The 121,580-nt window shown below is 42.4% G+C and overlaps 2 protein-coding genes across 4 annotated transcripts; both read right to left on the bottom strand.

Moving 5' to 3' along the window:
• Positions 1 to 11,961: 11,961 nt before the first annotated feature.
• LOC146636521 (uncharacterized) lies at positions 11,962 to 41,556 on the bottom strand. 3 transcript variants are annotated; one of them, XM_085349554.1, is made up of 4 exons: positions 41,322 to 41,556; positions 41,112 to 41,189; positions 21,300 to 21,352; positions 11,962 to 13,789 (listed from the first exon to the last, which is right to left on the bottom strand). In XM_085349554.1, the coding sequence occupies exons 3-4, from the start codon at positions 21,329 to 21,331 to the stop codon at positions 13,072 to 13,074; spliced, it is 750 nt and encodes a 249-aa protein (XP_085205680.1). In that variant the 5' UTR covers positions 21,332 to 21,352; positions 41,112 to 41,189; positions 41,322 to 41,556; the 3' UTR covers positions 11,962 to 13,071. The 3 variants fall into 3 exon arrangements, with proteins under 3 accessions (XP_085205680.1, XP_085205678.1, XP_085205679.1); XM_085349552.1 differs by having other exon boundaries at positions 41,112 to 41,556; XM_085349553.1 differs by lacking the exon at positions 41,112 to 41,189.
• A 9,078-nt stretch (positions 41,557 to 50,634) lies between these two features.
• On the bottom strand, positions 50,635 to 107,365 carry nwd2 (NACHT and WD repeat domain containing 2). The gene is made up of 8 exons (XM_085349546.1): positions 107,351 to 107,365; positions 106,226 to 106,397; positions 92,924 to 93,012; positions 81,065 to 81,181; positions 63,612 to 63,815; positions 61,647 to 61,797; positions 59,186 to 59,775; positions 50,635 to 54,531 (listed from the first exon to the last, which is right to left on the bottom strand). Exons 1-8 carry the CDS (start codon positions 107,363 to 107,365, stop codon positions 50,635 to 50,637), a joined length of 5,235 nt encoding a protein of 1,744 aa, XP_085205672.1.
• Between the last annotated feature and the right edge of the window lie 14,215 nt (positions 107,366 to 121,580).

Here is a 121,580-nt window from a genome sequence, read left to right as displayed (position 1 = left end):
TTATGTCATCAAATACAATATTTGAAAAATGTAAATGTAACGCTTTTCCATCGTGATTCTGTAATGGTGATCCTGGTCATGTACCAATCAGATGGTTGGCGGTTCTATCCTCGGCTCTACTGGTCTGGAGGTAAAAGTATCCTTGGACAGGATGCTGAACCCCGAGTTCCCCTTAAATAAGGTTAAAAGCACTTAAGCATAGAAAAAAGTGCTTACATGAAGGTTAAGCGGTGTCACAGGAAGTGCTCGCCACAACAGTTGGTCATGAGCAGCCGTTCCAGGCTCCTGTTGCTTAGGTAACCCTGTTGTATGTTTTTACTAACTTATCTAATGTCAGTCAGCCGTTTCCTGTGCTCTCATTGGTAGTCGCTTCTCTCGCTAATGTCCAGGCAGAGAAAAGTTTAACTCAGGACCCGCCAACTTTTCAATGTGTCTTTGACTTTCAGTCGTCTCTCATCTCCACGTCACTTTTAGTCACTTCCTGTGTGGACGCCCCTTAAAGAAAGATGTTATTATTATTGAGACATTTTCCCCTGTGGTTAAAACTGTTGTATTGATTGGCTGATGTTTAGCACCTGATGTAGTCCTATAGCAACAATGTTCGTATCAGAGATGTTTCAGTTATAGTCTGGATTTTTTTCGTCTTTTCTAAATCGTATTGAAGATGATGCAGGTGTCAGTGACTTAGTATTTACAACAGTCTCAGCAGCATCTGCAGCTCATGTTGCAGGACAGCGTGACAGTAGAGGCTCAGAGACGAGCGATCGCTCCAGTTGAGTTGTGTGCAGACTGGAAGCAATTAGCAGCGACGTGACGACCAAAAACTGTAGAAAGTGAATGCTACTTGGCAACTTCAGGAGATTACACGCAAAAGATGCAGGTGAGCAACTGAAACAACTACCAATGAGAATAAAGAATACCTATGACTGACATACTTCCTGGTAGCAAAGACATTAGGGGGTTACCCGGGTAACCATATCCTGAAATTACTGCTTGTGACCAATGATCAGCTTCAAAGTGATGAGCCGGTTGCGTCCTTTGTGGACGCAGTTTAAGCTTTTTGCTAGTTTCAGAATTTACTGCTGGATTGGCCCCTGAACTAACACCAACTTATTTTTTACTTCAAAAATATGCAGCTGCCCCAAAACTCCAGTATTGGTCTCACCCAAGTCAAAGGTTTCCCATCTAGTCAGCATCACTGACTGCACCCAAAGTTTAATCATACAACCCGGGGAGAAGCTGAACTACTGAAGGATGTGTTAAGTTATTCTTTTTACCCCATAAAGACATTTTATAAGCTCCCCTGTACCTTTAATGACAACGTCTGACACCTCAGTGTGCAACAATAAAGCTGTAGTTTGATGACATTTAGAATAGTTTCCAAGGGTCGCTGCAGAGGCAGAGAACACTCTCGCTATCTTCTGATGAAGATGAACTTCAAAGGTTATTCCTAGAAGATCTTAAACAGAAATACACAGTAAAGGTTGTAATTTTTTTACTTTTTCTACGATTACCACGTAACAGCTGATTCATGTGGTGGTTTAAGCACATTTTAAAGGGTAATTCCACCAGTTGTAGACATAAAAGTTTGTTTGCCTACTTGTTGTCAGTGTGACGTCATCTTTCAGTTTTTAGACCGTGACTAAAACCAGAAAGCAAAAGTCCCTCCCCTGAGTGGAGAGCCATGCAGATGTGTCACCCATTTCATTTTTTATTTATTTATTTCTTTTAAACATGCATGCACTTCTTGATATTATGGGTCTGTCTTTTTTCCTCATTGTACAAAGACAAAAATAAAATCGACTAACACATTTTAAACCATGAAGTCGCCTCTTTTTGTGTTGTCCTGCACTGCATCGCCGCCGCATTGCAATGATTAAAGCCAGTGTCCTTCTTTGCTCACTGCCCCTCTCTCTCTCTTTTTCGGCGCCGTAATGAAAAGATGATTTGTCTTATTCATCTCAAGGAGGTAGTCTGTCGGCCTCCGGCTCTCTATCATATTATTTCCACATAATGGAGATGAGATGGAGATGGAGGGGTGTTTTGAGCGCTAGACGGAGGATTAACAATGCTCGACTCCTTTTTTTTGTTTTGTCTCCTCTTGACCTTCTGAGTCTTATCGGGTTAGGTCGTGCAAAAAAGACACAAAGGATGCCCGAGCTGGTGACCTTAAAAGAAAGGGCACAGGAGAGCTGAGGAAAAAGATACAAATCTGTTAATTCAGGTTATAACTTCACTCCGAACAACAGCCAGGATGTGATTAAACGAGGCTTCTGGGTGACACGTTGTTGCCGCTCGACAGCGCTGGATTGACGACTGACTTTCTGGCTGTTGACAGCGACCGGAGATGTTTACAGTGTGGTGGTGGGAAGGAACGAAACGGAACTACACTGGAGTCATGGCTCAAAGCTAACCCGCCCTTGATAAACGCAAAGCACAAAGATGCCTTCAGAGTGTTAAACCTGTCAGGAAGGTTGTGCATGACGGTGCAAAATGCGAGTAAGCTGCACAAGAGCACAAATATGGACTCCTGTTGCATGTGTGTTTACTTTTGCTATTAGAGTCGAGGTTCGGTCTCTGCGAGGTTTTCACACCAACAAAACAAACAAAAAAAGGAAATCTCCTAATTAGGTATTCAAATAAAGAGAGTAAAGGTAATAACGCTGCTCTGATATGTCTTTTCTGCATGACTTCATGAGCAGTAAATTTATCTCAGGCGCTGAATTATTCAGGCCTCCGGGCGACAGGGCTCCCATGCTGATGCCAGGCTAAGTGCCCTACATCTTATCTTTGTCTCTGGCTATCAGCCAAGAGGACGGAGCTCAGGGGGAGAAACTTCTTTTATTTCCTTTCCTTTTTAAAAATTTTTTGGGGGGAAACAGATGGGACTAAAGGGAGGAAGTCACGTCGATGTTTCACAGCGTTTGAACTGCGTCAGGGCTTTAACTTTAAAAAGGTGATTCGACTGTCTTCATAAGTGTGCAGATGGCAGAAATGACCCTTTGAAACTTCAGAGCTATTTAAATGCACAGAAAGTGGAAATAAACATGAATGCTCCAATATATCATTCCAGTATCTGTATCATCAAATATATCAGCGAGATGACAGCTGCTGATGTGAAGATCAAGTCTTCAAAATATAGTTGATTTATGTTGTTCATTGTTCACAGACAGGCTGGTCTGCTGGGTTTTCCCCACACAACCATCTCAAAGGTTTTTAAGAGAATACGAGAAAAAGAGAAAATATCCAGTGAGCAGCAGGTGTGTGTGGGTGAAAATGTCTTGATGTTAGAGTTTAGAGGAGAAAGGCTGATGGGAATGCAACAGTAACTCAAATAACCACTCATTACATCCATAGTATGCAGAAGAGCATCTTTGAATGGACTACAGCAGCAGAAGACCACACTTAGTGGCACTCCTGTCAGCTAAGAACAGGAAACCAAAGCTAGGGCGACCGTGGCTCAGGGGGTGGGAAGCGCATCTGTAACCGGAAGGTCGCCGGTTCGATCCCTGGGCTCTCTGTCCTGGTCATTGTGTCCTTGGGCAAGACACTTCACCTACCGCCTACTGGTGTTGGCCAGAGGGGCCGATGGCGCGATATGGCAGCCTCGCTTCTGTTAGTCTGCCCCAGGGCAGCTGTGGCTACAACTGTAGCTGCCTCCACCAGTGTGTGAATGTGAGAGTGAATGAATAGTGGCATTGTAAAGCGCTTTGGGTGCCTTGAAAAGCGCTATATAAATCCAATCCATTAGTATTACATTTAACACAGAATAACCAGAATTCGACAACAGAAGATTAGAAAAATGTTGTCTTAATTTCTGTTGTGACATTCAGATGGGAGGGTCAGAATCTGAAAGCATGGATCCATCCTGCTGTTTATGAACAGTTCGGGCTGCTGCTGGCGTGATGGTGTGGGGGATGTTTTCTTGGCACGCTTTGGGCCTCTTAGGACTAACTGAGCATCATTCAAACACCACAGCCTACCTGAGTATTGTTGATGACCACGCCCATCCCTTTATGACCACAGTGTACACATCGTCTGATGTCTCCTTCTAGCAGGAGACTAGTAGAGCCAATCCAGTAGAGCACCGTGGGGAACAAGTGGTGGAGCAGGAGGTTCATATCATGGATGTGAAGCAGGCAAATCTGCAGCTACTGTGTGATGCCGTCATGTCAACATGGTCCGAATTCTCAGAGGATTGTTTCCAGCACCTTGTTGAATCTGTATATCTGAATAACTAAGGAGGCCAAAGAGGGTCAAACATGGTAGTAGCAAGGTGTCGGTAAGAAAGTGTGCGGTGAGTGTAGAACAGCGGTCCCCAACCTTTTTTGCGCCACGGACCGGTTTATGCCCAACAATATTTTCACGGACCGGCCTTTAAGGTGTCGCGGATAAATACAACAAAATAAAACTAGTACCGGTACCATAAAAAAGAAGATTTATTCATAACACACATGAAACGACCCAGAAAAACTGAGTAAACCATAAAAATGATAACAAAATAACGCTAAAAACTGATAAAAACCCTGAAATCCATACATTTCACACTCAAACCTCAACTCTCGTGGCCCGGTACCAAACGACTCACTGGTCCGTGGCCCGGGGGTTGGGGACCGCTGGTGTAGAGGACAAAACAAAAAGCCAGATTTCCAACAGTTTCTACAAGTAAAGCAGCTGCTTTTTAAGAAATAAAAACCTAAAGCTGGAAAACCTTACATGGGATCTCTTTATGAAAACCTCCAGGTTGGTTTTCTAATGAAAGAGTTCATATTTAACTTTGGTGAAACATTAGTAGGTTTCCCAGGATGGGGGGGAGGTGGAGTATTTTTGGGCTGTTTTCTCAGACGTTTAAAAGGTTAAAGATTACATTCAGTGTTGACACTAATTTAGCAGGTTTATAGTTTGTTCACTGGGTTTCCAAGAGCGTGGGAGGATAAATCAACAGACTCACAGCTGGATGACCGACGAAATCCTACCTTAACAAAAGCGAGACCAAAAAAGAGAAAATCCCTCATTGTGCTGTTTAGTGCGGCTCCAGAAACACTCATTGTGCTTGTAGCTGCTGATAAGTAAAGCACATCTAACTTTTGTTTAAACTCTTATCTCAACTCATGTTCATACAAGCCTAAAGACGGAAAGAATAAAACCTTCAAACCGTGAAACAAACACGAACGATGCTTTTATTTTGTCCTGTGCATTTTCCTTTAAGCTAATACTAAAGACAATAGCAACAGTTTTTTCTCTTTACTGCGAGGTGGATATTTTCTCTTTAAGCATAAATTTTCCTCTGAGATGAGGAAGTGTGTTTGTGTGCCGCAATAAAGGCTGACATCATTAACGCCAACAGAGCCTTGAGAAAAACAAACACGCTAACTGAGCGCGCACACCTCAGGGACTCTACAGCCGACTGCCTAATGGACCTGATAAAAACAACGCAGAGGAATCCGACACGCCGGTGCTTTTTATTTGTCCGCACTCGCTGTGTGGATGTACAGCACAAATTAACTCGTTGCGAAGCTACTTTTGAGCCATTATCTTGAGTCGCTCTGATGACGGGGAAGAGACGGTGAACACTACAGAGATGCGAGCTTGGCTTACAGCGTGTAGAAGACTAGGTGGTAGAAAAGTGACGTTCATTCATAGAAATTAACAACAATTATTTATGGTTCTGGAGGAGAAGTTCAATAACAGGCTCCGCGAAAAAGACCTTTTTCTTTCTGCTCCTGCTAAATGGGAGAAAAGACCTTCATCGGGATGAATGTTTGACTAAAGGAAAACCATTAAATGCACCTACCTCTGCTTTACCGGCAGATGGGAAATGTTGTTCACAAAGTGTAAATGCACATGTGAGAAACAGGAGATATACCTGTAATAAAAAAATGTATGTCTTGGCCCTGAGAGGTCAAACACACCAGCAACTAGAAAAAACGCTGCAGAAGCACACAAATCACGACTGAAGGAATTAAGAAAAGACAACAGCAGGAAGCTAATAGTAAACTTGTTTTACTGTTATATACAGCAAGAACCATGTGACATGTTGTGTTTTCTAAGGTTTTTGTCCAACTTGGGTTATGTCTTTCTCGCTTTTGTGGCTTTTTTCTATTTGCTGACATTTAATTAAGTTGCAGTGCGTTTGACCTCCCAGGGTCGCTGTGCTGTTTTCTTGAAAATAATCTTTTTAACTGCTAATAACAAACCAGACAGTATTGGAAAGGATCCTGTGTAGTAACTATGTGGTTGACTTTGTGGACGTGGACGACTGGAGAGACATGAAGTCACTCCTGTTGTACTTCTCTGAAGTCCAATACGTGGGCTGCATGCATAGTTTGTGTTGTTGGTGTAATTTACCCACCTTGACCTTTTGAAGCTGAACACAAAGAGCAAAAGGTGGATCTGACTGAAACTGAGGACACTGCACAGTCGCTGGCTAACAACTTGAAAATGAACCTTCGTTAACAATGAGTGCATCCCAAAACGTTGATTCGGTTTCTCTGGACGTAGCATTTTCAGTCGGAGAAACGTTTTGTCAGTCAAACAAGTGATGAGCAGAATCAACCTTTTGGGATTTACTTACCTGGATGACTGAGCATGCATCAAGACAAATGAGTGTGCACACATTCAGCCTCCTTTTTTGACTCAAACAGGGCGCTTTGACAGCATTTTATTCAGTTTTGAAACTGCTGATTGAGTCAATGAGCAAGAGATCATTCACTGGCCATCCTTTGCATACAGTCTGTAGCCCAGATATCCAGATAACCGGCCGCAGCTGTCTCGATTAGGACTTCCTGTTCTTATGGGGCGCCGTTTGTAAAGTGAAACATGCTGAAATTAACGGCAACATTTTTCCACATTTAGCTCAAAACAAGTCATTTTTTACAACATTTAGTAAAATATTTGTAACTTTTCATATTTAAAACAGAATTTTAAATGTTAAATCTAAATGTTAAATATTCAATCTAAATGTTAAATGTTAAATCTAAATATTATATTTAAATCTAAATCTAAATGTTAAATCTAAATGTTAAATCTAAATGTTTAGGCTAACATGCAAATTTATTGCACGGATCAGCGGAAATACCAAAATAAAAGCTTTCCGAAAACCTCCGGTGCAAAAGTGTGCCGGTAGTGGTCAGACACGTTCGTTCTCACTCCCAAAGCGTAATAATTTTCGCTAGGTGACAAATTGTCAACATTTCATGCTTTCGGGTACCCAACACGTTCCTAAATTACGGCATCGGAAAAAGGAGAGCACATGAGAACCGTTTGGACTCAATCTACACATGTTCGTTCATTTTCTAAAAATCGATTTGGAAAACACTATTTTACGTCATTTAACTGCTAGTAAAGGTTAGGAATAAGGTTATAGTTAGGGATAAGGTTCGGTTTAGGGCTGGAACACATGGCTGAAACGTCTATTATGGCGGGACCGTCATTCCACTGGAATTCAGCCATAACCCGACCATGAGAAAGCACGTCCGGCGATTTAGCTGAAAACATCGGAAGATCCGTTTTGTCGGCCATCCAAAGGTTCAGCAGTAGTGCACTCTTAGTAGCTGCAGTCTTCACTTCACAATCGCTGCAGCACATGTCCAGCAAAATCGCTGGACATGCTCGTAGGCAAGAAGTGAAGCAGCACATGGCGGGGAGAAGTGAGGAGGAGAACAGACACAATTTTGCACTGGAGGTTTTCGGGAAGCTTTTATTTTGGTATTTCCGTTGATCCGTACAATAAATTTGCATATTAGCCTAAATATTTAGGTTTAACATTTAACATTTAGCATTTAGATTTAACATTTAGATTTAGATTTAACATTTAGATTTAACATTTAGATTTAACATTTAGATTTAACATTTAGATTTAACATTTAGATTTAGATTTAACATTAACATTTAACATTTAGATTTAACATTTAACATTTAGATTTAACTTTTAACATTTAGATTTAACTTTTAACATTTAGATTTAACATTTAACATTTAGATTTAACATTTAACATTTAGATTTAATATTTAACATTTAGATTTAATATTTAACATTTGATGAAAAGTTACAAATATTTTACTAAATGTTGTAAAAAATTACTCGAAAAAATATGTTTTTGTAAGGTTTTGAGCTAAATGTGGAAAAATGTTGCCGTTAATTTCAGCATGTTTCACTTTACAAACGGCGCCCCATATGTTCTGCCCTCTGCTCGTAGCTGTGGATTCGCTTATTTAAAGCCTGTTAAAATGTGATAGGTCAGTAGCACTCGGACACAAACCGAAACTAGAAAGCTTCCTGAACCAAAGCTCAACAGATTGTACAGGAAATACATGCATACGCATACAAATGTTGCTTTATTTTTAGTTTTTAATTTCTGCAAGAGCAAAAAAATAAAGATTTAGAAATCTAGCAATTGCTAAAGACTGGAGAATTTTTTTTTTTTTTTAAAGATGATTTTAGTAGTTTTGAGGTGGTCACTACATTTAAAAAAAGTAAAAGCATGGATGTGGAATAAAACAAGCAGTGCGTTAGAAGTTAATTTGGTCCATCGCTGATCCAAAGGATGATATAAGTACATAATCCTGTTATTAAGGAGATGAGTCAGTCTTAGTGAGAAAACTCAGAATTATGCCCCTCATAAAGTGCTGTTTATGTTTGCTTGTTTTTATCCTGATTATCTTTTTTTACTTTTTGCTTATGTGTTAAAAGATTCGGATTTTCAACAGTAGGTGAACTTGGAAATTTTGGGATATTATGAAATTGAAAAAGGCTTCTACCCTCCTCTGCTCGTCGATGCCTCTTCTCAGCTGACAGCAGCTCACATGTTCCCTTTCTGCACAAACAATAACACGTAGCTTGTGCTGATGTTACGCTCGCCGATAAAAGTTGCTCACACCGACACGTCTCTTTTCAAACTTCGTGCTCTGCTGTTTGTGTGCAGGTAAAGCCTCAGCTGTTATTTATCTGCCTGTGCAGAGTGTATAATCTACCTTTCTGTGTATCCTTGAACCGAGTGAAAGGATCAAAGTGAGGCGGTGACGCACTAGGCGAGCTCGGCTCTGATGGAAAGATGAGTCACTGGTTTGATTAAGCAGATCCTGTTGTCATCACGCTGCACGGGAACATTTTTTGTCTTTAATGTCTTTGTCCGTAACGTTGAGAAGCAGGGTGTACGTTCAGAAGTTCATAAAGAAAACTGCTCTTTTTGATTTCTTAAAAACAACAACAACACAAAAAACAGCCCGCCAACGAGCTTTTGTGCTCATTTGTGCTTCGCTTGTGATTTCACCTGGTAGCTGAACAGCCGCCCACTGCAATGCACAAATGATGTTGTCCGTGGGGGGAAAAGTAAAAATAAAAACATAACAGGCTGTACTGTTCGCTCCCTCAGAGGCATTTTTGGATCAAAGCTTTGGCTAAACTGTGAATGCATTCGCACACAGGCCTCAGTGTGGATTGGAGTCTGGTAGTCTATCCCGCTGTGGTGCAACACGCCGTATGTGACATGAAACCGCCTCTGCTCTTCTGTGGTTTTCCTGCAACGTCTCAAACTCAGCGGTGAGTGGGACGTGCTAAGGGATTTTAGTGAAAAGTCAGAGAGGGAGAGATACAGTCTGACAGACCCACGGGATCGTGGTGAGCGGGTAAAAAACTAGCAACATCACCTGCTCGAAACAGGCGTATCTTAATAAACCAATGAATTTAAAAGTTGAACATTTCATGTAAAACCAATGAACTAGCCAAAAATCCAAAGGTTTAAATAAAGAGCGCACTATAACACGAAGAGGAGCGCAGAGGGATGAAGATGGAAAGGCGGCGGCTGAGAGGAGATGATAAATCACCAAAGAAAGAGCTATTTTGGGGGGCTCTGTTCCACCTCTTGTGCTCACAAAGACACCGAGAGCCTCTCAGTGTCGATCAGGATTATTGGCTGCTGTGGAAGTTCCTGAGGTGTGTACGTGAGCTAGTGTGGGGTTCAAGCAAACACCCACAGGTGTTCATTAGCCGAGGCCCCGAGGCCCTGGATGCTGCCCGCTGAGGCTCTAACTGCTGCGATGGCGAGGTTTAAACACCCGAGTCCCACGGTGATCACACTTATTATGAAGACGGGAGCGAAGCGGCATTCATAAACAAACGCTTAGATGTTGTGGTGAATGGCAACGCCGAAAAGCGGCTTTAAAAATGTGTTCGGTATGTCATCTGTTCGTCACTGGTATAGTTTATTGGATGTTTTAATTGTGTAACAGAATTGGTGCGGAGGAAAATCACGAGTAGTGACTGGAGCAGTATTTTTCCATGCCCTTAGGTTGGCAAAAATCTGCCTCCTTAGGGAAACGACCACTTTCCCTTTGGCAACCAAGCTGTTATCTGACACGTCTGCTGACATAAGAAGAGCTTCTGTGAGGATGATTTTATGTCTTATTTTGTGAGCGTTAGGTGATGGAGAATATTTTGAAAGATCTGAGCTGTTTGAACTGTCGGTCCCCAGCAGAGCAGTTTTTAACATCATAGTTAGAAACCTGCTGGGTTACTTACAGGAGCTGTGCTACTTGTGTTACTCCTGTACAATTACAGCCACTGGACTATTCATTTACAACTTTTGAATACTAGACCCTAAAAGTGAAATTACAGTTCCTTCCACTACAGTCAGGATCTGGAATTAAATAAAAATAATTTGTTTTTAGTGCTCCGAATCATCACGGGGACAAAAAGCTAGTGCTCATCACACATTTGCATAGATTTCTATGTAAAAGTTAGATCACGCCTCAGTCACACTAGACTAAATATAGGACGGCAACTTCCTTGTGACTAGGACAGAAATGGTGGTGTGTTTAATTTCTTTTGCATACGACAACAACAACAAAAAGTTTCACAGGTCCAGTATGCATCAGTCCTCTTTGCAACTGCTTTTGACTGCTAGACCAGAACACCCATCGAGAGGTGGGAGGCAACCTGTGGGGTCCTGCCTGCAATCACATTGAAGATCTACAAATAACTGCAGAATAATTTATAAACAGCCAGATTACCAACATGCTGCAATCAATCTGAGGCAGTCGACACTGATGAGCACAACTTATATTCCTATATAAATGCACGGTTGACAAGTGCCTATGTCAGACTGACTCCGTTTTATTCCTGTTTTACTCATGGCCATTGATCAGTAGTTGTTGATCATCAATGGTTACGTTCCCCTGGCCGTAACATCAATGGTCATGAGATTTTGTTCCTTCAGTGGGCTGGTTTCAGTCATTATGCAAATGTACTGTTTATAAGATTGGGGGAAACCTGCAGTCAGCTGAGACTGAAGAAGTCACTTGGATGAGTGACGAAACGTTTCTCCCACTGAAAACGCTACGTCCAGATGAACAGAATCAACTTTTGGAGAACACAGCAGTCATTTTCAGACATTCATTCACTCAGTCCAAAAGTCTGCTTGCTGCTAATCTCAGTAGCGTTGGGCTCTTTCTCTGTCCAGAGATCTGCAGATGCAGGTCAAGGAGGGGCAGCCAACAGATGAGGCCTCCACAGGAAAGCAGAGGCTTACTTTGACATGTAGGAATCTACTGCACGCTGAGTGCAAGCGGGGCTTTAATTCAGGCACATTAAAGTAGCAGTTATTCGTTTGTATTCTTTAAAATTTAATGTCTGCAACAGGAAGTTGTGAAACTTTAAATACTGTGAATATCCATTTTACATTGTTGTTAACGTAGCGATTACAAGAAGTTCGAGTACTGAACTCGTTTAGTTTATAATTCTATAAACGTTCAATCAACACGCAGATCTCTCCAGGTCCAAAAACTCAGTGAGAGAAAGATAAAATCTTATGACTGTGTCCTCTTTCAGCTAGCTGTCAAGTGTAGCGTTAAATCCACAAGATACACAAATTAGACACAATTTTTCAAGTACTTTTATTTTAATTTACAATACAAACAAATAGAAATCATTTGGCAGCCAAACCATGACTGAAATGGGGGCAAATAGGGAAAATAAAATTAAAACGCAACTGATCAGAACAGCTTATTTATTATTTGTGATTAATCAACATTACTTGAGTGCGGTTCCAAAACCAAAGTACTGATAAAGATAGCTATAAGACCTTCGAGAGCTGGATTTGGCTTACATTTGTATGAGATTCAGTGAATAGAGACAGAAGCGTGTACTTGGTTATGGAGCTATGGTGAACACTGAGCAGCCACGGGGGAGGCTGGCGTTAAAAAAAAGCACTCTGTACTGCCGCCCAGCCTCAGTTAGGTCATCACCGAGCTGAGCTAACGTCACAGGCTGGACGAGAAGCCTTAAAGTGGAATAAAAATTAAAAGTAAAAAGCTAAGAGGGTGAAGCTATGACCCCTCTGAGGTTCACTCAGCAGCAGTTTGACCTTAGCTGATCTTACATTCACATTGACTAGAATAAATGGTCTTGTTTATGAAATGTTTTCACACAGTCATAACGTGCATAATAGCGACGATCAGCGAGTGAATAAGCCTCGATTAAAAGACAGCTCCTCATCCTTCATTTACGGAATATTCAGTAGATCAATTTTAGAAAGCAGTACGATTTTATAAATAACAGCAGAACAAAATATAAGGAACAAAACCATGATGACCTCTCCTTATCCACGTGCTCGGTTCCTGTACAGCCTATGGCAGGGACTGTGTTTGCAGAAGAAACACTAAGATCCAAACATGATAAAAGCAACATGTGGTGTATCGCTAACTGTGTGTGTGTGTGTGTGGACGAGCACATCCAGGCTTATTGGGACTGTGCGGAGTGTTGGGTGCACTGCAGGTCAAACTCAGCGTGCACTCTGACGTCTCTTTGGTTGTGGCTTCATGCAAAACTTGCAGCTTTGGAAATGTAGCCTCCTTCAAAAGGCACACATTATCTTCTGTCAGTATAACCACAGCTTAAAAAAAATTATCCAAGGGTTCAAAAATATATCTTTGTTGTAAACAGAGTTTCCATTCATTCCCGCGTTCTTAGATGTGAGCGTTATTCTCCAGAAGCGTGGCAACGTCTCATCGTGGTTTTGATGCTCTTTTGAGTCCTCAGAGTTTTTTTATGTGGTGGGTGAGCGCATTCGCCCTTCACTCATAGTCCTCTCCTGCCGTGGCGGCCTCCAGAGCAGCGAGAGCCTCTGCCACCATCGAGTCCGTGATGCTCTGCACCTCCTGCTCCTCGTCCTCGCTCTTCGACACCGAGATCCCGCTCTCCATCGTGGAGACGTCGGGAGTCTTTGTCAGCGTGAGCTCGTCCCTCGTGCCCCCTGAGGACAAGCTGGTGTTGCTGGTTTGGATGTCCACTGACAAGACGCTGCCCTCATCCCCCGTGTCACACAGGTACTCCGGGGTCCCTCCCACACCCTCGTCTATCTCGTCTGCTGAAAGCTCTGGGCTGCTGAGCCGGTGCTCGGAGCTGGTCCATCCGTTACTCGTCGCTTGGCTCCTCTGGATCTCGTAATTCTCTACGCTGGGGTACACGGGCACCTGGCTCAGACCTTTTTCCTGCGTCATCCATTGCTGCCCCACCCCTTGTGGCTGGATGATGTAGAGCCCTCCCTCTGTCGGTGGTATACTCCCCTGACGGTGCAGTCTTTGGTTGACATGGTTGTTGTCAACTTCTAGTTTTAGTGTGCTCTCATTGGACTTGCTGTAAGCCATGTTATGAAAGCCATGCTTCTGCTTGGCCTCACCATATAGGTCTCTGTTTGGGGCCCCGCCCGGGCGGCGATGGGGCTGGTAGAGCGAGCTGCCTGTGGAGTCGCTCTTCCTCATGTCCACTGGAGCTGAGGGGTCGTAGACGTAGCTGTGAGAGAGCAAGACCAGAAAAGTCACTGCTAGAGTTACAATGGTCATAGACTGCTCAAAAAAATATAACTACAACTTGATCACGAGGGTAAAGAACATGCTCAGGTAAAGTTCAGGGGTATCAGTCTTTATTGTTAGGAAGGAGAAACCACTTCACCTGTAAATCGCTTTTCAGAGGAAACAAGACAACCCCCAAAAGCGATCAGCACATCAATATGTATGACTGCAGGGAGGTTCGCTTTGTCTTAATGCTATGGAGGCTATACAGTCAGGCGCGGAGAGCTGGACATGACCGCAGAAGGGCATCAAACCCATCAGCAGGACCAGTGTCTGCTCCTTTGTGTAAACAGGAGCAGGAGGAGCACTGACAGAGCCTTTCTGACCAAACAGACTCCACGAGGGAGGCGTGAAGTCCCCTTTAATAGGATGTATGCTCAGATTAGCACGATACAGCTCAACTGCTTCCCCCAACCCAGTCATGCTGGGTTATGCTGCAGGCGGCATCACGTTCGCCACGGCATCTCCAGACTCTTTCACTTCTGTGCTTGGTGTGAACCTGCTGTCGTCTGTGGAGAGCGCAGCAACCACACCTACCTGTTCAAAGCCAATCAGTCAGTTGGAAGAAAGTTGGCTTAACAGGAGTGTTGAGGGAAGCAACATGGCCTGTTTTGGACATGTCAGGGAATTAATAACACAAAGCTAATAAATATGCTAATAATAATTTCACATTAAAAATCAATAATAATGTCTAATATTTTTTTATTTAATTATTAAGGTTAGGAGCACAGGTGAAAGGATGGAAGTACTGCCTAGTCAATCAACCATTTTGAAGCCTGACAGATGAAGGCTGATGGTAAACTTGAACCAGTGTAAACAGTACAGTATCTCGCTCTGACACGAAGTGCTGTAGAAGTATTAAATATAACTTTGTACTTAGGAACAGTACTTGCGTGTACTTTAGTGAGCTACACTTTGCCGCTGGGTTTTAAATTGCTAATGTGACAAAGTAAGTGTTTTAAAGAGGTCACTGTGGGCTACAGACACATGTGAGAGACATCTTTTGTAAACCTTCAACGACTAGATGTAGTGAAAACACACCCCACAGTATTTAAAATGCAAGCTCACATTCAGTGTCATTTTAACTTCTTATTTAAGCACAGATGACTTCTGACTGCTACATATTGAAGATGAATTTCAAACTGCTAGAAGAGCGACTCCTCGGTTTTAGCCTGCGGATCACCATGGTGACAGACGAAAGGGCTTTCAGTCAGTCTGACGGGGCTCCTCGGGTCAGATGCGCCGACGGCCACATACTGTACACTGACAACGACAAGGGTACTTTATTGTGCGGCCGCTGCACATTTTCAAATGCAACGTGATGTCCGGGGCGTGCATGCTCTCGATGTTTACAGAGGCTGCCTAGAGCCTCAGCAGCGGTAAGTTCTGCACTGCTCATGTAAATGTCAGATATATTATGCAGAGCGTTGTAGGAAGGAAATGTGCACAGGCCTGACTGCACTCCTCTTTTGGGTTTAAAATGTTTAGTACTCCCTTTTACTTCCAGATGTTGGTTTATGAGAGGCGAACAGTGGAAGACACACAGATGTTTAGTCTTTCTGTTTGACTGTAAGCTTAAAAGCTAACCTTAGCATAAAAGAAGTGTTTCTTATATAATTAGCTTCCATTCAAATAACACATCAGGCTGAAAAGTAAAATAAAGAAATTGTTTTAGGAGAAATAATGTTGGCTTTCTAACGGTTAGCTCAGCCGGAGGATGCTACTTTAAGGTCTGTTTGTTCAGTACGAAGGTGAAGTCACAAGGCAATTAGCCTAGCTTAGCTTAAAAAGCAAAACCTAAGTTAAATAGTCAATCCGGTTGTTCAGTCTGACGTCACTAGCCGTGTCTGGGTCTAAACTCCGCTGCAGGTCCATATATCAAACGATCACTATGGCATTACTGAGAGTTGAAAAACTGTCTAAAGTCTTTCATCTTTAATAAAATGATCAGCGTTCTGCTCTACCAGGTGTAACAATTGAGTTTAACATCCAGGCATCCATGAAAACGGAATTTATGACATTTAACGGAGTTAGAAGTTAGCAGGAAGTTAGCTCGCTAGCTTCTATCTAAATACAATATAGCATGTCCTGACTGCGGGGTTTTGGAAACAAATTAAAACGTACAGCTCTGTTATCACTTCCAGCATAAATGAAGACAGAAAACTAAACAGCAGTGACGTTTGTAGGGTTACTGAAGTTTGGCTAGCTGCTATATAATGATGTGCTACGTGACCGCTAGCGACACAGCTATGTTAGCATAATATAAACAAGCTAACTTTTTTTCCACTCGATAAAAGTTAATGTGAGTGTTCTCGGTGGTCAGAAACAAATGTAATCGCATGGCAGGATGCTGTAAAAGGACCAAACTTCAGCCAGGAGAACAACTGAGATAATCCATCCATAATACGAGGTTAGTCATTCATATACTGCTGCATGGGCTGGGCTGTAGTTACATCCTAAGGTTTTAAAAACTGAGCTTAAATAAATGATTAGCGGTAATCCGAGGGAGGTCAACAGTGATCACTGACTGTTTTAGGAGCTTTTTGAGATTAAATAGAAGAAAATACAAAACATTAAACATGTTAACAACACAAAAGCCATATTAAACGCAGACTACTTTAGACCCGGAAGTAGGATTCGTCACGTCATCAATTAACGACCCGATTACGCCAACTTCAGAGAGAAGAGTAAACAAATTCCTCACAAATCAACGCTGTCGCTTTAAATTAAGTATAAAGTAAATTAAATTTAACTATAATCAAATGGTTTTTTTTTTTTGCTAATGCTAGATTTTACAAGATGCTAACTGTTAGCTAACTTCTTATATGCAAGGAAATGTATTATTGTGAATTTTATACCAAGTACATACAAATAAAGTCAAGTGTTTTAGAAAAAGGTGCTCAATTGGCTCTTTGGGGCGAGTGATACCGAGTTAAACAGTGGCATTGTGACAAATCAATTTAACAAACGTCTGTTTTCAATCAGAATAATAAAATGCCATGAAAAGTAACACCGACACATTACATCGCCCTCATGTGTCGCTGCCTCATTTGATGTTTTTGTTGAACATTTGCTCTCACCTACTTTGCTATCCCTGCTGTGAAATGACTTTCCCTGTGTATATCGCAGTGACACGTGTGGCCAGAGATTCGTTGATGTCGTCCCAATTCCTCAAAAGATGCTAGAGGTCAGCAAAGGTCTGAGACTAATTAAAGCTCATTTATGGCACAGTAAGTATCCCCTCGCGGACATAACGACAACCTGATACCTCCACTTTGAAGGATGTTCTTACAAGGACACGAGGCAAAGTAGTAAAAGCAGTACAAGTAAAAGACGGCTTGCTCTCACGCTCACGCCTCGACAGGTATTACAAGTGTTGGCGAGGGTGGGGGGTTTGCGGTGGGGATGGCATAACAGTCTGTCAGACATCGCCTGCTGCGAGCAGCTTGTGTTTTTCACGCCCATATTTTCTTCATTTCATGTGTTTTTTCCTCCACCCTGCCAGCCTCCATCTTTCACCTCTCCAGGAGCTCCTGTTCCAAAACAACCTCCTCCTCCTCCTCGCGTCTCCTTCAGCGTCACCGTTGTGTAGCTGCAGCTCACTAATCTTCTACAGCTTCGCACTTGACTTCTCCTTCATTTCAGCATCTTCCCTCAAGCTTTTCTCACCTCCCGCCTGCTTCGTCTTAAGTTGTCATGTTCACTTGTCTCCGTTTTTTTTTTTTTTTTAATCTAACCCTCCTTTGGCTTCACTCTTCACTGTTCAGTATTCAACATGAGCTCAAGAAGTCCTTAGAATTAAGAAGATAACTTTCAAACGTGCAGATCGATTAAATTGCAGCATTCTGTCTTCCCTCCCAGTACGCAGACACACAAACACAAAGCCACCTGCCTACGCGGTTACAGTCACACACACGTGCGCTCACCCACTGACTTAAGCACCTCTCTCTCACCCTGCATCATTTCCTTCTCCCCTCTCAGTGGAAAGCTGAGAAAATGAATGTTTTCCATTTCTTTTGCTCCTGGGCAGCACCGCTGCCAAGGTGAAATTTGAGGTGTACTTTCAGAAAAGTGAGAGATGCACAGGGCGTTTTACTACAGAAAAAAAATATAATTCATAAAGCTGGATAAAAAGACTTGCGGGGGACGACGACAGGACGCCTATCACCAGAGAGCAAAACTAAATAAATGACACACTGCTCAAACTTTCTGGTTTTGGTCGTTTGCTGGAGTGGACGGCCAAAAAAAAGAAAAAAGAAAAAAAAGAGGCAACATATTCTTTGCATACATGTTGCTCAAGTTGATTCTTCAGAGCGCTCGCTTTAGAGCCGATGACGATCATTCACAGGCAGTTCAGTGATTAGACACGTGCACAAGCACAATACTACTTTCCCTCATGTGCTACAGAAATTAAAGCTGATTGCATCTGTTCTGAAATACAATGGTGCAGAGGTGCCTATAGATTTTATGCCAGTGAAACCATTAGAGCTGTGATGAACATCCTAATCTTTTCAATGTGAGGCACTTTGTCCTCTTAAGTCAGGGGTGTCAACCTCAAATACACAGTGGGCCAAAATTCAAAACTGGAACAAAGTCGCGGGCTAACATTAATATTTATTGAAATATATTTATTCCTCCAGATATGAGAATGAATCTTTTCTTATGGACTCAAACAAGTTTTGCTGAAAAACTGAATATGGAACAAGCAAAGCTTAATACTAAACAATATATATATTAGCTGTATAATACCAGTAGGCCAGCTCTAATAGTAATTTGTTATGGCTTTGCGGGCCAAATGTAATTAGGCTGCGGGCCAAATTTGGCCCGCGGGCCAGAGTTTGACACCTATGTCTTAAGTGGATGAGAACTTCCACCTTGCACTGTGAAGTTCAAAGGAAATACTCCAGCGAAGGGTTCGCAAAGCGTGCACGCCCAAGATACCCCGATCAAAGATTTCTCCATTCATGCCGACTCCATCCACCACAATAAGTCAGACTTGTTTGTGATTGTTCCTCTTAGATTTGATGAACCACTCCTACTGCTGATCCAGTAATCTAAAGGCCCAGCCATGCCAGCCCCCCTCCCCAATCCTGTTAATCCCAGAAATGTGACACTCCAGACAATTACAGAGGAATGCGTGCTTGTCACAAGCATTCACATATGTATCTTTTGACATGGGAAAGAAAAAAAAAAACAAAAAAAAAAAAACAGCTGTGTAGTGGGATTATGACTCTGGTATGTGAATAGCTGTGTGCACATTCATTAATCTGCAATCAAGGCCTTGTTTCTCTGCCCTATTCTGTCTCCTCGATCGCCTCACAAAGCACAGTGATGTCGAGCCCTGACAACGATGTCGTGTAGGCTTTAATGACTAGGAAGCCCGGCAAAAAAAAAAAAAAAAAAAATACAGTAACATGGAGGTGAAGGCTATCGGCATATTGACTCACAGTTTGTACTAAGTATCCACATGGGGCTCGCAAAGCAAACGTATTATAAATAGGCCTCTCACTATCGGCATGAAACAGACAAGAAATCATTAAGTGGCTAAGAAGACATTAGAAGTGGCACTGACGAGTGACATTGGGAAATAAACAGTTAGAGGTTGTTATTGAGGAGCTGTTTAGAGGTATATGGAGACCCATTAGAGTGAGTAAAAAATTAATACTGTATTTTTGGACCATAAGGCGCAATAAGTGAAACAAAACAGTCAGATAAGTCAAACTTTACTCAACTCATTCTTCTTGCTTCCTCCACTTCCCTACCATTGATTCATTAATGTTGAATTCTCTCGCAGCTGCTCTATTCCCATGTTGTTGCAGTATATTAATGACTAACCTCGTATTGTGGATGGATTATCTCAGTTGTTCTCCTGACTGAAGTTTGGTCCATTTACAGCATCTTGCCATGCAATTGCATTTGTCTCCAACCATCAGGAAACCTCACATTAACTTTTGTCGAGTGGAAAGAAGTTAGCGTTCATCCTCCAGCTTCACTGTGTTTATGTTATGCTAACATAGCTGTGTCGCTAGCGATCACGTAGGACATCATTATATACCAGCTAGGCCAACTTCAGTAACCCTACAAACGTCACTGCTGTTTAGTTTTCTGTCTTCATTTATGTTGGAAATGATAGCAGAGCTGTACGTTTTAATTTTTTCAGAAATCTCTCAGTCAGAACATGCTATATCATGTTTAGGTGGAAGCTAGCGAGCTAACTTCCTGCTAACTTCTAACTCCGTTGAATTGAATAAATTCTGTTTTCATAGATGCCTGGATGTTAAACTTAATTGTTACACCTGGTAAAGCAGCAACACTGATCATTTTATTACAGATGAAATAATTTAGACCGTTTTAACTCTTTAACAGTGTTCGTTTGACTTTGGGACCTGAAGCGGATGGAGTTTTGGACCCAGATTACTCAGTGAGGCTCCTGACTACGGTAGCCGTAATGCTCTGACAATTTATCAAGCGGTGCAGCTTCGTAGCTTAGCAAGCTTACTAAAACAGTTTTTGACAGATTTTTGATTGCCGTGTATCAAGTAAAATTGGTTAAAGGTCAGTAAACACAACCAGAATTCATACATAAGGCACACCGGATTATTAGGCGCACTGTCGATTTTTGAGAAAATTAAAGGATTTTAAGTGTGCCTTATAGTGCGGAAAATACGGTATATCATATATGTGGGGGTTATTTTCTTAGCTGTTCTGCAAGAAAAGATCAGGCAATCCCCGTTCAGCTAGTGGTTACACCAAGACAGAGTGAGAAAAAAAGTGGGAGACAATTATCTGAGTGAGCATTTTATATAGCTATAAATACAGCTAAAAGTCACAGTGTGATTAACTTGTAAATAGTGATTTTTTTTTAAGTGATACTGCAGTTGTGAAACCTGACTTTATAACCCCTGATGAAAACCTTGAACATTTCCAAGAATCAACCCTTTTAATAAACGGAAACAATCAGCTTTAAGATAAAATGCACCCACTGGAAAACCCTGTGCCAACACCAAACTGTCTAAAATAACATTTTGGCCTATTCCAAAATCAAAACTCCTCTTTTTACTTTAGTCAAATCATCTTTTTGGGAAGAAAAACAAATTCCTACTTGTATGAAAGTCTTTTAGTTTTGTAGCGCATGACACTACTTATAAACCCTTAGCAAACTCAAAGTGACCCAACAGGTAAATATGGAAGTGGTGTGACATCTTTATATGGTTTTCTTGTAATTCTTTACACACACACCCTTCCTGGTAGAGCAACCCTTCCTCTTTCTCTTCCCTCCTCCCTCCTCCTTTTCTCCGTAACAAGAGTTCTTGAGGGAGTTCTTGATTACTGTGGGGTTTTACTGAGCATCAGTGTTGTGACAATATACAAAAAGGACGATGACTGCGTAAGACGGAGAAGTGGCGCACAAAGAAAAGAACAGAAACACAACAAGAGGAAACACTTCTCACCTTTTAATCATCCGGCAGCATTGGCACCCCATTTGGCTAGCTGTGTCGTGGAGCTGCAGAGAGACATGAACAAAGTTATCAAAGTTTAATCACACAGACACCCTTCAACTAAACTGAGCACGCAAACTCTCAGGTGTCAAAACATGCACATATCGTTTTCACCGCAAGGAAAGGTTGCAGTTTACTATACTGGACACACACACACACACACACACACACACACACACACACACTGCTGTGGATCGGACCGTTTACCACCTCTGACATACCGATGGGTTTAGGAACCAGAGCTTTTTCAGGGCTCTCCTGAAGATTTCACCCCGTTTTTTTGCTCTGCCCTTGCTTTTGGATGCTATTAGAACATCGGCATGAAAACTCTGTCTGCCTGAAGTGCCGATAGAGATGTTATTGTCATTCATCACTGTTGTGTGAGTGTGTTGTACCCATGTGCAGGATGAGAGTGACCTTTTCTCTCCTGGTGGTATGTTTCTTCAGGCTTTGGCATTTCATTGCCTGGATAAATAATTAATCACCGAGTCTTGAACGGGCTTGTCTGAACGCGAAGGAGAGAGGCAGAGATCGAGGGAGGTAGAGGACACTCTGTCTCTTTGGCGAGAAAAAGGAAAGGCTGCGTGGCCACCTGAGAAAACAACTTCTCTTCCTAACCTTACCTCTCTGACCTTGCTGCGCTTTATTTTTGGTTCTAGCTGACTCCTTCGATCAGAATAAGCTCCATGAGTGTAATGTGGTGACAGAAATTATAGGGTGACACTGGCGCAGAGACACATTGTCAACAAGGAATTAATTATAGGGGATAATGTCTTTGTCATTGCTGAAGAGAAAATTGTACACCATATCATGATGTTAGGGAGTAGCATAAAAACACTGCTGGACTTCATTTAAACGATCTGTCTGGTGTTATAAATAGCAGGCGACAGGCTGGAGACCTGTCCGGGGTCTCCCCCGCCTCCCTATGATAGCTGGGATAGACTCTAGCGCCATCCCGGGACCCTGAATTGGATAAGTGGAAGAGAATGGATGGATGTTCCTGTTCAGCTTGGAAAACAGTAATTTTTGTAAACACAGAAAAAAAAGATAAATAATTTAACATGTACAGTAGATGCAGTTCATATAATTGGACTTGGATGGAGGTAAACTTAAATGAGTTGGTGGGATTCAGCTAAATAAGTTGGAAGTAGGCCTCATTGAAGCAACCACTTGATCCACTTTTACTGCTGTGATGGCAGCAATTCAAGGTTCCTGTTCTCAGCATTACTATGCGATAACATAGTATAACATAACATGATTACTCATCAACTCCAGGGATATCATTATTCATTATGTATTCAACGCCAAAACATTCTGCTATTCTTAGAGGAAACATCCCTGAACGGGAAACCATAAAAAGATGTGGCATGAGGTCACCTGGCTAGGAGTTAGGCCCAGACTGGCAATTGTTTCTGACCTCAAAGTCTATCGTTCAACGGTTTGCAAAATAACTGCAATCTTAATAATGAACGCAGAGACACCGCCAACACTTTGCAATCAATCTGAGTCGGTCTGTGCCGATGAGCACAACTCATCTGCAACGTGCCTCTTTACAACAGGAGACTCGACTTAGCCGGTTGCCAACTGGTTGTGGTTTCAGATGCTGACGTCATTATGCTGTTCATTATAGATTCACAGATACCTTCGTGTAACTTTTACTTTCTCTATAAAGATTTTGCATCTTTGCTCAGGTAAATCTAAAGAGCGCGTGGGTTTTTGGGCTTTTAGTGATGGAGAAAAATGGGTGGTGCTGGATTTATAACCCAAGACAAAACCAGAGCATCGCTGTGAAATGAAATGCAGCACAGTAGTTTTAGTTTTACCTCAGTTATCTTGTTTTTATACATTAAAAGAAAGCTGAAAATAAAATCTGACTAATCACTCAGCACTAGTAGACGACCAACCTGGATACCTGGATAGGGGCGATCGTGGCTCAAGAGTTGGGAGTTCGCCTTGTAATCCTGAGTATTTTTAAGCTGCAGTAAGACCAGGCTTGTATGATGTAAAAGGTCTCAGGTGCTGTGGGACTCGATACATCTTTGTTCATAGTCCTGAAAGAAATGAGCCAAGACCTCAGGTGGACTCTGTTTGGAGTATTGCTTTGAAAAATGCTTGTGGGACCGGCAAATTTGCTTCTCGTGTTGGATCGATTGAAGAAAAGCAAACAAGGGTGTGTTGATTTATATAATGGTACAAGCCACCAGACAAGCAAGGCTATCACTCCATCACGGCTGGGTCACTCCTTTTTTTCATTCCCCCACCCCGTTTTTTAAGCATGCAAGCCGGCATTTTTTGTGGAAAAGCAACAAAGCATGACTTAGCTCTCCCAAGACGTCTAATTATCCTCCTACAGGTCTGCTGCTGTGTGCAAAGACATATAAGGAATCCAGAGCCAGAGGTGGGTGTACGCACTGAGCACGCAGGAAAAAAAAACAACAAAAATCTCAGCATGCACACAGAATCAATCTCGGTAGCACGCTCTCGTCTCAGAGTGGCCTCTGTCCTCTTCTCTCACGATTTGAGGTGGGCTTGACTTTAACATGGCTGAAGCCATCTCCTCAGCAGCAATTCATCTACATTTTCATGGGGACCTCTGACACATTCGCAGCTACTTATGAGAAAGCCAAGGGGGTGCAAAACGCTGAGTGCAATTCATAGTGGCAGAGAGGCCCAGCGGTTTGACAGGCTGCGCTTTAAATAGAGGACTCTGTTTCACACACTGTTGCTCTGGCGAGCACCCGCCCTGCCGAAGTGTCCCTTATCTTCTGGAAGGGAGTGAGAGAAGAGGTAATTTCCCAGCGGGTTTCAGGAACTATCGCATTAATGGAGAGCCAAAGTCACTAGGAGCCGACTTTTACAATTACAAGTCACATTCAGGCAGGTCAATAATCATCTGACAAGCTCCTGCTCTCAACCCTCCGATCGCTCAGGCTGCTGGATGTGCAGCCTTCTCCCTCCTCCTGTTTTCTTGTTGTGCCGTGGCATTTCTTTCCTTGTGCATTATGTATATTCCACATCTCAGAGACTTGTGTCTGCTGATTTCTGCTCTGTATGCCCTCGAGGATGTTTTAATGTGCTGCAGTCTTGCAGGCTGCTGGGACTCTTTGGGGAGCATCCTCAAACTCGGGGCCTCCTCTGCCAAATACTGTATCTGTGCAATAAGTGGTCCTAAATCCTTTTGCATAATTGCATCTGTCTGAATTGTTAGAAATTCATTATGTCTATGAATAACTTTAGCACATTCTTGGCACCTCGTTTTAACTCCAGATTAAAAACAACAAAAAAAACACAACAATGTGGGAGCACATGGATTATAAAGTGCTGTGACAGTGGACTAATTAAGGTAATTACTAACTTCAATTTGACTCACTCCTCTGTGTTTTTCCTGTATTAAAAAAAATAAAAGCCACATGTGGTAAAATGAAGATTTCAAACATATTTCAGTCAAAAGATTTTTTTTTTTAACTGAACAAACAACAAGTGTTACCGTCCCATGGCTTTGCGCCGTTTCGCATTCTTGTTTGACATTACCGAGTCTCTGATTACTGTTTTACTTCACGGTTACTCTAATGATGAAGGTGTGGTTTAAACATTCACCTAGTACGTAAAAAAGAAAAAGAAAATGCCAGATCACATGTCTCGGGTTGTGTCAGGAGGGACCTGCTGTGGTGACCCCACAGTGACTAAAATGTAAAGTGTTTTATATTTTATATACATGTGGTATATATTTTTCCATTAGCTGTAAACAAGTTTGCAGTGATTTTGTTGTTCTATTGACACATGGCGATAAACAAGAACACTTACTTCTGTACAATATAACACATTTACACACAGGCTAAGTTTTTATATTTACTCTTTGCTTTTTCTCAGACAGTCAAACAACACTGAGCCTGTGTTAACTTTACATGTTGATGTTGGTAACCAGCTTCGAGTTTTTGCCTTTTGCTGTTTAATAACAGGGGTTAATTATGGCGTCTTGTTTACATCGTGTTTTTTTGTATATTCTGGCCCAACCCTGTACAAACAGAAGGATAATTCAAGCAGATAATCCCATTTGAGAAACTGAAACATGTATTTTTTCTTCTTCTTTACCTTTATCAGTCAGGATGTTTATGGTTTTGTTCCCCGACTGTCCAAAAGAGAAGCGTCACATATTATCTACTATATCTGACATTTCCCTACAACAGTGTTTATACACAGAGGGCTAATGTTTTATCGCTAGACAAAATCTGCTTACGCCAAATATTTGAATATGAGCAGGGCAAAGTCTCCAAACAGAGCATTAAATGCTAATACTGCTGATACTTGCTGCATGCTAAGATTTTTGTACAATTGCATAACTTAATTCTGCTTTTTTGATCTGCTGCTCAAAAGATAATAATTTCCATTAAGTGCAATATTAAATTCACCACAAAGACAAGACAGCACAAGATCTCAAAAATATTTAGCCCTGCAGTCGATCTCATGACTTTCCCTCTCATGTGTCAAATCATGGGAATTGGAAAAGGTTAGGAAAACCTGAGAGCGTGATGCATGCCACACTATTTTTATGAGTATTATTTTCAGTCCAAATATTTTTAATACTCCTATAGTTTGGTTGGTAACCTAGAATCAAATATCCCACAATTACTCTGGTTTTGAGATGAGTTTTTATGAGAAGCCACACAAAACAAAAACATCCGAATCATTTAAAAAAAGCCCTCAAATTAAGGTTTACAGTAGGTTATGTAAACTACTGAGGAAAGATGTTGAAATAAAGATTCAAACAAACAGTAGAAATTCTGACTATTTCTGTTTATTCTCTCCAGAGGAAACTTACACCTGAGGGCCAGGTGCCTGTATATTTTGCTGTTTTGGTTTACATCCAGGGAGGACACACCGTCAGGTGGAATGACTAATGGCTGGCTGCCTGGGTCGGAAAAAGCTGTTTTGCATCAGAATGGAGTTGGGTTGCAAATTTGCAAGGCAAAAACTGGTTCTAGGTTGTGTCAGTGCTGACAATGTGATTGTAGTGTTACCTGCCTCGGGCTACTCCTTCTGCTGCTAGTCAGCACAAACGGCTCGCAGTCAGAGGGGAACTAGTCCTGCCGGCCAGAGATGACACAAATGCTTCTTAAAGTGGCAAAGGGCCGATGAGTAACTCAACGGTTACGTCACAGCTCCGATAACTAAGAGACATCAGCATTAAAGCCCAAGACAACTCCCAAAACCCCGGCTTACAGAAAATGACCAGACAAACACGATTAACAGGGCAGGCTCTTGTATGTTCAGGCTCCTCGGTGTCTAGTTGCCATGCTGTGTTTGCAGAGTAAATAGGCACTGATACGCAGGGAGAAGGGAACAAGTGCAGTGCACATCCGCGAGTTCCCATCACTATTATGTGTTATAAGATCAACCTTTGGTAAAGCAAATCGATTGTTTTTAACGTGGTGCACGTGACGGGCAGTCAGAGAGTCGTTTCGACTGTTTTTCTTTTTTATGCAAAGATTTTGTGTATGTGAAAGTTGTCACTCGAAAAAGGATCGCCCGTCTCTTCTTCTCAATGTTTAAGAAACTTTACGGCATCACTGAGGCCACGCTTTGGCTTCAGGGTCAGCCGGGGGCACTGGATTCATCTGGGAGGTGTGGGAACGACCAGCAACAAACACCAAGTCACTAAAGACAGGAACAGAGGTCAGACTGATGACCCAGCAACTCAAAGATACGCCCACACAAGCAACCGCTACCACAGTCACCTGTTCACACGCCGTGCAACATGTCTTGAAAAATGTTGAGCTAGAAATGAAAAGTAGTGTTTCATGTTAGATAATGATTCCCTCCCATAAACAACACAAAGGACTGATTTTACGATATAGTTCAGGAGAAGCTATAATTATGACCCGAGTCTTTTTGGTGTTTAAAAAAGGTTAAAGAGCCAATCACTAACCTGAGTTAAACAGTGGAAAACACAGCAGGTTATTTAGCCGCTATCGAGCTCAACAGTTGCTGTTTTAGACTATTTAATGTTAGAATAAGCTGGCAAATGGCTGTGTGTGATGGTGTATATAAATATATCTGTGTGGTTATTTTCAGAAGAGATTCCTGAAGTGTCAATCTACTACATTTATTTTCCAACTGTAGTTTCTAGAAAATTCTTCAAATATTTTATTTTTGTCTTCAAATGAAATAAAACTGTGGTTAGCACTGTGACACCATAGCAAGAAGGTTCCTGGTTTGAATACCAGCATTGGCTGGGGCCTTCCTGTGTGTAATTTGCATGTTCTTTATGCCTTTGTGCCTCTGGGCTTAGTCTTGTAGTCCAAAGACATGCATGTTAGGTTAACTAAAATGTTAAAATGTGACTGTGGTCAGCTGGCTCCAAAACCAAGTCAATCCCCAGACTCGCAGGTTAAAATGCAGCAGAAAATGTGTTTATAGCCTAGTAGAAAAGTTAGTTTTCCTCTGTATAGCTTATTACACCCTTTATTAATATTCATACAACTCATTTGTTTAAATTTAAATATTAAGGCTCATAACTGATTAGGGGGGTGGATGCTTTGGCTCAAAAATATGTGCAGCCACTGGTTGTTGTAGCTTTGAGTCATACAAGTATCTGAGATGGACCTCGAAATCTTGCTTTTTTGTTGTTTTGCACCAATTTCCATTAATTTATTTGAAGAATAATCTGACTTGGTGTGCACTAAGAGTCCTTATACTTTTTTTTTTTCTTTTTACAGTGAATGTTAGGTAATACTACTAAGCACGTGTCTTTGACTGTTGGCTTCAAATGAACCCCCGATACTCAAAATGCAAGAGCCGAAGTTTCCAAGCAAGAGTTCAAAAAGTAATAGGGAGGCTCTGTTCGTTTTTTCTATACATGTCCAAAACACACGCGCAGCATGAGAAGTACAAGTGATGGAGCTGAGGTACAAGCCCATCTGTAACGAGCCTTTAAACCCTCCACCAGGCTTTACAGTTAGTAACAGACTCATTTCAGAACATCCAAATGACCAATCACGTTCCCCTGGAGACTTTCCAAACTCATAATGAGACTGACGATTCAATCTGTGCATCAAATGACTATCATTCATTCAGATATTTGCCATTGTTGGCTGGCAATAATAGTCCTTTATCTGCTCTCTGTGCCACTCAACAGATTATATATTGCTCCTGTTTTTTATGATACGGAAGATCGTCGAACAATTACTGAAGGGGAGAGATATTTCAGCTCAGGCAGCTTGGCTGGGCTCTAGGGCTGAACGATATATCGCATTTGTGATAATATCGCGACATGATCAAGTGCAATTTTCTAACCGCAAAGGCTGCGATTATACTGCGATTATAAGGCTGTCCAAATTACTACCATATCCCAGAATTCATAGCGCGGCCCAGCCAAACTCCAGTTTCCAGCAATGGCGGCCGCTACTAAGTTTTAAAATTACTCATACTAATCTTTCTGGGTCACAAAATAAACTTTTAACATATTTTCAGGCGAGAAAGTAGTTGTGTAAACATCAAATATCTGCTCGGTTTATCAAGATATCCCATATTTGCAAAAGTGCTTCGACGTTTTCAGAGGCGTCTGCTACCCACCAGCTCGACAGCTAGCCGGGAGCTCGAGGGTTACTGATGCGGCCGAGAACGGCACAACTCCCGGCACATCATTTTCAGATCACCGCGGAGTTTCGCTGCTCGGGTTAAACGTAATATATAAGTCACTTAGACAACCTAAAAATGTTATTGTTGGGCTTTTTTCAGTGTTTTGTTTGTTCGTGAGTAAATCGGTTTGGCTGAGATTAAAGTTATTAGATTAGATAAAATAAAACTTTATTAATCCCCCGGGTGGGTTCCTCCTTGGTTTTCACACAGCTGACTAAACGTCAAACAGAAAACTTATTAAACAGAAGTATGAGACAGTCGAGAATTTACACCAGTGTCTGGTTATATTTTAGATAGCAAGAAGCAGACGGCCAAGTTTATTAAACTCCACCGAGACAGCGGTGACGCTAATCAGAAGGCTAGACCGTCCAATTTCACGCCTTTAAACTTTAAAGGCGTGTTTGTGTGTGTGTTTATACAATTGCTATTATGTTTGCACTTTATGTGTAATGTTACTGACTGCAGAGATCAGTAAGATGTGTGTATTTTTTATTTATTAGTTTTATTTATTTAATATTATTTTTTAATTGAATGACTGTCTAGTAGTTCACAGATGTCGAAAAACTGAGTGTGGTAAAGCCACTGATTTTTTTTATGTATATTTCTGCAATCTGCACATTGTACTGACTTTCATTTTAATGTTTACACCAGGGTTCCTTGTCAGCACTTTATGCTCAGATGTTTGTAAGCTAAAAATAAACTATTGTGTATGTTCAAATATACTGTTGTGATTGAAGTAGTTAAATAAAAATGTCAGTCATCAATTCATGCATCACCTCATGTCATCATAACAGAGGTCTGTCTTCCAGGAAAGAACAGTTTAAAATTAATGTAATATAGTATTGGCCATACTATATGATGTATTGCTTGTCTTTGTTTAATAATACAGAAGACAAAGACCTTAAAAAATAATCGCATATCGCATCGCAATCGCAATATTGGGGCAAAAAAATCGCAATTAGATTATTTTCCATAATCGTTCAGCCCTACTGGGCTCCCATTTTTCTCGCTTTCTGGGTTTTCTTCAGGGGAAATTGAAACATTTCATCTTGGAGAAACAGGTGCAATAAAGGTGAGATTGCTGTAGAGTGTCCTCTAAATGTGGAATGGATTGAAATCCAGGGGATACCTGAAGAACTGGCAGGCAGAGCCATTTGTGAAGGGTTGCTGGAGGTGGAAAAATCTAATCTGGAAAGATGAGGCTTGAAATAATTCTTCCTACAGAAAGAGTCGGGTTAAAGGTGATTTGACCTGTTCAGAGTTTTGTTTGGAAACGGAAGGTATCGTCTGTGGGTGGAGGAGTTATTTTTATAATAACACGAGATGAGTGGTTGATACAACAACTGAAAAGGTGACTTGTACTCTCTGTATATAGGGCAGCAATACAGCAGGTACCTTGATTCAGGGAAAAACAGCTAATACAATTTTAAACCAGTCAAGTCAGGAGTTAGAGATGAACTCTAAATGTCTGTTTTCATTTCAGCATTTATAAAAGAAGTAAATAATTACAACTCAAAAGTTTCAAGGGGCAGAAACACTAATATTACAAAGTTTACAAGCAGATGTTGATTTAACCTATCTGATAACTCATTGCTCACGAGTCGCACAGGCCTAGAGACCGGCTGGCGACCGTTAGGCAGCCATTGACACTGCTTTCCGTCCAGTTGGTGAGCAGTTGCTGGTAGTCCTTAGCTGAAACTGGTTGCACAGACGTTCAGAGTGCTGCACTGAAAAACGCCTTGTGATCGCTTTGACAGCAGATTGCCTGCAGTTTGCATGGAAGATACCAACTTGTCTGCAAACCTTCACCAGCTGCTCATCGAGCAGTAGTGAAACCTGTAAGTGCAACACAAGCCAAAAACAGAGACAGTTTGCCTTCACGAAAAAAAACATTTGAAACATGTTTGTTTCAAGTGCGTTCATCATTTCCAGTTTGCATAACGGGGAAAACACATTGTAGTGACCAGAGTTTGCCAGCTGGTAGCCGATCCACCGCCAGTCGATCGCTAAGCCTACGTGATGGAGGCATAATAAGTATAACCAAATTCACAACATATCCTATAATGTTTTAATGAATACTGTAGAATTGGTATGTTGCTAAGATATACAGGAAGCTTACAGCAACTCAGTTACATTTCACCAGAACCTTTTTCTTTAACAAATGAGGAACATTTTTTAGAAACAGCTACCAGATCAAATCATTGTTTTCACATCTTAGTTTTTATTTGAATTGCACCATGCTATACGAGAGGCTTAATAAAATTTTAATTGAATGCTATTTCCACGTTAAAATCATCAGATGTGTTTAATACTATAAGACACAAACTTTAAAAGACAGACAAAGGTGTCACTGTTGCTGAAACCCTACCTCAAAACACAAAAACCTCTTTGAGATATCCTTCCCCGAGTGTCATATATCTGATACCATCAGTTTATAACGTAGGGCTGAAATCCATCCACAAATCGTTTCTGTTTCAATGAGAGTTTAGTTGCTGCTCCAAATATTACACATACCAACACTATAGCCAAAAATACTGGTAGACAAGGGTTGGATACCAGAACAGGGAGCTGGAATAACAATAGGGGTTTGCTAATAGGCAAAGTAAACACCCTGTTTGCTTCTCTGCTGACAGTCTTTGAACAAAAATTCACAAAGGTACTGCCTGAGGTGCAGATATGAATATTTCTAAGGAAGGTTTCTAATGAACGCTCCAACAAAGAGGCCGAGTCTTTTACAGACAACATGCTTCTGTTGTTGTGTGAGTCCAGTCATCTGATAGATCTCTGAAAAGTCTGCCTTATGTAACCTGTTTGTCACATTATAAAGTCATAATATAATATAATAATAATAATCTTGACACTTGCTCCGGGCTAGTTGAGTGTTTCTGTGCATTTAGGCTCAGTGAGAAGGGCGATCGTGTTCATGCTGGTGACACTGGTAAGGTGTGGTGATGGGAAAAGTGGGCCAACTGGTCTGACATTCATCTCTCTGACTGTTATTTCAGTTTGTTTATTTTCTCTGTCTGCAGTGGATGTTGTCATTGTGCACATTTCCATCACTACGATCCACGTCATGTATGTTAAAATGTAGACGAGGGCTGCGTGTTTTTCACCTTTACTTTCACATGTGTAATAAAATGAAACGATTATTTTATTATCTAGCGTATATATCATTATCTCTCTATTTGTACTTCAAAAATGTTGGAAACATTCATCTAAACTCAGAAGTCAACTGTGATGCTTTAATTCAGGGATGTCATACATGGCAGCTTTTCCTATTGATTAGACCTCCTTCATGGCCAATTATACTACAAAGTAATTAAGTATAGATGAACAATAAAATGATAGAAAAAGTTCCAGTTTCTTCCCTAGAGAAATGTTGGTTCTTTTTACATTTTTCACCAAACTTTTACCAAATCTGTTTTTAGGTTCTCTGATAGCTCTCTTGGTTGAGCAGGTGACCCACGTGCTGAAAAGCTGCAGGGCAGCTGCATGTCATTCCCCTGTGCCCTGTCCTTGGTTTCCTGCCTAATAAAGGCTAGAAAAGCAATTTTATTGGATTTGACTGATGAGTTTTTATTTCTTGGATCACGAGGACCTTAAACACGGCTTGTACAGTTACAGCTCACACCCTGTTCATTGAGGCAGGCGTTTTAAAATAAAATGCTGATATGAAACAAGACAGCCGCCCAGGTGTGAGTTGGCCTAAGGGCCCGGGGCATGGGACAGATATTCTTAGGTTTTACTTTCAAATATCAACAAAGACATTTGAAAAGAAATCTTTTCACTTCTAAACAAATACAGGGCGACATTTGTTAGGTTTTCATCAGACAAATCGCAACAGCTCGTTTCACATCAGCCAATTAAACCTGAGTATACGCGTCTTGGTTCAGAGGTTGTTCAGCAGAGGAAGTAAACATTTTTCTCATATTTACACCAGAAGTCTACGTGTAAAATCCTCATTTATCATGGAAAAGTTAACCGACAGGTCACCTGGAACTCATGGGTGCTCTTTTTTGCTTCACTACAGAAGTGTTAAAGTTTCTCAGTCAGCTTATCGCTGGCAGATCGTGAGTAAGCAGTTAGACTGAGTTCACTGAATGCAGCAAATACAATTTCTGTTCAAAGTAGAAAAAGCCAGAGCTGAGAATTTCTGCTTGTTTTATATCTCCTTGAAAGCACAGTTGATTTCTATCAAGATTTCTTGATTAACCTATACAAGGATGCTGCATTCAAGAGCGTCTGTGGCCTTCGGCCTTGAGCTGATGTCATCAGATGGTGCCCAACTTTCCCTGGGTGTTTTGACCCTTTACTGTGACACCCTCCAGTTGGTGACTCAGCAGTGGTGGCCAAATCACTGCCAACCACCCCCGGGCTTCCAGCACTCCTCCTTCCATTTATACCAAACCAACAAGGGCTCTTTCTGCTGCTTCCCCAATCATGCACATAGTTGTATTTTGCTTATTCCATGAAACTCCGAGTGCAGTGAGCACCGCACTGTGGATGCGGACTGGGAAACCTGTACGGAAACAGCCACGGTTGCCACCTTTTGTCTGTACAAACCTGGAGGTCGTCTTGATATTTTAGGCTCTGCCTTTCATACGCTTCACAACCTTCAAAACCACAAGCTGCTTAGACAGCTCTGTCCAGACGACTACGTCAGGCTTGTCTGGATGATCATGTTCCATCTTACCAAGTTAATGATAAGCCAATAAAATTACAGCTCTCTCTGTTGATAGAAGTCAATGTAGCATCTTTCTCTCTCACCTATATGACAGTAATTATTCAAATAAGATGTTCTTTGTTTAATTACACTTTGGATCTCGTGTTTACGTGAAAACAACAATGATATATCGGTCACTGTTCCCTCAACTTACAGACATGCCCTGAAACCCACCAAAAATGATACTGCCTGTGGACACTGAATGAATATCAGGGTATTCATATATTTGTGTATAGCTCTAAAGGAAATGTGTGACAGTGTGGCTGTTTTAATCACTACACACAGGCACAGATAAAGCAGCTCTGTGGACATGCTGATTCAGTGTGGACAGTGTGTCAAAACCAAAACACCAGCAGCCATTTGCTGCAACTGCTCTTCCCGAACACAAAAAGCAAGAGATCTCAGAGGGATCGAGACAGGAGGAGTGCGGTGCTGTCATAAGACTGGACTGCTCATGACAACTGTGACTGCAGTGTCACCCTCGCTTTGGCAGTTTGAGCAGGTGTGGGGCAGTGAGATAAAAATGGCCCTTTTATCACCTGAACTTTCAAGCTTCAGTCTGTGACACGAGATCATTTCCTTGCTGTAAAGCAGAATAATTCGTTAACTCAAATAGATGAATTTAAAATGTATACACAATATGGGTGCACCTGCTCGTTAACATAATCATCTTATCAGCAAATCACATGGCAGCAACTCAGTGCATTTAGACAGGCAGACATGGTTGAGACGACCTCATGAAATTCAACCTGAGCATCAGAAAGATGAAGAAAGGTTTGAGCTGATCCGAAGGCAACAATAACCACTCGTTACATATTAAGACATGCAGAAGAGCATCTCTGAAGGAGGGGCAGCAGAAGACCACACCTGGTGCCACTCCTGTCAGCTAAGAATAGGAAACTTAGACTACAATTGACGTTCAAAGCATGAATCAAACCTGTCCTGTATCAGCAGTTCAGGCTGCTGCTGGTGTAATGATGTGGGGGATAGTTCGTTGGCACACTTTGGACCCCTTATCGCCAACTGAGCATAGCAGCTTTTACGACCACAGTGTACCCATCTTCTGATGGCTGCTTCCAGCAGGAAAACGCTTCATGTCACAAAACTCAGATCATCTCAAACTGGTTTCTTCAACATGACGATGAGATCACGGTGCTCAAAAGGCTGTGACGGCTTAGAAATGATCTTTAAATAAAAAAAACAGTATCTACGATAAATAATGAACTAGTCATAATGGCACTAAAGCCGAAATAAGAACCACCTTGTAGATTTGGAGCCTTAACCATCCTGTCAGATACCTGTATCACACACATTAGAGTTAAACTAAACTAAACTAAACTAAACCGGATCAACAACCGATTCCATTTTGCTGAGCTGCGAAGCTGCTGACTTTTATCACACACATATGCGTGCACGCCTTAAAACAAACATACTCCCAAAGCAATACTGAAAACAAAGCAATTATTGACTGGATTTCCTCGTAATCACCAGCGACTGTTGTCACCCTCTGCATTTCCCCGCTGAAAGGAAACTGTAGCCTTCGATAAGGTGGTCAATTTAGGCCTCTTATCTGCCCGGAGGCTTTTAAAATCAAGCTGAAATGTCAATACGCTATTTTAAAGTCGGTGTAGCTTTATCCTGCTTTTCATAACTTGCTATACAACGAAGATGAGATAACCTTGCACACCTGATAATGCTTCCCACAGAACTTTTGAGCATTTCATCAGTATTTTCTGCAGCTCGCACAAAGACGGGAAGAACTCTTCAATGTGTGGCACGAGACAGACAGAGTCTCTCCTTCAAAGTGACACTCTGGATTTTGTGTGTTTGACAAGTGAGCTCGGCTAGCTGACGCTGAGGTGGCTGATTTGAATGAGCCAGGTGTGATTAGGCGAGTGTATCCATGGTGAGTTGTCAGGGCAACCCATTTACGTGAAGTCATTCCTCATTAGCGGACAATCTCGGGCATTCTTTTCACGTTAAACTCCACGTACGGCCTGCTGTGTAAACAAGTGCGTGCACGATCACACAACGTGTTAGCGGCGTGTCATTGCAAAATATGAAAATATCTCCTCTAATTTTAGCTGCGAGTGCATGCGTGTGTGTTTGCGCATGTGTAATATGATGTGCTGTGTACAAACATCCTTTTTGTGATGGCCTTGGGCGGCAGTCTGATGAAAACAAGTCCTGTCTCCTCTCTAATACCCAGCAGCCCACACTGATCAATAGCTCTCCCTTCGCCTCGCTCTCTCACACTGCGCACAGACCTGCTGCCGTTTTTCCTCCCGTGGATCCTCCTGACCCAGGAGCCCTCCACAGCGCCTTAGCAAGTAAACAAGCCCACGAAGAGCCTGAGAAGAGTTCAGTTTTAAATAACGCACAGCCAGCCAGGCAGAACTGAATTTAAAGAAGTTCAGCTAATAAAAAAGTGGACCAAGGCCTGCAGCTAATATGAAGTGTTTTCATTTTCCCCACGGTGATGTCTTCAGATGTTATTCTTTTATCTCTAAACCACTACAAAACTCAGAGATTCAATTTACCATAAACTCAAGTTTTCACACTTTTTATTTGCTTGGTTAAATCACAATAATCATTTCCTGCTACCAAGACTGCTGCAGATTAATTTTTTTAATCTGTTTTCATTAACCGTCTCCCTGTCTCCTGATCTCTTTCTATGAATTTACAACAGAAATAAACCTCTCAACTTCAAGAGGGTTTTTACACCTATAGGCCATTTGCTTGAGTCCAAATCAGTTGATGAGTTTCAAGTGAACTAAAAGGCGTCACTGCAAACCACGTGAGAACATTCTGTCTGCTTACTGGCCAGATGTGTACGAGGTCAGAGCAGGAAGAGCTTATACTGGAAGAAGGTGCTGTGTTCTGGACTATTGAACAATATGGAAGATGTACTGCAGACATTCTCTGCTACATCCCAGAATGCAAAGCATACCTGGCTGCAGGAAGGTGTTAAGCCCAAACATGTGTACACCTAGTAGTTGGTTTCCGTCACATTCACCCATAAAGTAACCCTTCTGGGGTTCGTCTGGACCCAGACTGCAAAAACCTCCTCTCAGCTGTCACTCTCTACACCCGAGTGCGACTACAGTGTTCACATCTGCATAAACCAACTGCACCATGGTGCACAACAGGAACACTTGAAGTGCTCTTTTTCCTTTTGACTGATTTTTAAGTTGTTTTGTGTAGAAAAGTGAGAATTTCCTGGTGCCCAAGGTGACCCACTGTGGGTCAAACAAAACAAGTTAATGATTAAAAAGCAGGGACTGGCACATGTGGGATTTGTGGAGCTCCTGCTGCTGCTCCGTTCTTGTCCTGTGCCGGTGTTTTTGCCCTCTCCGTTCCTCGCAATCCTTCCATTTGTGTTATCATCATTTGCTTTTCGCGTGCACGATATCTCATATACTTGTGAGCTCGTGCAGGCACCCCTTTTAACCACTGATACGGACTTGGACATATTTAAAGTGACCAAACTGTAGATTAATTATTCAGTATAATGAATCGTGGTCTTTGCAGCAGCCCGAAGTATCATCTTGAAATTAATAAATCAAAGCAAAACAGATGAAATGAATGTAAAATGCACACTGGTTCATGTTTTCTTGATGATTGTTGCCCTTGAACAGAAGTCAAACATTTGAATAAAAATAACCCTCTTCTATAAAGAAAATAAAGGCCAGATGCACATCCAGTGACAGGGCGTTCAAAGGAAAGTCAGATTTACACAATAAATGTTAATGATAAACCAAAAACAAACAGACCACAAAGTACACAAACACTGCACTGCCTGCTATGGAACAAAGTTTTGCTGTATAGCTACTCTGACAATAAAGTCTTATCTCCCGAAGGCCAGATTTACATCAATGGTTTATTCATCAGAGGGTCACTATCATTAAAGTAAAGGCTTCAGATCATCAGCTAGCAGGTAATAATAGATCAGCACGCTTTTATTCTGACTGTATGGTGGCAGAGCATGACAAACTGGTCTTACATAGTCCTGATACTCCCAAAATGTTCTTTCACTCAACCTCAATCTTTCCATCAGGCTGCAGATTAATAAATGCTATCTACCTGCTATCTTGCTAGCAAATACAGAGGCTAGCATCATGTGAACTTTAAGTGCTGCCAATGATCCTGATGACCCTTTTGATGGATTCTCTAAGGGCGTTTTCACACCTACAGTTAATTTACTGTGGTCCGAATCAGAAAAGAAAAAACTCCAAGTGAGCAAAAACACATCACTACAAACCTCGTGATTTCGGACAGTTAGTTAGCTCATTGGTCGGAAGTACAACAAAAGCAAAAACAGGAAGAAAGCAGTGTGGCCTGGTGGATAACGCAGAGAATTCTCATTAATTTTACAGCCAGTTGCAAACCCATAGTGACCGTGCATGTACATTTATGTACTCAGGACTTTTTTATTACCTCAGAAGTTAGCATGCTAGCTTCTATGCAAAGACGATATACCAAGTTCTCACTGAGAGATTTCTAAAATCTGCTAATACTTTAGACTTGAATAAAAGACAGAAAACTGAACAGCAGCAACTTTGGAGGGTTTTTGAGGTTGGGCTAGGTGCCATTTAATTGTGTGGTACTTGGTGGCTAGCTACAGAGCTAGTTAGGATAATATAAACACATTAGCACAGGGGTAGGGAATGTTAGTCCTCGAGAGCTGGTGTCCTGCAGGTTTTAGATCTCACCCTGGGTCACCACACCTGACTCAAATGATTAGGTCATAACCAGGCTTCTGGAGAACTTCAAGAGATGTTGAGGAGCTAATTTAGCCATTTAAATCAGCTGTGTTGGATCAAGGACACATCTAAAAGCTGCAGGACACCGGCTCTCGAGGCCTGTAGTTCCTTACCCCTGCATTTAGCAGAATGAAGATGGAGGATGAACATTAAATTTGTTCCCCTCAGTAAAAGTCAATTTGAAGGTCCCTGACAGCCAGCCACAAATTAAATCACATGGCAGGAAAAAGACGCCAAAAACTGAGCCAACTTCAATCAAAAGAACGGTCGAGATGATCCATCCACAACATGAGGTTAGTCATCAATATGCTACTGCGTGGTCTGGATGACTCACTATGAAAAATTCCAGATCCTAAGCTTCGTATATCCACTCAAAATCTTGATTCACATCGCGAGCCGGGCTGTAGTTACATGGTGGGGTTTAAAACCATGACCTTAAAGATGTGCTGCGCATGAACAGGTAAAGTTGAAAAACAGAAAGGCAGAGAAAAACCACAGATTATTTTTAGAGTCTTGTTTATATTAAATAAAACACGATAAAAGCCTCAAGTAACGCAGTAGGAGCCTGGACACAGAAGCACGGTTGACACCTCATCACTTAACAAGTAGGCGGTACCCTGCCACGTCCCAGAATGCAAAGGTGTTTAAATTATACTTGTACGCCTCAGTCCACAGCTTAGTGCAACTCCCGTGTTCACACCTGCACATATAAACCACACAGAGGGGGAAGAAAGAACCTGAATTCGATTTAAACGGACTGAACTTCAAAGGTGTGAAAACACCCAAAGAAAGTGAAAATTTTCACTGAACCTACACAGACTAAATTCCACTGTTGACTATAACATGACTAACACAATTCTAAGAAACCTAAATCAATGGTTTTTTTTAAAATGTACTGATTTCACAATCGGTGGATGTCGGATATGCAGGTCGTCTATGACTCAGCAGCCCTACATTCACTGCCTCGTACAGTACGCTGAAGGCTTCTCATGTTGGTTTAAGCCTTTTCCCCTTCTTATTCTGGTCATTTTAGTGCTGCACCTCTTTGTTCTGTTATCTTATTGGCCTTTTAGTGATTTCTCTGCTCGTACACTTCAACACGTCCACGTAAAAGAGACACATTACCTGTGCCAGCTATTTTCTACACTGTAATGTAAACACCAGCACTGAGTTGTTCTCATGTTTGTGTCCTGATCCTGCAGCACAAAGCAAACTAGACCTGGGGCGAATGGTATTTGCATGCACTTTAAATGTCTGGGTTTGTGTAATAAGCTGCCAGTGGGTGGAGTCAGCCACTAAAGGCAAGCAAATGGGCTAATACAAACCACTGAGTGTAAATCACCAGCCAAGGCGTGGTGACTCGATCCTGCCTTACTCCACTAGTCTCCACGCTAATTTTTAGGGACATAATTTTACTCAGCAAAGAAAATACTTTGAAAAGTTAAATGAGCTTTTAGGGGTGGAGCTCACACACCTGAACATTTTGCACCTTGCTGCAATCAATGGCTTTCTTTATCAACAAATCTGTGGAATAATTTGGACAAAACTGCAAGTTGAAGGAATCTTGAAAGTGACTTAAGAGTCAACAACAACAAATCACCAAATGGTTCTGAGAAACATTTTTGGTTGTCTAGGGGGAAGAAAAATCCCTTGCTTTCCTTTATTTGTGACTTTCATGATGGTTTTATGGTCTCACTTGTGAGGTTTGGTCATATTGAATCATTTATAGTCACTTTTAAAGTAAGAAAATGCTCATCGGAAAGCTACTTGTCAGTCACACGCCATTAACCAATGAGCGTGCAGTGCTGATGAGTTTCACATTCAGACCCGTCCAGTTGTCGCCAAGATGGCGACAAGATGGCGACAACTGGAGGCTTTCCAAGGAAACTTCCATAACCACTGGATGATGTCACAGCGGGCCCCATCCATCTTTTATACTCTCTATAATAATCTAAACGCCATCACTGACATATAACAGCTGTACACGAGGTCACAGACCCAGAAACAAAGTCTCCATTGACCCTGGGTTCACTGAGCCAGCGTGTTAGATGTGCAAACACAGCCCAAGGCCATGTACATGAGTGAGTGTGTGTGTGGGCACCACATCGACACCACTCCTCTTGCAACCTCCTCCTGCTCCTCTACCTGTCTGCTCCAACTCAACAAAGCTCAATAACAACAGTTTTCAACACTCTCATTCAGTTCACCTGAACATGACCAAAGGGCTCAGGGTGTTATGGAAATTTTTAGCCTGGCTTACATCCACCGAAGCATGCTTTAAATTTGAATTACAAACACTGTAGTTAAACTTCTTACACCCACATGCCAGGAAAAGACAGAGAAGAATAATAACTATTTTTATTATTATAATTATTATAAAGGTTTTTCATAAATGGTAAGGGCTACATTGGGAAAATAGCTTATAAAAAAAATTATATGACATACCTATATTTCCATTAGTTGTTTTAGCGCAGTAGGTTAAAGAGTCCTACGTGCAGCAGGTGCACTCACACCTCCACTGTCACTGTAAAAAATGCCTCAAATTGTAGCTATGCTAATCAAAATACTCTAAAACCATGTGTGTGTTTTAAACATTAAAGTTTGTTTTGCTGTGGCACAGCACGACTGTAACACACTTACATTTTATTTTATCTGTGCCTGTGTTCTGTCTGCTGTGGACACTTGCGCCATATGGCTGACATCACAGCACCGGTCCACCTGTCGACGGTGAACAACCGTCAAACAGCACTTTAATAACATCTCAGCAACACTTTTCAAATTCAGCTTTTTCAAACTCACTGTAAGCAGCAAACGAAGATTAGCAATAAAACTAACACTGTTTCAACCTACCTGTCTTGGTGAGCGAAGGTGTGGCACTTTGCCCCAGGTAATCAAAAATGCACGGATGTCATTTATCTAGCTTCTCTTCCGGTCCTTTTTTTTTTTTTAAAGTCACTGAGTTAAAGTTAAAAACTCAGGTAAGAAAATTAAGAGTCCGGACGACATGGTGAGCCACAGCTGCTTTCCTTAGTTTGGTTTGTTGTGTTGAGTCGCTGAAGAGTTTCCCCCTCGGTGACTCCTCAGTCCCATGTCTCCGGTGCGGGCAGGAGCGCGCTGATGGGGAGTTACTCCGGGAAACTAGTGGACCAAAGCGGAGCTACTTCCTGTTACACCCTTCACAGTAAAAGCTACAAAGCACCCTTCTTCTTTGCTAACTTGATTTTAATTTTATTTAACTTATTATAATAAAAAGACATAAAAGAGCTGCAACTATCTGCATATATAATGTTGAGTGATTGTATCCCACCTCATTAATTTACGTCCAGCTTCTTATAGCGTCTTTTTTTAAAAAAAACCTTTTTATCAGCTTTATTTTTATAGTTAATTCGGCTTCTTATATTTTGAAGTTTTTACCTTAGAGAGGTGTATATTGTATTTTATTTTATTGAGGTGTTAAATCTTGTAAAACCTATTTTCTTATTGGTAATTTTAGAATATTTGTCATAATTGATGGATTACAAGAAAATGACATGAGATTTCCTAACATTTCGATTAAAAAAAAGTATTGTTATATTTTTTTTAATATATCTATAAATTGGCATAGTGATTTCTTTCAGTGTCTTTTTTTAGCATTAATTTCCCTCCCTTGTTTTTGATTTAAATATCTATTTGCATGCCTGCCTTTGCATTTTTTACACACTCTGACGTCAGTTTTTGAACATGCCCGTAAAAGCAGTATTTGACCCCTGAAACAGTGTATCAAGATCAAAACTTTTAAAATTAGAACACATAAATAAATTTTAGTAATGATATATACACTATATACATGTATAATGTTTTGTGGATTGCGAATCTGTTGCCAAATAACATATTTTCAAAATTGGAAATACATTTTCTTCTATTTTCCTTCTTCTTAATCCTCTCTTTCTTATCATTACAAGAATTATTTGCTTTAAGAGATCACAATCATGAACATATTGTAGTGATGAAGGCTATGCACTTCTGTTAAAAAGCACAGCATCACTGTAATTCAGATTAGTACCAGATAAAAGTCACCTCTAACAGGCATATTGATATCTGGCACAGTGGCTTAAGTTTGTATGAAGCTTTAATGAAGTGGGTCTAATCCGTGGGTGAAGGAATTAAAACTGAGTGGAATGAACGTCATTTACGTTTAATGTGACTTCCTGTCTTGACCACCTAACCCACGTCCAGCTTGACAAGCCACCACCTGACCACAGTTGATCATCTGACTTGGAAGTGATTAGAGTTGAGACTCCCTCTCCCCTTAAAGCAGCCTGGCATCCATCCAGAAAAGAAAGAAAAAGGAAGAAGTGCACTTCCTGGATGAGTTTGGCTTAAAAGTAACTCTCACATTACTTATTATTGTGCAAATGAATGAAATCTTAACTTTTTTTAGAGGAAATCTCAGGAAAATAACAACAAGAATGTATATGTGTGTTGGTCTGGATCCTTAAGCGACACTCTTATTAAATATTGATTTATTAGCAGGATGGACGAGCAACTTTTTACGGGACAAATTACTTTCCTAATAATGACATGCAACTAAAAAAAAAAGTTTGAGTGTTTACAGATGCACAGAGTAAGTTCATCCTTGAAGGGATCAAAAAAAATTTTTTTTAAACTTCATTGGAGCTGTGTTACAAAAGACAGTAATGTAATAACAGGAAGAAAGTGTCTTTTGGGTGTTCTCCTTTAATTGTGGAACAAGTGTGTGTGTGTGTGTGTGTGTGTGTGTGTGTGTGTGTGTGTGTGTGTGTGTGTGTGTGTGTGTGTGTGTGTGTGTGTTTGGAAAAGAAAAACTTAAACTACAGTGGAGGCATTTTTCCACTCTGGCAGCTTTTGACAGGATGACATCTAACATTCCGGTAAAGAGACAAAACATGACAACAATGTTACGCATTGGATGCAAAGTAGTCCCCTCCTAGACATGTTCAAAGATACAGCCTGTGGTGCCGCATAAATACTTTCAGTCTGTTTTCACTCCACTGCTTCCTTCTTGTTTTCTATGTTTAACTTTCATTCTTGAGCAGAATGAAGGTTTCATGCAGACGAAGGATGGACGGACACTTTAAGTCGCTGAAAAAATACAAGTCGATAGTTTAAAGAATTTGGGGACATGAGTTCATTCATTATGTTGTATGGATCAGATGTATCTGCTAAATATGAAGCTGAACCGTAAAGAACTTCTTGTCATGTTTACACCTTTTTATTTCTTTACAAATTGATGCAGGCCGATTAATATCATTGCTGTGCTTATTCCGTGTTGTTTTTTTGTCACAGGGTTCTGGGAGATTCTCTTTGAGAAGGATCTACTCAATGGACACTTTGATTGATACCCTTGTTCAACTGCTTGTTAATGCAAATGTCTAATCAGGCAAACACGTAGCAATAAGTCAGTGCTTTTAGGCATCTACACATGGTCAAGATGACGTGCTGAAGTTTAAACCGAGCATCACAATGAGTGATTTAAGTTGCTTTATTAGTGCAAGTGTTCCAAAAACTGGTGATCTTCTGGCATTTTCCCACCCAACCATCTCTGTTTATAGAGAATGAGGGGCGGTTCTCTGGGAGAAAATACCTTGTTGATGTCAGAGGTCAGAGCAGAACGGCCAGACTGCTTTGAGCTGATAGGAATGAGACGGTCGAATAACCACTCCTATGCAGAAGAGCATCTGTGAATGCACAACATGTTGAACTCTGAAGCTGATTGGTTACAAAAAGCAGAAGACCACATGCTGCTCCTGTTAGCTAGGGAGAGAAAACTTGAAGCTACAGTTTGCACAGATTCAGCAAAATTGGACAACAGAAGTTTAGAAAAATGTCGCCTGGTCTGTTGAGTCTCAATTTCTGCTGCAACATCCGGGTAGAGTAAAGATTTGGCAACATGAAAGCATGAATCCATTCTGACTTGTATCAATGGTTCAGGCTGCTCGTGGTGTAAGGGTGTAGCCATGTTGTGATGGCTGCTGCTAAGTCAAAAAAGTCAAACTGGTTTCTTAAACAGGACAAAGAGTTCTCTGTACTTAAGTAACCTCCACAGTCACCAGATCCAACAGAGCATGTTTGTGCTGGGCTCGCTGTTTGCAGACGGGAAGACTGGCATTACAGATGATGCTATCATGTCAACGTGGACCAAAATCCCTGAACGTTTCCAGCATCTTGTTGAATCTATGCCACAAAGAATGAAGGTAGTCCAGAAGGAAAAAGGTTCTAACCGACTACTACCAAGGTGCACCTAAGACATGTATTTCTCTCAACTTTCAAATACTTTACGTAACATTTAAATGCCTATATTCTTACAGCAAGATTTTGTTTTAACCTAAAAAAATACTTATATTTCATTGCGTTTTGTTTCAACTCTATAGCAGCTAAGAAAATAGCTCATGCCACGCTTTTGAAACTGTTCCACCACCTTTAGTATCTGTGTAAAAAGCTACTAAATGTGGTCCGATGTTTTTCTCCCCTGCTGTTTCCAAGGTCAAGGATTCAGCTTTGGGCTTTCTAAAGGCAAACATTCATGGTTTCAGAAACCCCGACTTTGTGGTCTTGACCTTTTCTCCTGCCAAAACAACAACACTTATTAAAGCTTAGTCACTTCTGCAGTTTCAGAAAGCTTTGATCCCATGTCACACTGTTGAATATCCTCATTGTCGGGCGTGACGTGTCAGTCTGCAGAAACGTACATGGACTTTGACATGAACTGAGTCACGGCTAGACCAGTGTTTGCCTCCTAAATTTTGTCACTGATCCGATCGATATAAAGCAAGAAAACAGAAGAAAAATAAGAACAATTAGTAAATGAAGGTCGCTGTCCACCCCATATAATGTCTGACTTTCTCTTCTGTGATCACATCAACTCTCCCCTAAATGCTGCAGCGCACGGCAGACACTGTAATCTCTTTAACCTGTCACGAGCAAACAGCTCCTCGAACATCTCCCATTTCCAGCTGTTCACCTGGAATGGAAACAGAGGTGCAGACTCGGACAGGAGCGCCTTCCTCACACGTCTCTGCTCCCGGCGTGCTTCAGAGGAACTAGGTCAGGGCTTGTTGGTAGTTGTAACTGAGGTTTGGCGCTTCTGCAACGGGCTGATGAGAGGAGAGAATACGAGATAATGAGAGATGAGCGGTCGCGCTCCATTTATGGGATTCATCGTAACTCTCCTCGCAGATACAATATTTGCCCGCAACTGGCACAAGATTGATGTGATCTCCCTGTGCAAACACCCCGTATTTGGCGAAAAGCTTTTAGTTAGGCAAATACAAAGCGTCTTACAACCATAGGATTCAGGGTTTTTTTCTCTTTTCTTTTTAAGCAGAGTTTGTTTAAATTTCAGGTGCCCGTGGGGTTAAAGTGTTTAGTTGTGGCTGGTTTATCTGGTGTGCCACAGTGTACTTGTAGGGAGGGGGAGAGAGGAAGATATGGGTGAGTCACAGGCTTTCCCATCACAGGAAATACAGGTCACACTTGAAAAAATACAAGGATGACAAAAAGGACGGCTCAATGCTGCTGACAGTGAAGTGGCTATTTATAGGGCTGGGTAAATAAAAGGTAATGTACCTATTGTAGGACAAACATGCATGCACGCGCACACATCGGTGCACCATGTGACCTGCAGAGACCTCCCATTGAACAAACAAAGTGGTGTAATTACAGGCCTGTGTGGCTCTGCAGGTGGAATGTGCTAGCGATAGTCAAGCCCTTGTTGTCCTAATGACTGGAAGCAGCCCCAACAGCCAACAGACATGAGCTCACCGTCATTACAATAGGAGGCGTGGCCAAGCCTGTGACTGCTGTGGACCTGATGTTGCTGTGGAGACAGGACACACACACACACGGTCACACACACGGATCTGCTTAGAGTTAGACCACTGGGAAATTAAAATGGTAGCCCAAAGCAACAGGATTTTATTGGCTAATCACGGGTTGATCCTGGATGTGTTTACGGTGCAGGTTTGTGTGTCTCGGCGAGCGTGTGCAAGTGCAGGGCAGCGTACAGGTGCACCGCACACGCATCGCCTAATTACAATGACAACGTCAGCCGGCGTTGGAGAGATATTCGCCACGCTTGTCTGGCATTGGGCATCTTGTGCAGAAGAGCAATTACTGACCAATCAAATGATTTTACAGCTCGGTTCAGTGTGTGTGTGTGTGTTTAAGGCTGTCAGCTCTGTCAATGTTTTCTGGCTCTCCGGGGGGAAAAAAACAAACCTTCACGAATTTTCTGTTTCACAGCATGCTCTGCAACTTCATTTACACCTACCGGCACTTCAGGAATGAGCTGAGCAGAGAATCTCTCGACACACAAGAAGAACGCTTTCATTTCTAAAAGAAGACACTCGATGACAATGTGGTCCAGCAACCTCTAGTTGCAGAAAGCAAAAACGAAAGAAAAGGCCAGAGGCGGTGGCAGCGTGGAGGCAAAAAGTGAACCATTTTATTACATTAAAATTTTCATACAAACAATGCATACACACTAGGTTCATATTGCTTCAGACATAAGTTTCTTTTTCTCTTTGAATTTCCAGTTAAACAACTCTGTAACAAAATGTAAGTACAACATTTATGAAAATATAAATCTCTAAACAGGTAAGTCAGTCCTGACGATAAGAATACATAGAAACATTCATTACCAGTATGTCAACTATGAGTTGCAAACATGTAAGTTATTAAAAGTCATTCAAGTTACTTAACATACAATAATTTTTACTGGCTTCCATATGGACACATTCAAATATACTCTTAAACTGGCATTCCGATATATTTTATAAGAGGACTCTTTTTTTTTTTTTAAACTTCTTTAGCAAAGATAGCAAGTTTTTCTCTATCATAAACATAATCACAGTCGAACACTGAAACGATTTGGTAACAATATAATTACAGTACAAGCCTCAGAAACAACTGTCGACAAAAGTAAATCACAAACTATAATCGGGACTTTAAAAAAAGATATTCTTTCAAGTAATTTGCCAAAGTCTTGAGTCGGAGGGAAATAAAGTGTTTTAAAGCTTGGTGCTGCTACTTAGTTTGAAATTATCCAAGGGCCTTTATCTTAACTCTTCAAAACTGGTAAACATAGAATAAGATGGAATAGCCCTTTAAAAAGTATATGTCAAAGTGAAAGTGTGTGTTTTTTGTTTCTGTCATGCCTCGGTAAAGTTTGGACTCGCCACAGCTCAACACTGCTTGAGACAAATTCAATTACAGTCATGCTTTGAAAAGAGAAAAAAGAAAAGCCACCCATGGCACCTGCAAGGTACGAGCTCAAAGATGTTCCAATATTCCTTCAGACTGTCAGCTGATCTCAACATGTCATAATGTTATCAGGGTCCGATTTATCGGGCAAGGGTCAAAAAGATCAGAGAGAGACACGAATGTTTAAAGATGGCCGTGCTTCCCACCTCTCCAAAGAGCTGCAGCAGAAGCTGGAAATATGCTACGTGGACGAAAGTACTGAGCCAGCAACACGCTACAGCTGCGGGAGCTGCTCAGCCATGCAAACCCATGCGACGAAGCTCCCAGCACACAGTTTTTGTGCCAACGTTAATGCCAGAGGAGGTTTGGAGCTCAATCAACAACCGTGCTTTTTATTGTTAGGTAGTCTGCCACTTCGTGCCTGTGCTGCTGGGGTTCCCAAACTCCTCATTCCCACCCACACTTACAACTGATGGTGGAATATCTAGGAAGTTTTACAGATTTTTTGAAACAGTGGAATCCTACTACAGCACCACGCTCAAATTCAGTGAGCTCTTCAAGACTCAATCTTTCATAAATGTTTGTAAAGACAGACTGCTGAAAATTAAGAGCTGCTGTCCAATACTTGCGTGTGCTCTCTTAGGATGATCCAGAGCTGTTGCTCAAATTGGCACTCAAGACTGAGCCATAAAGTTGTGCAAACTTAGTAAAAGCAAAGTCACTAAACTTTGTAACTGCTGTTGCAGGTGATCACTGAAAATGGGCATAATTTGATGGATCAGCTGATTCTCTTCTGTCCATCCTATGTGCAAAATTCAATAAGTGGCTCCATAGTGTGGTACTTTACCCTTTTTTTAACAAGCGAAAGACCCCTAGTTTGATCCTGGGAGGAGACAGAAATGCCTCAGCGGTTGCCGGTATAAAAATCTGCCAAATCAAATATGTGGAACTACACGCTGGGACCCCGTTTGAATAAAGGAGTGGCTGAAAGTAGCCTTCAGTTAGGGTGTGCAATTGCATCTGCAAGATTCTTTGCAACCCACTATTGGCCAACTCTGTCTAATGCCACTGGTGCTCAGTCTGCTTTGTTAAGGTGTTGCTGCTCCCCTCCCAGCTTTCAACATATGGACGGGTTGGAAGGTCCGAGGCACCTTGGACCACATAAAAGTTACTGCAGACAGGATACAAATCCCATTTTGGCTGAAGTGGCCTCGACAGGATTAAAGTAATGGGTCTCACCCCACTGACTTAGATAAGGAGTTGGTCTTGTTAGCACTTGTTTTAAGGGCCCGGAGGTGTTAGCAAGATGGCTGCTGAGTGGTGAGATTTTCTTCTAGAATGACTTTAATAGAGCTCAGAAACAATTTAGAAATCACCTTCTGAAAAGTTGTGAAAAAAAACACAGCATGAAAACTAAAGTTGGTGAATGTGTAAGAAAAATGTAACGGTGTCAACGTGGCACGCAATTTGAAATAAAAGCAGGAAGTCCAACTTAAAAATGTACATTTAAAATGTAACTTCTGCTTTACATCTGTGCTGAAATATCCACCACATGATACATTTTCCCTCCACATTCAGAATCTTCAGTGTCTTGTCCAAAGTTTTTACACAGGGTGACAAACAATGTCAAGTACCGACCCATATTTAATACCACTGATTACCAAAGCTGTTCCACTATGACGTCAGCTGCTAAAACGACAGCATCGACATTTGTAATGATACCAGGCACATATGAAGAGACTAGCATTTCAAGTGAGCCCGCTGTAGCCTGCAAGTGCCCGAATAGCTTGTGTCTTTCTGTAGATAAATCTTAAGACAAACCTAGATCACTTTCAACAATTTATACGTCTCATATGAATAAATCTAATAATTTCTCACAAAAACCACTTATAAAGTGCTTCCACCTACAGCCTACACTTCTAAATATATTCACACGGCCGAGCTGTTTCAGAGAAACATTGGGCTAATCACTCTTTTCTTTAATACTGAAACACTTGAACAAACGCCACTAAGCCTAAAGCAAATACACTGGTTAAGGCGTGAATGTGCATGGTGCTATGCTACTTTTATGCTCAATAGTGGTGTTTCCCTTAAAAAAACGAACAGCAGACAAACTGATGGAACTGCAGGCAAATTCACATCCAATTTACGTAAACTGTTCCAAGAAATTTCTACAACTATCGTTACAGAGAGCAATGCCTTCCATCTCCCGCGTTGTTGACCAGTACACTGATCGCTCACATCTGGCGTCAATGCAAGTATTATGCAACGGTGCGTAGACTGTGTGTACAAATTCCCTGCATTTTCATAAATCTTGTAATCTGCACATAAAGAACATTTTAAATTCCAGGCACTCACTTTGATTGCATTAAGCACAACATAACTTTTTTGTTTAGTTTTTTTAAGGACAAATTGCAGCAGCCAAAAAGAGACATGTACATATGTTCATAGTTCTTCCATTTTGTACAGTACAGCCTGATATTAATACAAACATGAATATACTCTTTTACGAACAACAGTATGGCTTAATGTGCACAATATAAATAAAGATATGGTAGGATGATAGTGGCTGAGATCACTGGAATGGCTTTGTAAATGTTTGAACGAGACTTCTGAATCATAACTTTGTTCTTCAAATGCAAAAGGACACATAATGGCAAACTAATACTTCACACGATTTACATGTGTTTTCTTTTGAAAAAACAGTATTTTCTAACAGTCTTAATGCGTAAAACAAAGTGTGTCGTAAGTTGGAAGTAATTCATACATAACTTGAGTGCAGCGATAAAAACCGGTCGGCCCATTAACTACCCATAGGGCTGACATCTGCAGCTGAATCACGTGGCTGTAAACAAGAATCAACTGCGACCCCAGAGATTCTAAGCTTTGTCGCCTGTCTCCGCCCTCCCACCTTAGCTCCTCCCACTCCTCTGTTCTCCACCTGTCACTGCAGCAGTTCAGTCTTTTTCGTAGGTGTTGTCGACTCACCTTCTCCAGAGTCGGACACGTTGATGGGGCTGTCCCTGGAAAAGACCTCTGTTGACTCTCTCCAAATGCAGTCGGCAACAGTCTTAAAGGAATGATTGCTGCATTTGGGACGGACCTTCTGGGAGGCATTGTTGACAATCTGGCGGCTGTTGGAGGTGGCTATCTTTATCTTGAGGGCAGCATCCACACGATCCACTACTGTGTACGTGCCAATGCTGCCGTCCTCAAAGCCGATGATGATGTTTAGTGCTCGCTGGGAGAGAGACAGGAAGGTGGGGGTCTTGTAAAGCGAGCATGTGCCAATGCTCTTGCCATCGGCAAGGCGCATCACGATCAGGTTGGACACAACGCCCGCGTCGTCGTCTTCGTCACAGTTCCGGAAACATATGTATACAAGGTAACGCCCATCTCTTGATAACTTCTGACGCCAAATTATACCGGCGGCATGAACAAGCCTGAGCTTCCCACTGTGAAGGTCCAAGACATTAATATTCTCGTCACCTTTGGAGACAATCCCTAATTTTCCGTTGGGTGAGATTTGGAAGTCCTCTAGATTTTTGAGGAAATTGGCTGGCAACTGGACTCTCCTGCAAACGGACTCATCTGCAACGCTCCAGATGAAGACTGTCTCGGTGGACGTGATGAAGACTACACAGTCAGGGCAGTCGGGAATGAGTTTGAAGTTGACAATGGTAATGCCATCATCGCAGACAAACTTCTTTGATACGCTGCCTGACCACAGGCTGACAGCGAGAAGCTTGTTTTTTGACGTTCCCACAAGGAAAGTGTTCGCTGTGGTGATCAGTGCATTCTGGAGGGTAACTAAGATGTTGCAGACTTTGTGCCCCGTAGCAAGCCTCCACACTCTGGAGGCATTCTGCTCACAAAGGGACACCACAAACTGGTCATTGTGCGTAATTAACAATTGTGATATTCTCTGTCCATTGATGCGGAAGATGTTTTCTCCTGTGTTGGTTTGCCAGACATACTGACTGGACTTGTCATCCGAAGTCACCATGAGATCCCCTGAGGAGGTTAGGACACAGTTCTCTACTATGCCCTCGTGCTTAAAGACTGTCTCAATGAAGCCAGTGCTAAAGTTCCACTTGTGGACAGCTTCTGAGCCGTCCATGGTAAACACATAATCCTCTCTGCCAGACAGCTGCAAGGTCTGGATCTTCTTCCCTGTTTTGTCAATGTTGGACATGGCGGTGATGATATCAATGTCCCAAACAGACAGAACTCCACTGCTGGCAACCGAAAGGAGCAAGTTGTGGTGGATTGATTTGATGAGTTTCACGATAGCCCCTGAGATCTCAATCAGGCTAGCCATGCACTGTCCACTGTCTCTCCTCCAGACAAAGATAGAGGAGGTATTTTCCATGGAGGCCACAATGCTTTGGCCATTCTTGGAGAGTACAGCGGCAACAAAGCGTTCACTACGTTTGGCTTTAAACTTTTCTACCATCTTCCATACTTTTGTGTCCAGCACCTCTATACTTCGAGCCTTGCAAATGAGAATGGAACGTTGGTCTTCTGCTAACTCAATGCCCACTACTTCGGTCTCATCCCCTCTACAATCATAATCCTCCATCAGCTTCGGGTTAGTGACCTCTTTGGTGTTCCACACGGACAAACTGCCTTCATTGTCAATCATCACCATTTGGCTGAGAGTGTCGAGTACAAGAATGGACTTGACAAACCCTCCAGAAAACTCAGACGTCACAGTGGCCAACTTGTCACCATTTCCAAGATGAAAGATGGAGACCGTGTTGAGGTACTGGCCACAGAAGGCATACATTCCATCTGGCGAGCACTGGACACAAGTCACCTCATACCAGCAGTGGAACTGGTACAAAGGCCAACCATAGAGGAGGTCAATGACGTTCACATCTTTACTAGCCTCAAGCCATGCCAAAGCATGATGGGTAGATAAAGTAAAACCGTTAATGAAAGCAACGCCACCAGTGATGCCAGCATGCTTGGAGCCCTTGATTTCAACCTCAGATAAAAGGCAGGACTTGTGATTATCATAGATGAGCAGTGTGTTTTTAGTTGTGGCCACAACCAGATACTTCTCATCAGAGGTTAACCTGATTCCCAGCACAACAGATCTGGCTGTGTCGATCTGCCGTAGAAGTTGCCTGCTCTCTACATCCCAGGTGCTGACAGATCCATCTTCCAGTGCTACGAGGACTATGTTTGGGGCTAGAGTGGGCAGGATCTCCACAATCTGCATGTAGCTGGAGCAAAGAGGAAGCCTCTCTGGACTGTAAGTAACATCCATAGAGGAGTGGAGAGGCACAATAGAGCAGTACTTTGGGCCATCTTTGTCACACTCCAGAAGGAGGTGTCTGAGTTTAGGCAGGGAGGTGACAACTGGCAGAAGTCTTTGCTGCAGCTCTGCAGACAGCGACGCCGGATTCTTCAGCACTTTTACTTTGATGCTACGGAGAGTTGTGGCTAAAAACTTCAGCTCTTTCTCTTGGGTGTAACTGTAAGCTAGGTCAATGTCTGTTAGAGCCTTTTCAAACTGGCCAATCTTGATCATTGTGTAGAGCCAGCTGAAGTTCATTATGACACCAAACATGAGGTCATCTGTACGCCCACTCCTGGTAAGGTGGTACACCAGCTCTGTCATTTTTCTGTGGTTGACAAAGAAAATGTCAGGCTCCAAAAGGTTGCACTGGAACACCCAAGGTTGTTCAGGAGTCTGTCTGTCATAGGAGTACTTATCAGAAGATGTCTTTTCATGGGACTGCTGATGGTGAGGGTTTTTGTGATGAGAAATGTTCAAGGAAGTGAAATGGTTGTTATCATAGGTAAAGATCTTCTTTCTGCCCCCTGACCATGCCCCTAGAAAATACTCAGCTAAGAGGCTATGCATCTGATGCACGTCCTCCTCATTGCTAAGGTACAGCTTCTGGGCAATAAGGTGCAGGTGCCTGTTGGCCCAGACCATCAAAGTGACGTTCCGTACCTGACGTTCCACCAGATACCCCTCAAGCTCCTCTCTGAGCTTCGCAATCAAGTCATAGGCGATTCTCAATGGGTTTTTGAGGTAAGTTGCCACAATGACATCACCAAGAACTATGTTATCAAGGGACAGGATATCTTCCAGCTCAACTTCAGTTAGCCCAGCCTTGGCCATGGTGATATACCCTAGTGCTCTGAAGACAAATCGTTGGCCTAACTTGTTTTCCACAGAGTAGAACAACTGCTCTATGCTTTCGTGCACCGTCGAACAGAGCGACTTATCGTCCACATCTTTATGTGACCTCCAGTGAACTACTTCCCTGTAGATGAGGTTAACAAACATTGGCAAAGTACACTTGGCAAGTGCCTCATTGACATAGATCTGCTGGCCTGAGGTGACCTTTCTCTTCACCCCCAGCAGTTGCTGCTTTAATGTCTGACTGCAGACTTTGCGGTCTCTCTGGATTAATTCAACGTAATACCCCTCATCATGGATGAGGTGGCGAAGCTTCTGCAGGATGCCGTGTTTATTGGGCAATGTTGACACCACAATGCGGACCGTCCGAGGGAGGTGTATGGGGAGCCACCACAGCTTGCGAGCTTCATCAGCTTCAGAGAGCTGCTCCAGGGCATCTAGGACAATGACCAAGGGCCTGTGGAATGACGGTTCCCCTAAGAGGTTGATCAGGAGTTCCTTCATCTCCTGAATCTTGTTAGGCAAAAAGTGAATCAGGCAGCGGTAGTTTAATGCAATCTGTTCACAGATGCTCTGGAGGAGGGTTCGTAGGTCTGTGGAGAGCTGGCTGGAGCCGATATAACGAACAATGACCACTGGGTCGCTTTCAGGGCCCATCTCTTTCTGCAGCCACGTGTAGGCCTGAAAAACAGCATTGAGAGATTATTACTATGGATAAATCCAACATGGAAACCATTTTTAATCATTTTCTAGTTACTGGACATGTGTAATGTGTAACACTCCGTTAAAATATTCTGTAAATGAGAACTACTCTAGTTTTGAAGCTATAGTGATCTTATAATTTCAGTCATGAATTCATTAAATGGCCCAGAAGAGATTTCATTTGACATTAAAAATGTTAACTGACATATTCAGGGCAACACGAAGACACTCCACATTTGACTTTCAGTGAGTTTGAGAGAGAGGGAGAGAAAAAGACAGACACACACAGACAGATTCGGTCTACTGCGTATTTAAAATGTTATGTTTTACATGTGTTTGCATCTCCATTCCTCATTCTGCGGGTAAGGAATGTGAGCAGACGCTGAATTTATAAAACTGTAAATATCAAAGACCAAACATATGTGTAGAAAAATCATTTAACATTTTTCCTCAAACAGTGTCTGGCACCTTTATTTAACTCAGCAGGCAGAAGATAACAGCCTTTATTCTCAGGCAGGTTTACATTAGAGCACGGCTTTTGTTTCTAAGACCTTCTGTTTGAATAGTATACTGTCAAATACAAAGTCTCAGTTTCCTGTGCTCAAAGATAAATATTTTTTAAAGTTACTGCATGACGCTAACTGTACTTCAGCACATTATAATGATAGACATCCTCACAACAGGCTGTCTTTGTGCACAATCGGTTTATTTTAGCAACGCTGCGTTCAAGGTGTCCAGGCTTTTATTACCAACATAGAAGTAAAAAAAAAAAAAAATGAATTTGAAGGACTTGAAATGCAATAAAACAGCAAACTCATAACACTGTAGAAAATGTTTAAAAGCTTTGCTTCTGCAAACCTGGAACACCAGGCTGGTGCTGGGTGTTTATATGGTAATGTAAAGAGCCTACAATAATACAGAGAAATTATAAATAATCACATAACTCCCTACGAGCAAGCACTTGTTGACAGGGAGAAGAAAAAACTCCCTTTTAACAGGAAGAAACTTCCAGCAGAACCAGGATCAAGGGGAGGTGACATTCTGCTGCAAATGGTATTAACTGTGCACGCTTCTCACTCACAGCTGTAATCACATGACTGACTTACATCAATGAAAGACGACAGTTAACAGTAACACAGAAGTTGTTCAGCAGAGCAAACAGTATGGCACACAAAATAAAGGATTTCTAACACTAGGAACTGCACATTTACAAACGTCAGTGAGCCAGGCAACACAGCAGTGTGTTAGCAGCTGTGAGGAGCTATGTTCACACAGATGCAGGATGAACAAAAGAGAGCAGCAGCACACACACACGCACATAGAGCACCTGGGCACCAGGTGAGACAATGACAATGTGTTTCTCAAGGCTAACAGGCGTTTTTCGTGATAGCAAAATAATCCGTTCTGTGAACTTATAAAAAAAAGAGTCCGTTTCTTATTGTTTTGGCTGTGTAGATTTTTCCAACTGCAAACCTATATAAAGGGCGACGTCATTGTTATAGTCTTCGTTGGTGTTTGTTTCACATGTTACGTTTCAGTAAGAGAATAACAACCCTGTCCCAAATGAAAACGTGTCAGCAAATTCCTGAAGGGAGCATTTCTGAAACTATCAAAAAAAGAAAAAGAGGGAGTATCCAGGAGAGAAAATGAATCTATGTCATAACTTAATGTAACCAGAAACCTCTTTTAACCCATAACCTTCGACACTGCTCAGTCGTCCTGGCGTGCACTGACCCTGCGTGTAGTTACATGTCCCGGGAAGTGCATGTCAGGTTACGTGGAAGGTTACGGCGTAGGGTTAAAAGGGGTTTCCAGTTCCATGTCCAACTGGAATGAGTCTAAATCGGCTGTTACAGGTTTGAAACGTGACACTGATGACGAGGTGCCTTAAGCCTGCATTCTTCTTAATGGTCACCAGGGGGCGAGAGCTGAAGAAGAAAGACTGTAAAGAAGTCTATGGGAAAGCGGCTAATCCAATCTTTGATTATCCAGGATATGCTCATTGGCTAACAAGGTGATTGATAAGTGATTAGCCAATGAGCACGCTGTTACACTGTCATATCCACGTCTGGCTTTTAAAATACCAATCAGACAGCGGGGAAAATGTTGATCTCGAGGCTTCAAAACAGGACTTCTGAAACCACTGAGCGTAGCTACATCCATCTTAATTACAACCAACTAATATAGCACATACATAAAATGCAACATAACCGCAACAGAAACACCACAGAACTATAAAACGCACATTTGTTTTGAAAGTGACTTGATTATAAATGTGCATAACTTTAATTAACCCGATCCTTAAGTACACTAAATGCCGACGATTATCACGAGCCGCAAACTCAGCAGCCTCTAAAGACTAATTTCTGCATAGCCAGTAATCTCTAACTGTGCCAAAGCAGCCATTCCACTCTTAGGAACCCATTACCTATTGCTGTGTATTACGCTATTAAAGTCTCCTTAACGGCTAGTTTAATTTATCATCCGATATATTTATCTTAATTCTGCATTTCTGTGTGGTTTGGGTGATGATATGAAAATCTGTTTTATTTCCTCGCACATCTGTTATCATCATAAAACACGACCGAGGCCTAAAGCTACTCTGAGAACTGAGGTATTTAAGCTCCAAATAAAAAATCCAGTCTTTGTCCTTTCATTCTTTTCAGCTACTTCCTTAAAGTGTGCAAAGAAAATCAGTATTACTAGAATAAAACAGTCCAAACTCTAACACCAGTGTAGGACATTTTGACTGGGACTGGCTAAATACTACATTACACATCAAAGACATAGTTAAATAGATATGCAGTGCACCTCATCTTCAGATGGAAATGAAGATTGTGTGCTGGCTGTCCGGGTCTTCTCCATCACAGATGCTTCACAGAGAAGCAGGGTAATAAAATATGCTATTTAGAGGAAATAGCTGACGGTTATTAAATAATCATTTGTAGCGTTTACATTTCCGTTAAATTGTTTCGTAATAAAAATGCTCTTCTCTCCACAAACACACCACAGTGTGGAGGAACACAGATCTATATTTTCCAGCAGACCCAGCTTTGCCTAAGCTTGGATTCAAATGAAACAAACCCAACAGGCCCAGTGTGAGTCGTGCACACCGGCCTCGAGTGGCTGCAAGCTTCTACACCTTATTAAGCTCCTTGAATCTAACAGTGTCCCTTTCTCATCAACCCCAGGCCCGCCGAACAGTTCAAATACATTTATTTTCTTACTAATTTGCTGAAAGTGACTGGAGACTAATACACGGGTTAATGCTGAAGTTCAAACTGAGCATTGTTGTTGGTACCAGAGATGCTGGTGTGAGTATTCCATAAACTGCCGATCTGCTGGGATTTTTCCACTAACCGTCTCTAGAGTTTAGAGAGAAAGATCTCTGTGCGAAAACGCCTTGTTGACATCAAAGATCATCAGGGAAAGATCAGACTGCTTTAAGCTGATAGGAAGGCAACAATAAGTCAAATAACCACTTGTTGCAGCTAAGATATGCAGAAAAACACCTGCGAATCCCTGAAGCAGATGAGCTGTGGCAGCAGAAAACCACACTGAGTGCCTCTCCTATCAGCTAAGAACAGGAAACTGAGGATAACGTTTGAAAAAAGATTCACCAAAACAAAATAGAAGATTGTAAAAATGTTGCCTGATCTCATGAGTCTCGATTTCTGCCGCAGCTTTCAGATGTTGGGTCAGAATTTGGTGTAAACAACGTGAAAGCAGTTCAGGCTTGCTGTGGTGTGATTGTGTATGACCACAGTGAACCATCTTCTGATGGCAACACAATCATCTCAAACTGGTGTCCTGAACACGACAACGAGTTCACTGTACTCGGACGGCGTCCACAGTCACCAGATCGTAGAAAACAGATAAGCAGTCCATACCATAGATCGTTTTAATGTTGCTGTTTAAACTGCAGCGTCTTCTTACACCCTCCCACTCATCCTTTTACTTTGAAGTTTAAAACTTTTCCTGTCATCTCCCGGAAATCTTTACCGCTGAACTTTAGGCTTTCATCATCATTTTGTTGCACCTTGTAACATTTTTATACCACCTCTATAGCTCCGCTTTTGGGCAAATACTTGAATGGTGCTTAAAATAAATGTGAGATTTATTACAAAGGTTGGACAGGAGGGGTGGATGTGTGGGTGTCTGCTGTGTGATCTTGGCTACAGTGTGATCTTAATGTAGCCGGGCGGCCAGATGGCACACAAAAGCCGGAGAGTGAACAGAGAGTGAGGTGCGTGTGCACAAAGAGAAGTCCACACACACACATTGGCTTCCACTGAACAATAAATGTACCCATTGCAACTGTTTCAATAAGCAAACTTTCCAGAAGTTCCACACAGATGTAGGCAAACGTGTACACACGCAGTTGCATGGCTTCGTGGGAAATTAGAAGCATGTGCATGGTGATGGACTGCCTCTTGGCAGACACACAGATGGTCAAGCAAGCGTTTGATGAGAAGAGATGAACAGTCGCACGCTCCCTCATGCTCTGTTGTACAAAGATGGACACATGCTTGGATCAGACAGACGAGCGCGAACGCACAGCGAGAGCCAAAATGAGAGGAAAACTGAGACGTGGGTGGCACAAAAAGACGAAGTTACCGCCTGCATGCCTCACCTGTTTTGCCACCTCGGACAGCAGCAGCGTCTTTCCGGTGCAGGGTCCCCCGTACACCACTAGAGGGCTTGTCCTGCTCCCCTTAGATGGCATCAGATACTCCTGCACGTAATCCAGAGACTCGGTCTTGTACTCGTAGAGGGCCGCGTAGGACTTACACAGGGACAGGTGCTGCAGGATCTCGTCGTACAGCGGGTCAGACTCCGTGTCAAAGTTCTGCTGGACCGTGGCCTGGATGATGTCCACCATGTCCTCGTAGAACTGCTTGCACAGACCTTCTACATAGTGGCTTTCCACTTCTTGGGAGTAGCCTAACTTCATGTCGCAGTGGGTGACAGAAGAATAGACGCGGAGATTGGAGGCGGCCACGACCGTGGGGATGAACTCATCCCGCACCTTCAGGAGGCGTTCGTAGGCCTCCTGGTTGCGCATGACCCGATCGCTGCTGACCACGATGTCCATGTAGCGAGCCATCTCAGGGAGTTTGGCGAAGCGGTCAAAGTTGGAGATCTTGCGAATGTAGCAGACACATTTCCTGAGAAAGGCAGGCGTTTGTTTCCCAAGGGCAAAGTCTAATTCATCCTCCAAGGCTGAAAGAAGAAAAAAGACATTTTTTAATTGATCATATTCGAGTAGCACACAAAACCCACGAGCAACCTGCAAAGGTAAAAATTCATGACATGACACGAGCAGAACGGAACAGGTTTAAGGAGCTTTTAGCCTCCCATTATATTTCTCTTGAATCTTATTCACAAGAAGGTTTGTAAAAGTCTTACAATGCAGCTTTACTGAACTGTATCACAGGCTCGCCCACAAAGAGCCCACTGACTGAAACTCTGCTTTCAGCTGAGCTCACAGGGCAGTCTGCTAATGACGGAGGGGAAGAGACAAAGAGTGAAAGGAATGCTGGGAGTTCTGGGAGACGGCACAACTTCCTCCACAGACTCTTCAATTAATGTGCATAAAAACTAGAAGCGTCCTTGTTATCTAAAATGATAAAACTCTAAGCGACACTCCTTAATTAGCTCGTATTATTCCCGATTTCCACAATTTAAACGACTAAACTGTGCCTGGTTGATAAGACTGTCATTAAAGTGTCATTAGTAGTGTGTTGTTTGCACTGTGACAGCATCAGAAAAGAAAAGCAGATGGACCGCCTTTTATAGAGGTGACTTTTAATGCAGAGAGAGTCAGAAAATTAGATGCAACTTCAGCAAGTTGTAATGATTTTAATTTCTTATTTTATTCATTTTAAACATGCATCGGAAATATGGCTGCCCTGAGAGTTCATTTAGATTCATATTCTATTACTCTCATTGTATACTTGCAATGACACATTGTTCTGCAGTCACACTAGAAAAACACCATGGTTGGAGACTGCAGCTGCAACTTTGTGCACTTAACTCGCAATCCTTGCCTTTGAAATAACTGCTTCTGAGACGGGGACCAGGTCTGCACCAATTGCAGTCAGTTGCTGTCTTCGAAGCAACTTTGATGCATCAAAGTGGCAATAAATAAGAAACAATCAGAAGCCAGTCTCTAGTATTCAGTCGGTTTGTGATTGAACGCAGTCGCGTTATCAACTGTGTGAAATCTGCTTGTGATGAATGAAATGCAAAAATCTGTTGCCATCTACTTACAACCAGGGCAAGTGCCACCACATACATCTCCATTTAGACACACCCCTGCTGCTATGGGGCACAGACAACACAGAAAACAGACTCGCAACAATAATAATAATAATAAATAATAATAAAAAGTTGTGAAAGGCAACCATCAGCTTCTTTCTGATTAAAAAAAGAAGGGTTGTCTGACACTGCGACACGCTGCTTGGATAAATAACTCAGAAGAGAGGCGAATATGTGATCGATCAATCACTGTCGTCCGCTGAGGTGACTCTGATAGATCCTGATTGCATCTCATCTCTTGTTATCAATTTAGTTACAAGGTGACAGGCTCACTTATTAAATATACGGCCTTTGCCGTGTGATTTTCTGTTCCCCACAAAGGTTAATGTTGTTTTTATTCCAGCCAGTTGCAACCTTGGCATACAAGTGTTCTTTAATTGGGTATTTTATGTTGTGCGCATAAAACAACTTTTTAATTTATTTATTAGGAATAAACTCACCGTGTGTTTTATTTACTGTAGCAATCGAGGCTGCGACCAACAAACTTTTTTCATTATTGAACAATTGTAAGGAGAAATTAGCTGGCTTTTATTGTAACATCATTGTAACAACCCCAAGCCGACTTTTTAAAACTTGAAAACATCCAGCGAGGTATCACAGAAGAAACAAATCAATTTTTTAAAATCTAAAATTCCAATAATTTTCAAAAACCAAATGAAAAGCCAGAAACATAAAAGTGAGCAGCAGTCCAGCAGACAAAGACGTGTTCCTATTTGAAAAGAAGGTATCGAGAAAAGTATGACATGAAAAGAAAAAGCAGACGTGAAATTTACCAGAGCAAAGGAATTTCTTGGCCTGAGCGCTCTTCATGGTCCCTTTCTCTTGCAGCTGCAGCACCGCCGTTCGGAAGATCCTCTTGATCTCCTCTGACACGTTCCTCCAGGCCTTGTCGTTCTTGGTCTTGACTACGCTGCTTGACTCCATCTAAGCAGAAGAGGGGGCAGAGAGAGGACAGTCTGACTGCACAGCATGGACTCTTACCATGTACGGAGCGAGTGCTGTCACTCGCTTCTGTGCAAGAAGACGTGTGCGGCGACACAGGAAACATTCAAGTGTTTCATATGAAACAAGCTCATCATAAAGCTGACTTTAGCTCCTCTCCCTTTAGGTTCATTTTATTCTGATTGGTTGCCACATGCAAACAGAAGGTTTGAAGAAAAGGGGGTGGGGCTTCTTTGCTCATAAAGATGAACATATTAGAGCTATTCCTCTAACTGAGAGTCACTCAAAAACTGTCTACAAAGAAGCATGGATGTTCTGAAGAGATTACTTGGACTTATTATATATGCCTCACTAGTACATGATTAGACCCTGTTTTGCCTTCAGAACTGCTTTAATTCTTCATGGCACAGATTCAACGAGGTCCTGGAAACATTCCTCAGAGATTTCTGTCCATACTGACATGACAGGATCACGCAGCTCCCATTCCACAACATCCCAAAGATGCTCTACTGGACTGAGATCTGATCACTGTGGAGATCATCTGAGTACAGTGAACTCATTGTCATGCTCAAACAACCAGTGTGAGACATTCTGAGCTTTGTGACATGGTGTTATCAGAAGATGGGTTCACTTTGGTCATAAAGGTTTGGACATGGTCAGAAGTCAAAGGAGCTTGCAAAGAAAAGCGTCTGGACTTCTTTAAGTTGCTTGAAGACGTTTCACCTCTCATCCGAGAAGCTTCTTCAGTTCTAAGGTCAAATGGTGGGGAGTCCCCGATTTAAACCTAGTGGGAGTAACCCCCCACAGAGGGACAAAAGGACCCCCTGATGATCCTCTAATCGCCTGGGCCAAGGTGTGAAACTGGGTGTGGGTCCCAATCAGCCAGGGTTTCGGGTGAGCTCATTGTGAAACCTGGCCCCACCTTATCATGCGAATTCCTGAGATCAGATGGCTCAGGATGTGAGTGGGCGTTAAGGCGTCTGGGGAGGGAACTCAAAGGTTTATATCTGGGACTCTCCACCATTTGACCTTAGAACTGAAGAAGCTTCTCGGATGAGAGGTGAAACGTCTTCAAGCAACTTAAAGAAGTCCAGACGCTTTTCTTTGCAAGCTCCTTTGACTACGATGACCTGGATGACTGAGAACCTTCACAGACAGACATGGTCAGAAACAATACCTGGCTGTAGGCTGTGCTGTTTAAACGTTGCTCAGACTTTCAGATTTTTCCATCGCCATGTTCAAAGTACCTAAAATGATCTTTCTTCCTCATTCTGATGCTCAGGTTGAAGTTTTTGACCCTACAAATATCTGTGTTAAAAAATGTGCGACGAAGTGTACCTAAAAAAAATGGCCGGTGTGTTTATGTATGACATCGAGTAAGGAAACGCAAAACGACTGGTTCTCTTTAATGCTTAAATCTTGAATTTTCTCTGTGATTATTTTTATCATCAAAGTCTTTCACAGCACTTTTTTTTTTACTTCAGCGAAGCTCAAGAGAACATCAAGATGGTGTACTTAAGAAAACTGAGGCGTACTACTTCTTGAAAGTTAAAGGCAGACCTTGGACGTTTTATTTAAAATAAATGTTGCTAACAGATTCTTTAAGTGGCTTTTCAGGCTGATTTGCAAGGATGTGAAACATTTAAAAAGACAAAGTTCACTCATCGACCTCAAAGAACAGCTGCTCTTCTTTTTCCTGCACGCTGAATTTAATTCATTCCACACAAAAATCAAGGACACGAACAGCGGGAGCCTCCTGTTAGTGTGACTGAGTGCGATTGAAGCTCTGGACTCACAGAGTTCTGGTAGTTCTTGAGCATTTGGGCTTTGGGTTTGAGGTAGTATGCGGGTGGCACCGAGTTTTCATCCCTGCAGTACCACTCTTCCAGGATGTGTGTGTCCAGCCCCGCCTCCACCGCTGCATCCAAGATCATCTCAAACTCCGCCGATTCCACCTCCCCCGGCACTCGGATGCTGCCGTACTTTTCTCCCACCAGACCCTGATGGAAAGAAAAAGGAGAAGGAGAGAAAGGAAGAGGGCGAGGTGAGAAGGAGAGGCGGGAAATGCGTCTCGTCGCGACAGTTTCGGGGGCTCTATTTTTTGGATCAGTGGCGCGGGGTGAATGGCGAAGTCAATGATGCGCACAGTGCGACTTATTTAAAGCAATTTCAGAGCCACGGGCGCACACGCGGTGCGGTGGGCACATCAAGCAGCCACTTTGTGACGGCAGGGATGTAACTGCTGCCGCAATCCCCACTCCCGTGCGCACCGTGCTGAGCGATGACAGCTTTATGGAGGATGGAAATTGCTTTACGCGACAGTTACAGTAAGGAAATGATGCGCCTCTTTTCCCCACACAGAAATATTTATTCGGTGAGGGTTCAGAAATAATGCTCACCAAAAGTTAATCACTATCACACAAATATCACAACATACAGCGCTGTGAAAGAGAAACCTTTAGTTTACAGAAGGAGACACAAGCTTTCCACCAGTTATTTATTTTATTAGTTACTGTTTGTTTAACCCTTCATACATGAGCCAGAAACACTCAAGACATTAAAAAAAGCAGGTAAAGAACCATGAAAATGTCCTAATACTGTTTCACCTGTTCTGCTGACTTCTATACACTTATGTTCCCTAACTCAGGTCCGTGAGTCGTTTGGTACCGGGCCGCGAGAGTTGAGGTTCAGGTGTGAAATGTATAGTTTTCAGGTTTTTTATCGTTTTTCAGCGTTATTTTGTTATCGTTTTTATCGTTTACTCGGTTTTCCTGGGTCTTCTCACGTGTGTTATGAATAAATTTTCTTTTTTTCAGTACCGGTACTGGTTTTATTTTGTTGTATTTATCTGAGACACCTTAAAGGCCGGTCCATGAAAATATTGTCGGGCATAAACCGGTCCGTGGCGCAAAAAGGTTGGAGACCGCTGCCCTAACAAGTCTGTCTCTTGTCCGGTCTTCCTCGCCTCACCCCCAACCAGTCGCAGCAGATGGGCCTGGTTCAGTCAGAGGTTTCTTCTGGTTAAAGGGGAGGTTTTCCTTCCCACTGTTGCCAAGCGTTTGCTCACAGGTGGCTGCCTGATTTTTGGGCTTTCTCTGTGTTATTGTAGGATCTTTAACTTATGTTTTGAGACCTCTGCTGTTGCAATTTGGCACTATTTTAATAAAACTTTTTTGAATTTATGAATGGATCCAAACGAGGTTAAAAAGGTAAATGGACTGCTTCTTATTTAGTGCCTTCTTACTATACATGAGCACCCAAAGCGATTAATACATCATGCCTTATTAACAAGCATTTTTTTTTGCACAAGGAGCGATTTGGGCTTCGGTTTCTTGCCTATGGGTACTTTAGTATACAGACTAGAGCAAATCGTCAACCTTCTGATGAGTAGATGAGTTGCTTTACCTCCTGAGCATCGGTCAAGGCAGTGACTTTGAGTTGGCTACTCAACAATCAGAAGCCTTGTGTGTGTGTGTGTTCAGATGCTTGTTAATGCGCATATGAGCTAATTACATGGCAGCAACTTGATGTTTTCAGCTGCTATATTGATGCTATATGCTAACCTGTCAGGTTGACTGATGATTACACCATGAGGTGGATAAGCAGTATACGCTTTTACCCACAGAGCTCAGAAACTTTTTTTCGTGACAACTCAATCAAATTTTTGTCTTTTTACTCAAACAAAAAGACTTTTTTTTACTTGTTATGCCAACCAAGCACTAGCAACATGTTACTAATGAAGTGGCCGGCAGGTATGCATTATTTTCTCTTCATGCTGTATGCAGAGGTGCAGACAGGCAACCAGTGGGATTGATCTGTATTGCAGTGGGTGGGCAGTACACAATGAATACCGTTGCAGTATTTTTAATATTTCCTAAACCTATGCTAACACGATGACATGAGAAAAATACACTTCAAATTATTTTGGTGCCTGGTAGCCAGTATTGTACGTGTCCACAGGCAGGTTTCTGCACGCAAGCATGAAAACGAAAGTGCTCCGACTCTCCTGCAGGCACAAACACAGACCTGTCTGCATCCTGCTTTCAAACTGAAACCAACCCGGTGGCTAACATGCAAACATTCTTATATATTATGGAAATATATACACCTGAATGTATGTCATTTGAAGAGGGAAATAAGGCATGAAGCTGCCATATTACACAGGACTATTTTTCAGGAGTTTGCAGAGGCATCTGATTTAGGCTTCAGCTTCATGCAAAAAAGCAGCTGCCAACTCGGCCCTTGTTGCTCGAAACTCAGTGTATAAGGCATGTTGAGGTAGATGTTTTTATTATAATACCTGTTCTGATTTTTCCTGAATCTTGCTTCTGACATGTGCTTTCAATACAGTAACAATTAAAATGACTTAAAAAGGGAACATTTTCAGAGGTTAGCGCTGTTGCCTTACAGCAGGGAATGGTCTGGGTTTAAATCCACCATCTGGCTGGACTGCGTTTGTGTGGTTTTACCACCTTAAGTATTCAGGTTTCCTTTCAGAATCCAAAGAGATGCAGTTAATGAGAACAAGTTATTCTAAATTCCCCGTATATCTGAATGGTTGTCTGTCTCTTTGTCTCTATCTTCTAGTCCTGTCACAGGCTGTACCCCATCTCCTGCTGTCTCCATGCAGCTGGAATAGGCTCCAGCCCACCTGTAACCATGAGGGTGATCAAAGTCAAGCATATATACATATATAGATATTAGGGGTGCAACGATACACAAAATTCACGGTTCGGTTCGATACTTTGGTGTCACGGTTCGATATTTTTTCGATACAAAAAAAATGTTCATGCCTTTTTAATTTGTCATTTATTAAAATTATAAATATATATTTTAACTCAAAAGTACAGTTTTTAAATTTAACCCTAACCCTTGTGCGCGTTTTTTATTATTTATTATATATATATACTGCTACTTTTACACACGGACTCACATAAGCTCAGCGATTCTCTGCGCGATCAACCTCTCACATGTTTAAGCTTGCTGCGGGAGATTTCACTTGTCATGTTTGCATAGTAAGCTAACGATTAATAAGACGATGTCAGAGGAATTGGTGCACAAATTATCATCACTCACAGATCAGTGCTGTCATTGCAAAGTGAAAGCAAAAAAACAAGCGCAAATTCAAACGCGATTTCAATATGTCACATATTGACAGTGGCTCACCGATGCCAATGACATAATTACCCAGCTACATTTCTGAAAGAATGCAAAAGCATTGACATATATTTTTCCTACAATAGCCCGACGGGCAGGGAAGAGATAGATTTTGGTAGCCCGACTGGAAAGATCGCTAGCTCCGGGACGTCGGGCTAGCGATTTTGCAAGCCCTGTATCTGATTGAGGAATCACTCATCTTTGGAAAAGAGAGTTTATTACAGAGAAATGTCTCTTTCCAAAATAAAAGCTATACTATCCGCTTCTTCTGGGCTATATTCTCAGCAGCATAAGGAGAATCATGTGCTAACAGCTGTCTAAATGACTCGGCTAAAGTTAGTAGCATGCTTGTTGTTTTTGTCTTTGCACTAGGATGATGTCGGCGTAAATGTGCAGTCATATTCGTTGTGTTCCCACTAGTGCTTTCAGGTTAATCTCGTTGAAATGACCTTAACGCCACAACACGGCAAATCTCCGTTAACGAGCTACCGCCGATCGCCCCGTGCATGGGGCTAGACGGCCAACACGTTAACGAGCTAACTGCGCTAACACACTAGTTCACACCAATGTAATTAAGAATTGCATGGCACATCCAACATACTGTTTTACTTTAGTCCATGACTCGCTTACCTTCAGGGTCATACGTCACATGAAAACCAAAATAATTCCAAACGCCAGATCTGAATGAGGGTGGGGGAGGTCCATCTTGCAAGGAGAGCTTAACTTCTGTCTCGCTAGCTTGCCCTGCGCTCTTCCTCCTGACTATGCTGTCTGTGTTGAGCGCTCAGTGGATCTGAGCTCGACAGTGCAGCCTAGGCGGAGTAGTCGAACGCAGATTCACTGAGCGCTCAACACAGACAGCATCGTCAGAAGGAAAGTTGATAAAATAAATTACAAATTTTGTATTGTTCGATACATATGCGTACCGAACCGAAAGCACTGTATCGAACGGTTCAATATCGATACGAATATCGTTGCACCCCTAATAGATATATATATATATATATATTCAAATAAAGCAGAGTGCACCCTTAAACATAAGCGACAATCTCAAAAAACAGATTTGTTCTGCTGGTGCACAAAAACATTTGAATGACAAGTGGCTGTAAAATGCACAGACATGGTCCAAATTTTCTAATTCCCAGTAATAAGCAGTATTAGGGAAAATAAGCAGATTTGCTTTTCATATAGAGCAGACGGGGCTGTTTTGAAGGAAAGGAACTGAATGCACTAATTAAAGGGAAGTGGAAGTTAGGATTGTGAAATTGAATTTGTGTGCTATAAGTAAAGGTTATTATCATCACCATCATATGCCAAGCCAATACCCACAATCTCATCCACAATCTTCTAAGTCAGATGCAAGAACACTGCAAAGAGTGGACGAATAATTAGGCAGCATCGAATCAAATCACAGCCTCTTCATCCCGCTATTATCTCGAACTCCGCGTGGCATATCTGCCAAGAGTTCCAGTGAGCCGTCGAGCTTCCCGTCAGCTTTGGAGTGACAGCACATTCAATACCACTAGAAATCATCTGGGCCATTTTCTGGCGCCTTTCTCGCTGCTCTCTATCAGCCTCATCTGAGGACAATGAGAGCAAAAATAAATAAGATACTAGAAGACCTCCTTTGTAAAACCAGCTGATCTTTACTCCACGTGTCATGACACAAACCGTGCGAGCTACAAGCCAAATGACGGCGAGCTCCGATGAGCAGGAAAGCCACGCGACAGTACGCCCCCCTCTTCAATGACGATTCAAAGCCGTTCCACGCTGGACTTCTTGTTCTCTTGGCAGTCGCAGTGGGAGAAGATGCAGAGAACGAACAGATGACGGCATGTGTCCGTAGGACGGCCTACCGTCGCCTGAGTGAGATTCATTTACATTCAACCAGTTTTGTGTCCATGTAGCGAGCGTTCGTTTGAACGTACAAGATGGTTGTGTCAGTTGCTTCGGAGGAGGAGGTGTGCCGTGTTTGAGTGCAACAGCATATTAAAGATGGTGCTCTGGCAACAAAAAGCAAAGCTAAGGGCTTTTATGAAACAACAGGCTTAGCGCTACTGTGACTTTATTTCCAATAAAGCAAGAAGCCCATTAAAACAAGAATGCCAATGTGAGAGCAAAATAAGTGCCAGGCAAATTTAAAAGACAGACACAATACAAGCAAGAAATGTCAGGAGAAGGCTGGGATTCCCCCTGTGCGCGACTCCCCGCCTGCTCTTCCTGCCAAAATAAAGAGTTTCACAGAAAAGTAGGGCAGGCTGCTCGCTATCTTCAGTTGTGTCATGAGCTGGATCCAAGCCCAAAATGTTTCAAGTAACGAATGAACTGTTTGGCTCAGAGTGCTCCAAATAAGAGAGAATGAAGAAAACCATGTGGTTTCTTGTCTTTTTTAACATTTGCACTCCAAAAACAAAGACAAAAATATCGCATTTCCTTTTGTTACTTAAACCAACAAACAACCTGAAACCTCACTGAGATCAATGTGATAACACAGGTTTTGTGTTCTGTACAAGCAGCAACATCTGAGACTGAGCTACTGGGACAGCATGAAGATACATGTGCAGGAAGTAAGTGTGCAAACCTTCAGCCACCAAACTGGATCTGTGCTCTGGTGTTGGTGCCTTTTGGAAAGATTTTCACTGCCCTTTGACCTCTTCGTTAGGAACACTGGGTTGGACCCAAGTTCAGAGCTGTTTTGATTCTTTATGGTTCAACGAGGTGTTCCAAACGTCCCAGATTCCAGGTTCATGTTGACATGTGTTTCTTATCCTGATCGAAGCAGCGATCGGAAAGGATGGACATGGTTAGCAACGGTATTTAGGTGTTTAAATGATGCTCTGCTGATACTAAGGGGCCCAAAGGGTGCCAATAAATCCCCCCAACACACACACCATTACACCACAACACCTGTTGTTTACACCAAATTCTGATCCTAAAATTTGAATGTCGCAACACAAATCAAGACTCATCAGATCAAACAATGTCCTGTGAGCCCACCAAAGCTGAGGCCTTAGCGTCCTGTTTTTTAGCTGACAGCAGTCGCACTCGGAGCGGTCTTCTGCTTTAAGGTTCAATGTTTGTCCAGAGACGCGCTTCTGCATTTAGGTTACTCTTTCTTTCCTGTCAGTATGAAGCATTCTGGTCACTTTCAGACCTTTTTCTTTAAACCATAGAGATGGTCGTGAGGGACAATTTCAGCAGATCAGGAGTTTATGAAATACTCAGACTAACAACCATGCCACATTCTGATGCTCAGTTTGAACTGCAGCAGGTCGTCTTGACCATGTCTACATGTCGAAATGCACTGAGATGTTATGTGATTGGTTCATTAGGTATTTATTCCAATGAGCAGTTGAACAGGTGTACCTAATAAGGTGCCTAAAGTTTTTCCTTTTTCTCAGGAGAAAGTGTCCAGTGGGCTTGTACAGAACTAAAACAACACTCAAACCAACTGATGATCACGTTTTCCTTTTTAAAGTGATCTTGTTGGGGTCCCTTGAAGATTTTATAAATGTAACTCTATGTGTCTGACTGACATAAGCTGTGAGAATCTGTGAGAATTTGTTTTTCTCGTGCAGTGAGTCTATTTGCTTTAATAACTGGACAATCTAATTAAATCTGGAGGTTAAATTTGTATTTCAGCATTTGTATTTTCAAACATATTTTAAAAACTGGATAGCACTGCCTATTCTTGTATATCAGATTGAGTTTAAAGTAGCCTGGCTCTATTGTAGCAGCAAGTACAACAGAGTAGAATACAGTGGATGTGCTCTAATGAACTATAATAATAATAATAATAATAATAATAATTGATCTTAGAATGAATGGCCATTGGTCTTTGTAGTTAAGCTAGCTGATGGCTTTCTTCAGAGCCAAAAGAAACACAGATGTTCTTCCACTCCTCCAAACTCTATATTGAACTCACCTCTTGCTACAGCACCATACACGCTGCTCAGGCACATGGAGAAAGCCACAGAGTTCAGCAGTTATCCACATTGGGGACACTCAGGTGGGCAGTGACCATTTTGATCCAGCCATTTTTTTACGTTATGTAAGATCAACCTATTTCAGAATCAATGTTTAGGTGCAGCTTAGATCTTCCAGGAACCTGTGAACACTGAAATGCCCTGCAGGTCAACTCATCTGCCTACCTCAGATGACCTTCTGTGACTCACGGCACTGCAGTGATGTGTCGGAGAGGATGGAGGCACTGGGCTGAGCTATAGTAATACTGAGTGTGTGTGTGTGCGTGCATGTGTGTGTGAGAGAGAGAGGTAGAGAGAGGAGAGAACAGTCACTCTCCAAGTTGCTGACAAAGTCTCTGTCAGCTTGCATCCCAGTGATGTAGGGCGAATGGAGTAGCTGTGTGCATGCACGTGTGTGTGTGTGTGTGTGTGTAGAGATGGGGATTAAGATAAAACCATCTGATGCTTCCTATCAAAATTACAAAATCAGGTGTTCAGATGCCTACACAGACACAGACACTCACACCAATCCACCCGTCTGTCACTTCTGTCACCTACTTAGCTTACTGAAGTCAAACTGTAAATGAAGAAACAAATAAATTGCAAATATTGTCCGGGTGGCTTTAACACCCGTGTCTTAGCCGGAGAGCAGATACGCAATGGTGGATTACTGCCTGGAAGCTGACAACTTCCTTCTTGTGTGTGTGAGTGTGTCACTCCATATGCTAGTCTTTTGAGAGAAGTTACTTCTTAATACACTTTAGGTTGTGCAGAAAACACATGAAGCCAAAGTGGCAATAGCAAAGCACACAGTGGCCAAATGGCAGTGCCAACTCTGCCTCCCTCCCGCTTTCTCTACTCTGTTTTTTTTAATCCTTGAAAGGGGGGGGGTGATGGTAAGGGGCTATATACTCTGACTAAGTGCACTTTATCTGATGAGCCAGCTGAGAGAGGCAGCAAAGATTTTGTGCACAGCTACAGTATGAATTAGCAAATCAATCACTCACACGGTCAATTAATCAATGAAACACACAGTCAACTGTTCGGGTATTTGCTGCATAAGCTTTTGCACAGCAGAGGGAAATATGGCTCTGAACAGAAGCAGATGATGAGAGAAAAAAACGTTTTTTTCTGACACTGAGAGCTGTGTTACATCTCACTATGTGCAAACTGGAGCCTATCAGCATGTAGTATGTGCCAATCGTCATGGTAATTTTGCAAGAAATTAGTTTTTCACCATCATTTTGACTTCACTAGAACAGAATGGTTAAAAAACTGTTCAAATCTGAACTGATTTGTGTATTCTTTATCCATGTCATACTGTTTCTTGGTGCAGTCACGTTCTCCTCTGATTCATCTACTGTCCATTTACTTCTTCTGACTGGCTGTCCTAAATAGATAGAATAAACCAGCCTTTAGAGCTTATACATGACGCCAATGCAGAAGTGCAAAAACAGCATATTTTCTAGGATCTACTTGAGACTGGCTCCAAAAGGACTCCTGTGTTACAGCATGAAAAAGCATGTTTGGGGCCTAAAATTAGTTTTGGCTTCCTGGAGTGGGGTGAAAAATTTTTTTTATAGCCCATCGATCCATTACTGAGTGACTGATAGGTCTTCTAACACAGGCAGCTGAGACTCATCCACGACTTGGATTGGACTTCTTCAATGTGATTATGCTGTTTGTTATATTTGGAGCACAATTAACGTATTATCTAACGAATGTTATGATGTTGCATCCACCCAACATGTTTGTGCTTTATATGGGGGAGTGAAATTCTTGGATTTTTATTAGTTGCTTAGCACTAATCTGATATGTATCTCTGTGCATTGCACATATGCAGTTTATAAATCCAGTTTGATAACCCAGCTAAACAGCACCAGCTGATTAGGGCACTCAACTCTCTCATCCATGTACGGTAACTTGTGGCTTTAAAAAAAGCAATACTGCTAAAAGCGAAACTTTTAAATGCAGATTTCAAAGTACATGTATGATACGCTAGTATATAATATGAAATATGGTAAGTGAATCCAAATGCATAAGTGCCTTGAACCTGCCTTTTTTTAAATTCACTTAATTCACACCCCTGCAGTACCTTTGCAGCCCACCAGGGGCCCGGGCCCACACTTTGGGTTTCACTGGTCTGGGGAAACGGCCTGCTGACTCTGTGAACACTTCCTGCAGAGTTTATGATCCATTTTGTGAATTTGGGTCATTCTGAGTGTCAGAAAGGAGGGTTGTCCAGGATTTGCTCATTGGCTAATGATTTGATTAACAAGTCATTAGCGAATGAGTGGGTGGGTTCAAATTCAGATGCACCCCCTCACTTGTTACAATTTTGATATGCCAAGAAGAAAAAACTAATCTTATCTAATGAGGCTTCAAAAATATGACTTCATTAATGGCCTGGTGACAGCCTATCCGGTCGTTAAGTCTGACGTCACTAGCCGTGTCTGGGTCTAAACTCCGCTGCAGGTCCATATATCAAACGATCACTATGGCATTCCTGAGAGTTGAAAAACTGTCTAAAGTCTTTCATCTTTAATAAAATGATCAGCGTTCTGCTCTACCAGGTGTAACAATTGAGTTTAACATCCAGCCATCCATGAAAACGGAATTTATGACATTTAACGGAGTTAGAAGTTAGCAGGAAGTTAGCTCGCTAGCTTCTATCTAAATACAATATAGCATGTCCTGACTGCGGGGTTTTGGAAACAAATTAAAACGTACAGCTCTGTTATCACTTCCAGCATAAATGAAGACAGAAAACTAAACAGCAGTGATGTTTGTAGGGTTACTGAAGTTTGGCTAGCTGGTATATAATGATGTGCTACGTGACCGCTAGCGACACAGCTATGTTAGCATAATATAAACAAGCTAACTTTTTTTCCCACTCGATAAAAGTTAACGTGAGTGTTGTCGGTGGTCAGGAACAAATGTAATTGCATGGCAGGATGCTGTAAAAGGACCAAACTTCAGCCAGGAGAACAACTGAGATAATCCATCCACAATACGAGGTTAGTCATTCATATACTGCTGCATGGGCTGGGCTGTACATCCTAAGGTTTTAAAAACTGAGCTTAAATAAATGATTAGCGGTAATAAAAGCAGAGGGAGGTCAACAGTGATCACTGACTGTTTTAGGAGCTTTTTGAGATTAAATAGAAGAAAATACATAACATTAAACATGTTAACAACACAAAAGCCATATTAAACGCAGACTACTTTAGGCCCGGAAGTAGGATTCGTCACGTCATCACTTAACGACCGGATAGTATGAGCAACAGGAGGGCGGAGCTTCTTTGCAACCTGTGTGTCTCTGTGTATTTAGGGTATTTACTTCCTTTGACATCAAACAGGCAACGAGTGAAGAAAACTGCCTCAAACTCAGCATCTAAAGCTGTCTGAAGGCTGAGCTTTGCACATGGGAGGTCTTCTTTAAATGAACACTGGAACAATATTTCACTCCCACATGTTTTCCTGCTGCTTTAAGAAGCCCCTAAAATATATCCTAATTACTCCTGCATGAGTAATGCATTGTATAAAAAAAACTGCAGCACCCATTTGAAATTCATGAGCCTTTCTGTGGCATGATTTTTTTTTAAGATTTGCAGCTGAGTGGGAACAAATGCGTTCAGGAGAGTAAGAAAATATATCCAGATGGACTAAAATAACAGTAGATGATCTGGATTTTGAGTTGAAGGTTAAGATAAAGAAATAAAAGGTCAAGAAATGTTCCCACCACTTGAAAAGCATTTGATTTTCTGAAGCTGTGAGGAGCAGCTTATCAGTGCAGTCAAGAGCTGGGTAGGTTTAATACCAGTATGCATCCTGACCCTCAGTACAAACACTCTGTGGCCAAAACTTGCTTAGAATAAGCGCGTCGGATGGATTTGCATAAACACTTCACACTGTCCAAGAAGCTACGCTTGAATCGGAGCAATCTTTCCACAAGCATGAAGACATAATTTCCAGTATCATTGAAGAAAAGAGGTCTGGGATATCGTATTAGCGCTTACATCATGTTAACTGAATGGAGGAGAAGCAGTGGGAAACAAACACGAGCTACAGTATCCTCAACTATCCTCTTACATCCAGTAAAGCTGGGGAAGCAGAGCCGGAACAGTTTGCTGATACGTTTCCTTGAGGCGATCAAGTTTTAGTTTAGTTTAGTTTTTTTGTAACGGGGGGAAATCTGAGACCACTGGAGAGCGAAGGACAAGAAAAGAAAAAGGAAAAGGAAAAGGAAAAAAAAAAAAGTCATGGCTCATTGTCATGCTTAATCTCCGGGTCAGTGACACCATCACCATGCCAACCCCTACCATCGCCATGGAGACCAGCTTTATTGCATCGACAGGTTAGAGAAAAGCCCCTCGTAGCCAGGTGTGTGTGTGTCTGTTTCACAGCCCCGCACTGGCACCTGTCTTGTGTTGAGTTGTGCATTTTGAGTGACGCTCGCTGCATGTGGCTGTTACTCATAAAGAAAGACTGACACATCCAATAACAAAGCTGGTTATATAACAGTCGAGCCTGTCTTATGAAGTGAGGCGACTCCAAATCTAGATGGTCGCACATTCTCGCCGTGCCTCTGGTGTTTCTCTCGCTAACACTTGCAGCGCTGTGAAAAACGTATTTGTCACACTGACATGTTTCAGATCATCAAACACATTGTAAATACAAAATGCAGTTTTTAAAATCATGTCTTCATTTTTTAAAAGAAAAAGAGATCCAAGCGTACCTGGCCATGTGTGGAAGTAACTGCCCGCCCTTGTTAAATCATGAATTAACTGTGATTAGCTGCATTTTTTTGACACACACAGGCCTGATTACAGCAAACCTGCTGAATCACCTCAACAAAGCCTGTGTGATGACGTGAAGCAGGCTGAAAGATCCCAAAAAGCAACATCACGCCACGATCTGAAGAAGCAGCTGAGAAACAAAGTCACTGACATCTATCAGTCTGTGTTATAAACAGGTGATGCTTGTGTGTGACAGGTGATGCAGCTTTGCTGACGTTACTTAAAGCTGATGGTGGGAGGGGCTAAGATGATAGAAAGGCAGGAAATGAGGAGGCATGTCATCCTAATTAAAAACAGCCTGCATGTGTGTGCTGCAGCTGGGACACCTGCACCTCATCATTGAAAGCTGTGATGCCAGACCGAAGCTCTCAGCCCACCTTCATTTTGCTTCTTAAATGGAAATCAAACTACTGTTATGAAAGAGAAGAATTCCTGTAGAAGGAAAGCTCACACTGCCGTAGTAGTTTCTCTTTGTTTTCTTTATTTGCTTTGCAAATTATTTTATATAAGCAACATCATTGTTAGTTTGCTGAATTTTGATGTGTTTTGTTTTGTGTGAGTGTTCTCCAGTTCTTTACTTTTCTTATAGTAGGACAAGATTTTTTTTTATTAACAAATGTATTTATTTTCCAATTTTATTTTGCTAATTTACTGTCACTGAGACTTCTATTCAATTCAAACAGTTGCCTCAAGGTACTTTTATTTCAACATTATGCACTCCACACTGTATATAAATGCCACTTGTTTTGCACATATTCAACTCTGTATATTTTATATATTTTATTATTATTATTATTATTATTATTATTATTATTATTATTATATTTTTTTTTTATTTTTTTTATTTTTTACTATTTAATTTGTAAAAATGTGTATACACACACACACACACACACACACACACACACACACACACACACACACACATGTAGGAAAATATTTAGTATACACATCCAGAAATGCATACACTATTATATATTGTACATATATTTATTAGTTTCAGGTTGGCCATTCTTGTATTTTGCTCGTTTGTGTTGTTATGTTTGCACATCTCTGTTGCTTGTGGGGCTTGCACACAAGAATTTCACTCGCATGTGCTGTGCCAGTGTGCCTGCACATGTGATGTGACAATAAAAGTGATTTGATTTGATTTGATTTATAATATATAATAAAGACCCTACAATAATACAGAGAAAACGTCAACAATGAGACGACCTTCTTTGAGCAAGCGCTTTGGTACGGAGCCCCACAAGGGACATGGGAGAAATAAAAATGAACATGAACTTTTGCAAGATAGTTTTAAGATTACTCTTTCTTACTCTAAGTAGCTGCCGCCATTGTTGGAAACTGAAATTGGCTGGGCCGCGCTATGAATTATGGGATAGGTTGGAGAACAAAGGATACACCCAACCCATCCATCAAATTCGGGGTTAATGACGGACGCATTTGGAGTGGCCTTCGAATTGGAACAGCCTTTGTCGCCTGGCTGTGACGTAATCGACCTTCAAATGCGACCTGCGAAGGAGCAGCCTATTTTGCGAGATCTCGCAAAAGTAGCTCAGGAACTCGCAAAACTTTAGCGAGATCTCACAGAAGTTCATCTTTATTTTTTTTCTCTCCAATGTCCCTTGCGGGGCTCCGTACTTTGGCGATAGTGGGATCCTTTTAACAGGAAGAAACCTCCAGCAGAGCCAGGCTCAGGGAGGTTGGTTGGGGTTGTTCTATTTGGTTAACAATTAACTTGTAACTCCCACGTCCAACCATTTCAGTATTACTGTAGGGTCTTCACCTTACAATGTAAAATACCTTGAGCCAATTATTCTTGTGTTTCACTACAGCACTAAAATTGAACTAAGCTGAAACTTGACTGCAGAACTCTGTAAGGTTGTGGCTTGATCTGCTGAAAACTTCACATATTGCCCAACCATGATCTATAACTTATATCATGCTCTTATTGGATGCTAGCAACAGAAACGTGTTAAACTTATGTAGCTCGAGAGAGGAACGGCTCGAGGCATCTGCACAGGAAACAATTCACTCATCCCTTTATTGCTGATGGTTCCCAGCTCTGATCGCCTTTACTGTGTTTACCAAGGTGTTACATGTCAATCAAAGGTCTCATCTGTAATCACTTCAACTTTGCCAAGAAGGTGAGAGGATTGTCTGATTATCGAATGCACACGAGCTTGCAGGTAACTTTAGAGAAGAGAGAAGTAAGAGAACAAACGTGGATCTTTACCTTATAGTATAAAGCACCTTGAGGCAACCGTTGCTGTGATTTGAATGTGAACATGTGGCCATCTCAGTAGCACAATATTGCAGTAGTTTAGTTAGTGCATGCAATGGTGTCGTGGTTACTGCATTCACTGGGCACAGATCAGTCAGGAATGGCTTTAAAGCTGCCAAACAAACCATGCAGCGCTACCCGCTGTGGCGACCCCTTGTGGCAAGAGAGAAAATGAACGTTTTTGTTTCAGTTATTAGAAGCGAGATATGTTAGACAAGGTGTCAAAGCTGTGAGTTAGAATCTGAGTACAGCACAGCATGGAAGCATATGTAGAGAGCCATGTACGTACCAAACAAAGTGTAAAAGGTTTCCTGTTGTTTCACAGATCCTCTGTAGCAGCAAGAAACACACCTACACTACACGTCAATCCTTTCCCTCTGTTCCCTCTGTAGTGTCTGCATGCAGGAAAAAAAGTAGCTTTTCATAGTTTATTCCTTCATCTCTTTCCTTTCTTCTGGCCATCCCTCCTCTCTGGTCGATGCACTGGGCTCTGTGACAGTCATTGTGGGCTGCATACCCGGCAGACCTGTCTGTCTTTGAAGTCTCCTCTTACTGCCACGTGTTTGTGTATGTGTGTTAGCTGGGGTGACACTTGGACAGCCCCTGAGAAGGTCTGAAGATAACTGTGTCTGGAAACCACGAGAGACTGCAGCTGAGTTTGCAAGGATGTAAAATACAAAAACAAATAAGATAAATAAACGTAAAGGATGCAAAATGAGAAAACTGAATCCTCACACAGCCTCACATCCTTAAAACCTACGACCTACCTTGTTGTTGAAACAACAAGATCTTAAATTCTGTTGACATGCTCCCCATCCTCACATATATATCTAGGTCTACCGCCCTGTAAAAATAAACGGGACTCCAGAGACAGCTCAGACAACCCAGAACTGTCATAAATGAGGATCCAAGTCCCAGATCAAAGGGCCCGCCGCCGCCACTTTGAGCTCCCCAGTCCTGGAAACGGGGCCGCCATCCCGCCCGAACGGCCTGCGTGGCGACGACAGGGAGCCGCGCTGCAGGGAGCGCAGCAGCTGGCTTTGACAAGTCTGAATGGGACTTAATCCTGTGGAGGTGTTGCGGACTCCTCGGCATAAATACATTCACCACGGGGAGCGCAGGACTAGAATATTCTATTAAAGATTTAAGCAGCCAGATGGGGGAGGATGTGTGCATGCTTGTGTACGGGTGTGTGGAACAGTCTCGATCACCCAAAGTTAGAAAACACCCGAGGTGATTCTCAGTCTCCCTCAGGTCACTGTGCTCTGTTTGCAACGTCCTGTGAGGGTGTTTGTTTGTACGCTGGAAAGTAGGATAGAAGAAGAAAGGTGGATTGGAGACAGCACAAAGGGGTGTGTGTGTGTGTGTGTGTGTGTGTGTGTGTGTGTACCTGTGTCTACTTTCCCTGAGTGTGCAGTGTGGTGTTGCTCGGAGGTCAGTTGGGGTTAAATTGGTGAAATTGCAGCAGGGACAGAGAGCGGAGAGGCGACAGGAATGAATGAAATCAGTGCGGCGTGTTCAACACTACGACAAACACCGGGCAGCGGCACAAAGAGGAGGTTGTGCCACTTCCTTTTAAATCGCATGTGATCATTTTAGGCCAGTTTAGCCTGCTTGGGCTGACGCTATATCACAGAAACATTGGGAAATGCTGCGACAGAGTGCCGGGAGAAAAGATGTCGCAAGAAGTGCACTTCCATAGAAATCTTTGAGCTTGCAAACTGTTGCATATCCACTCAAAACGCTTACAATGGTTATAGCACTCATGCTTCAAGGCTGATGTGCACTTAGTGGACTTTTGAGGAACTGCAACCCTTAACTGCAAAGGCTTCATTTTACAGCTCCAAACAAAAGCTTGACTCTGGTTTCTCACTTACTTACTCAGCTGAGGTCGGTTTACGTTCAAGAAAACTGATGAGTTAGGAGTCTCGATGCCATATTAAGAACTATTAAATATACTGTATCCGTCCAGCGAATGAAATTTCCCCATGCGGCATTAGGTGTCTTGTTTTAATCGGCTGGAGGAAGTGCTCGAAATAAGTAGCCTCACTCCACTGGATATGAGGTACGATGAATCTGAGATGTAGTGAAATGTGTTTGTGACAGACGGCGATGACAACAGCTGAATTAGAATAGCAGTAGGCAGCAGTGCGTGGACGATAGGAGAAGAAGGAAATACAAAAGTCATTCCGAGGATGGGGATTATTCCCTCTAGAGACCAGCGCTCCTGCTACACGCATAATGCATTATGTCTCCCTGTGATCTCTCACCTCAATTTCAACCTCTAGAAATGGATCTGTTCCATTTGAATAATTCACCATCAATTTCTCTTCCTGTCGTTTTCCTCGGTGCAGTCCTGTCTCCATCCTTTCCTCCTTGGGCCTGGTTTTTTTTTCCTTTTTATGTGCCCTAAAATTATCTAAAAAAAGATCACTGAACTGTCAAGCGTAAAGATGTATCACACCATTCTCTCTCCTTCCAGAGGTCTTCACATCTTTAAGCGCATCTTTAAGTTTGCATTGAGCTTCCAGCGCTAATACAATCGCCATTTGTAGGAAATACTGTCATATCATTCATGCTGACAGGCGACAGAGCATTTTTGTTACTTTGGTGAGGTAGTTTTATTTTTGTTACTGTTCGAATGCTATTCTCTGAAAGGAGGATGGCCCCTTTAACAACTGTACACGCTGAAAAACAGAAAAAAGGCGGCCCATGTATTGTCGTATTGTCCGCTGTCAAACAGAATAAACACACATTGATTGCACACACACTCCACACAAAAGCTGCACAAAAGGATTTCGAAGGTTCGTCAAAGTCTTTGTTTCAGCACAAAGACAGGTCTAAAAGTAAAATGCGATTTCACTCAAAGGAACGTGAGCCCAAAAACAGCCCAGTTTTAATCCCACATCAGAGGCAAGTAACGAAACGAATAACAGTCGCAGAAGGAAACGCTTTCTTCACAGAATTTTTTGTACTTATCGTGTAAACACAAAGTCAACAGATCATTAAAAAGGATAACCTACGCAGTGCACGATACTCACGACAAAGCACGGTCCAGCCGAGGTCTTCAGACATTCCTCCAGGAGTTTCATTCTGAGTCGCTGCAGCTCTGGACTGTCCCACTCCTCTGGATCGACCCCCCAGTACAGGTCCACCACCTGAACACGCAAACAAGCAATTCTCAGTTTTAATAAGAACAAAGACAAATTAGAGACATGCAGAATCATTATTGTTCTGGAAATTGTGCCTTGCAGCAGCTTAATACTTTATAATTCATTACCAGTTTAGGCAAAATATATTATTATTCCCATCTGCACTCATTTAAATTCGGTGCTACTTTTGGAGCTACAGTTACTGTAGCATGGCTCATGACTCAATAGCTTGTAGAACCACCTTCAGCAGCAATGATTTTATCAGTGTGTCACATGGTTGTGGAGGATTTTTAGCCCACTTTACAGCGCTGCTGCCTCAGTTCATTGAAGTTGCATTTCAGTCACGCTGAGGTCTGGACTTTGACAGCAGTTTGATTCTTTTCTTTTTCAGCCATTCTGTTGCAGATTTGCTGTTGTGCTTGGGCTCGTTGTCCTGTTGCATGACCCAGTTTCAGCTCTAGCTGTGGGACAGATGACCTCACATTTGACTCTAGAAAACACTGGTGTACAGAGGAGTATATGGTCAATTCAATGACTGCATAGTACCGAGTTCCTGTGGCTGCAGAACAAGCCCACTCCTCCACCACTGTGCTGACAGTTGGTATACCATGTTTATTCTGTAATGCTGTTCCTGGCTTTCGACAAATATGGCGCCGTGCATTACGGCCAAACGTCCTCACTTTAGTCTCGTCCGTTCTAAAGGACGTCGTTTCAGACGTCTTGTTGCTTGTTTAGATGCAAATGTGCAAACCTAAAATGTGCTGCCAAGTTCTTCTTGGGGTGTTTTCACACCTGCAGAGTTTAGTCAGTTTGAATCAAAGTCAGGTTTGATTTCCCTTTGTGAACACAGTAATTACACCTGGGTGTGGACCAAAACAATCACACAAAGACTCTGTAGAGGGGGTGGTAGTGGCCCGGTACCGAGCTCTAGAGCAGTCTGTTTATGGTGTGAATTTGATTTGAGCCAACTACCAGGTGTATGCTGAAAATTTAAGCTAAACACCTACCGTACACAGGTATGCTTCACTTTCTGGGATGCACCAGAGTACTATAGATGTGCAGAGTATACAAATCGTCAGTACGGGCCAGCAACTAACCATAAAATTAATGTAAATTCTCCCTGTATTCTGTCACCCACAAACAAAAGAAACTAAACCAAAGCTACAACTTTACAAACGCATCAACATCACGAGTTCGACCAATGTAAACCAACTACAGGTGTGAAGACCATCCGACTGCCAAAATGTATGCTTTAATAAAGGTGCTCACAATTACTGATGATCAGTTAAGTGTATTTCTTAATTCCTATGGAAGCAGTAAGGGTGTAGTTTTTATAGAAAACCTTTCAGAAGAGAGCAGGACACAACAGCAACACTTATGATGCCACATCAAACAGAGTGGGTTGCAAAGCAGCTTGCAGTGGTAAACGAGCCATCAGCTGAGGCGGGCTGGCATTAAGCTCAGTCATCATTATCTAACATCCTATAGCTTACTTAAACTAATCTCATAATCAGTCTCCATAAGAAAAGAATAAATAATTCACTGAAGCGTTCTCCTTTTCTTTTAAAAAAATAAAACTATGGATTTCGTGCTGTAGCTGGAGAATATTTGCAGATCCCAGAAAACTCTGTTTGGCAATAATTTAAAAACTTACAGAATGGCCAGTTTCTGTGGACACACTGAAGCATAATAAGCTTAGCCGTATAAAACAGAGGAAATCATTTAACCAAAGTAGTAATGTATTCACGGAAAATTAAGGAAAACTGATGCCAAGTTTTGTCATTTCACAAAAGGGACCACGTATAATTAAACAAAGCAAAACGTCTCAAAAGGGGATCAGCGGGCTTAAAGTCTGCAAATCAGTTGAAGCAAAGCCAGTACTTTCTTTAAACACACACATACACACACCTGCTTGCTGTCAATGAAACCCACTACACCAGTCACACACACACTCATCCTCCCTCAACACATTTGTCACAAGTTTTGGCAGTTGAGACAAATCCAACTATAAACACGCCGCAGGGAGGATTTCTCAGTAGATGAGGGAAGGCTGAGGGAACGCCTGTAAAGATGTGAGTGTGTGTCTCCACCACGATGCTGCTGGTTCAGGGCTCACCAACTACCATCTTCCTGAAATCAGCCCGCTGGATTGGGCCTGACTTGTGAAGGCTCAAGAATAATGGATGGATGGATGGCTACACATGATGGCCTTTTACTACTTGGAGCTCACGTTTCAGCAGCCTTATTGTATGAGCATCATCCCATGATTCATCCCTCTTCTGCTGCTCGTAACTAGCTGTTTTTCCAGACTGACTGCATGCTTGCTGAGCGTAAGAGGCAAAAAGGAGGTTTTTCAGAGGGTTGAGATGAAGCCAAAGTGATACAGCATCGCTGCTGTCTTCCTTCATGCTCTGCTGCTCACCACACTTGCTAGTTCAAATGAGTTTAGCCTGGCACAATGACTGACACATCCGCAGCTTGGCAGAGAACAGCAGTGACTGGCAGGCCTATATAACTGGACAGCAAAGAAATTGAGAGTGTGGGACAGTCTGGGAGATATTCGCTTCTCCCATTATTGGTAAGAGCAGCAGGAGGGCTGGAACTACGCCTCAGCTCATCTGCTTGATTGTTGTGCACCTGTGAGCAGCTGTATTACTGTGAAAGGCGACAGCTGTCAACAGCATATTTATTTCTTCCACAGCCTCAGGCAGGCAAATATTATCATTGGAAAACAAGCCAGTTGCTCTAACCACTCAAGTTTAAGATGCTATAACCAGAGAATATCTTCTTTTTTTGTTTTAGCTAGATGGTAAATAAACAGACTGTACATGAAAGACGGAAACTGCTTCCCATGTTGAAGCTAGTAGCCTTGAATATGCTTTCTATGTAATGGCCAGCAGGGGGAACATCTTCTGGTTAAAAAGAGAAACGTTTGCAAAGAAGTCTATAAACTCCAATGCTCTATTTTGTAAGTGATGGTCTTATTTAAATTAACAGACATAATAAAGGGGGTTTAAAAGTTAGCTAGTTTCCCCCTATGATTGTGCAGTGTTTGTTTAATTTGTAAGAGCTGCAAGAGTAACATCCCAGGGAAACCGAGTTAACGATAAAAACCCTGAAAACCATAAATTTCACACCCGAGCTTCAACTCTCGCAGCCAAACGACTCCGGGGTTTTGGGACCACCGGTATAAAACAAGGATGTAGATTCTGGGTTGGAAATCTGAAGCCAACAAGGAAGTACCTTAAACCTGCATTATATCAGAGACCACCAGACTGCGATTGAGACCCAACCCTCTTCATCACAATACAATTCCTTAAAAAACGCTAACCACGAATGTCCAAGTCCATCTTTTAAAAACAGTTTATGACAAAAAGACAAATTAATTTGGCACCGCTTGCATAAACATAAATAACTGTGGCTTTCGTTAGAGAAAGACCCTTTACCTTTTCCTCAACTACCAGAAGACTATAAGTTGAAAAAAGAAAAAAAACTGGAAAAAAAACCCCTATCCCACTCGTTAGTGGGAACACATGATTAGCATCCGTCGAGTTGGCCTGTAGTGTAAAACTCATCATTTGGCATCATCAGTCACTGCGTATCAGCGCCACTAATCTACTTCCCATGGCCGTGTGCGGGGGACGGCAATCGTCCGCGTGTTGACAAAGACCGGAGGGAAGAGGAATGAAGTGAGATGAGCGCCCCTGATTACGATAGGTTCCTACTGGGCTTCAGCAGGTGATTGGGGAGGATGCACTGTAATTAAAAGCTAAATGACGACATTAGTCATATCTGTTCACTGCGTGCATGTGCGTGGGGGAGGATATACTGATTAAATTTGCCCCGTCACCTGCCGCGCTTCACCGGAGTACAGAGGGATGGGGAGAAACAACAAAAACAGTCAGGGGGAATGTCGATCCAAAACAGGCAAGGACACGTAAATGAAGTTAAGAGGGAAAGCAGTTGGCTGGGGGAATAGTTACGAAGGCTTATTGGGTTAGATGAAGAAAGCTTCCAGTGGGACTGGATTTGGCTGGAACCGTTTCACAGTTTTCTTGTGTCTTTTCGCCCTCCTTCTCGCTTTTTCTTTTATGCCAACTTTGTCTTTGCCGTTCCTCTCTCTGATAGCTTTCCCTCTCCCCACGCTTTCCCTAAACTAGAGTGGTGGGGGTGCCGTTGCTTACGTAAGAGATGGAGCAGCTTCTGCTAAGCAGCTTTCTAATGCCCTTGGAAGGCGTTTGCCCGTGGCGGGTCAAGAGCAGGAGAAGCCTTTTTTTATCCTGTTTTTTAATGTATTGAATGTCGGACTATTAGACTTTGGGATTATGCAGGAAAAGCAGGAAAAAAAGGGCCTGTAATCAAAAAACCCCACCAACAGAAGCACTCTCAGGCTAAAAAAAAAACAAGGGTAAAAATAGATACAGTTCTAACATGAATATATGTTAAGCTCTGTGCTGCAGGCAGTTTTATTAAGAATATGTAGTAAATCTCTAAGAATGTTTGATGAATACCGGCCCATTTTGGAAAGCTCAGGTTTAGCACCCAATGCATACCCAAATATACATTTCTTGCAGTGATTTAAACACAAAGTGGCCACCTAAGGGGCGATGGGGTTAAGCAGAGATTTTGACTTTTATGTTAGCTCTCTTAATGCCGTGGTTACTTTCTTATTTTAGCAATGATAAGAGGTTAAACTCTCGACTCTAAAGGCTAAAGCTGTCAATAATGAAGGCAGAGAGAAGATGACTTTGAGGAAAACCTGTCAAGCACTGACACACCGGGGTAATTTGGGCACAGTGTTTCAGATGTTGCAGCTCAGCCACCGAGAGCTGTCAAAAGTGTGAGGTAATAAGATCAGCAGCAGAAGAGGGAGTGGGCTTTTAGCAAAAATGGCTGGGGAAGATGTATATTTTATGGCAGAGGGTTCTGCACGGTGCACTCCGAGGATGCCAGTTTCCTCAAACAAAATCACATTTCTTCTTATTAAGAGGCTGTCGAACTCTGCGCTGGGACCAGCGTTCCTAATGCGAGATGAGGTTTGTTTGCTTAATGGCGTCCACAACAGATGGAAGTGCTTGAGAGCTAAATGAGAGCGGGCGCAGCTTGGGAAGCTCCTCAAACCAATAAGCAAAACCCAAAAGAAGGCCTGTTGACCAACGTGGGTGTACTGTGGAGTCGTAAACAAAGGATCCATTTATGCCAGCTGGCCTGCGCGCGCTGCTGTGAATGAGAATAAGTCTGCTTCTTGTAAGCTAAATACCTCCGTGCCTGAAGGCGGGGGGAGAGGAGAAGCAACGGATGTGACAGGATGAAACGCAGGAGGAACAGGATGAAAGCCAGGAGCTGGGTTGCAAAGCTGCTTGCAGAGGTGCAGCAATTGTGGGCCAGCCGAATGCACCGATGTGCCTCAGTTTCTAAAACTTGTCTGAAAGTGTGCAGTTGCCTCTTCTGGGAGGTTCAAACTTGAACCACAAAGCAAAATATCTGAAATTAAATTATTATTCCTGCAGCTAATCTCGCCTTTGGGATTCCTCAGTCTTTATCCTTTTGATTGTGGAGTCAGGATACCTGGCTTGGGAACTAGTATGCTATGAGTGAGGACAAAGAATATGCTTCTTTTTTAGACGTCCCATGGCCCAATCAATGTGGAAATGTCTGCAGACGGCAAAGAAACAGTTATGCAAAACATAAGCAGTTTGAGATGAATTAAAGTGTTTCAGAGACTGTATATCCCGGGGCATACAAGCTGTTTTGCATTTTAACCACTCATAAACCTGACAGCACAGACTCGGCAAGTGTAAACACACCGCTTGCGCTTGTGGGAACCAGTTGCTCTGAGTCTATTCATTTCTCTAATCGAGGAAACATTGCCCAAAGAACATCATCTGGCTAACATCGCTCTTTTAATTTATTTATTTTTTGCGCCTCTTAGTTAGGCTGGCCACCGGCTATAAGAAGGTTGAGGTGAGCTCAAACCTCCCGACGGTTAAGAGTGCAGGAGATTAAGCGTAGGTGTTGCTGGATGGCATTTGGAAAGCAAATGTGAGCAGCTTATATTTAGTGATTCGTGTAAATATGCAACGTCTTAATCATCATCACGCAAATATTAGAATAAGGTCTGTGCTTTTGTGATTACAGCCCACCCTCACTTATTTTTCTGTCCATCAAATTTCCCACAAACGCTCTCCTCTGAAGCATCTGACAGCAGCGAACATACAACCGTCGTGGCGGAGGTAGGGGTCCTGTGTTTGTGGAGTGAATAGTTCTCTATGTGACTGGAGCTGTGTTTTATATTTGATTCTGATTATCTTTGTTGGTTGTCGTATCGGTCCTGTGGGGGCTGTTTGTTGGTATGCTGACATGTTTCCGTTAGAGATGAAAGAGATGTGAACGGAGATGGCGGCCTGCTGCCCACGTGTGAAGGCACAAAATCTGGAAATATTGGCATCCAGGTAAACAGACGGAGAGTGATAAATAAACCAGAAGTCCTGCTATACTTATAGGCTTTTTGAAATGCTTTTTATTACCAGAGTTTCGGTGGGAAGACACGGAAGGAACGTGATTAAATGTCTCCCGGGAAATCGCTTCTGTCCAATTTTACCTGCGTTTTCCCGCAAACTCGTGCACGGAAACGGATTAAAAAAAAACTTTTAAGCGTGTGACATATTTCGAGAGCACTACATCTTTTCCGAAGAAGCCAAATTGACAGCCCCACCCCTCGTTTTAGCATAATAGAATGCATGAATAGGCTTTTTAATCATCGCGGAACGTCGTCTCACCCCTCATCTCGTCTCTCGTCGTGCCGCTTGTGTTGGGAGATGTAAAAGCCGTCAGAGTGACAGCCGCTGAGCAGATTTGCGCAGCTGTGGCCAGAAAACTTTTATTGGAATTGCACTGGGTGTGTGTGTGTGTGTGTGTGTGTGTGTGTGTGTGTGTGTGTGAGAGACGGCCAGTAAGTTTGGCAACCACATTATTAACAGAACCGCTTCCACTGGCCTCGAGATTCAGTTTGACTTCAGTCTGTGGGAGGAAGCGATTGTATTGTTACATGATTTATGAGACTAACAAATGCAAGATGGGTTGGAAGTAAGCGGGCTGGGTATTTTAGAGCAGCACGAGATGAGAAATTGACAATAAAAACTGGACTAAGGACCAAATCTATAGGCTAATCAATGTGGTAGGAACCGGTCGATAACGGCGAGGAGGACTCTCGCTTATGACCCCCGACAATAACACTGTGGTGTTTTTCCTTTTTCTTAAAAGGCCTTTGTGGAGATTTTGTGAGCCTCTAACATCAGATCCCCACTGAACCAATCCGAACTAAAGCAGAACACCGTAACCTTATGGAGGCAGGCTTGGACTGCTCAGCATTAATTTTGATTTAGGCGTGTCTAATAAGCTGAAAAGCCATCAATGCTGGTTTGATCACCAGAAAAGCTTATTATTGTCAAGTGCTGCAAATGACCCGTCTTTTAAAATCAACTCTCTTAATATGTTAGAGTACTAAGTATATAGAAGTATATTTGTTAGCAGCAGACAACATATAAGCATGAGCAGCTTCACAAAAACTCACAAAAATATAAAACAAGGGACATTAGAACTCTATTAAGATGCAAGTTACCAATATATTTATTATCCATCTATTTTGCTGGTGGACAGTATAAAGGATGGGTGTAGCACTGTGATGTCATCCATTGGTTTGGGAGTGAAAAGTGTCCTCATATGGATGAAAGGGTGGAAAAGTAATTTATCAGCTAGTTTGGTTAAAAAGCTGCATTTATAAACTGCATGAATGCAAAGCTAAGGCTAGGTCCACACGAACACAGGTGTTTTTGTATAAACAGAGATTTTCCGTTTTAGCTTTTTTTTTTTAAATTTAAAAATGTGCACTTTTGAAAAAATATCTCCGTCCACATGTAAAGGCTAAAAATGAAATGTTGGCCAATCAGAAGTCTAGAAGCCTGGGATGGAAAGAGTAAACAGGGTTTTGTACCCTCACAAAACCTTAAGTAGTTCTGGAAAGTGTTTGTTTTTCTGGAAAGACAGATAATTTTGTGTTACTTTTCAAGTGCCTTCATGATTTCAAATGTTATTAACTGAAGACAGTATTTTAGTTTGGAATGAACAAAATGCACACAGCATACATAAATTGAATTTTCAAAAAAAGTCAATTTTGTTAGAAACCGACGTCGGGATTTGGGTTGTGAGAGCTTCTGTGTTGAATGTTGAAGCCACGTCCGAAGTTCACTCTGACGCCTCTGTCTTTCTAAATGGAGGGACAGTGACGCGTAAGTGTGTAAAAACTGCTGATTAACCGCCATTGCAGAAATTTAACCCCTGTAAACAATAACATCGCGTGTAGCATGACATAAAAAAAACGGCGTGAGTAATTCTCCGTTTTCCTCGTCCATACCTAAACGCAAAAGGTTTTCGAAAATCTCCACCCTGCAAGGAGTCTTTAAAAATCTCCGTGACCCAAAACGCCGTTTACGTGTGGACGGAGCCAGCCTCAAGTGGCCATTAAAGGAACTGCAGTTTTTGCTACTTCTTTGTTCTTTGCGTGCAAGCACAAGTCGTGCTCTGTTGTCACTCCGGCAGGTCATGCATCTCTCAATTTTTGTAACCTTGCTTGTTTGCTACTGTAGCTATTTTTTTTAAATAGACAAGCTTGAGGCAAGACTGTGAACGAGTCCACCTGTACAGGCATTTATACGATGCCCATATGGCACCGAACTCCTGGTGGAAGATCTGCAACGGTGATGGGAAAGATTTGAAAACGGACCAAAATGTCGTAACAGTGACTATAAAGGGACGCGGCTGCGTGATGATGTCACATTGGTGCAAAAGCAACAAATGTGTTGAGCATAAATGGACCACAACCCTGGCAATTTATGTAAAAAAAGTGATCACACACACATACACATGGGAGATGAAAGAGAGAGAGAGAGCAGGAAACATTGGGAATAAAAATGGTTAAAAAGGGATCATGGCACCTCATCCCCCCGCTGCTGTTGAGCGTTGACTGAATGAGGACGCGGCCCTCGGCCCCTGGGCTGGATTTTCGTGCCCTATTCGCCCCCGCATCTCCTCAAATCCATCCTCCATCAGGTTCTGGATAGAAACTGAGTCAACTGCTGAGGGACCTGGGAGAATTGGGTTTCGCCAACCTGGCATAGTACATGTGTGTCAGTGTGTGCCAGCGGAGAAACGAGGCGCGTGTGAAAGGGGAGGCGGGATTATGCATAAATTACAAATCAAAGCAAAAGAAAAGAGAAATGGAAAAAATGTCTTCGTCCTACAAAATCCTGTGTGTGGAAATCATGTATGGTTTCACACGTGAAAGACGTCCTCGCCACAACATCGTATCAACTAGGAAAAATCATGATCAGGCTCCAGTTTTATCCAAGGTGTTCTCACATGGTGTGGGTGAAGTTGAGGTGTGGGGGGTTTGGTTGAGGAGGAGGATGAGCAGCGTAAGTGAGTCATAGTATTAACTCCCAGGCCTTCTGCTTAATCACTTCGGCTCATGCTGCATCACAGCGAGCTGAATCACCAGACAGACACGTGGCCACGGGTACCGGAGCCAAAACGTCTCTGCAACACTTTGCTTCTTTTATCTTGTAATTCTCCGTCACGTCCAGTCATCTCAGAGATGCTTGTAATACTGGAAACTTGTGTAATTCATGTAAGGTTACTCAGCTCGCCGTAGGGTTAATTATACTGTATATTCAATGTAGGTTTTTCTCCCAATACTGTGCTGTGTACTTTGCTACAACAGTGTAATGAATTTGTCTGCGGTTGAGCACATATAATACAGAATTTGGGAGAAAAAGTGCTCCGATGAATTCAATAATCACAGAAGACTGTGAGCTAAATAACAGCTGATGTTTAAAACATACAAATTTCCTAAAGGCAAGGAGTCTTCATTCCATGTTTGGAAGAGGCTTGCTTCTAAATTAGCAGTCACGTATCGCAGCTGTGAGCCGTGTCTATGGTTCACTACAAACTGTGACATGGTCAAATGCCGTCTTTGCAAATAAATCAAATCAAGTTAAACAAATGTAGTGTAAATCAAGTAAATGCTGTAGTGCCATTTTTAGAGCATTTCAACTTGCTGTACATCACTACAACCTTTATATCTCAAATTGTATTAATGTGTATATAATAAGTCCATTGTAAATAAACAACTTAAAAAGACAATAAACCATAAAAATAATAAAAATCGGGGGTTTTTTTTTAGTTGACATGCATCCAACAGTTTTAGCTAACAAGCTAATATGCAACTAGCATGTTTTGCTAACAATGAAATGTTTTTTATCAATACTTGTAGCTAACATTTTTAATTACTGGCCATTTTAATAAATAGTTCCCAATGTTGTATTCATACTGTTAGCTAGTTGTTTTACCTGTCAGAATATTTAGCTAAAGTTTTCACTTTATCTATACTGTAAGACAAAAATACAAACAAACCTTATCAACAGCTTACATGCTACTAGCTAACAATTTTGAACATTAATCCCGCTTTAAGCTTGCTATTTCAGCTACTTCAATCATGTATGCGTTCCTCTTTACACCATATTACTTTCTTTTAGTTAAAATTCATGTGCAAACTTGTTCAGGGCCCCTGAATTCTTTATGTACTGTGGTCCATTCTGCTGCTCCCTTATTTCCCAAGGGTTCGCCACAGTGGATGGATCCACATATTTGATTTGGCACAGATTTCACACCAGATGCCCTCCCTGACGCATCCATCCCATTTATCCAGGCTCGGGACCGGCACCAGGAGTACACCAGCTTGCAAACCCCTGAGGCTGGGATTGTGCCTTCTCTTTCCCATGCAAGGCGAATGTTTTAACCGTTACACCATGGAGCCACTGAATTCTTAATGTACTATGGGTTTTTAATCGTAGGCCACATTTACTATCCATTTCTCTGGGGTGGTCATTTTAAGTTTTATGATTAGAAATGATAAAATTTAAAACAAATGATAATTCATTATGGAGCCACATGGTAGTTTGCTTCCATAACCCCACTGACAATGAGAACATTAAAAGAGGATCTGGAAGTACCACAGTCACTGAAATATGAACGATACCCAAGTGTCTGAGCAACTCTTATGCATACAGGGGGAGATAACCTGAACACATATGTACCAAGATTTTCAGATGGTTTGTGCTTGGAGCTGTTTTGATCCAAACATTCCTGGCGTGAAATGAGAATTAGCTACCGAAACCCCGTTGATTACCGTTCTCTAAAACAATTCATGGGTCATAAGCCCCCTCATCGGAAACAAATCTCCACAAATCCTTCCAGGAACAATCTGAGGCAGCCCACCTGGATTTGTTAAGCAAACAAAACTCTGATAGGGATCTTTCTGTGAACACTGATGCTAATTTGCAATGCAAATGATCTCGATCAGTGGACACCGCAGGGAGAATGCAGCCGTCCTCTGACAACAACAAAGGGAAAGCCCTTGCATCATGCTGCCTTATCCATAGCTAGATTTGTGCCAGCCTTCACCGATGGAAACCTTATCTCTGCTGGCCTTCTGTCCGCTTAAAGGGACGGGCGCCTCTGCTAGCAGCTCCGGGGTTCCCTCCGGGCACCTTATAGCTGTGTAAGCTATGATGTAAATATGAAAGCACTAATGCTCTGGAAGTCACAAGAATCTGCAGCTGTTAGAAGGTGAAACGTAAAAAGAATAAATCAACGTTAGAAAGAAAGAGAAAGGAGAAAGCAGCCATTTACCTGGAATTCAATTCCATAATTCTCCCTGCAGAAGTCTCGTAGTTTGGGATAGACGTGCTCCTTCAGCGCGTTCCTCTCCGCCTCTGTGTCTAAAAATAGAAAAATGGATAAAATATTAAGAGGTGCACATTAAACCGTTTTTACTCGCAATCTAATGAGCTCCACGCCTGCGAAACGCCAGTGAAAATAATAATTTATTGTTGGGGATTTTTCCAGAAAACCATCACTTATTTCTCAAATGCATCCAAAAAAATTAGCCATTAATAATTACTATAATCTGCTTAATAACAATTCATATTTCTGCAAATCTGCCTCCACGCTGCCACAGTTTAGAATAGGGATACGTATTTAACGTTAATTGAATCTGGCTGTTACTTTTCTTATTCAACAAGTCGTCCTGCGAGCTGAGGGTCATGTATGTTTTTAAATTCCCTCTTTTATTCATCCAGAAGTTCAGAATCCCTAACAAGGAACAATTTTGCAATCACGTTATCTGCTTCTGTTTGATGCCAACCAAGGGTCACCAAGGTCACAAGTTTTGCGACTGTCCTTTACACAGCTGACAAAATGCTTTCACAGACGTAAGGATTCAGCAGCTTTCAAAGTACTCAAAAATCTACATATTAGGTGTCGCTTTAGCAATTTAGCATCTGAGTCTGAAAATTGAAGCTAATCCATTTAAGATCCTTAAACCCGACACGTAACATATTGCGCTATGTGACAAATTTTCGGGATGTTACGCTTTCAGCCATCCAAACGTTGGGAAAAAGGAGGAAACATGAGAACCGTTTGGACTCAATCTGCACGTGTACATGTATTTTACTTTAATTGCTTTGGAAAACACTACCTAACACCTTTCAGGTCATGGTTAGGGTTAGGGCTGGAATACACGGCACGCGTATCATAGGGACGCGGTTACCTTTCGCCTTCCCATGGGACGCCTCGGGACGTGACAAATTGTCGGCATGTTACGCGTCGGGAATGAGAACGCTCTGCTAAATCGCCGCTTTTTCCTACGGCCAGCAGGGGGCGACTGCTCTGCTTACACAAACAAGTCAGTCAATATAAGTCTGACAAAAAAGAGTTTTCATTTGATGTTTGAGCTGAGTAAACATTTTCCTTCATATTTTGAAGTCTTTACTCAAACATGATGTTCATGCTATGTTCACATTTAGAGGAAACAGTAAGTTTTCTCGGGGGCGTGGTCACCTAGTCAACAACAAGCAGCTAATGTACACGGGTTCATCGTATCCTTAAAATCAGCCAGATTCCCTCCTGAGCTTATGTCCATCTTTTATATACAGTCTATGCAACACGCATATGCAGGGCTTAACAAATTTATTAGACCAGCTGTCATAATCTCTCATAAACTAAGAAAAAAACCAAACGTCTTTAAATTGATAAGAAGAATTGTTCTTTAGCATTAAAGACATCATTTAATTTACAGAGCTTGTGCATACTGCTGGATTAATCATTACAGAAACAAAAGATGATTTCAGTTATTTCCAGTACTGTTAATTTCAGGCAGCTGTGGTATAAACCTCACACTGGGACTGATAGTTTCACCTGTCAGCTCAAATTCAGCCAGTGTGTCAATGTGTATGTAACTCTCAAATGTGTACCTCACCTTTCTTTTGTTTTTACACTTATAAAAACATGATTAGCTAGAAGAGCCGGCAGTGTTCACACTCTTGAAGAATGTGGGATTATCCAGAATTACACAGGCAGTGATCATATTGGACAGTCAGTGTCACAGAGCGAGTGCCCAACGGCTTGTTTTTGTGTCCCACTTTCTTTCCTCCTCTCCCCTCTTTTTCACTATCTACCAAATGGTTACTGTAATTCATTTGGACAGTCCCGGCCTCTTTCTCCCTCTCTTTATCTGAAGGGTGTGGACGGATAGTTAAAAACAGAATATGCCCAACAGAGAGGCCCTGTGTGACCGAGTAGCCGGCTCGAACACGCGCGCACATGCGGGCACGCGCGCACACATGGCGGGTAAACAGCCCTTCAGCTGCTAACTGTGTCATATGCAGCACGAGTAGAGGAGCCCACAAATTTAGTCTGACGTATCTATCTCTCATCTATCTTTAGTAAGGCTTCGGGCCGTGACCGTACATGTATCTGCCCACAGCTAACCCAGCAAAATGTCAGCTCGAAAAACCGAACGGCTGTAATCGTATGCAAATTAAATAAATGGCAGTTGCTGCATCAAAGGAGCGCTCATCTCATTCCATCAGCGATATGTTTGACAACAATAAACGTGTAATAGTTTACACTGACACGGATTGGGGGGGTCACAGCAGAGGGAAAACAGCAGAATTTGAGGATTTTGGCCTGTCGTGTGCTCGGGACGACGCAGAAGTCCAATCCAAATCTGCATCTCGCTCGACCTGACAGACTAAACTGTGTTGTTGTTTGTTTTTGTGCTGATTAACAGTGAGATGCCTTCCTCTCCCCCTCCTCCTCTCTTTCTTTCTTTTTATTTATTTTTTTTGTGGGATGATGATGAGTTATGGCAGCCTGATGTATGTGTGTGTCTGCGCTCCCACGTGCAAAGGGACAAAGACTAGATCCTTCACTCGCCCGCGTTCTCGCTCCGTGTGTGCTTGTGTGTGTCCCTCCCTACAATTTTCCAATCTGCTCATTTCAATAGCACCGACCAATCTATCTTTCCTTTCACATATGTCCTGTCAACTTGCTTTATTTTCCTTTCTAGCTTCCCTTTCTCCCCTCTCCTCCTCCCTCTCCCTTGTCCTTTTGGGTAACGAATGGGCAGTCAGTTGAACAGAGAAAAGCAGCCAAATGTCCCCGACGCTTTCCCTGCTCTTTTTTTATCATTTGTTTCATCCTGACTTATTTTAAGCATTTAAAAAAAAAAAAAGAAAATAACAGGAATATCCATCAGAAGTCCAAAATGATGGCGTCAGATTGCTTGTTTTGTCCAAACAACCGTCAAACGCCCAACTGGCTTGATTGAAAAATGATACAAAAGCCACACTTTGGAAAGCTGCAACGCTCGGTATTAAAATCTCCACATTTCCCTCTATAGTTGGTTATGCTTGACATTGCTTCTGCTGGTCACTCTGGCAGAGTGATTGCTCTGACAAAGCAATCACTCTGCTCTCATCAAGCTTCACTCCAGAGGCACTCGGTATACACAACTGCTTTGGGGATCTTTGATTAAAAGAGAGAGAGCGTTGTCCACAAGACGGGTGTCTCAGCAAACAGTAGAGTGGCGGGACAGAGCGGTCATCCTCACTGTGTGTGTCTGTGTGTGCGTTTCTGATGTGATTTAAGGGTTTAAGGGCCAGGTTTAATCTGTCGCTCAGATTTCTGCCGGATACCACAGAGGTCAGTGGAATTTAATATATTCAGGAGAAACTCAGACTCACTGCTGCTCTGGAGGATCTACAATGCATCAGTGCTTCCATTCACCTCCACTGTACTGGAGCAGAGAAAGAAAGTCTGACAGACACAGTCCAGACAATTACGGTCCTTTTTTGTCATCTTTGGTTCTGCAGGCTGACCTAATACGCTCATTTCCAGCTCCATTTGTATATATTTTTAAACTACACTAGAGTAGTTTTTAAAAAGTAGTGATATTAAGTATCCTTTGTTTGGAGATGCTGCCAGGTGAAAGCCTCTTCTCTCTAAAGAGAGCATGGCAGCATGGCTTAGCTTTGCAAAGTTGCATCTCAACAAAGCTCAAGACTTGTGGAACAATGTCCTTTAGACAGATGAGACCACAGTGGAAATGTTTAACCCTAATGCACAGGGCTATGTTTGGTGAAAACAAGGTACAGCATATCAGCACAAAGACCTCGTACCAACTGTGAAGCACGGTGGTGGAGGGGTCATGATTTGCGCTTGTTTTACCTCCATGGGCTTTGAGTCGACCATGAATTTGTCTGATTACCAAAGTACTCCAGAGTCTTCTGCCATCTTTGCAGCAGGTAAAGTTTGTCCAAAACTGGGTCATACAGCAGGACAATGACCCAAAGCACAGTTGCAAGCTGCTGCTATGCTCCAATCAAAGTCCTCAAGACAACTGAAATGCTTAACCACAAACTTCAATGGTCTGAAGAACACAGTAAAGAAGAGTGAGCTAGAATTCCCCTGTAATGGTGAAAGAGGCTGATTAAAGTCATACAGAACTCTTAATTCAAACTATTGCCGCTAAAGCACAAGACTTGTGGAACAACGGGCGATCGTGGCTCAAGAGTTGGCAGTTCGTCTTGTAATCGGAAGGTTGCCGGTTTGAGCCCCAGCTCCAACAGTCTCGGTCGTTGTGTCCTTGGGTAAGACACTTCACCCGTTGCCTACTGGTGGCGGTCAGAGGGCCCGTTGGCGCCAGTGTCCGGCAGCCTCGCCTCTGTCAGTGCGCCCCAGGACAGCTGTGGCTACAATGTAGCTTGCCATCACCAGTGTGTGAATGTGTGAGTGAATGGGTGGATGACTGGATGTAGTGTAAAGCGCTTTGGGGTCCATAGGGACTAAGTAAAGCGCTATACAAATACAGGCCATTTAGGGGGTTTTACAAGTAACCGAATCTTATAATGTAAATAAATAATGACATGGCACGAAACAGAACGGTGACCTAACCAGGGCGTACCCAGCACCCCCGTGACCCTGAGGGGTTAAGCGGAAGAAGATGGATGGATCTGTTAAGGATCACGTGTTTTTATTATTATCTTCTAATATGTAAAACCTTAGAATTTTATGGGGTTTACATTTTCACAAAGCAATTCAAAAACGCCCTCTCGGTCATATGCATACATGAACAAGATGGGGATTCATAACAATCATGCACATCTGCACATATCTTCACTTTAATTCTTCTTTAACAAAATAAAGTCTGCGTAGAATATCATCATACCGCATTAAGGTCACTGATTGGGCTGATCAGTATCTGTTCTCTGATGACATCATGAGTTTCTGAAAAGTCAATTTATGACGTTTTTAGTTGGACAGTTTAGTTCGACTGTATGTTGTGAATAATGACCAAAAGTTGGAGTCAGATAAAAACTGAAGAACAGATGTTTTCTAGGATGATACTGTGGATTGTCTATTTGGACGTAATGAAACGAACACAGACGAGAGACACAACAAACTGCGGTTTAGGGTTTACACTTAGACTTCGACTGGATGGTGATGCACTGGGCTAAAACATGAAAGCATTTCTGTGGAAAAGTAAACGCATAGTCAGTGAGCAAATCAATACCGAGTGACCTGGAAGATACTGAAGGCAAATTGTGGCTGTGTAAATCGGCCATCCATAAAGGCCAGATGTTCCTGCATTTCCTGAGCACAAGGAGACCGAATCGGGATGTAGGAAAACCCGCCAGAGGTTACCGCGGCCCCTCCACTCGCGCTTGATGACGCGCATCCAGGGAAAACAGCAAAGTACAGTAATGGATGGTACCTCGGTATTGCATGTAACCGTGACTAGAGGACTCCCCACGGTCTCTCTGCCAGCAACTTAATTTGCATTTGATTTAACATCCACAACAGTGACCGCACGCACAACCGGTCTACCAAACATGAAAATGTTCATTTTGTAACATCTGTGCTTGCAGCTGTTCACTCAAAAGCCACTCATGTGGGGCAGTTAGGGCTTGACATGTTCGCATTCGTGCCTTAAATGCACAACCTTTTACAGCTATGTTGCAGCGAGCCGCAACGAGCGGAGAATTTCAACATCTCACAGGCTCTCCTCCCTGTAGAAGATGGCAGTAACCATGGACACGGCATGCTACCTTGTAATTCATGGAAGTTTCAGACTAATATCTTGCCTCCTCACTGAGACTCACTCAGCTCTCTGGTTAACCCCTTAAGCCCCAGGGCTGAAAAATACCCAGAAATTCAGCCCCAAAGACTGAAAAGCTGTCGAAATTACCAACACTGGGCTCAGATCAGCCGGCCCAGAGTTCCATTCGCATGTGAATTACAGCGCAAATAAACACCTTTTATACCAATGAGTCACAAATTTCTAATGTTAGTGCACCTGTTTCAGTCTCATCTGAAAAATTACCAAAAAATTTTAGACAACAAAAATGAAGCACAACAAATGCTCCAAACATTTTAGTCACAGTAATTTCAAGTGGAAACCCTCTGTGACCCTCTAAAAATAGAGCCAGGTTGCATTATTATGCATTTTATCCATGGCGGACGGGGTAAGGTTTCCTGAGTTATCGTGGCGCTCCACATGTTAGTAGGTGGAGATGACTTCCTGGATGTTTTTTCTTGTTTCGTAACATCAGCAGATGTGGAGGATGTCGACGCTCCTTTTATATAATGTGCAATCAGACGCCTATTGGGCTCGTATTACATTTGCTTTGGATTTTTAAAGTACTGTTTATTCAGACTCATTTATTCTGGCTTACAGTGTTTACATCTACTTTATACCAACATTTTCTAATCTTAGCATTCATTTGAATCCTGAAAGTATCCGTTTTAGGCGACTTGCATGCAGTATGACCTTTGTGAAGACAACTGCAGTATATTTACTGAGTGCTTGAAGGAACTATAGAGGAAGACCAACAGCTAGGTTTGCTATTCTATGCAGAGTGTAAGCTTTGTATGTGCAGCTGGACCATGACCTCATGGACTGACGATGGTCACAGGATCGCCAGCAGCTTCCCAATCAAGGTGATGTTTTTCTATCAGTTCCATTAAAGCTATATTAAAATAATTATAAGAGTCATATTAAAAGCAATCTACCTCGTGTCAGTATCTCTGCATAAAACTCCAAATAAAACCAGAGAAATCAGAGAAAGAGTGTCTCCATCTCTTCATTTGACTTTCAGTTAGAACTTAATGTAACCGTGTGCGTGCAGAGACACTGGTTTATCTCCTCTCATCAACTGTTTTTCTACCAGGTGTTTGTATTTGTTGGTGAAAGACTCGGCTGTGTCTGAGGAGAGAGGGGTCAAGCATCTCTGTGTTGAGTCATCTTAAGCTGCAGGCTCCACTCCTGGTGACCGAACAGGTCAGCAGAACTATAGGCTTACAGAAAAAAACAAGTATAAAGGAGCAAAAAGGCAAATATTATGTCTATATGATATCCCGCCATTGATCATTACTAATTTTGGCACGCTAAATTGTTCAACCGTGTCTGTGAATGAGGCTCATCATCATGGAACAAATTAAACTCCCAGGTGTGCGCCTCCTCTTGCTCCTGCTGTGTGGAGAGTCTGCTTTATGGAGGGTGCGCAGTGCCAATTAAACCCTCCCCGGACCTGCCCCAGTGTGTCAGTTATTGGCAGTCTAACACGGGATGATAGGACAACGTAACTACGGAAACGATCCAGTTCAGAGTCATGGTGGTTGGGCCGTGGGAGGGGGTTACACCCTGGACAGGTCGCCAATCTGTTACAGGACTAACAGAGAGACAGACGCTCATATTCACACCTGCTGTACATTTAGACTCACCAATTAAAATAACCCATAAACGATTTATTACTGTAAATGAACTTAAGGTAAAGTAGATGCTAAATAAGTGTTGGAGCTGCAGGCTTTTCTCCACGTTTCCATTTCTGCTTTGTAGTTTATGTATGTGACTCCAGCCCCCTTTGCATGCATGGATGCTACTGTGACAGCTATCCTGAGGATGAACGCTGGCTGCAGGTGATTAATCATTTCAGGATCGTCTGTCATGTTGCTGAACTTTAACACTGCTGTCAGCCACATAAACCTGGAAACCAAGCACACTATATAGACAAAAGGTACTGTGTTACCTACACTTTACACCAAAGGGAGGTCATGGAAACCTGCGCCATGCTCCGCTGACATCCCGAAATATGTACAAAAGCGGCCGTGATACAGCTTCAACTCCTGGATCGAACCATGAAATTCTCCCTGCTGCTGCCTTCTCCTGATTACTGGATGAACCCAGAATCTCAGTTTTTTCCTTTGCTTGCTTAGAAACATCAGGACCTGCTCATCATCACTTGATGTCGACTCTGTTTTTGGCCCCTGCATGTTTTTTTCAGGAGGAATTTTTTGCAAAATCATAAAATTCGAAATTGAAAAATGTAGAATTTTTTTTCACAATGTATTTGATGCCTTGAATTCAAATGTTACAGAACTGAGTCTTTACACACGGCAGCATGGAACTGTCCAAAGTCTGATCAGCCACCTCATTCAAGTCGCAGCAGTATTTAAGGTTGACTGTGAGGTTGATGAGGTAGTGGGACGTGATCCATCCTGATTTTGCGAGTCGAGTCAGACTTCAATCAAAAAAAAAAAAAAAAGTGTAACAAAGCACCAACATTTACGGTTTTCAACTGTATTCACAAATACAAATTACTGTAAAAGATGTTCCCGTCTTTTAAAGTGTCTTTTTTCCTTTCCTCCTTTTACTTTGATCAGTTTGGAAAGTTGCCTTTCTCTACTTAGTCCATCAGTAAGTTTAAATAACTGGAAGTCAATCTGACTCAGAAACCATTAGCAAATTTAAAATATCTCTCAAGACGCACAAAAAAACATTTACTGGGGCGTGCTAGTTTCAATATGAGATTGAAAAGCGCCCCGTCTCTGTCTCTGAAGTGCAGTTTATGTGCGCATTCACACACAAAGACAACGATTGGCTTATCTGCTGGACCAGACGGAGTGAGTCCCCTTGTCCTCAAGGCCTGTGCCCCCCAGCTGTGTGGAGTCTTTCATAAACTGTTTATGCTGAGTCTGAGTCTGCAGAGGGTCCCGGTGATGTGGAAGACATCATGCCTCGTCCCTGTACCAAAGACGCCTCGTCCCAGTGGCCCCCAGGATTACAGGCCCGTGGCACTGACCTCCCACATCATGAAGACCCTGGAAAGGCTCATCCTGGACCAGCTGCGACCCATAGTAAGACCACATCTGGATCCCCTTCAGTTCGCTTATCAGCCTCGTCTCGGAACAGAGGACGCCATCATCTACCTGCTCAATCGTGTCTACACCCATCTGGACCAGCCGGCGAGCACTGTGAGGGTCATGTTTTTTGACTTTTCCAGTGCTTTCAACACCATCAGGCCGACCCTCCTGGGTGATAAGTTAGCAGCGATGCAGGTGGATGCTTCTCTGGTGTCCTGGATTGTTGATTACCTGACAGGAAGACCACAATATGTACGTCTCCCACAGTGTGTGTCTGACAAGGTGATTAGCAACACAGGGGCACCACAGGGGACTGTCCTCTCCCCCTTCCTCTTCACCCTCTACACCACAGACTTCAGCCACTGCACAGAGACCTGCCATCTTCAGAAGTTTTCTGATGACTCTGCGGTGGTTGGATGCATCAGCAGGGATGATGAGACAGAGTACCGGGCTGTGGTCGACTCCTTTGTCACGTGGTGTGAGCAGAATCATCTGCAGCTCAACGTGGCAAAGACCAAGGAACTGATCGTGGACTTCAGGAAGACCAGGAAACACTTGACCCCTGTTTCAATCCAGGGGGTCAGTGTTGACATTGTGGAGGACTATAAATACCTTGGAGTACACATTGACAATAAACTGGACTGGGCTAAAAACACCACAGCACTTTACAGGAAGGGCCAGAGTCGTCTCTATTTTTTGAGGCGACTGAGGTCCTTCAACATCTGCCAGAAAATGCTGAGGATTTTCTATGAGTCTGTGGTGGCCAGTGCGATCCTCTATGCTGTTGCATGCTGGGGGAGCAGGCTGAGGGTCGCAGATGCCAACAGACTTAATAAACTGATCCGTAAGGCCAGCAATGTTGTGGGGATGGAGCTGGACTCCCTCAAGGTGGTGTCGGAGAGGCGGATGCTGTCCAAGATAAAGACAATGTTGGATAACACCTCCCACCCACTCCATGACATGTTGGTCAGTCACAGGAGCTCGTTCAGTGAGAGACTGAGATTACCGAAAAGCACCACTGAACGACACAGGAAATCATTCCTGCCTGTGGCCATCTCCCTGTACAACGCATCCACTTAACACACTGTTTGCTGCTACAGCTACACATGTTTCTTTTCCAAATATTTATTTATGAGTGACTTATGTATGTATGTATGTGTATATATATGTATATATTGTACTATTCTTAGTTAGCGTATTGTCTGTCTTGTCTTAATGTTGGTTTAAAATGGAGCACTGTAACAAAAAATAATTTCCCCCAGGGATCAATAAAGTATTCTGATTCTGATTCTGATTCTGATTTAATATAAACCGATTACAAGTCGCATCTGTTTTCCAGGAATTATGGGAGCACGTTGCTTCCTTTCATCGCTGTCACTCCTGACAAAATATTTTACAGTGCGTTCCATGAAATGGCTCCAACACCCAGGGAGTTAGACGGGTATGACAGGGCAGCTGCAGAATTTGTCAGAACAACGTTCCCGGAGGGAGGTTGCCGAACTGCTCCGCAGCACTCTGGAAAATTCAGAGAAGAGGTCACTGAAAGCTGCTGCCAAACTAGTCGGTGTGAGCTTCCTTTCTACCCTCAGGAGGAAAGCAGACGCCACAAGAGGGTAAAAACCGCCTCGGCGGCACGTGTCATAAACTCGCCGCATAATGGGGTTGGGCTCGTCCCGAAACTCCGGCACTTGCCGGGCCCAGGAGGAGCAGTTCACTGAACAAAAGCCACGCTCTCCGCCTGCCATCTCCCTGCAGCTCCTGCCTGCCGATCCCTCCCTCCCACTCTCTCTCTTTTGTTTTCTTTCACCAGACACAATCCCAAAAAATTAGGAGAGAATTAGGGATGAATTTTTTTAAAGGAAATCTGCGCTCAGAAGCCACAAAACAAGCTGAAAAGAAAGTTAAATAGAGCCAGCTGGAACACTGGGAATAATTGCAAGGTGAAATGTAATATAATTAGTGGTCTCTGTGGTGACATGCTGTAGCCTTGATGGCGGTGCGTTGGAGGTTTAGGTGATTTCATGCATCGTATCCCTAAAGGCCCGGTGCCTTTTATCAACTTTAAACAGCTTAGGTGATGTGATAGCTTGCATACAAATACCTCACTATAGTGCGTACCCAGTAACAGAGCCCCTGGGGTGACTAGAGCAAGGTAATGGAGTTGTATTGATACGTTCATATGAATCGAGACACACAAAGATGGGCCGGTAAGACGGGCCAAAGATTTCTCTTTGGTTTGTTGCCGCCGTCTGACTACTGGCAAGAACAGATAGTGGGGGTTTTAATTGATCGGCTGTACCCACACACACAGATCCACCTGAGCCAAGATTCATTAAAATCCACAGGAGGAGGGATTTCTTTGCTGTACACTGTGGCAAGGACGCGAATGCCTCTATAGAGTCTGTATCGCCGCACTGGCGAGTAAACTTTCTGCAGTGATCTTGTGCTCTTTTTTTAAATTACTGCTCAAATTGAGTGTCGTGCCCCTTTTTAGGCGATGTAAACAAACACAGCAGAGGTCCGCGAGGGCGAACGCACCGGAGACCGTGCTCTGCGGTCATCTGTGGCTTTCTGATTAAGGTGCATCAGGGTCATTGTATTCAGCAGAGCCTACACCGTAACACACGTTGCAAGCGTGTGTGTCTGTGTATATATATATAAGTCAAAGCAGAGATCCCCGGATCATCAGGCGCAATAAAACCAAGCAGTTACACTTTTACGACAGCGAGGTGATCACTTCCAACAGCGCTGTTCCCCTTTCTAGTGTCTGACGTTACAAATAGTAAATCTATTGGGTTATATGCAGCATATATTTCGCCAACTGTTACCAAGGGAAAGATTGAGTGAGTCCACCTGACCATCAACTCCTGCATGTGGAAGCAGAGCTCATCTTCCCATATCTGAATGCAGCTCAGACAAAGGGCTGCAAACTTGACCTTTGTCTGAGTTTCCAGCCTCAATCCCGACTTGCTTTTTCACTACATGATGAGTTGTGGAAAAATGACGTAAAAGTGTGATGTCGATGTGCAATAATGCACAACAGCTGTCTGAATGCACGTACAGTTGTGTGAAGTGCAGTAAATAAATGCATGGATAGCCCCCTCTAGTGAACATGCAGAAAGAAGCTCTGCAGTCAGGCTGTGGGCTGACCTGGGTGACATCCACTAATAACAGCCTTTCTTTTATGCTTTCCTTGCATGCAGCGCCTGCAGACATAAACAAGAAAGTTTAAAAGTATGGGAAAGTACCTGAGAACAGTGCGAGCGTGTTATGTAAGTGATAATGTGGCTAATTGCCTGACCTCTGACCAAAGAAACCAAAAGAAACGCACAGAACTGCTGTTTTATTTGACCGAGGTGAGGCTGAGGGAGAATCGGCTGTGCCTCTGCACCTCTACGGCTTCATTAGTAGAAGCTGGATACCAGGCATCTCAAAACAGCAGCTCATAATTAGCTGTCTTCGTGCCTCGGGCTGAGATGCGGGTCTTTCCATTAGTGCGATCGGTGTGAAAAGAACTCCTCGGAACGTCCCCCTCGTCCTTATTTTCAATCCACGTGTAGACTGGAGCGTTAAATTCGTGCTGAGGCGGTACGGTTTAAACATCTGACTCAGCTACAGGTGGCTAAACAATGCCAGACTTTTCAGCGGTGAGAGGCCATTACAGTGCAATAATCCAGGGTCAGCTCATTCAGGTTTTTCTGGGGTCCAGAGCAATTTTGCTCAGTGAGGGAAGGCAAATGACAGTGACGTATCGACAAAGGCAAACTCTCTTTTTAAATCCTTGGCGTGCCCTGCTTCTCTCCTCCTCCTCCACTCTCCCTCCATCCCTTTCTCTCGTAGCCTACTCTACTTCCCTTGCCTTGTTTACTCCAGTTTTGCAGAGCCTATTTTTACCCCCTTACCCAAAGGGCATATTCAAATACAGAGCTGCAACTGGGTGTCTCCCTCACGACCCGACTGTCTTGCACTCTGCTAGGTTGAAAGCAGTCTGCTCTATATTGCATCAGTGACATACACAATTTCACTTGAGTCAAAGTTGTCACATGGTCTAATGTAACCTCATCTGAGACGTCGCCAGCCGCTAAAGTAAGCCGGTCTTTAAATGTCGCAGCTTGTGGCTCAATCTGAGAGTCCTGACCCGTCTTTCCAAAGGAGACCTGAATCAATAGTGGATCACAGGACCCCGAGCTTCAAAGCGGCGGAGCTGCACGAGCCTCTTGCTGCACTTTTGAGACGCTGTCTTGAAATGAGCGTGGCTGATTTCACCCAGAAATTCTTTTTAAGCCAGAGTACGGCTCCAGACATGAAGAATATGGTGAAATACTCGAGAGCATTGTGTCACTGTGAGGGTGCACGGGCTTCAAAAGAGGGAGAGGTAGAGGAGGAGGAGGAAGGAGTGGTGGGTAGGAAGGCAGAGAGGGGGGGGGGGTGTCACGCTGACACTCTTACCGTCGGGGTTGGCACAGATGAAGACCCGGACGCTGCGGCCGGTGGGGACGTGGTGCGGCGGCAGGGCGTTGATGTTGCCGCTGATGGCCGCCCTGCGCAGCGCAGACTCCCGCGGGCAGGGCTGCCTGCTCCCCACTCCCGACGGCCACATAGGAGGCGACTTCCAGCGTGGCTGTACACACGCACAGAAAGGAGGGAGGGAGGAGGGCATGTTAGCACGGCCAGGGACCCACAGGCAGGCACATGGAAAACACATGCATGTTTGCGCGCAGATTCACCTGATCCATCCACACACACGCACGCATGCAGGGAGCGTTAATTATGGCAAAGGCATGGAGCTGTGTCTAATAGCTGTTTGCTATTATTTTATTATTATAATTTGCTACTAAGTTTGACCACCTTTACAGGCACTGGTATGGCATGAACCCTAATTAGTCTTAAGGTGGTTAAGCTTACTTAAAATACTCTAAAATCTATTTATAAAACATGATCTAGTAGTCTACCTTGTCATAGTCATAACGTCCATGCTTCACACACACCAATCAAGTTAGGATGGATCTGTCAAATCTTCTCCAAACACAGGTATGAGACTGAATATGTTTGTTATTGCATTCGTGTAGTAGGGGTATAATAATAGGATATTACGCACAGACTACTACCGTCATGGTGCATGCGTAATTTGTATACATGTCCTTGGACGCATTCATGAATTTTCATGCCACTGTGGGACAAACAGACAAACAAGAACGAGACGATACAAAACTCGTATGGACGAACAAGGCAAGCATCAGTCGTGTTCCCACCCCAGAGACGATGCTTGTGAAAGGCGAATAACCGCTAACAATGGTTATTCCGCCGGGAGCAGATGTGAAGTCGCCGGTTTTCCGGAGTTGGTCTATCCTGAAATCTTTGTTTCAAAGACGGAAAACCTCAAAAAGAAAAAAAATAGACAACAAAAAGGCGGGAGGGGAAAAAAAGTTGGGTAGTCCACTACTGATCACTACATCAAATCCTCTTAAGAATCAGACAACTACAACCACTTAGGGGCACCGCATCCACAGAGAGTACTTGACTACTAGTGATGCTGGAGACAGGCACAACAACAGGATACTTCTTGTTGCTCACATTCATTCGCTTCATTTCGTGGCTTCCGAAAATATCCAAGCGTCGAGGGCGGTAAAGGCAAGATAAAAACGCCCATCAGAGTTGCCGTGACTGAGAGACGACGTGGGGAGACGGTAAAACGGACGCCGTGTGCCGGAGTGCTCCCTTTGGCATCCTGCTGTCTCTGCGAGCCGACCGAGCTCTGAGAGGCACAGGGAGCGCGTAGCCGGACAAAATAAGAGCGCGGCTACCGGTGGATATTTTCAAAATAAAGCTACAGCTTTTGATCATGTCGCTTTTCAAGGGTCTACCAAGAAGTTTAGACTTCGTTAAACCTAGGGATATAATTATTTCCCATATCGTATGTTTGTTAAGCAAAGAAATATGCACAGCCTTCAGCTCAGTACTCACCTAACCTTCGTTCAGTGAAGTTGCGCTTTTATGTTGAAAGTGACAACTTCAATTCCGGTAGTGCCCCAGCTTTTAACGTCTGACTTGACGGCGGTGACAGACGAGAGAAGCTCTGCTGGATGCTCTTTTTCCACTGTCTCCCTCCACTCCAGTGGACGGACTGGTGCTCCCTCAGTCTCTATTAAGATTGCAGTGGACCGCGAAGTCAGCAGTGTGCTGCCGTAAATGACGTTACAACTCTTTAAAACAGTCACGACGCAAATAAAGTAACGAGCAGCGACGTTACATTTACCCAGAAGCCCTTAGTGGTAGTCTTTTATTTTTTTTTTTAACCCAGTAGACGTCAAGTAAAGTTTAAGTGCCTATTTAAATTAATTCTATTGTAACATCTCGTCATTGTATTTTGACTTTTTTTTCCACCATATCTTATAACTTAGCCCAACTTTATGGCCTTAAATGAACCTTTTAATTAAATGCTATATTACTTTTTTTTTTTTTTTTTTTGGAGTAACAGGTACCTGAAAGCCCCCTTTTCCCAAACATGGGGCAGGCAGCAGCCAGAGGAGAAGGAGAAAGAGGAGGAGTGGTTTGAATTAATTGCTTTATCGATAAATGTACCTCTGCTCTGCAGCCTCTGGTTATTCGTGCTGGAAGTTTAAGTGCATTGGATTTGTACTAAACGGAATTGATTACTGTGCTGTTCTTGTGAGGTGGGTGGATTGGGGGGTGGGGGGGAGACGCTGAACCATATATTTTTCTCTCCCTTCTCAGTCTCGGTGTTGAAGCATTTCTCTGAACCTATATGATGAACAGTATGTCTGTTGCTCTGAGCTGCACAAATGCTTTTGAATTATGGACCCACACAAGAAGAAAAAAGGCCTGCGGATGTATAATATCCATGGCTACATTTTTATATAGGAGTTTAAGCATATTACTAACCTTTAAGATGTCTACATGGATCCACATCATAAGTAATGGAAACAAAGAAAAGATTAAATCTTTTAGCAGCCAGTTATACAGACAAATTCACAATGAGATTAAAAAACAAAACAGCTCCTTTACCTTATGCTTGGCTGATTCCTAAGCCTAGGCAGAGCAAGTTACAATGAATGCAAACACCAAATTAAATACATTATCCTCATACATTAAATAATCAGCTTCTATGTGACTTACTTACAGCTGCAGGTCTCGAGGATGATTCAGGCTCTGACGGCTCGTGCCGACCCATTTAAGGCAGCCTGCAGGGCATCCAGCTCACACCAGAACAAAACAGACTCCGGAAAAGCACAAGTGGAGCACCGGAGACCGGAGCCTTGTTCCCAACAGCGGTGTGACCTTTCTTTACTTGGTTGTTCCGCTTCCTCTTATCAGTCAGTTAATCATGAGCACCACAGTCTTTCCAAAAGACTTCACACAGCTGGTTGGGCGAAATGTGATGTGGCAGGCCAAAAAAAGGGTTTCTGCACATGCACAGAAGTTAAGCGCCACTTGGAAGCAGCTCTAAGAGTGAAAAACAACAGCATAATGTGCGGTATGTTCCAGGGCTGCTGTCCAGCTCTGTCTCCTTAAATCATTTAGTATCGCTCCCTGGTTTGGTGCCCCTGAGAGTGAGCAAACACCTTTGGGTGTGTTTGAGCATGTTAGTGCATTCATGCGCAGACACAGTAACAGTAAGTCGCTGGGTTTGTAGCCATGTGCTTCTCCTCGTGTTCCCGCTCCTCAAACCTTGGACCACTCTGAGCGAATGTGAGTCACCGTTGTGACGAGATGCGATGTGTCACCTGGGAGACACACGCAGGTGAACAAGACAGACACTAGCTGTTCACTTGGCGCAGGTCCAATGATGTGAAAACTGTTTCTGTGATTTTCCCTTGACAAGTCCTTGAATCCCCCAGTCTGCTTCTGGGAAAGCATTCTCATGTTACCATGCACTGTGACCCCACCTCATTTCGTTGCTTAGTGTTCATTTCCATAAAGTGTTGAATGAATTTGTATGAGCAGAGATATTGCCTGTGTGATCGCAGTTCACTTTAAACTAACGCTTTCATGAAAGCCTCCCTTCTGCCACCCCTTGCAGAATTTGCATAGAAAGAAAGCTAATTTCTGTCATTTTATTTACATGTTCAGGTGTTTCTGTAGTGTATAAATAATGGGGTAATTTTCTGACTTCCTCACTTCGATTTCAAGCTTGTCGAAGGAACAGATGCGGCTTAACAATTTATTTATGCAAAGCAGATTAACTTTGGCACCTTCCGAATCACTGGGTTTATTCATGAGTGAAAAAATCTCCACAATCGATAAACAAGAGCTTCTATTCCAGCTTTGATTGTGATGCATTAAATGATTTGGCCTCTCTGAGCATTAGATTTTTTTTCTGTGGAGGATCTGTCCACCAGCCTTTATATTCAGACATGCAATGGGTCTTTTCACGTGATAAAAATGAGGCAGATTCGCAGGATGTAGCTGAATGAAAATGCAACAGTGCTGGCTTAGAGCGGCTCAGTCATAATCCCGCTTTTAGCCAAGACGGGATCCCAATCACAGCTCGACAGTGAAGAAAATATAATCTGATCAAACATTATTCAGCTTTAAATATTGTTCAGCTTTAAAGTTACTGTGCAACTGTGTAATAAAAATGTGTGCTCACGACTTTGGCCTTGAGAGCGATAAGAAGCGATCGCCTCATCCTGCAGGTGGAAGATATCTGCAAGCGAAGAGGCTAGAACACCCAAGGCCGATTTCCTTTTATGGAGTTGTTTTTCTGCTAATGCAGCACTTTCCTCACAACCCCCTCCTGTAAGTTTTAGAGAATATATACCCATCCTCACAGCAAATATTAGGAATCTTCTGATGTGAGCTGTATTGAGAGGTTGTCTCTGTCTCAATAAAAGTTCACTGATTCCCCATCTGCTGCAGGTGTCCGGTTGTCTTCATTCTCCGCCAGCCTGGTTAAGTCAATTCCTCCTTAACATCTAAAAGAACCTATTTAATGAAGGAAGACGGTTCACTTTGTGTTTAATATTATTCTATTGCTGTTGTTGTTTTTTTTATATCCTTCAATTGGCGTCACGAACAGGATCCGCTCCAGGCCAAACTGGAACGGATGGGAGGACATCGGCAGTGGTCTGAGTGAACGGAGTTTGGACAAAAGCTGTGTGCACACAAAAACAAGGTAAGCAGACCTTTTATTTCTGCTATATTGAACATTATAAAAATACTTAGTGTCCAAACTCCTAGTAATTCATAACCAAAATTGTCTGGCTTACTTAAGGCTTGTTGAGAATCAGACAAGTGAATAAGAGATAAGTGAATAAGAAATAAGTGAATAAGTGAATAAAGATAAGAGTGAACTGAGGTCTGACCACGGTTGCAGCCGACGGGTTGCTCTCCGGTGTCGGATAAATACCTCAGTGCAGGTCTGGGACCTTGAAAGGGTTTATTAGTAACGCCTTTCTAAACAGATTAAAAGGTTAAAGGCCTTGAGAATATTTTTTAGTAATATTCTCTAAACTACAGAAGGGTTAGGAAGGCCCAGAGGACTTTATTAGAAAAGATCCTCTAAAACTTAAAAAGGAGAAGTACTGGTTGGAGTCCAAAGGAGGGGTCCCTTTGATCAATAGGAGAAAACGGATCTCTTCTTAAAACCCCGATGATTTTAGTGTTTTAAATGTTTTGATGTTCTGTTTGATATTGGACACACATAAATACACGCTGAATGCTTGCTGTGGAACACTGGGCAGGACAGTTTGGTTCTCCGTTGTTCACAGATTACACAATTAAAGGAACTAGGTTCCTCTTTTGGTCAAAATAATACACCACACATAGAATTTTTTTTTTACACATTTATTACATACATAAGGAGGGTAATGAGTGACTGCAGGTAATGTATGAAGTGTGAATGAGACGTGTGAACAAGGTGACAACCAACTAGCACCCCTATCAGGAAGCTCTAGGCAAGGTTACCCGCCAGACTCCGGTTTGGTAGAAGCTTGGTAACACCTGAAGGGATATTTCAGTGCTGACTCACCTTTAAAGCAGCGCCCCAGCTGTTAGTGCCTAACAGAGGCAGAAACCCAGCTGGCCCAAATTCTCCTTTAAAATCAATAAATAGAACATAAATTACCGGTGTGTGTAAATAAGTTGTATAAATCTGTTAGATCTGAAACTCCTGCTAAAAAACTTCCTCTCTACAACTCTTTTCTCTTCTCTCCCTCTTTCTCTCAGTTGGGATTCTGTGTGTGTATGTGTGCTGGAGAAATAAAAAAAAGGAAAAGGGTCTCTCTCTCTGTCTCTGTGAGAGGAAAAAGGTGGGGGCCGAGTGAGCCCGCGGGGCCGAGCGGGTCCGCGGGAGCGAGCGTGTATGCTGTATGAGGAAGAAGGGAGTGAGAGGGAGCGAGTGAAAAGAGTAATCGAGTATTTGGTGATTTTTTTATTATTTCAGAGGCACTGGGTAAGAGTTTTGACTTTAGCTGTGAGAGTTGTGAAAAGAGCAGGTTTTTCTTTTGTTGTAGACTGTGAGTAATCGGTGTTTTTCTGCCTATTGTGCTGCGTGGCAGACACAGAAGTGTAGAAATGTTTGTGGTTTATCTTTGTTTGACGTTTTATATAGAGTTGGTTGATTCAGGGTGATTTCTCCCGTTTAAGGGAGGAGTTGCATTGTGGTTATGTTAAAGCTTTGCTGTAGGGGTATGTGTGTGATTTTGTGCTGGCTTCGCATGTTTAAATGGATGCATAGAAGTTTGTCAGTGAGAAATTGTTATGGTGGGGTTTTAAAGTTAGTAAAGAGTCAAACAACGCCCACTGTTTTAAAAAAGGCCCAAAACATCATAAAAGACACCTCACATCCTGGCCACTCCCTGTTCGAACTGTTGCCCTAAGGCAGACGGTACAGGGCAATCAGAGCAAGGACTAATAGACTCAAACACAGCTGTTATCCAACTGCAATAACACATCTGAATACTACAAAAATGTCCACCATGCCACTCTTGTGTTAATCTATGCACGGTCTGAAGCATGACGGTGGGAATACTTAGTATTTTAAGTATTCTATCTATTTTATTGATTGAATTTTATTGTTTTTTATATTTGATATTACTAGGGATGATGCAATGATCGGGGACCATTCTTAATGTCGTCGGTCTCATGACAATGACAATAAAGTTTTTGATTTTGATTCTGATTCTGAAATACACCCTCCTCAAGAGTTCAATGATTTAGGCAGTTATGTTTATACAAATACTAAATGTATGTTTAGTGTCTTCATACAGGTGTTTTTTCTTAACCTGGAAGCCTGAGTACGGCAGCAGAAGACAGGCCAAGCTTTGGCTAAAATTCACGGCTGGACACCAGAGTTGTCCTCACCCCTCCCGGTAAAACAAAAAAGAGAGAATGTAGTTTGAGGCGGGTTTTTCTCGCTGAACTGCTCTGGGTGCTGTGTCCCTGAATCTCACCAGTGTTAACCTCTGGCGGAAGACATGGAGAAAAGGAAAAGATGTTCCTGGTAAATCACTGAAACAAATAAAACCACACACAACCAGAGAAAGATATGAGAAGGGTGAGGAACAGACACATGTGCGTGTTAGAGAAATGCCTCGTTTGAGAAAAAGTTAAAGTAACCCATATACAGACGCACCCATACATGCAATGAAGAAACAGCTTACATACATGTGCACGTACATGCAAGGTTAAAGTAGCGACACTTAACATACACCTGTTTTTAAATGATATAGTTTATACATTACTGACAATTAAACGCTTTGGGTTGCAGGACAACAACGTAACGTCAAAAGACAAAGACACTGGTCTGAGGATTAAGTGAGGACACGACAAATTTAGTGGTTAAAAGGGTCGACTTGGGACATGTTTTTGTTGATCGTTTAAGACAAATGACTACTGAATGATAGGAAATTCCTTTTTAGGTTTCTAAACAGGATCTTAAGAATTTTAACACGTGCCTGTGTTGTCCTGTCAACTTGAGGGGTTATGAGTTGATTATATGGTGAAAAACAAAAAAAAAAAAAAAACAAAAACAAAAAAGGGGGGAGACGAGATCTCGTTGTTTCTCCCCTCTCGGGATAACACAGCCAACACAGCACAGCCAACACAACATCATTTTCCTGTTCGCCTGTTTTGTTTTGTTTTTGTTATTTTTCATTTTATTTTGTTTTATATTTACTGATTTTTGTTTGTGAATCTTTTCTTTAAGCAGATCTGCACATCGGAAATTACAAGCATTACACGTCGGCGAGAAAATTGTTGTAAGTGAGTTTCTCCGCATTGAAATGGGTTCTGGAGGAAACACTTGTGGGGACAATTAGAAACGAGAGTCCCTGTTTAAAAAAGGATTCAGCGAGGTAATCCAAACTCAAGTTCTTGTTTCTTTTTGAGATGACGTCATTTTGCTGAGTGTGGAAACTAGATGCGACGACAGGTTTCACTATCAGCAAAGAACGGATGAATGGATGAAAGACTGGGAATAAAAACAAACGGACTGACTGGTAAAAGATGACAAGACTTGACCATGACTCAAGGTTAACCACCTCCACCTAGATAGGATAAAAGGGTGGATGAATTTATGTGGGTTTCTTTTACAGGAGTAGAAGGATGACAAAATATTCGAGGATGAGTGAACCTGTAAATGCCATTTTTGTGTCTTGTGTTGCTTACAGAGGTGACTGCGCAGCGTTACCATTTACATTTTCTTCCCTACAGGGTTACAGTTTTAATGTTTTTCTATTACAGGATTTCTGGGCGGATGTGTGAAGAAACGGTGTTTATGGGTTAGGAGTTGGGGATGCTATTACACTGTATTCTGGTGAGAGTGTTGGGGGAGACACACCCTGTCTTGAAAACTGTGATTCTTTTACAGGAAATGTTTTATAGCACCTATGGAATGAGGATGCCGGACTACGGTCAATGTGCTGCTAATGTTTGCTTTGCTTTGGTGAGAGGGGTGCAGTAGAAAACAGACAAGTGACATGAAAACAAGTAATAATAACAACTAACAAATTTGGGGACAGTTTGACCTAGAGCCCACTAACTGGCCATTAGGGGCTCTCTCTCGCTCTCTCTCTCTCTCTCTCTCTCTCTCTCTCTCTCTCTCTCTCTCTCTCTCTCTCTCTCTCTCTTGGAATAACATTGCCCAAAGGGTGAATAAAGCAAATTGTGGCAATAATAGTGATTTAATGATTGGAGAAACCTGAACATGATACTTGTCTGTTGAGCTGAATCGTTTATTACTCTTATGATTTTCCGGTGGGACTATGAAGATTTTTTGGTACAGATTGCAGGTTGTTGCTCTTTAACTCCTAGAACACGCCCTTGGCGAGGTGGGGGGAACTGGACCACCTTTCTCTGCCCCATCATCCTCTATTGGAAGACATCCAAGCTAAGTAAACATGTCTTGGCCCTTTCCCCCTGAAATGACAGGCAGGCAAAGATGTTGCATCTTTATTTGCTTCCTGGCCCTGGGTCTCATTCCCATTGGCATAATCCTGATCGTGAGGGTGACGAACATTATCGTCTTTCTCTTGTTTAAATGCTTCTAGACTGGTTGTTTCTCTGTGGTGTTTTGTATTAGGTTTGTTATTAATTGTTTCCCTCACCCACTTCCTCTTGAAGGATATATCTGGTTGAACTGTGTCTGGTCGGGTTGTGAGGGTTAAGCGATGTTCTCAGGGTCTCCGGACTTAAGCCTGAGCGAATGTGTACTCCCACCACTGGATATAAATTGTTTTTTTCCACACCCCTTCCTCACGTTTTACCATATTCACTTTTGAATGTCCTTAGCAGTTACCGTTCTGGGTTTATTTTACGATTGATTTATTCTTTCACATTTTCACGTTTATATCTCTCATTATTATAGTATACTCTGCACTCTCCACATTTTTATCATTACTTATGCTTTTTGGTTGCTAGGTTACAGGAACTGTTAATTTTGTGTCACTACCCTGGTTGCACTGACTCGTGTATCCTTCTGTGCAGGACAGCTGTTACTGCTTTCGTCGGGAACCGAGACTGCTTGCAGCCGACCCCTGGGCAGGGTGGTGCCTGGACTCTTTTCTCCTCATCTGCAATGACAGATAAAGACAAATGATAAGACCCGAGGAGTTTTTCGAGCCAGGCTTCGACACGTCTCTGTGTTCCTTTGAATGTTACTTATTTTTGTGTGTTGACCCATTTAAGATGGGTCAAAAGGGGGATTTGAAGAAAATATAATCTGATCAAACATTATTCAGCTTTAAATATTGTTCAGCTTTAAAGTTACTGTGCAACTGTGTAATAAAAATGTGTGCTCACGACTTTGGCCTTGAGAGCGATAAGAAGCGATCGCCTCATCCTGCAGGTGGAAGATATCTGCAAGCGAAGAGGCTAGAACACCCAAGGCCGATTTCCTTTTATGGAGTTGTTTTTCTGCTAATGCAGCACTTTCCTCACAACCCCCTCCTGTAAGTTTTAGAGAATATATACCCATCCTCACAGCAAATATTAGGAATCTTCTGATGTGAGCTGTATTGAGAGGTTGTCTCTGTCTCAATAAAAGTTCACTGATTCCCCATCTGCTGCAGGTGTCCGGTTGTCTTCATTCTCCGCCAGCCTGGTTAAGTCAATTCCTCCTTAACATCTAAAAGAACCTATTTAATGAAGGAAGACGGTTCACTTTGTGTTTAATATTATTCTATTGCTGTTGTTGTTTTTTTTATATCCTTCAACAGCAACGTCCCTCACTGTTCTACTATTTAACCTGAAAAACACTGCGGTGACAGGCAACCCCCAGCCCCCCAACCCTCATCAATATATGGGATCAGTAAATCGCTGGGAGTTTTAAAAAGTTGACCTTTTTCAGTTGTAACTAGTTCAAATACCAAGAAAAACACTGATCTCTATCATGGTACTGAATAAAAGACGTCTGCAATAATCCAGAAAGATAGCACATAAAGATAAAGCAGGGAGTTTGCTCCAGGGCTTTGCATCAGACTGGCTTTCTTAGATGTAGTTAACATTTCTTATACAATATATTTTAACTCAAACCATGTAGTTTTTCCCCCCTAAACCTAAGCAAGGTGTAACTGAAAACTACAAATAACATTAGAGAAAAGATGCTTTCTGCCCTATAGCCTTTCTGGTGCTAGCATTAGCTAACGACATGGTGAGCATTTAAGCTGTTTAACAAATTATATATACTATAAGCACTTTATTATTTTAAATGACAAATGTATCACTAATAGATGCATTATCTTGAGTAATTGCTCGACTTCATTTTTTAGAAATCTCAGAAAAAATATAAGTATATAAACAGTCTGTGTATATATGAGAAGTTTTAAAGCTAGCAGATTTAAAAGTATGACAGAAAGGTGCTTTGACCTTAGGGTCAGTGTGGTAACAAGGTTGCAATTATGTGGCTAATGTGCTAATACTTGGATAGTTTATAGATATGTTTTGCTTTTGCTAGTTTAGCATGCTAATGCTCGCTAATTATCGGTGGTGCATAGGGATTTAAAAAGTTTAATGCCCCGTCACAGTGTTATCTCTGCTGTCAAGAGCATGTCAAATGCTAAAGGTGGAAGTCACTTTCTGATTTTATTGCTGTTCATACTATAGATTAGATATTTCGAAATTCAGGGCTAAAAAGCTTAGAGGGAGAAAAGATGTATCTCTGGTGGGGATAAAAACACTATAGCAGAGGTGGGACAAGTAATCCACAGAGGGTGGGATCCCCACCAAGTACTCTATTACTGAAGATGCTAAAACCCCGGCAACTCAGTTATCTCAGTTTATTCTGCAAAGATTAGCAGCCAGATTTTTTTGGAGCCAAACTAGTGAATCTTGAAGACTTGTAGCCAAATTCAAACAGACTTTTGCACAACATGTACATATCTCCTCCTACTCCTCCTGATAACTTCCCTTGGAGTGTGAATCCTCCACCACAATAAGCATCAGCCAAGGCACTGTAGTTATATTTGGTCACTGGGAGGGTGAGCTGCAATTTGGCTATGTTTGCAAAACCTCAATGCCAAACTACAGTTATTCATCCGTATTTATAGCCATATCAACTGAGCCACCTTTCATCGCTCACCAATTAGCAGGTGTTTGTGCTCCTGCTTTGACCTTTGGTATCATTTGGACCTATTTTTGTTTTTTTTTAATTTCTTTTAAGTGGGTGTGACTGAAGGTGTAATGACTGAAATGGAGTCTTAAACACACAAACACACCGTACACGACACATAGATGCATATGCTTGCTTCCGTTGCATAATGCTCATGCTCACAGGAATACAGTGCTTGCAGATATGGACACATAGATTCACAAATGTGTGTATATCCGTGCACAGACGTGCATAAGCAGGAATACCCACACAGAGGAAAGGTTCAGCAGCCATGTTTAGCTGCGGAGCCTTTAGATGGAAATTAACACTTTAGAATTAGATGAAGACAGATCAACATGGAAATTAGCTTCCTCCTGTTTTGCAGCGAAAGCTTGGCTATGATTTGATTGCTTTAAAACATTCCTCTTTACTCAGTCTGCTGTTCATGAGCTCACCAGTATTACAATTGCACAGCACTGGATATGACTGCAAGTGCATAAATACGCATATACAGACTGAGATGTATTGGTTGGAGAACATTTTATTCTGGTCTCTTAATGGGTGCACTTAAATGTGCAAACTTAAATCCACTAATAAACATATTCTTGTTCATAAAAAGATCGGATGCGTAATGTTATTATTTCAAATTGTAATTCATTGGAAAATCCTAGTTTATATTTGCTTGTGGCTTTACACTATATCATCTAAGGTTAGTGAAAGATACACCTCACCTTTGTGAGCTGATTAGGCTTCTTTTCACAGGAGGAAGAGCAGAGGTCTAAATGATCAAGATGCGCCGTTGTCAGGAGGTCCGAACTTCTTGTGAAGTGTACTGACATGCCTCTAAACTGGGATTAGTTGGAACAGAGCCTCTGTTTATGTCAGAGTATCTCCTGTGAAAAGACCAGTGATCACTGCCTGCTGCAGTCATTCAGACCCAATTATGTGCATGATATTGACGCTGCTCTGCTCCAAGTTTTGCAACTTTTTAGTCTCATATTTCTATGTGCGTGATACTACATCTGCACTCGTCGCCTGAATCACAAAGAAAGTTCATATTTGCCTGGAATTTTTAACTAATTAACTGTTTCCTGTGTGTCCTTGTGCACTTTACTGGAAAACAAATGATTTGCCAGCAAGTCTATAGCTTCAAATAGATGCAGCAAATTATGCAATCAATCTTGTGTTCAGCACATGCTGAGACGGCTCTGGCACTGGAAGCTGCACTCGGTCCTGCTGCGGAGATGCCAAAACAAGTCATTGGCATTCACAATCTTGTATTTTTCTAAGATACAACATTTTTGTGCATTGCAGTGATTTGCTCGCTTTGAATGGAGGTTTTATTGACGCAGAATCAACAACAGTAGAGCAGACTGGCCCCAGAACCTGTGCTGGTTGAGTGAGTATGGGTCGTGCGATGGTTTCCTCTTTAGATCAGACCTCACGGAGATGTTTTTTTATTTTCTTTGCTTCCTGAAATTACTGAATAGAGGAGTTTGGAGTGAAACCTGTGAGGAGGTGGCAAAAACAAAGTGTGTGAGGGAACCACTGGGCAATCTAGCTTGAGTAATGTTAAATGAAGTTGCTGTTTCTCTCTCCACAATTTAAACTGTCAGGCTGCCAAGCGCAGGGACGGCTGTAATGGCTACATATCGGCTAATGCGGAAAGAACACAGCCCTCTGCTCTGTCTGTCATTAAGCCGCTTTCTTTAACTAACAGCGGGTGGGGGGCAAATAAAAGACCATAAAAAAAACCCTTGAAACTGCAAATGGGAGATCAATCCACTAAACAGATGATTCTCAGGTTTCCCGTCATGCACAACAGAAACAATACTTGCATGTTGCATGTTTGCATTATTTATGTGCCAAGCAGGAGCAGAAACACAGCTGCTTTAACATGTCAGATCCAATAAGGGATCAGACTTGCATGCATTTGCTTTAGGAGATGCAGTCAAGCAGGAGGTATGCATTGTGTGCAAAAATGGCGGCAGCATCGAGTAACATGAAAGGATGTTCCCCCAACAATAAATAAATTAGACCAATAAGAAGAAGCACATGTGGGTGAAATTAACAGGGAGACAGTGACAGATAAAAAGTGACAGATCAAACAGCGATCCATAATACAGAGAGATCCTTACAGCTTTTGTTGTGATCGGCGAGCGAACACATTGTGCCACATGCCTCATGATTTCAAAGAAATAAGCTTATGGAAGCAGATTCCCTGACGCTCCCGTCGTCCTGCTGATAGAAAAGAAAAAGAGTAAACAGCCTGTCAAACTTGAGAAGAGGAAACAATAGCTGGAGTAATAACAGCGACTCTTCCGCGCTTTGTTCGGCATGCTTGGTGAAGGCGTGACAGCAGCATGGACGTAACCTATTGTCACATTAATCTAAGGATGATGGGTAGCCTGCGACCTCTGCTTCCTTGTCACATGGGATTAATATGATGTCACGACAGGAAATATGAACCTCCATCCGGTGGTAATTAGTTGTGTCAGCTGCTTCCTGAAGAACTACTTCAGAAAGAAAAGTGTTGGGACTGTTGCAGATTTGTCAGGTGCACATCCATGATGCAAGTCTCCTGTTCCACCACATCCGAAAGGTGCTTTACTGGATTGACTGGTTGTGTTCAAGAAACCAGTGTGAGATGATTTGAGGTTTCCTAGTTATTCTTCAGGAATCAGCTGATACAAGGCAGGATGGATCCTTGCTTTCAAGTTTACACCAAATTCTGACGTTACCATCCTCATATCACACGGCACTCGAGACTCATCAGACCAGACAACATCTTTGCAGTCTTCTAGTGTCCGATTTTGGTCAGCCTGTTTGAATTGTAGCCTCAGTAGACGTATCTAGTGTGGTCTTCTGCTGCTCCAAGGTTAGACCTGCTGTATGTTCAGGCTGCAACAAGTGGTGATTCAAGTTATCGTTGCCTTTCAGCTCAAAGCAGTTTGACCGTTGTCCTCTGGCCTTTGCTTCAGCAGCTTGTCTCGACCATATCTAATTGCCTAAATGCATTGAGTTGCTGCCATGTGATTGGCTGATTTGGTATTTGTGTTAATGAACAGTTGAACCTAATAATGTGGCTGATTATTGAATATGGTGGCATTTCTGTATACCCAATAAAACCTACAAATTTAACATTAATGCTCCAGCAGTATATCCTCATGGATATCTAGCTGCTGAAATGCTGATATCCACCTGATAGTTCATAGGTCATATATTTCCAATTTAAACATGTTTATTTTTTCTATGTGAAGAGAGGTGTCGTGTATCTGGAAATGAAACCGATGAGTGCGTAAAGCCAAAGCAATTAGATGAAAGATGCTAAAATGTCTCATAACTCTCTTTTCTACTTAACAAAGTCAACAGTGTTTGTTTCCTTGATATTATTGATATTTACCAGTGCAGCTGATCATGTGGGAAAACCTGGAGCATCTTTCAGTGGTGCCTGGTGGCTGATTCATTCAGACTGACATCATGCGTAGTGCACTGTGGTGCAATTAAGGTTAAAGATGTACAGTTTCTCTCTTACATCAGTGCGTTAAATTGGTAGAAATAAAATGCTACTGTTTTCTTAGAAGTCAGAGTAAGTTGTTTAAATTGTGACATCTGTGGGTGTATTTCTGCTACGATGAGTCTCCACCGTATGCGTGTCTTGGTGCCGACAGAGAGAGGATAACCCTCCCCCGCTTGAACCTATTCTGTGTATGCGCTTTGAAACTGTGTGTGCGCACAGGTGAACGTTCCACCGAA

Source organism: Diplotaxodon limnothrissa, linkage group LG3 (assembly GCF_057381915.1).
Source record: "Diplotaxodon limnothrissa isolate DT_005_m linkage group LG3, D_limnothrissa_male_GT1.1, whole genome shotgun sequence".
Lineage (NCBI taxonomy): Eukaryota > Metazoa > Chordata > Actinopteri > Cichliformes > Cichlidae > Diplotaxodon > Diplotaxodon limnothrissa.
The sequence above is the reverse complement of the archived record's forward strand: the minus strand, read 5'-3'. Positions and strand labels throughout refer to the sequence as shown.

Excerpts from the sequence above, each read along its gene's own strand:
- nwd2 (XM_085349546.1), bottom strand. Across the intron at positions 63,816-81,064 it reads CGGCTGGACCGTGCTTTGTC|GGTCTGGTGGGAGAAAAGTA; the intron begins GTGAGTATCGTG and ends TCTTTCCATCAG. Across the intron at positions 59,776-61,646 it reads CAAGAAATTCCTTTGCTCTG|CCTTGGAGGATGAATTAGAC; the intron begins GTAAATTTCACG and ends TTCTTCTTTCAG.
- LOC146636521 (XM_085349552.1), bottom strand. The coding sequence starts at position 21,331 with ATGGGGTGCCAATGCTGCCGGATGATTAAAAG. Across the intron at positions 13,790-21,299 it reads TGCTGCCGGATGATTAAAAG|CTACGTCTACGACCCCTCAG; the intron begins GTGAGAAGTGTT and ends GCTCTCTCACAG.